At 36.3% G+C, this 142,666-nt stretch overlaps 14 protein-coding genes and 1 long non-coding RNA gene across 25 annotated transcripts in view; 9 read left to right on the top strand and 6 right to left on the bottom strand.

Annotated features, from left to right (window-relative positions):
* LOC108998724 (GTPase Der) overlaps positions 1–24,097 on the bottom strand; it is a 32,854-nt gene extending 8,757 nt beyond the window's left edge. Inside the window, exons 1-9 of one of the 2 annotated variants that reach the window (XM_018975399.2) lie at positions 23,642–24,097; positions 23,479–23,546; positions 23,093–23,176; positions 21,573–21,866; positions 20,589–20,728; positions 17,306–17,393; positions 16,761–16,940; positions 16,058–16,219; positions 13,999–14,192 (exon numbers count right to left, since the gene is read on the bottom strand). In XM_018975399.2, the coding sequence (XP_018830944.1) occupies positions 13,999–14,192; positions 16,058–16,219; positions 16,761–16,940; positions 17,306–17,393; positions 20,589–20,728; positions 21,573–21,866; positions 23,093–23,176; positions 23,479–23,546; positions 23,642–24,032 (1,601 nt within the window). In that variant the 5' untranslated portion in view covers positions 24,033–24,097. The remainder of the gene's footprint in view (positions 1–13,998; positions 14,193–16,057; positions 16,220–16,760; positions 16,941–17,305; positions 17,394–20,588; positions 20,729–21,572; positions 21,867–23,092; positions 23,177–23,478; positions 23,547–23,641) is intronic. The other variant, XM_018975400.2, reaches the window with a different exon arrangement.
* A 2,344-nt stretch (positions 24,098–26,441) lies between these two features.
* Positions 26,442–35,014, top strand: LOC108998740 (pentatricopeptide repeat-containing protein At1g08070, chloroplastic-like). Of its 2 annotated transcripts, XM_018975432.2 has the most exons (3): positions 26,442–26,539; positions 32,838–32,897; positions 33,045–35,014. In XM_018975432.2, the coding sequence occupies exon 3, from the start codon at positions 33,245–33,247 to the stop codon at positions 34,829–34,831; it is 1,587 nt and encodes a 528-aa protein (XP_018830977.1). In that variant the 5' UTR covers positions 26,442–26,539; positions 32,838–32,897; positions 33,045–33,244; the 3' UTR covers positions 34,832–35,014. The 2 variants fall into 2 exon arrangements, with proteins under 2 accessions (XP_018830977.1, XP_018830979.1); XM_018975434.2 differs by lacking the exon at positions 32,838–32,897 and having other exon boundaries at positions 26,452–26,539.
* A 2,950-nt stretch (positions 35,015–37,964) lies between these two features.
* On the bottom strand, positions 37,965–41,852 carry LOC108998713 (nucleolar GTP-binding protein 1-like). 2 transcript variants are annotated; one of them, XM_018975382.2, is made up of 3 exons: positions 41,744–41,852; positions 38,739–40,793; positions 37,965–38,312 (listed from the first exon to the last, which is right to left on the bottom strand). In XM_018975382.2, exon 2 carries the CDS (start codon positions 40,771–40,773, stop codon positions 38,749–38,751), a length of 2,025 nt encoding a protein of 674 aa, XP_018830927.1. In that variant the 5' UTR covers positions 40,774–40,793; positions 41,744–41,852; the 3' UTR covers positions 37,965–38,312; positions 38,739–38,748. The 2 variants fall into 2 exon arrangements, with proteins under 2 accessions (XP_018830927.1, XP_018830928.1); XM_018975383.2 differs by lacking the exon at positions 41,744–41,852 and adding an exon at positions 41,512–41,644.
* A 2,411-nt stretch (positions 41,853–44,263) lies between these two features.
* LOC108998714 lies at positions 44,264–51,541 on the top strand. Of its 3 annotated transcripts, XR_004798343.1 has the most exons (5): positions 44,264–44,693; positions 44,793–44,860; positions 45,163–45,395; positions 47,842–48,021; positions 51,439–51,541. XR_004798343.1 is itself a non-coding variant. In XM_035685489.1 (4 exons), exons 1-4 carry the CDS (start codon positions 44,303–44,305, stop codon positions 47,027–47,029), a joined length of 720 nt encoding a protein of 239 aa, XP_035541382.1. In that variant the 5' UTR covers positions 44,264–44,302; the 3' UTR covers positions 47,030–47,463. The 3 variants fall into 3 exon arrangements, 1 of the variants encoding a protein (XP_035541382.1); XR_004798344.1 differs by lacking the exons at positions 47,842–48,021; positions 51,439–51,541 and adding an exon at positions 47,002–47,463 and having other exon boundaries at positions 45,163–45,463; XM_035685489.1 differs by lacking the exons at positions 47,842–48,021; positions 51,439–51,541 and adding an exon at positions 47,002–47,463.
* Positions 48,687–51,473, bottom strand: LOC108998715. Of its 2 annotated transcripts, none has more exons than XR_004798346.1 (3): positions 51,415–51,473; positions 49,475–51,078; positions 48,687–49,186 (listed from the first exon to the last, which is right to left on the bottom strand). It is a non-coding gene; the product is annotated as an uncharacterized LOC108998715 (long non-coding RNA). The 2 variants fall into 2 exon arrangements; XR_004798345.1 differs by lacking the exon at positions 51,415–51,473 and having other exon boundaries at positions 48,687–49,014; positions 49,106–49,186; positions 49,475–50,783.
* Positions 51,415–60,139, top strand: LOC118344533 (GTPase Der-like). Its single transcript, XM_035685490.1, has 3 exons — positions 51,415–51,597; positions 56,439–56,480; positions 59,933–60,139. The coding sequence occupies exons 1-3, from the start codon at positions 51,421–51,423 to the stop codon at positions 59,999–60,001; spliced, it is 288 nt and encodes a 95-aa protein (XP_035541383.1). The 5' UTR covers positions 51,415–51,420; the 3' UTR covers positions 60,002–60,139.
* Positions 60,140–66,687: 6,548 nt separating this feature from the next.
* LOC108998681 (transcription factor MYB46-like) lies at positions 66,688–69,405 on the top strand. The gene is made up of 2 exons (XM_018975334.2): positions 66,688–67,035; positions 68,194–69,405. The coding sequence occupies exons 1-2, from the start codon at positions 66,752–66,754 to the stop codon at positions 68,891–68,893; spliced, it is 984 nt and encodes a 327-aa protein (XP_018830879.1). The 5' UTR covers positions 66,688–66,751; the 3' UTR covers positions 68,894–69,405.
* Positions 69,406–72,107: 2,702 nt separating this feature from the next.
* On the top strand, positions 72,108–76,155 carry LOC108998726 (dicarboxylate transporter 1, chloroplastic). Its single transcript, XM_018975401.2, has 3 exons — positions 72,108–73,284; positions 74,351–74,572; positions 75,333–76,155. The coding sequence occupies exons 1-3, from the start codon at positions 72,178–72,180 to the stop codon at positions 75,693–75,695; spliced, it is 1,692 nt and encodes a 563-aa protein (XP_018830946.1). The 5' UTR covers positions 72,108–72,177; the 3' UTR covers positions 75,696–76,155.
* Positions 76,156–80,252: 4,097 nt separating this feature from the next.
* On the top strand, positions 80,253–86,939 carry LOC108998736 (protein DETOXIFICATION 42). Of its 2 annotated transcripts, none has more exons than XM_018975426.2 (14): positions 80,253–80,419; positions 80,913–81,082; positions 81,387–81,508; positions 82,396–82,605; positions 82,744–82,934; positions 83,087–83,222; positions 83,339–83,435; positions 83,531–83,631; positions 84,366–84,529; positions 85,142–85,213; positions 85,350–85,466; positions 85,557–85,652; positions 86,220–86,341; positions 86,526–86,939. In XM_018975426.2, exons 2-14 carry the CDS (start codon positions 81,006–81,008, stop codon positions 86,566–86,568), a joined length of 1,548 nt encoding a protein of 515 aa, XP_018830971.1. In that variant the 5' UTR covers positions 80,253–80,419; positions 80,913–81,005; the 3' UTR covers positions 86,569–86,939. The 2 variants fall into 2 exon arrangements, with proteins under 2 accessions (XP_018830971.1, XP_018830970.1); XM_018975425.2 differs by having other exon boundaries at positions 80,253–80,605.
* A 1,938-nt stretch (positions 86,940–88,877) lies between these two features.
* On the top strand, positions 88,878–92,557 carry LOC108998743 (chaperonin-like RbcX protein 2, chloroplastic). 2 transcript variants are annotated; one of them, XM_018975438.2, is made up of 6 exons: positions 88,878–89,091; positions 89,198–89,567; positions 91,000–91,091; positions 91,630–91,687; positions 92,028–92,093; positions 92,222–92,557. In XM_018975438.2, the coding sequence occupies exons 2-6, from the start codon at positions 89,229–89,231 to the stop codon at positions 92,342–92,344; spliced, it is 678 nt and encodes a 225-aa protein (XP_018830983.1). In that variant the 5' UTR covers positions 88,878–89,091; positions 89,198–89,228; the 3' UTR covers positions 92,345–92,557. The 2 variants fall into 2 exon arrangements, with proteins under 2 accessions (XP_018830983.1, XP_018830982.1); XM_018975437.2 differs by having other exon boundaries at positions 88,878–89,567.
* Positions 92,558–93,486: 929 nt separating this feature from the next.
* LOC108998716 (armadillo repeat-containing protein 8) lies at positions 93,487–110,501 on the bottom strand. The gene is made up of 9 exons (XM_018975388.2): positions 110,029–110,501; positions 104,936–105,652; positions 103,909–104,004; positions 103,743–103,826; positions 100,931–101,165; positions 100,654–100,814; positions 94,715–94,993; positions 94,440–94,624; positions 93,487–94,099 (listed from the first exon to the last, which is right to left on the bottom strand). The coding sequence occupies exons 1-8, from the start codon at positions 110,368–110,370 to the stop codon at positions 94,568–94,570; spliced, it is 1,971 nt and encodes a 656-aa protein (XP_018830933.1). The 5' UTR covers positions 110,371–110,501; the 3' UTR covers positions 93,487–94,099; positions 94,440–94,567.
* A 676-nt stretch (positions 110,502–111,177) lies between these two features.
* LOC118343642 (putative pentatricopeptide repeat-containing protein At5g59200, chloroplastic) lies at positions 111,178–114,979 on the bottom strand. Its single transcript, XM_035685002.1, has 2 exons — positions 111,577–114,979; positions 111,178–111,472 (listed from the first exon to the last, which is right to left on the bottom strand). Exon 1 carries the CDS (start codon positions 114,669–114,671, stop codon positions 112,092–112,094), a length of 2,580 nt encoding a protein of 859 aa, XP_035540895.1. The 5' UTR covers positions 114,672–114,979; the 3' UTR covers positions 111,178–111,472; positions 111,577–112,091.
* Positions 114,980–120,942: 5,963 nt separating this feature from the next.
* On the top strand, positions 120,943–121,494 carry LOC108998689 (cyclin-dependent protein kinase inhibitor SMR9-like). Its single transcript, XM_018975340.2, has one exon. The coding sequence runs from the start codon at positions 121,019–121,021 to the stop codon at positions 121,418–121,420; it is 402 nt and encodes a 133-aa protein (XP_018830885.1). The 5' UTR covers positions 120,943–121,018; the 3' UTR covers positions 121,421–121,494.
* An 11,256-nt stretch (positions 121,495–132,750) lies between these two features.
* LOC108998712 (nuclear transcription factor Y subunit A-1) lies at positions 132,751–137,673 on the top strand. Of its 2 annotated transcripts, none has more exons than XM_018975380.2 (6): positions 132,751–132,868; positions 133,498–133,812; positions 134,043–134,155; positions 134,304–134,375; positions 136,136–136,300; positions 136,824–137,673. In XM_018975380.2, exons 2-6 carry the CDS (start codon positions 133,539–133,541, stop codon positions 137,235–137,237), a joined length of 1,038 nt encoding a protein of 345 aa, XP_018830925.1. In that variant the 5' UTR covers positions 132,751–132,868; positions 133,498–133,538; the 3' UTR covers positions 137,238–137,673. The 2 variants fall into 2 exon arrangements, with proteins under 2 accessions (XP_018830925.1, XP_018830923.1); XM_018975378.2 differs by having other exon boundaries at positions 134,040–134,155.
* A 923-nt stretch (positions 137,674–138,596) lies between these two features.
* The window catches only part of LOC108998709 (putative disease resistance RPP13-like protein 1), a 4,524-nt gene continuing 454 nt past the window's right edge, over positions 138,597–142,666 (bottom strand). The window contains exons 1-2 of one of the 2 annotated variants that reach the window (XM_035685025.1): positions 139,091–142,666; positions 138,597–138,881 (exon numbers count right to left, since the gene is read on the bottom strand). The exon at positions 139,091–142,666 is cut by the window's right edge and continues 454 nt beyond it. In XM_035685025.1, the coding sequence (XP_035540918.1) occupies positions 139,163–142,666 (3,504 nt within the window). In that variant the 3' untranslated portion in view covers positions 138,597–138,881; positions 139,091–139,162. The remainder of the gene's footprint in view (positions 138,882–139,090) is intronic. The other variant, XM_018975370.2, reaches the window with a different exon arrangement.

Below are 142,666 nucleotides of genomic sequence, written 5' to 3'. Positions count from 1 at the left end.
TAAGGGTTATATTCGCCCTAGCGTTTCACCATGGGGCGCACCGGTCCTGTTTGTGAAAAAGAAAGATGGTTCTATGCAACTTTGTATTGACTACCGAGAATTGAACCGGGTGACTATTAAAAACAAGTACCCACTACCTAGGATTGATGATCTTTTTGACCAGTTGCAGGGGGCCCAAGTTTTCTCTAAGATTGATCTGCGATCGGGCTATCATCAACTTAAGATTAAGCCGGAAGATATTTCGAAGACGGCGTTTAGAACGCGCTATGGACATTATGAGTTTTTAGTCATGCCATTCGGTTTGACGAACGCTCCCGCAGCCTTTATGGGCATGATGAACAAAGTGTTCCGGGAGTATGTCGATCAGTTTGTTGTAGTTTTCATCGACGACATTCTCATATACTCCAAAAGCCAAGCAGACCATGAGGACCACTTGAAAGTTGTGTTGCAGATCCTAAGAAAGGAGCAGTTGTTTGCGAAATTCAAGAAGTGTGATTTCTGGTTGCAAGAGATTACCTTCTTGGGACATGTTGTGACAAAAGAAGGTATTGCAGTAGATCCGTCGAAAGTTGAAGCGGTTGTGAAATGGGCCAAGCCAACCAATGTGAGTGAAGTCAGAAGCTTCCTAGGACTGGCAGGATATTATAGGAGGTTTGTCGAGGGGTTCTCCAGTATCGCAGCACCGATGACTAAGCTGACTAGGAAAAATGAGAAGTTTTTATGGACAGAAGACTGTGAAAGAAGCTTTCAAGAGTTGAAGAAAAGATTAGTGACAGCTCCCGTACTCATTGTTCCCTCGGGCAATGCAGGATTTGTTATTTACAGCGATGCCTCCCTCAAGGGTTTGGGTTGTGTCTTGATGCAGCATGGGAAGGTTATCGCTTACGCCTCCAGACAACTCAAAAGTTACGAAGAGAATTATCCGACACATGATTTAGAACTTGCAGCAGTTGTGTTCGCCTTGAAGTTATGGAGACACTACCTCTATGGGGAGAAGTGCGAGATTTATACAGACCATAAGAGCCTAAAGTATTTCTTTACTCAAAGGGACTTGAATATGAGACAACGCAGATGGTTAGAACTTTTGAAAGATTACGACTGCAACATCAACTACCATCCGGGTAAAGCTAACGTAGTGGCAGATGCTCTAAGCCGGAAGTCCTCCTCCGGTACCCTTGCTACTATGTATACCCCACAGAAGCATATTTTATTGGATATGGAACGGGCAGGGATAGAGATGGTTATGGATACACAAGCTCGGTTGAGTAATTTGACTTTGGGATCAACGTTGATAGACCAAATAAAGGCTGCCCAATCTACTGATTCAGACTTAGTTAAGATCAGAGGAGAAGTCCAAGAAGGAAAAAGGCCCGAATTTACTGTATCTGGGGATGGCACCTTAAGGCTCAAGGGAAGAGTATGCGTTCCAAATGTTAAGGAAATCAGAGATGTAATCTTGAGAGAGGCTCACCGCTCACTCTACACTGTTCACCCAGGTAGTACTAAGATGTATAGAGATTTGAAGCAACAGTTCTGGTGGAGCGGTATGAAGCGCGAGATAGCTAGCTATGTGGCTCAGTGTTTAACTTGCCAGCAAGTCAAAGCAGAACATCAGAGGCCGTCCGGATTATTACACCCACTCCCTATACCTGTTTGGACATGGGACGAAATTGGTATGGATTTTGTATCAGGTTTTCCTAAGGCACCAGGAGGACAGGATGCAGCTTGGGTAATTGTCGATAGGTTGTCAAAGACAGCTCACTTCATTCCAATTCAGATGACGTACTCTACAGACAGATTAGCGGAACTGTATGTACGCGAAATCGTCAGACTGCACGGAATTCCCTCTAAGATTGTGTCGGACAGGGACACTCGTTTCACTTCGATTTTTTGGAGGAGTGTACAGAAAGAGTTAGGGACAGAGTTGACTTATAGTACAGCCTTCCACCCTCAAACTGATGGACAGTCAGAAAGGACAATACAGATATTGGAGGATATGCTTAGAGCCTGCATGATAGACTTCAAAGGTAGCTGGATTAAATACTTACCCTTGATAGAATTTGCGTACAATAATAGTTACCAGGAGAGCATTCAGGCTGCACCATATGAAGTTCTTTATGGCCGCAAGTGCCGGTCACCTCTCTATTGGGATGAAGTGGGAGAACGTAGAACCCTGGGACAGGAGATTATTCAAGATATGCATGAGAAAATAGCAGTCATCCGGAAGAAACTTGCCATTGCACAAGAGCGACAGAAAAAGTATGCGAATCAGAGACGGCGAGATTTGCAATTTGAAGAAGGAAGCAAAGTATTCTTGAAAGTGGCACCGATGAAGGGAATCATGCGATTCGGTAAGAAAGGCAAGCTAAGTCCAAGATATTTAGGTCCTTTCGAGGTACTAGAAAGGATTGGAGCTGCAGCTTACAGGTTAGCCCTTCCACCTCAGTTGTCGGCCATTCACGATGTCTTCCATGTCTCTTTGCTTCGAGAGTATGTTCCAGACCCCACACATGTACTTGAGTACGAGCCTCTTCAAGTTCGCGAGGATTTGACTTATGAGGAATTTCCAATCGGAGTTCTTGCACAAAAAGCTCAAGCACTCCGCAAGAAGACCATTCCGATGGTCAAAGTGCTTTGGAGCAACCACACGGAAAAAGAGGCTACCTGGGAGCTAGAAGAAGACATGAGGATCAAATATCCTTATTTATTCGATTAAGGTACGTTATCTCGAGGACGAGATTTCTTTTAAGGAGGGGAGATTGTAACATACGAGTCTAAATTTAGGATTTAAAGCTAGTATTATATTTATGTATTTATTGGTATTTTATTTTCTTTATATTTATTTTTTTATTTTATATTTTTGTGATAACAAACAGATCGTTTTAGTGATTTATTTCCTTTTAAAACTTCAAATATTCTATCCACTTGTCCCCGTGCTAGTTTCGGTTTCCAGAGTATGTGATCAACTCCAATTCAAACCCTCTCAGAAACTGTATCCACGAAAGAGTCGGTTCCTAAAGTTTAGGCAATTTCAAATTTCAGCCAATCTCCTAAGAGTTCACGTCGTCTACTCCCGTCGCCTATAAGAAACTCACTAAACCTCTGTGTTGCTCACCTCAAAATACCAGAGAAACAACTTACTTTTTTTCCGCTTGAGCCTTTGCTGCCCAGTCATCACCGACCACCCTCGGACGTCGGAGCCCTACCCTCGGCGCCAGAAAACGCCGGCCATCTCAACCCCGTTGAACCCACCCCCTCAGGTAAGCCCCTGCTGCCGCGCGCCACCTTCCTCCATTTCGGTTATTTGAGTTTCAAACCCATCTCTCTCTAAACTCTCACTTGTTCTCTCTCTCTCCCTCTCTCGGTGTCGCACCACCATAGGGATCCCCCAGTCACGTTGCCGGTCACTCCCAGCCCCTGAGCCGCCGTCGCGCACTGCTCTCCCTCGGTGAGCATCGCGCAGTTCTCTCTCTCCCGTAAGCCTGTTTCCTTTTTAATCCTTTTGCTTTAGTTTTTCCCAAAATACCCTTTCTTCTAGGCTGAGTTTATTGGGACTGGACTTAGTTGTATCTTGACTGATTTATAAATCTGGTTGGACTTGAGTTATTTCAGAAACTATAGTTTTGAGTTAAGTGGGTTGTTTTCATGCGAGCCTAAGGTTTAAATTGGGCTGATTATTTTGTAGGCCGGAGCTTTTAATTGAATAAATATGTTAGTCATATGCTTATTTGTATAGATAAGTATTTAAAGGATTTTAAAGCATAAATTTTAAAGTATATTTTGTAAGTATCTTTTGAGTCTATTATTTAGTTAATATTCCAATTGACTTTTAATTAAGATTTTATAAAATTATTAAGTTATAATTTAAATAGAAGTTAAGGAACATGTTATGAGTTTTGAATAATATTATGATATATGATTTTAAGTATTTAGAATGCTATGACACGTTCTCTTTTTTTTTAAAGTTAGTGACGATTAGTACCTTGTATAGGTAACGCGCTACAAATTGGAAATCAGGAAGCAGCGCTAAGAGGTAAATAGTATGATCATATTAATAAATGCGTATGGTGAATATTATTATTATGTATAAAACGGTGAAGTGCTTATGATTGTTAACTACGCTACACTAAAAGACAAGTCAAGGTTAGTTTACTTTTCGATCTTGATGAAATATGAGATTATGCTTGAGTGAATGAATTTATTGTTGATTGATTTAATGTTACTAAATTCACATGAAAGTCATGAAATGTTAAAGTAGTAGTTCAAAGTCAAGTATGCCATGTAATAGTCAGATTACGCAAGCCATGTTCATGAAATGCTTAGGTTATATATGCCATGTTTGTGTAATACTTAAACCATGTATGCCATGTTCAAGTAGTACCGGGATCATGTATGCCTTGGAACGTCATAAAACATTCATAGCATGTTATGTAATATCACGATATACTATGCCATGCTAAATCATACAAGAATATGCCATGTACAAAGATATGCCATGTTAAATCATACAAGAATATGTCATGTACGAGAATATGCCATGCCATGTCATATTACCATGTACAAGATTATGCCATGTTAGGGATGTTCATGAAGCCTAATCAAATCTCATGCATTAAGAAAGATAAGAAATGTAACGGTACCACGGACTCAAGCGTGGTTAACCACAAGTTAAATGAAACGCGGACTCAAGCGTGTTTCATTTCATGTTATGCAAGTTAAGTGGAACACGGACTCAAGCGTGTTTCACTCCATGTTATGCAAGTTAAGTGGAACACGGACTCAAGCGTGTTTCACTCCATGTTATGCAAGTTAAGTGGAACACGGACTCAAGCGTGTTTCACTCCATGTTATGCAAGTTAAGTGAAACACGGACTCAAGCGTGTTTCACTCCATGTCATGCCAGATAAGGGGAAACACGGACACAAGCGTGTTTCACTTCATGTTAATACAAGATAACCAAGATGTTATGCATTCACAATGACATGATTTTGTTCATATATGCTTCCGCTTATGTTAATAATGAAAATGTGTGCCATGTAAATCTGTGATGATATATGTATGTAAAGTCTTTCAGAAGATCATGTTACTTATTTGATTGTAATTCATGAAGTTGTATGTGCGTTCTGAAGGGTATCCTAGAAATGAATTGTATGTTAGGCAAGGACTATATTTTACGATACGATGTACTACTTACTGAGTATTCAACTCATTATGTTTGTGTGTTTCTTGTTTTCTTTCATGTCTGATTCTCGCAGATCATGTCTATGATGATGAAGAGCTGGATGGCCAGGAATAGATCTAGTACCAAGACTTAGGAATGAATAAGTGATTTTATCACCAGAGTTAGATTTCTTTTATGTCATGCATAGGATTAGTTTATGTTTCTTTATATTTCGTTCAGTTTCCAAAAACAATCATGTTCAATTCAGTTTCGCGTTTTGATGAATTTCAATAAATGAGGTAATTCAGGTTATGAATCTCTTTACCGGGCATTATGTTTTAAATGTTAGTAATATCTCTATCCTACGGGAAGGGGGTGTTACAATTGGTATCAGAGCCAGGTTGAGAGATTCTGTAGACTTTTAGAAGATATGATTCTAGTATAGAAAATACCTAGGATGACTCCTGGCCAGCTCGAAGTTCAAAGGAAGTTATCTATTATCGTGATTGTTGTTGTTGGTTTGTTTTGCTTGATTGAATGATTGAATGATTGAATTATTACTTGCTTATTGGATGATTGGTGTTGTTAGATAATGGCACCGGCTAGACGTAACGTGCATCCTGAAGGTTCCTCGGAACCTCCACCTAATGAACCTGAGGTGTTAGCTGCTGCTGCTACCAGACTTCTCCGGTATTTTGTTGACGAAGAAGGCTTGGTAGCCAAGACTCCCAGGGGCGGTTGTACCCTAAACCAGTTCACACAGCAGCATCCTCCGACTTTTGACGGTAGAGCAGAAGCACTTGATGCAGAAAGTTGGATCAAAAGAATTGAGAAGATTTTCAGGGCTCTGTTTTGTACGGATGAACAGAAAGTGGAGTTTGCCACCTATATGCTGGCAGATGAAGCTGATGAATGGTGGACCTCCACAAGGGAACTTCTATTGCTCGAACTTAATGATGGGGTATCCATCACTTGGGACCGTTTCAAACGGGCATTTCTAGATCGATATTTTTCCCCAGCACTCCGTGAAGCAAAAGCTAGGCAGTTTCTCGACCTAGTGCAAGGGACCATGACGGTGGAACGTTATACTGCGACATTTGTGGCATTATCGCGGTTTGCTAGTTATCTAGTTCCTGACGAGGAAAAGAAATGTGAAAAATTTGAAAGGGGCTTGCAACCGAGAATTCGTAGTCGCCTGATACCCTTGAGGATTCGTAATTTCACCGACTTGGTCACGCGAGCTACCCTTATTGAAGAAGACATGAGAGCAAATGCAGAACTTTTCAATCAGAGGAAGCGCCATCAACCTCTACCTGAGCCCAATAGGAATAAGAAGCCTACTCCCAGCTACCAGCCACGTTTACCTCAGAGCTTTGCGACGAATCCAGTCTGCCAGAACTGCGGGAAGAGGCATCAGGGAAATTGCCTAGTAGGCCAGAATGCCTGCTTCAGATGTGGGCAACCAAACCATATGGCCCGAGACTGCCCAAGGAACGCGCCGCCTCCAGCTGCAAAGAGTGGTCAGAGGTCTACTGCACCAGCTAGAGTGTTTGCCCTTACCCCAGGGGACGCAGAGACAGCTAGTGATGTGGTTACAGGTACCATTCTATTATTCTCCCGTTATGCTACCGTTTTATTCGACTCGGGTGCCACACACTCTTTTATAGCACATACCTTTGCTTGTTGGAATGAAAGAGTACCAGAGAATCTTGAGTGTTCATTATCTGTTGCAACACCTACTGGTGAACATATAGTTTGTGATACCATGCTTAGGAATTGTCCCATAAAAATTAATGGGAGACTTCTCCCAGCAAACTTAGTGATTTTTGAGATGCTGGGATTTGACGTAATCTTGGGAATGGATTGGTTGTCTCGAAACCACGCTTGTGTGGATTGTTTTAAGAAGGAAGTGGTTTTCAAACCACCGGGCGAGGAGGAATTCAGTTTTTGTTCAGGGAGAGGAGTTGCCCCACCTCTATTAATATCGGCCTTGCAAGCAACTAAGTTACTAAGACAAGGAGGGTCAGGATTCCTTGTTAGTCTAGTAGCACCACCTGCAGAGGGACCTAAGCTTGAAGATATCCCTATAGTCAGGGAATTTCCGGATGTGTTTCCAGAGGACCTTCCAGGGCTGCCTCCGGATCGAGAGGTTAACTTTTCAATCGATATCCTACCAGGAACGGCACCTATATCAAAGGCACCATATCAGATGGCTCCAGTCGAGTTGAAGGAGCTTAAAGAACAGTTGCAGGAGTTGTTGGATAAGGGTTATATTCGCCCTAGCGTTTCACCATGGGGCGCACCGGTCCTGTTTGTGAAAAAGAAAGATGGTTCTATGCAACTTTGTATTGACTACCGAGAATTGAACCGGGTGACTATTAAAAACAAGTACCCACTACCTAGGATTGATGATCTTTTTGACCAGTTGCAGGGGGCCCAAGTTTTCTCTAAGATTGATCTGCGATCGGGCTATCATCAACTTAAGATTAAGCCGGAAGATATTTCGAAGACGGCGTTTAGAACGCGCTATGGACATTATGAGTTTTTAGTCATGCCATTCGGTTTGACGAACGCTCCCGCAGCCTTTATGGGCATGATGAACAAAGTGTTCCGGGAGTATGTCGATCAGTTTGTTGTAGTTTTCATCGACGACATTCTCATATACTCCAAAAGCCAAGCAGACCATGAGGACCACTTGAAAGTTGTGTTGCAGATCCTAAGAAAGGAGCAGTTGTTTGCGAAATTCAAGAAGTGTGATTTCTGGTTGCAAGAGATTACCTTCTTGGGACATGTTGTGACAAAAGAAGGTATTGCAGTAGATCCGTCGAAAGTTGAAGCGGTTGTGAAATGGGCCAAGCCAACCAATGTGAGTGAAGTCAGAAGCTTCCTAGGACTGGCAGGATATTATAGGAGGTTTGTCGAGGGGTTCTCCAGTATCGCAGCACCGATGACTAAGCTGACTAGGAAAAATGAGAAGTTTTTATGGACAGAAGACTGTGAAAGAAGCTTTCAAGAGTTGAAGAAAAGATTAGTGACAGCCCCCGTACTCACTGTTCCCTCGGGCAATGCAGGATTTGTTATTTACAGCGATGCCTCCCTCAAGGGTTTGGGTTGTGTCTTGATGCAGCATGGGAAGGTTATCGCTTACGCCTCCAGACAACTCAAAAGTTACGAAGAGAATTATCCGACACATGATTTAGAACTTGCAGCAGTTGTGTTCGCCTTGAAGTTATGGAGACACTACCTCTATGGGGAGAAGTGCGAGATTTATACAGACCATAAGAGCCTAAAGTATTTCTTTACTCAAAGGGACTTGAATATGAGACAACGCAGATGGTTAGAACTTTTGAAAGATTACGACTGCAACATCAACTACCATCCGGGTAAAGCTAACGTAGTGGCAGATGCTCTAAGCCGGAAGTCCTCCTCCGGTACCCTTGCTACTATGTATACCCCACAGAAGCATATTTTATTGGATATGGAACGGGCAGGGATAGAGATGGTTATGGATACACAAGCTCGGTTGAGTAATTTGACTTTGGGATCAACGTTGATAGACCAAATAAAGGCTGCCCAATCTACTGATTCAGACTTAGTTAAGATCAGAGGAGAAGTCCAAGAAGGAAAAAGGCCCGAATTTACTGTATCTGGGGATGGCACCTTAAGGCTCAAGGGAAGAGTATGCGTTCCAAATGTTAAGGAAATCAGAGATGTAATCTTGAGAGAGGCTCACCGCTCACTCTACACTGTTCACCCAGGTAGTACTAAGATGTATAGAGATTTGAAGCAACAGTTCTGGTGGAGCGGTATGAAGCGCGAGATAGCTAGCTATGTGGCTCAGTGTTTAACTTGCCAGCAAGTCAAAACAGAACATCAGAGGCCGTCCGGATTATTACACCCACTCCCTATACCTGTTTGGACATGGGACGAAATTGGTATGGATTTTGTATCAGGTTTTCCTAAGGCACCAGGAGGACAGGATGCAGCTTGGGTAATTGTCGATAGGTTGTCAAAGACAGCTCACTTCATTCCAATTCAGATGACGTACTCTACAGACAGATTAGCGGAACTGTATGTACGCGAAATCGTCAGACTGCACGGAATTCCCTCTAAGATTGTGTCGGACAGGGACACTCGTTTCACTTCGATTTTTTGGAGGAGTGTACAGAAAGAGTTAGGGACAGAGTTGACTTATAGTACAGCCTTCCACCCTCAAACTGATGGACAGTCAGAAAGGACAATACAGATATTGGAGGATATGCTTAGAGCCTGCATGATAGACTTCAAAGGTAGCTGGATTAAATACTTACCCTTGATAGAATTTGCGTACAATAATAGTTACCAGGAGAGCATTCAGGCTGCACCATATGAAGTTCTTTATGGCCGCAAGTGCCGGTCACCTCTCTATTGGGATGAAGTGGGAGAACGTAGAACCCTGGGACAGGAGATTATTCAAGATATGCATGAGAAAATAGCAGTCATCCGGAAGAAACTTGCCATTGCACAAGAGCGACAGAAAAAGTATGCGAATCAGAGACGGCGAGATTTGCAATTTGAAGAAGGAAGCAAAGTATTCTTGAAAGTGGCACCGATGAAGGGAATCATGCGATTCGGTAAGAAAGGCAAGCTAAGTCCAAGATATTTAGGTCCTTTCGAGGTACTAGAAAGGATTGGAGCTGCAGCTTACAGGTTAGCCCTTCCACCTCAGTTGTCGGCCATTCACGATGTCTTCCATGTCTCTTTGCTTCGAGAGTATGTTCCAGACCCCACACATGTACTTGAGTACGAGCCTCTTCAAGTTCGCGAGGATTTGACTTATGAGGAATTTCCAATCGGAGTTCTTGCACAAAAAGCTCAAGCACTCCGCAAGAAGACCATTCCGATGGTCAAAGTGCTTTGGAGCAACCACACGGAAAAAGAGGCTACCTGGGAGCTAGAAGAAGACATGAGGATCAAATATCCTTATTTATTCGATTAAGGTACGTTATCTCGAGGACGAGATTTCTTTTAAGGAGGGGAGATTGTAACATACGAGTCTAAATTTAGGATTTAAAGCTAGTATTATATTTATGTATTTATTGGTATTTTATTTTCTTTATATTTATTTTTTTATTTTATATTTTTGTGATAACAAACAGATCGTTTTAGTGATTTATTTCCTTTTAAAACTTCAAATATTCTATCCACTTGTCCCCGTGCTAGTTTCGGTTTCCAGAGTATGTGATCAACTCCAATTCAAACCCTCTCAGAAACTGTATCCACGAAAGAGTCGGTTCCTAAAGTTTAGGCAATTTCAAATTTCAGCCAATCTCCTAAGAGTTCACGTCGTCTACTCCCGTCGCCTATAAGAAACTCACTAAACCTCTGTGTTGCTCACCTCAAAATACCAGAGAAACAACTTATTTTTTTTCCGCTTGAGCCTTTGCTGCCCAGTCATCACCGACCACCCTCGGACGTCGGAGCCCTACCCTCGGCGCCAGAAAACGCCGGCCATCTCAACCCCGTTGAACCACCCCCTCAGGTAAGCCCCTGCTGCCGCGCGCCACCTTCCTCCATTTCGGTTATTTGAGTTTCAAACCCATCTCTCTCTAAACTCTCACTTGTTCTCTCTCTCTCCCTCTCTCGGTGTCGCACCACCATAGGGATCCCCCAGTCACGTTGCCGGTCACTCCCAGCCCCTGAGCCGCCGTCGCGCACTGCTCTCCCTCGGTGAGCATCGCGCAGTTCTCTCTCTCCCGTAAGCCTGTTTCCTTTTTAATCCTTTTGCTTTAGTTTTTCCCAAAATACCCTTTCTTCTAGGCTGAGTTTATTGGGACTGGACTTAGTTGTATCTTGACTGATTTATAAATCTGGTTGGACTTGAGTTATTTCAGAAACTATAGTTTTGAGTTAAGTGGGTTGTTTTCATGCGAGCCTAAGGTTTAAATTGGGCTGATTATTTTGTAGGCCGGAGCTTTTAATTGAATAAATATGTTAGTCATATGCTTATTTGTATAGATAAGTATTTAAAGGATTTTAAAGCATAAATTTTAAAGTATATTTTGTAAGTATCTTTTGAGTCTATTATTTAGTTAATATTCCAATTGACTTTTAATTAAGATTTTATAAAATTATTAAGTTATAATTTAAATAGAAGTTAAGGAACATGTTATGAGTTTTGAATAATATTATGATATATGATTTTAAGTATTTAGAATGCTATGACACGTTCTCTTTTTTTTTAAAGTTAGTGACGATTAGTACCTTGTATAGGTAACGCGCTACAAATTGGAAATCAGGAAGCAGCGCTAAGAGGTAAATAGTATGATCATATTAATAAATGCGTATGGTGAATATTATTATTATGTATAAAACGGTGAAGTGCTTATGATTGTTAACTACGCTACACTAAAAGACAAGTCAAGGTTAGTTTACTTTTCGATCTTGATGAAATATGAGATTATGCTTGAGTGAATGAATTTATTGTTGATTGATTTAATGTTACTAAATTCACATGAAAGTCATGAAATGTTAAAGTAGTAGTTCAAAGTCAAGTATGCCATGTAATAGTCAGATTACGCAAGCCATGTTCATGAAATGCTTAGGTTATATATGCCATGTTTGTGTAATACTTAAACCATGTATGCCATGTTCAAGTAGTACCGGATCATGTATGCCTTGGAACGTCATAAAACATTCATAGCATGTTATGTAATATCACGATATACTATGCCATGCTAAATCATACAAGAATATGCCATGTACAAAGATATGCCATGTTAAATCATACAAGAATATGTCATGTACGAGAATATGCCATGCCATGTCATATTACCATGTACAAGATTATGCCATGTTAGGGATGTTCATGAAGCCTAATCAAATCTCATGCATTAAGAAAGATAAGAAATGTAACGGTACCACGGACTCAAGCGTGGTTAACCACAAGTTAAATGAAACGCGGACTCAAGCGTGTTTCATTTTATGATATGCAAGTTTAGTGAAACACGGACTCAAGCGTGTTTCACTCCATGTTATGCAAGTTAAGTGGAACACGGACTCAAGCGTGTTTCACTCCATGTTATGCAAGTTAAGTGGAACACGGACTCAAGCGTGTTTCACTCCATGTTATGCAAGTTAAGTGGAAACACGGACTCAAGCGTGTTTCACTCCATGTCATGCCAGATAAGGGGAAACACGGACACAAGCGTGTTTCACTTCATGTTAATACAAGATAACCAAGATGTTATGCATTCACAATGACATGATTTTGTTCATATATGCTTCCGCTTATGTTAATAATGAAAATGTGTGCCATGTAAATCTGTGATGATATATGTATGTAAAGTCTTTCAGAAGATCATGTTACTTATTTGATTGTAATTCATGAAGTTGTATGTGCGTTCTGAAGGGTATCCTAGAAATGAATTGTATGTTAGGCAAGGACTATATTTTACGATACGATGTACTACTTACTGAGTATTCAACTCATTATGTTTGTGTGTTTCTTGTTTTCTTTCATGTCTGATTCTCGCAGATCATGTCTATGATGATGAAGAGCTGGATGGCCAGGAATAGATCTAGTACCAAGACTTAGGAATGAATAAGTGATTTTATCACCAGAGTTAGATTTCTTTTATGTCATGCATAGGATTAGTTTATGTTTCTTTATATTTCGTTCAGTTTCCAAAAACAATCATGTTCAATTCAGTTTCGCGTTTTGATGAATTTCAATAAATGAGGTAATTCAGGTTATGAATCTCTTTACCGGGCATTATGTTTTAAATGTTAGTAATATCTCTATCCTACGGGAAGGGGGTGTTACACACCATAAGTATGTTATAATGTAATTGGTGACACGGACCTAAGTGTGCTTCACCATATGCTATGTTATGATTTTATGCGGTAACACAGACCTAAGCGTGCTTCACCATATGAATTATGCGGTGCCATGAACTTAAGCATGTTTCACCATATGTATGCTATGATATTTGAGGTGCCACAGACCTAAGTGTGGTTCACCATATGAATTATGCGGTGCCACGGACCTAAGTATGGTTCACCATATGAATTATGTGGTGCCACAGACCTAAACATGGTTCACCATATGTTATGCTACGATTTATGCGGTCAACGACAATTGGACTGATGCGCATACGTTATTATGATGGCCACTAAGTGAGTGAAAGACAAGATGAATAAGTTATGCATGAATGATAGGAAATGCATGGGGTCAGTTATTCATGCATTCATGTTACAAGTATTGCCATGATTATGTTTGATTCCGCTTATGCTACTAATGAATGATCTATATGCTATGTGCATGTATGTAGATGTATGAGAGTTTTCAAAATTAAGTCTAATATTAAGCTAAGCTAAGTTTACAGAATGATGTGCTTCGACTCATTTGTTTCTCTGTCTTCATGTTTTAAATGTCCCAGATGATGATTGCGTGGATACAGAGCAAGAGTGCCAGGAGTTGATTATTTTTCTAGAGACTTGGACCTTGAATGAGAGTTAGTATCACATGGGTCTAGTTACGATCAGACAATTGAATAAGTGATTTTGGTACATAGAACTAGTTTACATTATTTGGGTGTTTTAGCTTTATATTATGAAACTCTATTATGCTAAGTTAGTTTTGATGATTAAACAAATGAGGTATTTTTTCAAGATGTCGAATCTCTTTACCGGGCATTTAGCTACGAATGTACATGACAATCCGTACCTTGGGGTGTTACATTTTCTGAGAGTGAGTGACCAACGAAGAATAGGGGTCACTTGAGGGTGGAATTTGGTAAACAATGCAACCGGACTGTACAATATGAAACCAAAGATAATAGTTCAGTTGAACATACTTTTCAACACTATGACCAGCTATTGCAGTTGAATAAACAATAGGTGCCCAATCAAGAACACGGAGCTTCTCTCTAACATCTTGCTCGTAGTATGTTGCAGTCTGCTGATTTTTATTTGGTATTGTATCCCATTTGTTAACTACTATCAGGCACCCCTTCCCTTCTCTTTCTATCCTTTCGGCAATCTTGCAATCCTAAGCCATTCAGGAAATACAATACAATATAATTAAAAATCAATTGCTGGTCAAAAGAAAACATCAAGCATGTCACCTGATAAGAAGGCAAAAGAGCAAAACCTAGACTTCAAAAAATCAGAAGGGCAGTCTATGCACTCAAAAATAACTTTCTTTTATATACAAATCTAAAACAACTAAAAAGGAGCAAATACAAGTTATACAACTCTCTGCAGCATCGATGAGTTCTTGAGGAGGCAAAAACAAATAAATAGAGTGGACGGCAAGGTAAGAAAGTCACTGGTTAGTGAAAGAGGCCATCTACAACATTTTCAACTGCCATATCTGCTTTTCTTTCTCTATTTGATGTTTAAAACCATACATGACAGGGTACAAATCCACCAACATTGGCTCTTATACCTAATAACCAATATTACGCATCAAAGGTTGGTTGTGTAGTGAACTATGATACAGTCTAGGTATTTTGAAAGAAAACTCTTAACTTTCAAAACACTTGTATCTTCTGACCATCCTGAACCCAACTAAAAACGAAAACCAATAATCATGATAATCAGGTTTCTGTTAACCCGGAGATGGCCAGGGAATTGACTCTTTCAGAACACACGAAATTTATTGAGTATACACACTTAACATATAAAGCATTACATACAAGCTCTTTAGAACAGATTTTGAATTATTGCATGCCATCCTTACTTGATTAGATTAACATTTCTGTAAATAATTGATGAAATTTTTAACTTTTTAATTTTCTTGGTTTCATATATGACAAGTCACAGGCCGATCGTGCTGACAACGCAAAATTTTTAGCATACTCTTCCTGTTTTGGTCAATGGAACAGGTTTGGAAACAATGGCCATAAGTGCTAAAAGAAGCGTAGATGGAATCCCCATTCTTTCTACATTCTGTCAAAATAGTAATGTTTCACAAGGGCAATCTGAAATTCAAATTTATTATGATAAATATGGAGAAGCCGGCAACTCCATGGCCGACTCTCCTCAATTGGAAGTTTGTTTCGAGAGGGATATCATATGGAGTTGGCAGTTGACAAAGCTCATGTTTCAATTCCAAAACATGGTACCCGAGCTTTCTTATCTCTTCGATCTTATGTTCAAATCATAGGAAACATCTTTTTCTGATAATTTCATCTATTCTGCATGAGTAAGCCTTAGACTTGGACCAAGATTGCTGGACAGGATAAAACACGATGGGGAATGTTAGTGTGTGTTAAGCTTATAGACAATAGTAAGCCCACAAGCTTATATAACAAGATAGATTAACATTAAAAATGATGGATTTTAGGGAAATACTGGCAAGGGATGCACATGCCAAAACCTTAATTACGGATGCATTGTTTCCAGGAGTGTTCTTACTCTATTGCTCATCACCTTTTGAACCAAGCAACATAAAATTCATTGCATACCTCAATTTTTTTGTTTCATGCACATGGAAGCAAAATTATCCTGTCGTCCAAAAATATGATATAAACACTTCATATGTTCGAATAATTAAGATCTACCTTCACCTAATACACTTCAAATGCAATCATAATTTCGAAATTAAATGAACACATCACATTTTGGGTCAGTAGCAGCAAAACTCTATTGCACGCAATATCTAACATAATGAAAATAGATCCCGGATATCCTGTGGTTCCCAGCACAATTTTTTATTCGATCAATTCGTGACAGGCACAATTATTTTAGCACATGCGGCAACAAGGTGAAATGCAGTTCCCAGCACAAAATAAGACAGATAGCCCATGGGCTTGTCCTACATCCATAGACATAAAATATGGCAGAAAAGCCTAAGTATGTTCTTGCAGCATTATGGAGCTTACGACCCAGAAAGTTACATGGCCAAGGTACCTGTTCTGTGATACAAGCCACGGCTTCAATGACAAGAGCGACAACATCAGAACGACGGACTGCACGAAATGCTCGATTCACTGATAAAGTCTCTGTCATACTGCCTGACGAAGCTACAGCTGCCCTTCTTCTGATTCCAGCAGTATCAATAAGCCGGAACTTCTGAAAACAAGCAACATTTTAAAGTAAGTGAGATCTAAGTTTAGTAAAAACATTTTTCACTTTGATTGATGATTCATAGATTTACAGGTCTTAGTTTCCCATTCAAGCATATTGAAGCACACAAAGAGTACTGGTCTGATAGCACAATACATTTTTAATTCATGCAAACCAACAAACTTGAGATCATATTACTCAATAAGCAAGACCCATTCTTATATTTCCATACTAAACGAGAAAAAACAAACAAGAAAACCTTGAGATAACCAGCTAAGGGCCTCAGCTACTCATCAACGTGCAGCCCAAAATATATTATTATAAGCATATTCTAGAAATGTCCTATTTACTTTATAGTATTTTGGTATAGCAATTCCCAACATTGGGACGCATAGAATCTGAAATCTCCATTCATAGGGGTATGAAAAAATGATATGGCTCATACTAATAATAAAATAAACCTAGCTATACAGAAGTTAAAAAGTAATAGCAGAAACACAACTGTAGTAGCGGTCAATGACAAATCAAAATTGTAAACTAATCAAACCTGGCCATCTGGTGCAGTAAATTCAGTATCAATAGCATCACGAGTAGTACCACTGATTGGGCTAACAATTGTTCTATCCTCTCCAACCAATGCATTCAAAATGCTACTCTTACCAACATTCGGTCGGCCAACAATGGCAATTGCAGGAACATAATCTTCTACCTCAAGATTTTCTGGACCCTATATACAAGAATAAGCAGATGATATAATAAATAAAAAACAATTTAAATGCACAAGAGATGTACAGGCTTATGAATTGCTTATATCTTCTTTTCTTCCTCCCTTTTTTTTGGGAAGGGGTGAGAGGGAAGGGAAGCAAGTGTTTACATTACAGTTTTTAACGGCCAGAAGGTGCAATATTTTTTTAAAATTGGAAGCTACAGAAGACTTGTACCCATGAAATTATCAACAAGCCTACCATGAAAAGATCCCAAACATTGATCCTTTAACCATAATCAAGAGATGTTAAACAGTTGAAGATAGCCAATTTGATCAAAACTCAGTACTAATACAACATTCATAGCTCAACTTGTCAATGGACGAACCTCAATTTTTTTAAGTCCTGAACAAACAAGATCAAGAAGTTCTCCGGTTCCCGTCCCAGACAGAGCAGATATTGGAAGTGGGGAAAACCTAGTTGATCAACCAAAAAACGAGGTAATTAGAACCAGATTCATGAAGAAACAGAGAATTTAAGTCCACCACATATATGCTACAATGCTAATGATACAAACGGATTGTGTTAATAATGAAAGACGTACTATAAATCGAATGTATTGATAGATAGCCAACACTGTCGACACACAAACACACACACACAGGGGGAGAGAGAGAGATAGAGAGAGAAGAGAGACTAAACAGATCCCAGAGATAAAATGCAAGTATCAGCACTTGGAGACATTACTTTGACATTGGAATGGAGAAACTTGAATTTCGTTACCAAAATAATGATATTATATCCATCTAAATTTCTAGTCACTCAACTTGTCTTGGACAAACCTGTAAGTCTGCCAAAAAAATCCATGTAAAGAGAAGATCATATTTACGAGTCCTAGGGGTGTAAACCGGTCGGTCCGGTCCGGTGATGGACCGAATATTACCGGTCCGGACCGAACACCCCATACGGACCGGACCGGTCCGATCGGTCCATTCGGTCCGACCTTTTTTTTTTTTTAAATCAATTAATAAAAAAATTTATTTAAAATACTAAATTAAATTAAGTGATTTATTAATGTGGATTATGTAACAGACTCCATAAAAAAATATTTTATATGGTCAATGATAATAAATTAAATGAAAATTACATTATTAATTTATATAATTACTATATAATTAACTAATTGATATTATATATTAGTTAATTCATAAAATATTAACAAGTGTTAATAACATATTTAAAATTTTATATTGTTAATTGTACAATTATTATATAAATAATATATATAATATTTTATTTATTTTTATTTTTTATTTGGTTGGTCCGGTCCGAGAAATCTCCACCTCATGACCGGACCAAAGACCGAAATTTTTCTATTTATTGAACCGAAACCGACCATGCATTTGGTCGGTCCGGTCCGATCCGGACCGAACTGGTCGGTTTCTCCGGTCCGGACCGACCGGTTTACACCCCTATTTATGACTATTGTTAGCAAGGAGTTGTACAACCCAATGTTTTGAATACCGTACCGGACGACGTACCGGTCAAGGCACTGGAACGAAATATTTCGGTACCGGTACTGTTTCGGGATAGCGTTTGGGATAACGTTTCGGGATAGTCGATATATAAATAAATTATATATATAAATATATATAAAAATTATATTTCAAAATAATAATCTATATATAAATAAATTATATATAAATACATATATATAAATTATAAATAGTCTAGTCTGAATTAGGGGTTAAAAAATAAATTTGTAATTTGAAAAAACGAAAAAAAAAAAAAACACACAGGCCGAAATATAGGCCGGTATCGACCGAAATATAGGCCAGTACAGGCCAAAATTTAGGCCGAAACGGCCGGTACCGTCCGGTACGGAACACATATAATACCTATACCGGCCGGTACGGTACGAAATTTAAAACTTTGGTACAACCATTTAAAATGAAGATTCATCATTAGAAAGACAACATATCCAACAATTAAAAAAGGACTACACTTAAAGTGATTATTAGAAGAGTAATGCTACATACAGTCGTGGAATGCGCAAACGCCGTACAATCGCTTTGAAAAAGAGTGAGGTCCACTCATAAAAAATTAATTTTTTGTCATGTGGGTCCCATATTTATTCACTTTTTTCAAAGCGACTGCACGACGCTTGCACACTCACGACTGCAAGTATCATTTCTCTTATTAGAATACCCGGAGTGATTGAACATAAGGGTGTAATCGGTCTAGTCCGGGGTGGGGTCACGGACCAAAAATTTCAGTCCACCCTTTTTCCGGACTAGACCAATTACCATAAGGACTACTGGTCTGGTCAGTCCAAATCGGTCCATATGATATAAGAACATTTTTTTCATCTTTTCTTTTTTGGTAGATTAATTAATACAAAAAAAATTAATTAAATTAGTAAAATCAAAATTAAGTGAGCTCTTAATGAGGATTATGTAACTAACTAATTAAAAAATAATTAATTATAATTATATAATATATTTATGATGTTAATAGTTACTAACTTATTACTTTAGTAGAGTATGTATCCACATATAATAACATATATTATCATATGATTTATCGTATGATATATTAGTTAATTGATAGCATATATTATTTTACATTTTATATTGTCAATGTTAATAGATTAGAGAAAATTACATAATTAACTTATACAACTACTATATAAAATAATACATTATATATAAAAAAATATTTAAATGTAAGTGATTCGGTTGGTTTCGGTCCGGTCCGGTACAAAAAACCACACCCAGGGACCGGACCTAAAACCGAATTTTAGAGACACTGTGGACTGAGACCGACTAGGAGTGAATTCGGTCCGGACTGAAAAAATTTAACCCCTAATTGAACTTATGTCATCAGTATCAATCACTACCACTTTTCAGTGGAGGAAAGACATCTAGTCCTAATACCGTTTCCTGTGCTTGTCTAAGGAACAGATTTTCGGAAACTGAAAAACAATCACAGGAAGAAGAAAAAATGGAAAAAACAATATTCTCTCTGCCCACCTTCTTTTTTTGACAATTGTCATAATTGAGACCCCCTCCACCAAAACCAACAAAGTACAGCAGACAAACTAAATGAAGATTGAAAAAAAACCCGCTCAAGAGTGAAAGCTTTATGACAGATAACTGTGGTTTCTTATGCATTTTAAGATGGAAGCTTTTTACTGTCAAAAAATCAGTTCCCATTTAAATGCATATGTGACTTTTACCCAGGGGAAAAAAAATTGCAAAAGAACAGCATTACTCCATCGATCAAATATCACAAAGCTCAACCAATTGATAGATTTTGATGTTAACCCAGAGAGTGCTATCAAATAGCACTACAAGACGGTATCGAAACAAAAATCATTGTGTTTATTAAGAAAGCAATGCAGTTCAAGTGTCAGGAGTTACAGTACAGGCTTGATGTTATCACATTTTATGCAGCACAAGAACTGATGCTACTTGGTGCTTAAGGTGTAATTTCACAATCATGCACATATGTCATAAAATAGTGCAATAACACAAATAACCACAAGCTTGTTACATTATATGTGTAGGAAATGAATCATCGTTTTATAAATAGACAACTCACATTATTAACTAATATGCGCCTGCCATTTGATAGAATTCCAATACTCTTTCTCTAAAAGAAAAACTCACCCAAAGGACCAAAATTCTGATGCTTGCATCATTCCCTTACGTGGAGATTCACACTTGTTAACTGCAAGAATGACAAACTTATTTGAGTAGTTCTTCCGCAGCCAGTCAGCAATTTCCTCATCCGCTGCTGTCAGACCTGCCTGTTCAGCATTATCATCAATTCTTTGTAGTACAAAAATAAGATTAGCTTGCCCATTCAAAAGACAATAACTGGGGAATAAACAAAACTTTCCAGATGAGTATAACGATTGTTTATTTGAAAAAAGAAAAGAGAGAAACAAACCATCACTTATACGATAAGGAACAAATATACCTTCAAATTAACAGTCCCCCTATAAGTGATGGTTTAGTTTCAAGGCATGATGGAGCATGGAGCGTGCATTGCAAACTTGGTCTATCAGTGGAATGTAGCTCTCTTTATACTCAAAATGCCCCTTGCAAATTTGTGCACTGGCTAAAGTTTAAGCCCTTCCAGATTGTAACAAATTATTCACAGAAAATCTACCCTGATTATACAGCCAGCCGACCTTCATCTATGACATGCTTGTACTATTGGTTACCACCCTCAAGAATTTGAAAGTCAAAGTAACTCATCACACCTTTGTAGATTGAATTTTTTTCCTTATAAGCCCTTTTGAGGGGGAAAAGAGCTCCCTGTGATATTTCAAGATGTTATTCACCTTGGGAAGTAGTCTTCAACAAAGAGATCACTTCCTTACCGATAAAAAAACAAAGAGATCACTTCCTTGGCAACAAACCTTAATTTTTGCCCGACAGATCAAGTTCCTACACCAAAAAAAACTGAGTATATGATAGACTCATTCACCAGTAGAGTTCAAAGTTCCAAGCATGTCAAAAATGAATATACCCTTTCCAGTACTAATAAGCATACACATTTCAGAGAAGAAGTTCATGAGTTTGAAGAAAATGATAAACAGATGACAGCTGTCCACTTTATATAAATTGCATGGTAACACAAAATACCTGTCCATCAACAAGAAATATTATGACAGATGCTTCTTCCACAGCTAAAGCAGCTTGTTTCTCAATCATTGTTGGCATCCTGGAAACAGCTGCTTCCCTGGAGGCCAGTGGAATCCCATCCATACCAATGGTTGTTGTAATAGCCAAATCTTCCATAACATCAGTCTGTGACCTTGAAATATTGATAACACCTCCGGTATCAACTACCATAAACTCATGCTCCCCCCAGAAAGACCTACCATACAATCGATCCCTAGTAACTCCAGGTTCATCCACCACGATTGCCCTGTTCCCCTATATAATAAAAAACGAAGAAAGTCAACTATCACAATGTGAAAACATATATGTGTAATTTTCAATGTGAGTTTAGGGAGTATGGGGGACCAACAAATATGGTGGTTTAGGGGAGGGTTGGTGTACTACAGAAGTTAGAGGCGCCTATTGAGTGGGGCTATGGAAGCATATAAGAAGAGGGTGGGAGGTATTCCATCATCATGCTAGGTTTCAGTTGGTTACAGGTTCCAGAATCAGATTTTGGAAGGATGCTTGATGTGGCAACAGTGTTCTCCAAGATTTGTTTCCTATACTTTTCCTGATCACAAGTGCCAAAGATGCCATAGTAGCGGAGGTTATGGGAATCTCGGGAGGGAGTACTCATTGGAATATCAATTTCAATCGGGCAGCACAGGATTGAGAGATAGGGAGTTTTGTAGATTTTTATAGTCTCTCTTGTATTTTTGTCTTCTGAATATCCAGCATGAAGATGGTTTGTGGTGGATTCCTAAAGGGAGAGGGATGTTCACTATTCGTTCCTTTTATAAGGTCCTCACACAAGAAACCGAGGTACAGTTTCCTTGGAGAAGACTTTGGCGGCACAAGGCTCCTCCCAAAGCTTCATTCTTTGTGTGGACAGCTTCCTTAGGCAAAATTCTCACTACGAATAATCTAAGAAAGAGGAGGATAATCATTGTAGACTAGTGTTGCATGTATAAAAGAGGGGGTGAGTAAGTGAATCATCTAATTTTACGTTGTGAGGCAGTCAGGACTCTCTGGAATGAGGTGTTTACAAGAATGGATCTAGCGTGGGTTATGCCGAAAACCGTGAAGGAAATATTGGCGTGCTAGACCTCCATTCAAGGTGTGCAATAGATCAAAGTGGTTTGGAAAATGATCCCTATCTGTTTTATGTGGTGCTTGTGGTAGGAGCGCTATGAGCGGACGTTTGAAGACAAAGTGAGATCTATGGCGAAGCTAAAAGTTTTCTTTTTTAGGACTCTTTGTACTTGGGTCATTACTGTGGACTTTAATTACATAGACCTTCATGATTTCTTAGTTTCTAATGCGCCTACATAGATAGGGCATAATGACTTTTGTAATTGGCAGTTGTTGCCCATTCTTGGATTAATAATACTTATTTACTTATCAAAAAAAAAAATCTCAATATATTTCTGTTTTCATAAAAAGGAAAAAACTAACGATACTAATCGGAAAGTCAGGAGCCAGAAATAATGATTGAATACCCCGACAAGACGATTATATAATGCTGATTTACCAACGTTTGGCCTTCCAACAATTGTAACCCTCGGAAGAAGATGGTCGGGGATCTGCACGTCAAGTTTTCAAATTTTAGCAAGCAACTACTATTTTCCTTTTCAACTCGAAAGAGAAAGTTCCCATTGAGAATCATCAAGAAATATCAGTTTAATTCCATCAGTCCACTGATCAAAAAAGAAATTCCATCACCCGAACTTGAAAGGTCTTGTGGTTCTCTTTTTAATTCAGCGGTAAACTTGATAAATATAACGGAAAATATAAGCGATATTTTCAAATAGTGGAATTTTGTGTTCTCAAGTTTTTCACGTAGACAAATATTACGATAACGGCTTGTCAAAAGGATGCTACTAACACTTGCAGTCGTAGTTTTACGCCTTCCCCCTTTTTGATTCCTGCGGGTTTGATCATCCGCCTCGTCCTCTGAAATCAACTCACATACACAAACACAAGCATAAATGAATACACACACACACAATACATGCTCAAATCACACAGAACGTAAAGTCCTGACTAACCGATTCTCAATTCACGCGACAACGAGCTAGAGTATTGAAGAAACGCATATCTCGCTTCTTCTTCGAGAGCATCGACGTCGACATCCGAAAAATCCTGGCCTTTGGATTCATCGCCTTCTTCCTCGTCCTCGCCGAATTCTTCGAGTTCCTCTTCTTCTAGCTCCTCTTTTACTTGTTCTTCTTGCTGTTGGTTGGCGTGAGGGAAGCGGGAAAGGCAATGGGGAAGAAAAGAACGTTTTGGGAGAGAGAGGGCGAGGGGAGAGAGGGAGAGAGAGCGGAGAGTTGGAGGGAAGAGGGAGGGAGGAAGGGGAGGTTTGGGAAATGCCAATGGGGAGAGGAGGGAAAGGGTTTTAGAGAGAGTGGAGGAGTGGAAGAGCTCCAGAGCCACCATTTTTTGTCCGGGTGGCAAAGCTTTCAGCGAGTGAATGTGTGTTTTGACAAATGGGAAGGTTTGGCGGTTTAGCGGAGTCGAGAGGTTTATCCAGGTACGCCACTCCTTTTACCTATCTCGAAATCTTACTAAAAGTCCTGAACAGATCCTGGCCCTTTTATATGGGCCTGAGTATAGGCCCTTGCCCGGCCCAAAACCTAAAACAAAATCTTGTACTGTATATATATAATATCATTACGCCTACTCAGTTTTAGGGGTGATCATATGACATGATCTGTTAATCCAACATAAATACGACATTAAATTAATAATTTTGAATTTGATGTTAGTAGATTTGGGTCAAAATAGATTGATTCGTTAAGATACGATTCATTAACGGATCATTAATAAGTCAACTCGTTCTGTAGATTTCTTTGTTTGGATTCGGTTAAGCTGTTGAGTATTATTTTTTCATCGGCTTCTCATTTCCCTCTTTACTTGTGGATCTCTTGAGTTTCATTATTTTTTTCCTTTTTTCTATTAGTTTGTTTGGTTCCTGAGAAAATTGAAAATTAGAAAAATAACATACACTTTTTAAATTTCTAAATTATTTTGGTGAAGAAAATCTCTCCAAGTTATTTTGTTTGTATCATATTCAGTCTCTAGTAGTAAGAATGAGGTGTTATTCTTGTCTATGACGGAAAAATTAATTAGATTTTGTCAGATTAAATCTACTAAGACGTGATTTGGATTCATAGATGAAATGAGATCATCTTATCTCACTTTGTATGGAGAGATACTCTCCAATCCAAACACTTTGTTTTACTTCATCATATTGAAAATCATCTCACTTCACTACCGACAAAGTGAACTTCTCGTAGTGATGAAGTCCACTGGGCAAGAAGCTTGCTAGCTATGGTGAGGTGAGAAAATGGTCGTGGTGGCAAACGCATGTTGTGAACGAGGGAGGGTGGCGAGGGTCTTCCATGGTTGAGAAGCGCCTCAGCCACTTCGTAGGCGAAAAGCTCGTGGCCAAGGGAGGGTGGCGAGATCCTCCATCCTTGGACGAGAAACTCGTGGCGAGATTTGGAGTCTGCTGTTGTGCGACTGGTGGGGAAGGTCCCACCGGCACTTTTTGTTGTCGAGGACCATCAAGTCGGTGATAAAAAATGCCGGCATGTCCAGTTGTAGCCACTGGCATCCTCAACATAAAACGACCGGTGGGGAAGTTGGTGGTGACTGCGTCACCTTGGCGGTCGATGGACGCCTTGCCTATGATAGAAAACACCAGTCATCCTAGTGTTGGCCAGTCCATGGCCTGCCCACCCATGGATGCCAAGGGGAGGGCCTCTTTGGGTGCACAACAATGTGCACCCGCTGCCCGCCCTTCCCCTCACGGATGCACTCTATGTTCATGGTCACCGTGGCTTGGGGCCACGGCGAGCACGGTCTTCATGGGTAAGTGACCATTCCCGCTGCGGTAGAAGGCACTGACAATCACCAGGCTCATGGTTGGAGGCTCACGATGTTACATGCACAGTGCAAAAGTTAATTTATAAAACAAAATTATAATTGGTGGGAGCCACATGTATCAGATATCCAAAAAATTAAACCATCTCATCTCACTTCTTAATCCAAACACACAAATTTTTCAAAAATCATCTCAATTCAACAATCTCATTACTATTCACAAACTATCTCAACTCATCTCTAAATCTAAACGAGCCCTAAGTCTCTACCAATTATTATTAATCTTTTCAAAAAAACAACTATGGCGTCTAGTTTGGGAGTTTTTTCTTCTTGTCTATTTTATGAATTAATTTATTTGATACCATTCCAAATAATCAAAATTTAAAATTAGTAATATGATTGGTGTGGGCCACGGTTTATTAAAGCATCACAAAATTATGGAAAAAAATTTGGGGATGTGTTTAGCATAATTCTTATTCTGCTGTGCATAAATTTTGAATTTCAGGTCCTTAATTGATTTTTCTAAGTTGAGTTGAAAACCTAAAATAATTTCAAGGTATATAGAAATTTCGAGTTTCTACTCCTTTGTTAATTTTAGACCTCATTTGGTTATACAGATGAGATGAGATGAATAATAGTGAAATAATTTGTGAATAGTAATGAAATAATTTGAATTAAAATATTTTATGAGATTTTGGAAAAGAAAAGATAAAAAATTAAATAAAAATATTATAAAGTTAAAATATTTTAATATATAATTTTTTGTTTGAGATTTAAAAAAATTAAATTATTTTTTATATTTTATTTAAAAGTTTGAAAAAGTTATAATAATTATATAAAAAAATTAAAAAATTTTAAATTAAATAATATTTATATTTAAATAATATTCAGATGTTACAAGATAATGGATTGATAGCATGTGTGAAACCAAACGGTGCCTTGTTTTTATGTTCGGGTTAAATACGTTTGTTTAGTAACGACCAGCGTGGTGAAGCATCTCTCTCTTTGTCAAGGGTTTATCGTTAGGCCTTGCTTGTCCCCCCCGTCACACCCAGCAGGTACCTCTGAACTCTACCCCTAATACTCGCACCACCTCTATTTTTCGATTTCATAGTAATAGTTTTCTTGGATATTCCTTCTTCGGTATAGGATCTTTTGTTAGTTTTTTCTCTGGTCTTCATCTTAAACTGGAGCTTTATTGATGCGATTTGATGCTGTCTTAGTTTGGCATTCGTGTTCGCTATTCCCAACTTTGATGAGCTAGGATTATGCATATCTTGGTTTTCAAATGTAATTTATGTTTTATTTCCAGCGTTATTTTAATTTGGGGTTTGTATAGTGTGGTAGTTTACGTAGCTGGATCCATTACTGTCTTCCCGATGTAATCCTTATTATTTTTAAAATTATTGTTGAGAATCTTTCTATCTTCCAGGTAGACATTAGGGATAGGTTAGGGTTCTGGGTTCTTTTTGGGATGGAAGAAAAAAAATTAGGTTTTACGTTTCCATTATCTGGATGCTTTTAAAATTTTAGCGTTTGGGTTCTAGCAAGCTACCTTCAGAATCGTCAAAAGACACATAACTTGTAGGTTGGAACGGTGGGGAAGGATGCCCTGGTGCTATAAAATTTTTTCAGGGTTTCCCTTTAACACTGTAAATTGAAAGCATGCTCGTTCCGTTTTTTTTTTTTTTTTTGCATGTTCAGGCATGACTGTTGAGATTGCATAACAACTTGAACATTTCATAATCTTCATGTGTCACTTGAGACAAGCTTTCAAAAAGAGCCTCCTGATGCAAGGCTCATACATCGTACATGCAGTCCAATAATATAGCTTTATTGCAGTGATAAGCTAGTGATACCCCTTTTTATATGGTTTTGTTTTAGTAAAGAATACTGTGGCTTATTTTATTGACATAGAAGAGATAACAGCTTGTTTTTCTGTATTAAAATAGAGGATGTGGGGAAGTAGTTTTGTATTGATTTAAGTGACCTTTAGGCCCTGTTTGGATTGAGAGATGAGATGATTTGTGAATAATAGTAAAATTTGTGAGTTGAGATGGTTTTTGACAATTTTTTGTTTGGATTGGAAATGAGATGAGATGGTTTTAAGTTGTTTGAGAGGAGATAGATGTGAGTTCCACAAATGATTGCATAGTATTTATAATAATTTTGTTTTATTTATAAATATATTTATAAATAAGTAATAATAATTTTTTAAATTACATACCCAATTTTTATAATATAATTCATAATAATATTATAAGATGACAACATTTAGGGATGTGAATGAACTAGTCTGTTCGATAGTCCGTTTGGTACTCGCTCGGTTAAACTTGAATCGAACTCGACTTGTGAAAAAAAAAGCTCGTTCGTGAAAGTAGATACGCGCTCGATTTGTAAATGACATATACCAACAAAACTCGACTCGATTCGGCTAATACTTGTTAAGGCCCACTCATTTATGCTCGAGTCGACTTATTAACTCGACTCGATTAAAACTCATTTATATATTGATAAATATATACATACACGTATGTATATATACATATATGTATATGTATTAACTAATAATATAAGCATACCGCTTTTATAATTAAAAATATAATATGTTTAATTACTTATGTCTATATAGTAAATATACTTCATAAATATATTTTATAATTTGTATAATAATTAGTCGATAAAATTTAATAATTTCATATACTAGTATGTGAGAACCATATATGAAATAGATATATGTTATCGTATTAAGTAAATGTATTAATAATATATGTAGACATATAATATATTGTTATTCTGGATAAATATCAACTAGTTAGATATTAATTATTTATAATTGTTTTAAAAATTTTATAATTCAATAGAATTTCTACTTGTTAGTTGTATAAATTCAATATTAGATCTTTTATTTATTTATTTATTTTATTAATTATTAAATCTTATTCAAAAAATAAAAAAAATTAACAATTTGAGCTTGAGCTCAGCTCGACTCAAACTCGTTTGTGGGATGAGCTTGAGCTCGAGCTCGAGTTGAGAGTTTAGTTTATCGAGTTGAGCTGGAACAAAAAAAAAAATCTCGAGTTCGAGCTTGATTATTTTGAGTCGAGCCGAGCTCGACAAGCCAAAGACAGGCTCGTCTTGGCTCGATTACAATCCTTGTCAATATTTTTATAAAATCAAATTATATAAAAAAATATTATTAACTCAAATTTTTAACATAAAAATATAAATATAAAAAATATTATTAACTCAAAATATTTATATCAAATTTTTATAAAATCTTGAGTTAATAATAAAAAATATTAATATTTTTATTTAACTTTAATTTGATTTTATATCAAATTTTTATTTAATGAGATCGGCACTGTGATCACGCAGGGAGCCTTTCTCTTTCACTTTCATCTGGAGATGGGTTTTCTCTTTCATTTGCAAAAGCAAAATCAGACTGAAAAAGTGAAAAGCATAACACCCCTTTTGTTGTTGAGAAACTCTACTTACAACTGGGCTGGGAAACCCCCACCTAACCGACGCTCCTTTTGATGATAACTTTTTTTTTTTTTTTTACATTTCCTGTTCATTTTGTTCCCTCTCTCTCTCTCTATTAATTTTTTTCTACCATTTCCTTCCTCTCATTCTCCCTCTACCTTTCTCTCCTCTGCACATCTTAAACATCTGGTTGTTTAGCATTTGTGTACATCGCAACATCACAAGATCTACTTGCAAGTTGGAAGACCCACTCGATTTGATCCATCTGCAGAATGTTGGAAGACCCACTTGGTTAACTCTGTACACCATCTGCAGCAAGTTGGAAGACCCACGCGGTTTGCTCCAAAACAATTGCTACCGAGAGTAAATTTGTGAGCTTTTGAAACCTTTTAGGCTGAACTCTTGCTTTATACCTTTCGGAGCATTTAGGATGGTAGTGAAAGAATGATGACAAGGAACTCAAGGAGATTGATGATAGGATCCACAGCACTGACCTGCACTTACAATGAATGCAGAGGATGCAAGTGCAGGTAGTAGTTCCAATTGAGGGGGATGATCCAATCAATGGGAGAGGCGATGTGTGGCATGCTCTTTCTGGTTTTATATGTTTGGCTTGGATTTTTTATGAAGAAAAAGTAGGATTTTTACATGACAAAAAAAAGTAAGTTTTTTATAAAGAAAGCAGGTTCCAGTAGAGGGGGTTTTATATGTACGGCTTGGATATTTCTGGTTTCACGAAGACAAAGACGCCTTCCAATATAAATATATATATTTTAATATATCTTGGCTGATGTGGCATAATGCCATGTCATCCGATTTCCCGGGGGTTCCCCACCCCCGGTTGCCTGTAGCAGAATTGTTTATCGTTAGTGAACCCATGTGAAAACATCTCTGAAAAGGAAGTAATTGTTATTTGGATTGAAGATGACTTTATCGAGACTCAACTCATCTCTCTTTCCTAAGGGTATAAATTTAGGCCGGAAAACCGGACCGGACCGGATCGGTTCAACCCGGTCCGGGACCGGTTCTTATATTAGGAAAACAGGCTGAAACCAGTCTGGTTCCTGTTCTAAGATTTCCCTGACTAGTTGGAGAAATATATATATATAAATTAATATTTTATATATAAATTTTATACAAAATTAATATTATACAAAATATTTTTTATATGTAAGTTTTATATATAATATATAATTATATGTGAAAGTTGTATATATAATATATATAATTATATATCATATATGAAATAATGTTATATTATAATTTATAAATTATAACATAAAATGTTAAATTTAAATATGAACATTTGTAATTTGTTTTGTAGTTATACTAATATAATTATACTAATATAATTAGGCTTAGTAGTTATACTAATATAGTTATATTAATTTACTAAATCACTATAAGTTTATAATTAATACTAATAATATAATATAGTATTAGTTATACTTATACTAATATAGTTATACTAAATCACTATAAGTTTATAACCAATACTAATAGTATAATATTAATACTATTATATAGTCTAATATATTATATAGCTATACTAATATATAAGTTTATAACTAATACTAATATAGTTATACTAATACTAATCACTATAACTAAATCACTATAGTCTATTAAATGTATTACAAATATATATAAATTATAATTATCAATTTCCCAAACGATTAAAATTTTTTTTAATTATCATTTAAAAAAGAAAAACAGAACCACATTGGGGAAATAGTGTCGTTTCCTCTCCAGTGTTTCCTCTCGAATAAACCCTAAAATCACTTAAGTCTCCAACGCACAAACGTCTCTACCTCTCTCTCGTCTCTGCCGCCTCACTCCCTCGTCTCTGCCTCACTCTCTCGTCTCTGTCTCTGTCTCTATCTCTTTGCAATCTGCCCCACTCAACTAGTCCGGTGCTGCCTCAGTGCCTCACTCTCTCGTCTCTGTCTCTCTGCAATCTGCCTCACCTCTCGTTTCTCGTCTCTCTTCCTCAGCCTCACTCTCTCGTCCCTCAGCCTCACTCTCCGTCGCACATAACGTAGCTGTAGCCTACCAATGCTACCACACACAGACCCACGCACAGACCCTTGGCCTCACCTCAAGGTAATTTGTTTTTATGTTTTTTAAATTACTTTGAAATCTCAAATCTGGTAGATGGTTTTATTAGGGTTTTTGAATTCGAAATTTAGGATTTTTGTGATTGTATTTGTGTTATTAGGGTTTGGTGATTGGGTTTGTGTTATTAGGGTTTTGTGAATTGTGATTGTGTTTGTGTTATAAGGGTTTTGTGATTGGGTTTCTGTTATTACTAATTAGGGTTTTATGAGGTTTATAACTTAAAAAAAAAAGGGATAATTGCATCTGGTTTGCGGTTTGCCTCATGTTTTCTGCTTCGCCAAGAACAAAAATATTAAAGGTTTGGTTTTGAAACCTTTATGAAACACAAAAAACATCTCTTAGCTTATGTGAATTGGGTGTCTATATATGTTGAGGTTAGTATTTGAATCATCATTTGGGGAATGATCATGTAGGCATAGGCAAGACCTGTGTAACTTACCTCGATCCTACACGTAGATTAGTAAGACATTGATTTATTCATTTCCCAGGAATGCCAGATCCTTTATGTTTATGTTTTTTCCCAGCATCCCAAATGTGTAAATATTTTTATTCAAGTGCTTACCCTGTATATATGGTTATAGCTGCTTACCCCATATATTATATATATATATATATGTATGTGTGTGTGTGTGTAAAACCTAAAAACCGGACCGGATTGGAAACCGGTAAACTTGGAAGTACCGATTTATGAGGGTAACTGGTCCATAAATCGGTTTTGGAACATGCAAAACCGGTACATACCGGTTCGCTCCTAGATTTTGTCCAAAACCGGACCGGACTGGACCTGTTACACCCCTACTCATTCCAAACCAGTCTTATTTTAGAGGTGCTAATTTAATTCTATTAACATAGTTTGTGTTAATTATGTTAGGTGTCCATAGATTCATTCGTATGAATAAAATCTACTTATTACTTATCAAAAAAAAAAAAGTGTCCATAGATTTTGGCATGGCACTGTTGTGAGGCAATTCAGAGATATTTAAAACTTCAAGTAACTGGTGCTCCTATGCTAGACTTTGCCTAAAAACTAACTGAGATTAATTTTGTGAAGAACTTGCATATTTTTGTCTTGAAAACAACCTCGGTCATTTTCTGCAATATTCTTTGTATTTGAACAAGAAAATGAAATATTTGTGTCGTGACTTATGTAGACATGAGTATTTTTGGTACTCTATTCTCAACACATAAAAAGCGAATATGAAGTCTAAAATTTTTATACGATTATATGCTATTTATCTGCTCAATACTCTGTTATGATATGATATTGCATTCGAAAACCTTCTGGCATGACATCCCATTTCTGCTTCTGTTTTGACCTTACCACGGGTGTAAAATTATGGCATCTGTTATTTATGTTGGTATCGACATCTCTGTTTCTAAGTGCACCCACTTTAGAGACAAAGTGATTTTCTGTGTGAGTCTTTCATGTGTGCACCCTTGGTGCCCCAAGTTTAAAAGGGGGAGAGTTCATTTCTATTTATGCCCGGTTTGCCGCTGGAAATAGCACAATCCTACCATGGGGGTAAGCATGGTATCTGTTCTTTTATGATGTTGTTTCAGTTATGTTTATGCCAAATGTCTTTTGTCTATATTATTATTGTAAATAAATATTTGTGAAATACTGCTCTACTATTTTGAGACTTTGCTTTTGTTTTGCATTCTATAACTAGTTCATGTTTACCCACTACTATATAGGTTCATTGCTTATTGAGTTGGTGGACTCACCCATTTATCTCCACTATTTTTTTTCAGATGACTTTGATAATTGTGACAGTTGGAATAGATGACACGTGTCAAGATTAGAAGAGAAAGGTGAGACGAGTGCTAGGTGGCATAAGTAGATTTGTGAGATTTTAGAGAATATGTAGTAGTGTCAAGTTTACTTTCTTTGAAAGGATGTTTGAAGTATTTGATTTTGGAGGATTATTGTATCTAAGTTTTATATTTTGTGGATTTCAGGCTAAAAGGATTCACCCCAGGATACAGGGCGTCACAAAAACGTTGTAAAAACATTGAGATTTCCAACTTGTATTGGGCAGGCTTGTTTATCTGGTCTTCACATCATTTTCTTGGTAGGCAATGTCCGTAAATACTCATGCCTTATTTAGCTGAAACAACTTGTATTGGGCAGGCTTCTTTTACCCACTCACATATATACCATGCTGGTAAAGTCTCCCATGCCCACCTTGACCCCAAAACAACTGAACCAGATCCATGCTCAACTCCTCAAAAACCCTCAACCCTTCCTCTTAAATCCTTTGTTAGGGCTTCTCACCAACTCAGCCACCCCACAAAATGCTCTTGTTCTCTACAACCAAATGCTCCACCGCCCATCCTCCCACAACCATTACACCTTCACCTATGCCCTCAAGGCATGTTCCTTGTTGCATGCCCGCCAAAAGGGCCTTGAAATCCATGCACGCGTTCTCAAGTCTGGTCACTATTCTGATATATTTATATCTAACTCCTTGCTTCATTTCTACCTTGTCGGGAATGACATCGTGTCTACTTGCCAGGTTTTCGATTCGATATCTTCTCCTGATGTTGTTTCCTGGACTTCAATCATTTCGGGGCTTTCTAAGTGCGGTTTTGAAGAGGAAGCCATCTTTAAGTTTTCTTCCATGGATGTGAGGCCCAATTCTACTACTCTTGTTAGTGTTATGTCTGCCTGTGCTAGCCTGAGAGCAGTTGAGCTTGGTAAAGCCGTTCATGGATATATTTTGAGGAATATGGATGAAAGCAACGTTATTTTGAGTAATGTGATACTGGATTTCTATGTAAGATGTGGGTCTTTGGCGAGTGCAAAGTACCTTTTTGTGAACATGCCTAATAGAGATGTGTTTTCGTGGACCACAATGGTGAGTGGCTATGCACAGGGAGGATCCAGTGAAGAGGCAGTGAGGGTTTTTCAGGAAATGGTGGAAGTGGGGGAAGCTCTGCCTAATGAGGCCACGATTGTCAGTGTATTGTCAGCATGTTCTTCAATTGGTGCATTGAGTTTGGGTCAATGGGTACACTCCTACATTGATTCGCGAAGTGACATATCGGTGGAGGGTAATGTGGGAAATGCTTTGATTAACATGTATGTTAAATGTGGGCATGTGAGTCTGGCAATTCAGGTTTTTAACAAGCTTATTTGCAAGGATATCATATCATGGAGTACCATTATTAGTGGCTTGGCTATGAATGGCCAGGGCGTGCACGCCTTGCAGCTCTTCTCGCTCATGCTAGTTCTTGGAGTTCCTCCAGATGATGTGACCTTCATTGGCTTGTTATCTGCCTGCAGCCATGCAGGGCTTGTAGATAAAGGGCTGATGTTCTTTGAAGTCATGAAAAATGTTTACAGGATCACGCCCCAAATGCAGCATTATGCTTGCATGGTAGACATTTATGGGCGTGCAGGGCTATTGGAAGAAGCAGAGGAGTTCATCAGGCAGATGCCTGTGGAAGCTGAGGGACCAATTTGGGGAGCTTTGCTTAATGGCTGTAGAGTTCATCGGAATGAGAAGATGTTTGAACGGATCAGGCAATGCCTTCTTGATACAAGAGGTGTCAGTATTGGGACTTTTGCCTTATTGTCAAACACATATGCTATTTCTGATAGATGGGAAGATTCTAGTAAGGTACGTGATGCAATGAGATGCATGGGGTTGAAGAAGATGGCAGGATCTAGCTGGATAGAGGTCGAGCCCTCCACCAATGACCAAGATAACCCGGATGCATGCTATACATTTGCAGGAAAATAATCTGCCATTATGCCATGAATTGTCATGGCATGCACACATTGAGCTCGTCAATTGTGCCACATTGCTAGACTCCTCCGGATAATATAACGATATAACCTTCGTTGGCTTGATATCTGCATGCAGATATTCAAGGTTGTATAATCAAGACTTGACATTCAGAAGCAACCAATAATGTTTATTTACGAGTGCCATCCTAATGAAGCATTACGTGGCAAGGTTGATATGAACAAGAGCTGAGACCTTGGACATGGCAGAGGTCTCCATTGGAGAGGTGCCAAGGAAGCAAAAGGAGCCCACTTTGGGAGCTTTGCTTTTTACTTTCAAAATCTATGGGAATGGGCAGGCGTTTTGACTTGCCAGTTTCCTTGTTGGTGGTAAATGGAGAAAAAACAAGCCCAATACGTCTACATTTTTTGGAAATAGGAATTGACTTCAATTCCTGGCTTCCATAGTCTAAAGTTGAAACAAATACTACCCATGTCGGGATATGCTAAAATGTAGCATACGATCTTACATGTGTATTAAAAAAAAATATGAACCATTTTTTTACAAGTGAAAAAAACACATGAACCATAACATAATCGTTCTGACACATGTTGCATATGTATGGTGGGCCATTTTCATTATCGCTTTATGTTGTTTCACTTTATGATAGGAGTGTGCAATCGGATCAGGATATCCAACAATAACTGGATTTGGATTCGGATTCTAAAAACTGGGCGGTAATCTGTCTGGATTAATCTGGAAATAATCCGGACGGATAATTGGTTTCAATTTGGATATCTGGATTTTTTTCCTTTTTTGGCTATAAATCTAGATATTTGGATTTTAACCAGTTTTAATATGGATTTATTAATACTTTTAAAAAAAATGTTTAAACTTTAAAAAATATTTTTATAGCATCTAAAAAAAAAAATATGATATCATGTTTAAATTGCCCAGATTTTTTTTTAAAAATAATTTAAACACTTTTTAAAAGCTTTTAAAAAAACAAAATAAATAACAAAACAAAATAAATAACAATACAAAATAAATAATATTGTTGTTACATCACAATGTAAAATATTAATTTACAAAGGATAAAATAAATAATAATACATCATAACTAATTGGACTAATATAATGCTACTACTCTTCACATCTTGAATCTGAAATTGGAGAAAATTTTGATTTCCTTCATCTGCAACACAAGTTGAAGCAATATCTATCAAATTAAGTGTACGATGTCAGCACTAAAACTTTACAATCACAAACAGAATCTAGAGGTAAGCATTGGTGAAGTATGAAAATGCCAACTTAATAGGAATTTTGTAGACATCGATTTTCCTTATTTAATACTACTTGAACAAAAAATTAACCAACTCTAGAACTAGAGAGAGGATCTTTTCGCATTAACAAGGGAGAATAAAATCGCAAAGACATCACTTCTTGGAAAAAGCAAGAATTTAGATAACTAATTGGCCAATTTAACATCACAGTTAGGAAATGAAACAAATACTTGAGGATTTGATCTTCTTTTAGAGGAAAAACTTTCAAGAAAATAGGAAGGACCTGCCAAGAGTAACTATAGATGATAGACAGAGCCAAAAAGAAGAATTAGCTAACCAAACATAACTATAACTCTGTTAATGTAGTAGAATTAGTTTGTTGGCAAATTATAATGACAAAACTCCTTGTACCAGCAAGCAAGTTGCTTTGAAAGTTTTTCTCACTCAGCGTTTGTGCCCTTTAATGAAAATCAATTATCTTTGTGTTTTCATTGACTTGAAAATATTCATATATATATAAAAAACAAAAGTAATATTTGTGTCATATCACTCATGACAGTAGCTTACAAGTATATTTCTCCCACCTGGTAATAATAATAAAAGGCACCTTATCAAACTCTCAAATGAAACCTTTGAAGGATTCTTCAATATCTTGAAGTGGAATATGTTCAAATTGCTGAAGTTGAAGGATGAGGGTTAACTTGAGTTTGTTGGTTTTTCTCCTCAATCTTTTGTCAAATACGTTATGAGCAACTCTGTTTCTTCGAAATTAAGAAAATGGCATCAACTATTAATAGAATAACCCCACCACCGTTCATTCTTCAAAAGCACGATTAATGACTCAGCTATATATACATATATATATATATATATATATTACTGTTTAAACAGTATATATATTTTGGTAAGAACGGTAAAACCCAATTGCGGCCTAATCCACACAAGTCAATTCATGATGTCCACCACCGACCCCCTTGATCCAAAAATAATCCCAGGAAAAATAAAGCAACCCAAAACTGTGTCTTAATTTCTTCACGGTGAAAACATTTTGGAAGCCAATTTATAACTTCGAAGTTAAAGGATCGAGTACGGATCTGCATAATGCTGTTCGGATCGACTAATATGAAGTTGAAGGATTGAGTACGGATCTGCATAATGATGTTCGGATCTACTAATATGAGTGTAGTAAAAGATGGGCATGCATTTTACACAACGAAAAGACTTCACCATCCGAGAGAGGAACATATCGTAGATTTCAAAGTTGAGAGAGAGAGATGGGGTAAATAGAAGCTGAGACTATGGTTTTGGATTCGTCATTCGAGCGACTTAAGAGAAGCTGAGAGACTTGAGAAAAAAAAAGAAAGAGGATTCGTACGAGAGATTGGGAAAACCCTAGTATGAGAAAAACAAAAAATTCGTCTGAGAGATCGATCATTCGAGAGTAGTCTAAGAGATAGAGAAAAAATTTCTGCTTCCAAAATGACATAGGATTTAAAATTTAAAAAAAAAAAAAAAGACTCAGTTACGGTCCTTACGGATTAATCGGATCATAAAATCGAATATGTCGCCAGATCCAGGTTTCTCTTAAAACTCGGGTGTAATCCAGGTAGATAACTACCCAAATACACTCAGATTCCGAATTTCGGACAGGATCGGAAAAAATTCCAGCCCTCAGTTCTACACCACTACTCTATGGTTTCTACCCTTGTAATAATCTTTGTACAATCTGGGATGCATTGCAGGTGTCAGACACATCAAATATCCCTATTAAATGGGATCACTGATTTGTTTCTCAGAAGTCCCAAAAAGCTAATAAATGAAAACGTAATGCGAATTGGATCTAAGAGTAGTAAAAAACAAATCAATTAAGCCAACTCTCTCGTTGAAGATTGAACTCGCATGATATAACAATAATTGAATAAACCCAATTCAAGTTGCGGACAACATTATAACTTAAAACCTCTCTCAAACTCAAAATTCCCTTAACAATCATTCCACAAAAACAAAGAAATTAAGAAGACTGGCCATAGACAGTTATGACTTCAAACATCAATCAAGCTCAAAATTGCCTTGGCATACGTTCTAACAATGAAACGAACACTGCTCCCATGGTGCAATCTACAGCCAAGCAGCAGATTGAGAGAACAAAAGTTCTCTTTCAACAGCAAGCCAAGATTCAGAACGATCCCTCCACAAAGCATAAACTGTGTTCCCTGCGAGGAAATGCATATTGTTCACTGAAGAATTACCTTGTGAACAAAAACCGAACCTAAAAGCAATAAAGACCAGAAACAGCAAAAGAACCAAAAAGTAGATTCCCAAACATGGAATAATTAAGCATCAAGTCAACTTTTAGATAACTAACTTACCAGAAATCTCTCTCTCTCTCACACACACACGCACGCACGCACGCAAAACGGACCTAAGACATAATGGGAGACTAACAGCAATTTCATCCATTCCATACAGAAAAAGGCATGCACGAACACCAAAGAAAATAGAGCATATTTTAATTATAAAATAAAGAAAATAGATTGGATCAATAAAAGATGCAACAGTAAAATCTAGATAGGTGCAACAAAATAAAAACATTTTAAAAAATATAAATTAAAAACAAAAGAGCAATGCATGTGATATACCTCAAGTAAATCAGCGTCTTTGGGTTTTTCCAATAGAGCGCTTCCCTGAGAACAAATGTTTTGGTTTCAAAGTAGGGATTACTCTGTCTGCCTCACCACGACGAGCATCCTTGTTCCTCTTCTTGGCAGATTTCTTGGCAAGTTTTACTGCCTTAACCTTTTGAGAAGAGTCTTTGAAGCCCTCTCCAGGAACAATTTCACCAGGTGGCCGTGACTTTGACCTAGATCGGGACAGAGACCTAAGTCGCTGTTTTTTGTTAGGTGTGTCAACATCCATATCCATAATATCACCACCATCATTAGCTCCTCTTTCAGGTGACCTCTCCCTCTTCCGACCCCTTGACCTACTACGGGCTCGGTTAATAGCCAAAGTTGGATCCAGCCCCAAGGTAGATAGCTGCCTTCCCATTCTCCTTGTTGTGAATTGTCTGTCCTTGTCAAATTTTCTGGGTACAATTGGTCGGCTCTCTGCAGTGCTCTTCTTGACCCTATGCTGTTGAATGAGTAGGCTTTTCTTTTTCCGGATCTCAGCCAATGCCTGTTGCTCTTCTGGAGTTAATTCCTTGCCATCCATCTCAAAATCATCATCAGCCTCCTCAGCCTGCCGAAGCCCTTCTTCTTGTTCCAACTCTTCTAGCCTTTGTAAAATATCCGGATCAATGAAGTCATATACATTGTGCCCATCAATAATTTCAGGCATTACATCTTCTTTCCATTCATCGTTGGCTAACATATAATTCTTCTTCAAACTAGCAGAGTATACACCTGCACCACCATTCTCATCCTCCAAATCCCTTTCAGTTTTCCTCTTTTCCTTCTCAGCTGCTTGCTTAGCTTTAGCTTCCAATACTGCTTGCGGAATATAAGGTGGCCTTTCCTTCTGGTCCCGCGGCTTTGGAATTGCAACATGAAAACGATTTAAGCAGTCATTTATCTTTTTGGATTTCATCTTCAATTCCACCCTTTGATCTAATAACCTCTCACAAGCTGCATTTTTTACAGCAATTACTCCATCTTCGGTCAAAGTGCTCATGGTCAGAAGCACCCCCTGGTCACTAGTAGCCTCACCTCCTTGACCAATCAGAGTCTTCATAGCTTCAGCTTTCATCTCCATGACCAACTTCATGTCTTCCTCAGATATCCCTTCCAGTGGTTGCAAGTCTGTCTTGTTGCAGACAATAATCAACGGTTTGTTCAAAAATAGAGACTTAATGCTGTGGAAAAGAGCAGACTGTTGAGCAATGCTATACCCACAAGACCCTGAGATATCTAAGAAGAACAACACAGCAGCGCGCAGATGCGCCAGAGCTGTGATGCTGCACATCTCAATAATGTTGCGATCTTCAAAAGGACGGTCCAAAATTCCGGGTGTATCAATGACTTGGTACCGTAGGTATTTGTAGTCAGTATGACCAACAAAGAGCGACTTAGTTGTGAATGCATAGGGCTGGACATCGACATCAGCCCTGGTGATCTTGTTAATGAATGAACTCTTGCCAACATTGGGGTACCCACAAATCAAGACCGTTCGAGTATTCGGGTCAATTGAAGGTAGCCTTGCCATGTGTTGTCTAATCTGTTCCAAGTACGCCAAACTAGGAGCGATCCTCTTTATCACAGTACACATGCGGCCAAGAGCAGCAACCTTCAGACACTTGCATCGGTACAGTGAGTCACCATACTTCAACAATTTTACGTAGTCTTTAGCAATCTTACTAATAAGGTTCCTTGCAGTATTGATTTGACCAAGGGCCAGCTTGTAGTGATCTTTGTTGTAGAGAACATGAAGAAGGTCCCCATAAAAGGGGTGGATATCGTCCAGTCGAGGAAACTCATCAATGATTGTAGAGAGCTTCTCATGAAAGTTCTGTTGGGTATACTTTACTTTGCGCATGTAAAACTGACGAAGACGGGAAATAGCATACCCCTTGTGGACAACAGTAGGTGTTTGTCTTTGGGTGCGAGACAAAATAATGTCAATAAAGTCCTTTCCATTTGGTACTACAGTAATCTTCTTAAAGTTATACTGCACCATCTTGGAAGTTCAATTTCACCCTGTAACAAGTTGTAAAGTTAATTAAAGGTCACTTAAATCAATACAAAACTGCTTCGCCACACCCTCAAATTTAATACAGAAAAACTAGCTGTTATCTCTTCTTTGTCAATAAAATAAGCCACTGTATTCTTTACTAAAACAAAACCATATAAAAAGGGGTATCACTAAATTATCACTGCAATAAAGCTATATTATTGGACTGCATGTACGATGTATGAGCCTTGCATCAGCAGGCTCTTTTTGAAAGCTTGTCTCAAGTGACACAGGAAGATTATGAAATGTTCAAGTTGTTATGCAATCTCATAAGTCATGCCTGAACATGCAAAAAAAAGGAACGAGCATGCTTTCAATTTACAGTGTTAAAGGGAAACCCTGCAAAAATTTTATAGAACCAGGGCATCCTTCCCCACCGTTCCAACCTACAAGTTATATGTATTTTGACGATTCTGAAGGTAGCTTGCTAGAACCCAAACGCTTAAATTTTAAAAGCATCCAGATAATGGAAACGTAAAACCTAATTTTTTTTCTTCCATCCCAAAAAGAACCCAGAACCCTAACCTATCCCTAATGTCTACCTGGAAGATAGAAAGATTCTCAACAATAATTTTAAAAATAATAAGGATTACATAGGGAAGACAGTAATGGATCCAGCTACGTAAACTACCACACTAAACAAATCCCAAATTAAAATAACGCTGGAAATAAAACATAAATTACATTTGAAAACCAAGATAAGCATAATTCTAGCACATCAAAGTTGGGAATAGCGAACACGAATGCCAAACTAAGACAGCATCAAATCGCTTCAATAAAGCTCCAGTTTAAGATGAAGACCAGAGAAAAAACTAACAAAAGATCCTATACTGAAGAAGGAATATCCAAGAAAACTATTACTATGAAATCGAAAAATAGAGGTGGTGCGAGTATTAGGGGTAGAGTTCAGAGGTACCTGCTGGGTGTGACGGCGGGGACAAGCAAGGCCTAACGATAAACCCTTGACAAAGAGAGAGACGCTTCACCACGGTAGTCGTTACTAAACAAACGTATTTAACCCGAACATAAAAACAAGGCACCGTTTGGTTTCACACATAGTATCAATGGCTTATCTTGTAATATCTGAATATTATTTAAATATAAATATTATTTAATTTAAAATTTTTTAATTTTTTTTATATAATTATTATAACTTTTTCAAACTTTTAAATAAAATATAAAAAATAATTTCATTTTTTTAAATCTCAAACAAAAAATTAAAAGTTAAAATATTTTAACTTTATAATATTTTTATTCAACTTTTTATCTTTTCTTTCTCAAAATCTCATAAAATATATTAATTCAAATTATTTCATTACTATTTACAAACTATCTCACTATTATTCATATATTTTTCATCTCATCTCATCCGTATAACTATATGAGGCCTAAAATTAACAAATGAGTGGAAACTCGAAATTTCTACAAACCTTGAGATTATTTTAGGTTTCAACCCCAACTTAGGAAAACCAATTCAAATTCAAATTTTATGCACAACTAAATGAGAATTATGCTGAAGACATCCCCAAAATTTTTCCCATAATCTGTGATGCTTTAATAAACCGTGGGCCACACCAATCATATTACTAATTTTAAATTTTGAGTATTTGGAATGGTATCAAATAAATTAATTCATAAAATAGATAGTAAAAAAAAAGTTCCCAAACCAGGCGCCATAGCTATTTTTTTGAAAAGATTAATAATAATTAGTAGAGACTTAGGGCTCGTTTTGATTTAAAGATGAGTTGAAATAATTTGTGAATAGTAATGAGATTGTTGAATTGAGATGATTTTTGAAAAATTTGTGTGTTTGGATTAAGAAGTGAGATGAGATGGTTTAACTTTTTGGATATTTGATACACATTGGCTCCCACCAATTATAATTTTGTTTTATAAATTAACTTTTGCATTGTGCACGTATCACATGCACCACCCATTGCATGCACAGTGAAATAAAAAATGCATGTAACATCATGAGCCTCCAACCATGAGCCTGGTGATTGTCGGTGCCTTCTACCGCAGCGGGAATGGTCATTGACCCACGAAGGTCGTGCTCACCGTGGCCCCGAGCCACGATGACCATGAACATAGAGTGCATCCGTGAGGGGAAGGGCGGGCAGCGGGTGCACATTGTTGTGCACCCAAAGAGGCCCTCCCCTTGTCATCCATGGGCGGGCAGGCCACGGACTGGCCAACACTAGGATGATTGGTGTTTTATATCATAGGCAAGGTGTCCATCGACTGCCAAGGCGACGCAGTCACCACCAACTTCCCCACCGGTCGTTTTATGCTGAGGATGCCAGTGGCTTCAACTGGACATGCCGGCGTTTTCTATCACTAAGATGATGGTCCTCGACAACAAAAAGTGTTGGTGCGACCATCCCCACCAGTCGCACAATAGCAGACTCCAGATCTCATCACGAGTTTCTTGTCCAAGGATGGAGGATCTTGCCACCCTCCCTCGGCCACGAGCTTTTTGCCCACAAAGTGGCTGAGGCGCTTCTCAACCATGGAAGACCCTCGCCATCCTCCCTCGTTCACAACATGCTTTTGCCACCACGACTATTTTCTCCCCTCACCATAGCTAGCAAGCTTCTTGCCCAGTGGACTCCATCACTGCGAGAACTTCACTTTGTCGTTAGTGAATTGAGATGATTTTCAATCTAATGAAGTAAAACAAAGAGTTTGGATTGGAGAGTATCTCTCCATACAAAGTGAGATGAGATGATCTTATCTCATCTATGAATCCAAATCACGTCTTAGTAGATTTAATATGACAAAATCTAATTAATTTTTCCGCCATAGACAAGAATAACACCTCATTCTTACTACTAGAGACTGAATATGATACAAACAAAATAATTTGGAGAGATTTTCTTCACCAAAATAATTTAGAAATTTAAAAAGTGTCTGTTATTTTTCTAATTTTCAATTTTCTCAAGAACCAAACAAACTAATAGAAAAAAGGAAAAAAATAATGAAACTCAAGAGATCCACATGTAAGGAGGGAAATGAGAAGCCAATGAAAAAATAATACTCAGCAGCTTAACCCAATCCAAACAAAGAAATCTACCGAACGGGTTGACTTATTAATGATCCGTTAATGAATCGTATCTTAACGAATCAATCCGTTTTGATCCAAATCTACTAACATTAAATTCAAAACTATTAATTTAATGTCCTATTTGTGTTGGATTAACAGATCATGTCATATGATCACCCCTAGAACTGAGTAGGCGTAATGATATTATATATATATACTACAAGATTTTGTTTTAGGTTTGGGCCGGGCCAGGGCCTATACTCAGGCCCATATAAAAGGGCCAGGATCTGTTCAGGACTTTTAGTAAGGTTTCGAGATAGGTAAAAGGAGTGGTATACCTGGATAAACCTCTCGACTCCGCTAAACCGCCAAACCTTTCCATTTGTCAAAATACACATTCACTAGCTGAAAGCTTTGCCACCCGGACAAAAAATGGTGGCTCTGGAGCTCTTCCACTCCTCCACTCTCTCTAAAACCCTTTCCCTCCTCTCCCCATTGGCATTTCCCAAAACTCCCCTTCCTCCCTCCCTCTTCCCTCCAACTCTCCGCTCTCTCTCCCTCTCTCCCCTCCCCCCCTCTCTCCCAAAACGTTCTTTTCTTCCCCATTGCCTTTCCCGCTTCCCTCACGCCAACCAACAGCAAGAAGAACAAGTAAAAGAGGAGCTAGAAGAAGAGGAACTCGAAGAATTCGGCGAGGACGAGGAAGAAGGCGATGAATCCAAAGGCCAGGATTTTTCGGATGTCGACGTCGATGCTCTCGAAGAAGAAGCGAGATATGCGTTTCTTCAATACTCTAGCTCGTTGTCGCGTGAATTGAGAATCGGTTAGTCAGGACTTTACGTTCTGTGTGATTTGAGCATGTATTGTGTGTGTGTGTGTGTATTCATTTATGCTTGTGTTTGTGTATGTGAGTTGATTTCAGAGGACGAGGCGGATGATCAAACCCGCAGGAATCAAAAAGGGGGAAGGCGTAAAACTACGACTACAAGTGTTAGTAGCATCCTTTTGACAAGCCGTTATCGTAATATTTGTCTACGTGAAAAACTTGAGAACACAAAATTCCACTATTTGCAAATATCGCTTATATTTTCCGTTATATTTATCAAGTTTACCGCTGAATTAAAAAGAGAACCACAAGACCTTTCAAGTTCGAGTGATGGAATTTCTTTTTTGATCAGTGAAGTGATGGAATTAAACTGATATTTCTTGATGATGCTTAATGGGAACTTTCTCTTTCGAGTTGAAAAGGAAAATAGTAGTTGCTTGCTAAAATTTGAAAACTTGACGTGCTGATCCCCGACCATCTTCTTCCGAGGGTTACAATTGTTGGAAGGCCAAACGTTGGTAAATCAGCATTATATAATCGTCTTGTCGGGTTACAATTATTGTTAGCTTTTCGCCCGCAGCGGATGATTGCTGAGTGGCTGCAGAAGAACCACTCAAATAAGTTTGTCATTCTTGCAGTTAACAAGTGTGAATCTCCTCATAAGGGAATGATGCAAGCATCAGAATTTTGGTCCTTTGCGTGAGTTTTTCTTTTACAGAAAGAGTATTGGAATTCTATCAAATGGCAGGCGCATATTAGTTAATAATGTGAGTTGTCTATTTATAAAACGATGATTCATTTCGTACACATATATAATGTTACAAGCTTGTGGTTATTTGTGTTATTGCACTATTTTATTACATATGTGCATGACTGTGAAATTACACCTTAAACACCAAGTAGCATCAGTTCTTGTGCTGCATAAAATGTGATAACATCAAGCCTGTACTGTAACACCTGACACTTGAACTGCATTAGTTTCTTAATAAACACAATGATTTTTGTTTCGACACTGTCTTGTACTGCTATTTGATAGCACTCTCTGGGTTAACATCAAAATCTGTCACTTGGTTGAGCTTTGTGATATTTGATCGATGGAGTAATGCTGTTCTTTTGCAATTTTTTTCCCCTGGTTAAAAGTCACTTATGCATTTAAATGGGAACTGATTTCTTGACGGTAAAAAGCTTCCATCTTAAAATGCATAAGAAACACAGTTGTCTGTCATAAAGCTTTCACTCTTGAGCAGGTTTTTTTGTCAAATTTTCATGTAGTTTGTCTGCTGTACTTTGTTGGTTTTGGTGGAGGGGGTCTCAATGATGACAATTGTCAAAAAAAGAAGGTGGGCAGAGAGAATATTGTTTTTTTCCATTTTTCTTCTTCCTGTGATTGTTTTTCAGTTTCTGAAAATTTGTTCCTTAGACAAGCACAGGAAACGGTATTAGGACTAGATGTCTTTCCTCCACTGAAAAGTGGCAGTGATTGATACTGATGACATAAGTTCAATTAGGGGTGAAAATGTTTCGGTCTGGACCGAATTCAGCCCTAGTCAGCTCGGTCCATGGTGTCTCTAAAATTCGGTTTTAGGTCTGGTCCCGGGGTGTGGTTTTTTGGACCGGACCGAAACCAACCGAATCACTTACATTAAATATTTTTTTATATATAATATATCATTTTATATAGTAGTTGTATAAGTTAATTATGTAATTTTCTCTAATCTATCACCATTGACCATATATAATGTAAAATAATATTCGCTATCAATTAACTAATATATCATACAATAAATCATATGATAATATATGTTATTATATGTAGATACATACTCTACTAAAGTACTAAGTTAGTAGCTATTAACATCATAAATATATTATATAATTATAATTAATTATTTTTAATTAGTTAGTTACCTATTCCACATTAAGAGCTCACTTAATTTTGATTTTACTGATTTAATTAATTTTTTGTATTAATTAATCTACCAAAAAAGAAAAGATGAAAAAAATGTGCTTGTCTCATATGGACCGAATTGGACTGACCAGACCGGTAGTCCTTATGGTAATTGAAAAAGGGTGGACTGAAATTTTTGGTCCTTGACCCCACCCCAGACCGGACCGATTGCACCCCTAAGTTCAATCACTCTGGGCATTCTAATAATCACTTAAGTGTAATCCTTTTTTTAATTGTTGGATATGTTGTCTTTCTAATGATGAATCGTCATTTTAAATGGTTATACAACTCCTTGCTAAAAGTAGTCATAAATATGATTTTCTCGCCTTTTAACATTACATGGATTTTTTTTGGCAGACTTACAGGTTTTTCCAAGACAAGTTGAGTGACTAAAAATTTAGATGGACATAATTTCATTATTTTGGTAACGAAATTCAAGTTTCTCCATTCCAATGTCAAAGTAATGTCTCCAAGTGCTGATACTTGCATTTTATCTCTGGGATCTGTTTAGTATCTACTCTCTCTCTCTCTCTCTCTCTCTCCCTCCCTCTGTGTGTGTGTGTGTGTGTTTGTGTGTCGACAGTCTTGGCTATCTACCAATACATTCGATTTGTAGTATATCTTTCATTATTAACACAATCTGTTTGTATCATTGGCATTGTAGCATATATGTGGTGGACTTAAATTCTCTATTTCTTCATGAATCTGGTTCTAATTACCTCCTTTTTTGGTTGATCAACTTGCTTTTCCCCACTTCCCATATCTGCTCTGTCTGGGACGGGAACTGGAGATCTTCTTGATCTTGTTTGTTCAGGACTTCAAAAAATTGAGGTTCGTCCATTGACAAGTTGAACTATGAATGTTGTATTAGTACTGAGTCTTGATCAAATTGGCTATCTTCAACTGTTTAACATCTATTGATCATGGTTAAAGGATCAATGTTTGGAATCTTTTCATGGTACGCTTGTTGATAATTTCATGGGTACAAGTCTTCTGTAGCTTGCAATTTTAAAAAAAATATTGCACCTTCTGGCCATTAAAAACTGTAATGTACACACTTGCTTCCCTTCCCTCTCCCTCCTTCCCAAAAAATAGGGAGGAAGAAAAGAAGATATAAGCGATTCATAAGCCTGTACATCTCTTGTGCATTTAAATTGTTTTTTATTTCTTATATCATCTGCTTATTCTTGTATATAGGGTCCAGAGAATCTTGAGGTATAATATTATGTTCCTGCAATTGCCATTGTTGGCCGACCGAATGTTGGTAAGAGTAGCATTTTGAATGCATTGGTTGGAGAGGATAGAACAATTGTTAGCCCAATCAGTGGTACTACTCATGATGCTATTGATACTGAATTTACTGCACCGGATGGCCAGGTTTGATTAGTTTACAATTTCGATTTGTCATTGACCGCTACTACAGTTGTGTTTCTGCTATTACTTTTTAACTTCTGTACAGCTAGGTGTATTTTATTATTGGTATGAGCCAAATAATCCATATCATTTTTTCATACCTCCATGAATGGAGATTTCAGATTCTATCCTATTTATGCGTCCCAATGTTGGGAATTGCTATACCAAAATATGTCAAGTAAATAGGACATTTCTAGAATATGCTTATAATAATTTATTTTGGGCTGCACGTTGATGCCCTTAGCTGGTTATCTCAAGGTTTTCTTGTTTGTTTTTTCTCGTTTAATATGGAAATATAAGAATGGGGCTTGCTTATTGAGTAATATGATCTCAAGTTTGTTGGTTTGCATGAATTAACAATGTATTGTGCTATCAGACCAGTCCTCTTTATGTGCTTCAATATGCTTGAATAGGAGACTAAGAGCATTGGCAATGGCCTAGCCATTGCCAAGTCCAAAATTTAGCTAGAATCTCAACTTTTAACTATGACATCAACTTTTAGCTAGGTGAACCCACATTGGACTAGTCATCTTAAAATCAAAATAATAATATTATATTATATATTTTAATAATATTTGACAATTTATTTTTTTTATTTTTTATTTATTTTGCAAATACTCTTCATATAATACATTTTGCCAACCCTTCACACCCAAGAATCATATATACAAAGATGCCAACCTTTCTTCTACCCAACCCTTCAAAGAGTTGTTACTGTCACAGGGAAAGATGAATCCATGATATCTAGAATTATACATAAAAGGCTCAGAATCTGTAGAGGTCCCCTAAAACCACCTTTATTATCAAAGTTCACGGGCTGCCTTCTCAAGAAATTCCTTGGCAGCTATTTGAACCGATTGTTTTTCAGATGATTGATACTTCCGCTTCTATTGGACACTCCTCTAGATACTTCATCTTTGGCCCCTCTCCTCTACTAATATTTCTCATACTTAGCTTCTGGTGTACAAAAAATGAGCAATCCCTCAATGCAAAGAGCTAAAAATGGTTAAAGATTCATGAACATAAAAATTAGAAAAGAACAATTTACCTGGGGTCAGGTCAGGGAAAGAATGCTCAATAAAACGTGTTGCTGCCTGATAATTCAAGGTAGTAGAGGGTCGAAGTGGTGCTTGAAGAAAAAATTCAAAATCACGCAATCAGTTAAGAGGAAAATAAACTACAGCCAACACAAGAATATTGTCATTAGAAAATGAGATTCTAAAAAAAAATCAAATTTGAGCATATGATAGTATGCTCTGCATATTAAATGACCCAGCCCAGTCACTTTCATCTTAAAATAAAGTAAAATCTTCATAGTAAGATTAGGAGTGCCCTTGCACTTGCAGCACCATTCACGATGACATTTTAAGATGAGAAATTTACAACAAATGTCAAAATTTCAAAGAGACAAATGTACCTTTACTCAAGTCTATGAACCTCTCTAGTTTGTCCTGATACAAGCTTATCTTTCCTACATCACATGGGCAGGGGAAAAAACAGTTTAGCAAGACCTAACGTCAAAAGTTCAAAATAGTTTGAATCAAACAATCAAATCCAAAAAGCAAATTATACAAGTGCAAATAATGAGCCCTTTATCTCCCAAATGTACAGACCAACAGAGAAACCAGAGCATTATGATAACCATACTCTAACATCAAATACAAATATACAAATTATCATATGCTGAAGCAAAGAATCAAACACAAATCCACAGTATGAGAATACTGTTACTGGAAGAATGGTATAATGTTCCTACATGCAAAACTTTCTTTCCTACAGTTTCTTTACATACCTTCACACATGTCTTCAGACGTATTTACACACATATCTTCACACATGAAAATGAGATGGGATATATATGTTTTTAATATTTTTCTTCAGGTCAGCAAACAGAAAAATGCCCATTTCTAGACAACAAACAGGGTTCGTATTTTCATCTTCACTCTTGAAACCAGTAGTAGCATGCAAAATTAATTAAAAACCATACACTCAAGAAACAAATAAGAGCTCCACTATAATAAGACACTTGATTCACCACTAAACTGCATCAAACAACCACCTGCAGCCACTTTTCTAGGACTATCCAATATAAATGGCAGCATATTATACACCAAACAGACACCAATCATTCACAAAAAAAAAAAACAAACCCAACAAAGTCAATTCCCTTATCTCAAGGTGAACCACATTATTAAATTAGTAGAACATGCATTTGTGTAGTTCTACTTCATGACTTCATTATGGACCTAGATTGAATATAATTAGTACTGACTAGCAAAATATAATTTTTTATTTGTATATATGTGTGTGTATATAGTTCATCAGAGTATTAAAACTTTGGAGGTGGATATTTCATATATGTGTGTGTGTGTGTGTGTGTGTGTGTGTGTGTGTGTGTGTGTGATGATGCTGGAAGATCACCAAAAATCCATGAGCAATGAGCATGAATATCAAGTAAGAGGCCTCTGATCTTCTGTTTGATTAACTAGCTCTCAATTAATTTAATCTGGTGGTCCAAAGACTATATATACAACTTGATGGCAGATTACAGCTCGATCGAGCTGATCATGGCATTAATTTATGGGCGTACCCTGATCACGACATTGTTCTTAACCCATATGCATAGATATATGCAGCCTAGCCAGTAGTTATACATATTAATCTTAGCAATTACTTAATTTTCAGAGATCCAGCCGTACTTACATTTCGTGGATGTTGTATAGGGTAGAGCCCAGCCGATTTGTGGATGAATTTGTAGTGCCTTCTGGATGATTCGTGGAGCCAAGCCGATTCAATAATTATTTGTCCTGGGTAGCAAATTGGCAGGTAATTTATGTTGAAGAATCGGAGAAGAGGGAAAGAAGAGACGGCACGGAGAAGAGGAAGAGAGACTTACGTTGAAGACCACGAAGACGATGGCTTTTGGCTGGAGAATGCGACCACTGGAGAGAAGGGGACTCTGCGGTCTGGGGAAGAATGGGGCTGAAGGAAAATTTCTTGCGGAGAAGAAAGGAGCGAAGACTGTTTCGGGAGAAAGAAAAAAATATAGAAGAAACGAGGGTTTTGGGATGAAGAAGAAAAAAACCAAGGGAACGAAAGAGCGGACAGAGAAATGATAAAAAATTAATTTGGTGTGTAAACAGTCTCTCTCCATACTTGGCGAGCTGCTAACAATTACTGTAGCAGATATGTTAAACTTTATAAGTTTAGCTAGGCCAATGCTGGGGTTTTTTTACACTTTCCCTCTTTAATTTGAACTTGCATTGGCAAATGGCTAGGCCATTGTCAATGCTCTGTAAATCTATGAATCATCAATCAAAGTGAAAAATGTTTTCAGTAAACTTAGATCTCACTTACTTTAAAATGTTTGCTTGTTTTCAGAAGTTCTGGCTTATTGATACTGCTGGAATCAGAAGAAGGGCAGCTGTAGCTTCGTTAGGCGGTATGACAGAGACTTTATCAATGAATCGAGCATTTCGTGCAATCCGTCATTCTGATGTCGCTCTTGTCATTGAAGCCGTGGTTTGTATCACAGAACAGGTACTTTGGCCATGTATCTTTCTGGGTCGTAAGCTCCATAATGCTGTAAGAATGTACTTAGTCGACACCATAATTGACTCCACCAATAGATTAGCCCAACCTCCTTGGATTTACTTGAATCCGATTACAACTCACATCACCATTCATATTCATAATCTCGGCACATAAAAATACCAACCCACATTTCCGACCACCAGAGACATGTATGCCCAAATTACCTTTTCAATATCAGTACACCTAAAGCAAACAACCCCACAAAACTTAATTCTCCCTCTGTCCAAATATGCTCAACACAGACCTTAACTCAAACCAATACCGATTTCCAGGACGTGAATATACACTTGATCAAGCACTGGCATTAACCCAACAACAGCACAATAAATTCCACTCCAGCCATGAATACATATATTACAATGGAAAAGTCTTTTTGCAAGTGAGTTTGCACACCAAATTGTGCACCGATACTGACATGTAAGGCATCCGTTTAATGAAACGGTGCGAATTGAAGATAAAAATGATTTTCGTAAGACAGATGACCTTTTATTCTCTCAAAATTTTTCTTCTTTTGTATTTCTTTTCAATAAAAAAATCATGTCAGCTTCGGTACGCGGTTTGGCTCCCCAGACCGCTTGTACCTAACAAGACTCTATTACAATATTTCATAAACACTCACTGCCTAACGTGTCAACCCATCTAACTGTGTTCAACCACGACATTAATAGGTTTACACCACAAAACCCATTCTACGCATTATGACAAATTGGATGCAACACCCCAAACAAATGTCAATCAAATAACAACCCGAAACCTAGCTTCCCGTGCAAAAACCCTATTTCCATCTGCTAGCCGACTCTTTGAACCTTCTAACTTATTCCACATTTATACATCGTCTCCCAAACAAAGCTATAAAATCGTCCAAGCTTCAAAAACTAAACCAGAATTTTCGATTCCAACCAAATACTGCTCTAGAGCGCCACCCCTCCCTCACAAATTTAAGGCCCAACACCGATAAAACTCTAAAGCAAAGTTCTGAATCCATAAACTATTTGGCCAAACTGAACTATACATTCCCAACGCTAACCTTCCAAGCATTAATCTATATATATTTTCAAGCCTACATTTACCTCCAAACCCAATAACCATCTTAGCTGAAACAAATCTGTAACCCCAAAAAACATAATTCTAACAATCTAGAAACCAAAGTGTTGCAAAGTATGGAATTTACCTTGGGTTGAATTGGTCTGAGTAGGCTATGGCATAACGGGTTGGGAGTGGTGAGCAGTGGGGCTCCATGCTGTAAAGCCTGTTGGATCATTGTGGTTTGATGTAACACGTCGGTGGAGTGAAACAAAAATCTCACTTTGAGGGGAGAGGATCCTCCAGGAAGATGGAAAGAATATTGAGAGAAAATAAGAGTCTGAATTGTATTTTTTTGCATAAAAAATCACAAGTCCCTTCTCAAGGAATATATCCCTGATTCCCCATAACAGAATTAGGCACAAGAGTTACCCGTGGTGCATCTAAGAAAAATAACAAACAAATATAAAGGGCCCATTAGCCCAAAAGGGTTTAGTAGACCATATAACTAGTGGACCAAAGTCCTTACAACAACTATTAACGAGATCAAACCATAATAAAAAATAATTAAGGCCTAGAGGCCCATGCTGCAGCCCATGAAGTAGCCCAGCCAACTGTCTATGTACTTCAAGCTCCCAACCTTAATTCTTCTAAGTCCCGACCTCCTTCTATCTCTTACCACTTCATCTTAACAACCCTAAGCCTTCTCTTACCATGCCGTCGACCCTTGGTAGTCATCGCAGTCAATGGCCCAGAGTGTTACATTTGAATGGAGGGCATGTGGCTGAGATGCTTGGTGGCAAGCTCGGAGCAGTGAGTGAGAATAACACAGGCAAATATGAGAGATGAAACAAAGAGGAGAGAGAGAATGAGGAGGAGCTTATCGGCCTGGAGGCACACAACAGCAACAAGGCCTGTTGTGTTGGCGCCAAGGAGTGCGATAAAAGCGTGACGCCGGTAGAAGAGAAAACAATGAAGGATGACAGAGGCGTTCAATGTTGTTTCCTAGCATGGTGGAAAGTGGTGCTTGTGGTTGGAGGGCACAACCTGATGAGAGGGAGGCGGAGAAGATAGAGGACAGACAGAGTGAGAGAGAGAAACAGGGGGAAATAGATGAGAGAGAGAGAGAGAGAGAGAGAGAGAGGAGCATGGAGCTGTCGTATTGTTTATTACTTTGCAAATAATTTTTTTTCGTAGTATAAGGTTTTTTTTTCGTGAATTTGTTGTATATTTTATTATTTTATTTTAGATTTGTATTTTTTGTGAATTTGTATACATATATATATATATATATATTTTTTACTACTGGGTTTGCGGTGGAAGGGGGTGGACAGACCAAGGGTCCGATCTCACCCATCTGTGTGCGGGGAGTGGGGTGCGGAAAGGGGACAACTCTGTATCGTGGGTGCGAGTAGCACCTACTGGGGGCGATTGATGGCTGGGGGAATAAAAAGGGAAGAGGGAAATAGAGGACTTGTAAAACAGTGCGTTTTACATATTTTTTTTTTCTTTTTTATAAAATTGGACTGGACTTGTCTTTATATGTAACAACCCGATCCTAAGATTAGGCCATAAAATAAAATTTATTTCATATAGCTATAAATATTATTATTATCATTATTATTATTTTAGCAGATTTTTATGTTATTAATAAATTGTTAATTTTAATAGAATTATTATCGTATTATTATTATTATTACTATTTAAGATTTTATTGTTATTAGGATAACTCTCATACTTTTAACTTCCACGTTTTCCCTTCTCGTTCTGCATGTCTCTACTCCCTTGCACATGCACGTCTCTTCTCCTAGGGTTTATTTTTTGGCTTTCTCTATCACTTGTATATTTATATATATATATATATATATATATATACGTATATGTATATACGTTTAGATCTTCTGCATGAAGAAACCTCGCGCCGTAGACTGAGAACCATTTCGAGCTTTGCCTAGCCCACGCTCAACCCCTCTACCAGTAGCACTGTTGACCTCGTTAGACCAAAATGAAAACCACCGTCGCATGGAATGACAGAAGAGCATGACTCTATTTTACTCTCACGGAACAAAGCATGCCCATGTTATGAAAATCGCATGGATACCGCTCAGTGAGACGCAACAACTGGAAAGGTCGTGACTCGACGACGGAACCACCGCGGCGACCCCACTGTGCAAACCATGCATGGCCGTAAAGGACCTCCGAGCGCTGTCACGTACACCACGCTGCGGCCTCTTTAGACAAGCACCTCGACGCAGCCTCCGTTCTAAATAACCAGCCACCAGAATAGCCGCCCCACAAGCCACAACCACCACCTTGCAGAAAACCAGCAACACTCATACACCACTGTCGCCCAGCCGCTGAAAAACCACCAACAAATACTCTGTTTTACTGTACTGAAACAAAGGAAGAATTCTTCCCACCGTGAGCCACAAGCTAGCCACCCACGTCGCCAGCTCCTCCGCGACACATGCCACCTGCACAGAGATCACCATTGGACCACCTCCCGTCCACCACAGAAAGCGTCGACCAACCCAACCCCGTCACACCCACTCCCTCTCGGTAATCTTTGCCGCTGCTCTCTCTGTCACTTTCGGTTGCTTTTCGTCTCCCTCTCTCAGCGTCGCACCACCACGGGGACCCTCCAGATGCGCCGCCGTAACCCCCGCCTGCCGCCAGAGCCATCGTGCCGTGCAGCCCTCTCGGTGAGTTTCGGAGGTCCTCTCTCTCTCGGTGTCGCACCACAACAGAGAAGCTGCTAGTTGCGTCGCCGTGACCCCCCTTGTCGCCTGAACCGCCGCGCAACCCATCTTTGTCGCATACTCTCTCTCAGTGTGCCCTCTATTTTCTCTTGCATGACTTCTCCTTATGTTTCTGTCCATGTGCCATAAAACCACCATGAAGCATTGTTTCACAACAGGCCCTTGGACCTTATGTATGCTGGGCTTATTAGATAAGCTTGTGTTTTAAAAAGTAAATTGGGCATGATCTTCAACAACTGTTTTAGTATTTTTATTGGGCTTAACATTAATATTTTTAAAGATGAGTTTTTACTTAAGTAAATATATTAGTCAAATGCTTATTTTATTAAGAAAGTGTTTAAGGAATTTAAAATGTGTTTTGAAGTATATTATAGAGCCTATTATTTTAGTTAATTTTCCTTTATCTATTTAGTCGGATGTTAATAAAATTATTATGTTATACTTTAAAAATAAATTAAGTAATAAGTTATGAGTGTTGAATAATATTATGATTGAGTCTACTTTTATTAATCGAATGTTTCCACCCATTATTTTAGATTCATATATATATATATATAGTTAAATTATATTGAAAGATTAGATATCATATTTCAGCAGTAAAAGTTGTTAAATTATTTTGAACGATTTATTAAATGAGATTCTTCTGTCTATTTTAATAGATGTTATAATTATGCTATTAAAGTTGTAGGTTGAAAATAGAGAAATATGTTAAAAATATTTAAATGATATTAATATTTATTAGATTTCTTATAAGATTTAATAATTATGTTAAGAAATGAAACTTAGTTTAAGAATTTAAGTTTTATGAATTATTTTAAAATAGCTCGAGTATTTTTACTAAATTATAAATTAGTATTTTAAATAATTTAAAATATCAGGATTTATTGAGTATTGTGTTAAACAAAATATTTATTTGACTATCTTTTAGATTGTGAATTTAATTAAGTAGGATATTAGTACATATTGTTCCCAAACAGATTTAGTAATAGTTATTATTGCGTATAGGTGTCGAGTTACGAAGTGATTTTCAGGAAGAAGCGCAGCGAGGTAAGTAATTTGATCATAAATTAGGATCATCACAGTTTAGCTTATATATAAGTATTATTCAAGCCAGGTCATTGACAACCATTATTTGTGAACCGCTCATGTCATATGCAAGCATGTCCTCTAACATAGCATACGATTATGTCATTTCGCATCATGTTCAAATTCAGAAGTTATAATAATGTATGTATTATGTCATGCATCTAATGTGTATAAGACAAATAAGCCATCTTAAATTCAAGTGCAAGATAAGATTAGATCAGTTAATAAGATGACCATTCAAATGCATGGTACTAATGCAGTTTAGTTCAGGGTGGATGTACAAGCCACGAACTCAGTCGTGGTCCACCATAGTTTGCCAGAATACTATCAGCGGCTCCCCTTGCGGCCGCGGGACGTGGGGCCGGTGCACAACCTCGCACATAGGGTTAAGTGTGTTGGTCAGTCAGATAAATCAGTTAATTCAGTTAAATCAGTCATACATAGCATAAGCATCAGTATGAACAGTCATGAATTTTAAGCTCAGCATGAAAGTTGTTATGAAAATCTTATGTTTATTACGTTTACGTTGTGATAGATTTCTTACTGAGTCATTGACTCATTTTAATTTGTTTTTACGTTTTTAACCACCCAGGTGAAGATGATAATTACGAGCAGGTAGACCAGGAATAAAAGGAGCAGTTAATTTTATTTTCGGACTTTCTAAAAATAAAACATGCTTTTATGACATGAATTTATTCAGTTTATTCATTTAATATTTTTAGAAAACATTTTTATTAGACAGTTTTTCTACAAAATAAATCCTAAGTTCATTTATTAAAAATGAGATTTCTTGCCGGGTTTATTTTATGAAAAACACGTGACACTCCTAGTCTACAGGAATGAAGTGTTACATGATCGGATTTGGACCTAATGAGCTAGTCATGACAGTTTCATTTTCCCCCTCCCTACCAAGTAAATGGAAAGACACTATGACCTAGTGGCCAGTGGCATCACACGCAAGAGGATTTTTCTCTTAATGGTTGAAACTGGAAAGTGTTTGGATTATAAAATTGTTGGAAAATCTCATTCTTTATAGGATAGTTATATTCTATTTAGCTTATACATTAGTTGGATCTCTGTCCAATTAAAATTTCTCAATCTCCCCAATCAATAAGGCAAGTTTACCCTCACCCCATCGCTGTCCTTTGGAAAAAAGCTCCAATCGGGTGGAGGAAGGAGCATGGTTTCTTCCTTTGTCCCATTTCCATTGAAAACATAAGTTTTTGATCATCTTTCCCATTTTCTTTGCTCCTTTTATGCATCTTTAAGTTAATTTTTAGTTTTGTAGGAAGTTGTTTATAGTCTCGATATGCTGACCTAAGATCCACTCTGACCACTAGGCATTATCCCTTCACACTCCTCTTGCCATCCTTGTTCTGGCGCTACCATCCTCATCTTGATCAGATGTGCACCCTCATGAGCCACACATGGATCTCACGCGCTATAACGTCCTCTCCCTCGAATATTCCAAAATGCAATCCATCCACCCCTGCAACACGCTTGCCTAACCTCTTCCTTTCCCCATACCTCTCCAACCAACCCTTGATGGCTGCCTACCTCGGTGACAGAACAAACAACCACCATGTGTTGACGCCCATGCTCCTCCATTTCAACTACTCATAGTCACTTGCTCCTCCACACTAGTTGAGTCACACATAGGTGCCATATTTAGATTTGTTTTGTGTATATACCCGAACACTTGATCTACTAAGACCTTTGAGATATTTAGCTTCCTCTCCATTTTTTTAAAAAGTTTGTGTGCACTTTATTTTGTCGAGAAGTGACCTTTGTCCACTACCATATACCGAGAAGGTGTAGGATGTAAGAATGGGAGTTCCTCAACTTTTGCCTTACAATTAGGGTTGTAAGACTATCGGTTCGGACCGAAAAAATTGATCGGACCGGAACAATAGTCTGACCGGACCGACCAATAAGACTATTGGTCGGTCTCAGGGTGTGGTTTTTTTGGACTAGACCGAGATCGAGATCAACCGAATGTGTATATATATTTTTAAATATTATATATATAATATTATTTTATATAGTAGTTGTATAAATTAATTATATGATTTTCATCCAATGGATCATCATTGACTATATATACAATGAAATTATTTAATATTCATCAACCATGTATAAAATATTAAAGATATCACTTAATTTTAATTTTACATTAATTTTTTGTATTAATTTTTCTATTAAAAAAAGGAAAAAAATGTTTATGGACCGAATCGAACTGACTGGACCGATAGCTAACTATCCAATCCGACAAAAATGATGAATCGAAATTTTCGATATGTGACTTTTCCAAAACCGGACCGGACCGATTACATCCTTACTTTCAGTAGTCAAACTTATTGCTCAATTTCTTACGACGGAAACTTCTTGCTGAGGATTACTCAAACTACTACGATGATTAGATGGCTTTAACAACTATCACTATGGCGACCAAAAATGGGACTGCGATATCTATTGGTGCCATTTTCCAATTTAATTTTTGTTTCTTGCATTGTATTTGCTGTTTTAGCCTTTTAGGGTGATTGGTGGGGGAACCCACCCCCTCCTTGTATGCTTTTTTAGTTAGTTAATGCAATCATTTGTCCATCATAAAAAAAAAAAAAATTGAGCGTAGTTTACCATGATTTGATCTTGAGAGATTTCTATCTTAGTGAAACTTACACAACATTCTCCATTCTTAGTTTAGCATGATGACCCCTTTGGACTTGAAAGTTCATGGATTAAAAAGTGTAAATTTAGATTATGGAGATCATCCATCAGCCCCAAAGATCAGAAATTACATTTGACTATTTTTACTTTGTAACCCTTAGTTTTCTGTACACTTGAAATGGACCGGTTTTGTTAATAGATTAATTAGGCATAGCTAGGCCTCTAGGTTTTGTTAATAAATTACATATTTTATTGCTGGGGAATGTTTCTTCTTAGGGACCCATTACACACTGATCAGTACTAAAGACTTCCAGAGCTGAATCCTTGGGCAATAAATAAGCCCCTTTGTTTTCAAGTTTCTGTTTCAATTAAAGCTCATGTTGTACGTTTAAGTTGCAGAAATATATGATCAATCCCTTCTTAATTAAGCTCTCCTGTTCTTTTCATATTGAAAGGTACTGATCATCCTCTGATCAAGCACTGCAATATATATATATATATATATATATATATATATATATATATATATATAAAAGAAGGGGACAAATACAGATTTCATTTTCATGATTTTCTTCTCGATCTCTACCCTACTAAAAAATTCCCTGTCTGTTCATTTCAGTGCTCTTTTTTTAATCAAATGACAAGTATCCTAATGGAATCTTTCTCGTATGGCCCCTCCTGCATGCATTATGAGATACCCTAGCTATTTTGATGACTTTGATAAGATTGCTTTGTTCCTTTACTAGGTTTTGAAGTACGCAAGGGATCATGGCCAATCTTCTTTCTTGGTTGGTCCATTACTCCTCTCATTCTAAAGGTATATATACATGATTTAGGTCATCACCAGGCTAATAAAAAACATGGGCATGCATGCAGAGCCAAAAGCTAGCTTTGTCTAGTTGGCAAATTAAGAGTAAAGAGAGAGCATGGAAAAAAAGTGTTAGCTACCTTTTCAGTACCTCTAATGTACTTCTTACGTACTCTTTCCTTATAGTTTACAGATTTTATATGTGTATTTTTATGGTCTCTGAGTTTTTTTTTTTTTTGGCTTTTTGAATAAAAGTGAAGCATCTTGAAGAAACTTTAAGCAATTAGTATGTTGGATCGGGGCTAGCTCTACCACGTTAATTAATGATGATTGACGATATTAATTCTATATTTTATTAATTTAATTTGTTAATGTTGTTGTTGATGATCATTTGCATTTAGTCATGTGATTAATCACGAGATCGTTTGAAAGACAAAGTAATGACGTGTTACTGACATTATAATTTGGAATATTAATTAATTAATAATGCTGACATGACTGCACAATTAATTATAAAATGTGTCACAATTTCTTCTCCGACTTCGTCAAAACAAATCCCACATTGCCACATTCGTGCAGATTCCATAATTACTGAATCTGATCTTATAGTACTACGTGTTTGATCCAATCCCGGTGACTCGTGATCTTACATTAATACCACATGATCTATTTCCACTGATCATTTACTAATTTGTTTGTACTGCCTGCCGCCTGCAACCTTTTGGACTTCCTTTCAACTTTGTGGCATCAAGATATATAGTAACTCATAAAGAAAATGTCATGAGAGAACAATGATCATATATATAATAATTATATTAATTAGGCTGAAAATGATCCGGATATATACAAAATATATATCATAGTACTGACATGATGTGGGCAAGATATTAGCATGAAATTAATTAATTAAAAACAAGCCAAAAAGATATATAGAAGAGGTATTCCAACATATATACACCCAAAAAATGGCTAATTCGAAGCAAAGAAACTAACAAACATTAATAATTGAGAAATCATGAGTACTACAAACAAGTTGTCATGAATTAAGCTCCCAATTAAGTGTCAACCAACATGCATTGAGCAGGTGATTTTTGATCAGGCATGCATCATGTCTATGATTGATTTGCTGTAATTAAATGCGCAGCTAGCTCGATCTTATATAGAAGTTTGGATTAAAGTTTACTTTGTTGTTGAACTGAACTGACGCTTGCATTGATCATATATACTACTCATGTGCATCATGTGGTTATTATAAGAAGGTACATCAAATGTTCAAGATTTAGCCTCCAATGGCTTATAGATGAGATAAATGAAGAAATTCATGAGTCTAACTTAATCTCATAAAATCGGTTCTACAAAAAATGATTGTTTATTTTTTATAAACATGTCCAAGACCTTGTCTATAGGCAATGTGAGATTATTCCTCAACACATTCCATCATGTGTAGGTCAGTATTTTTCTTGGTTTTTGTCACGGGGTAAGTAGTGTGGGTCCCTATTTGTCATGTGGCAGATTCTGATAAAATGAAGAAATTTATGGGTCTAATTTATCTCATAAAATTAGTTTTACAATATATGATTATTCATTTCTTATAAACATGTTCAAGATCTTGTTCATAGGTAATGTGAGATTATTTTTTAATAATTAACAACTCAAATTTGATGGAAAAGGAGTAAGAGGGTTTCATCGTGATCAAGAGAGAAGAAAATGAAAGAGGAAGAAGAAAGAAGAAGATGGAGGAGGATAGGATTCTATATATATATATATATATATATATATATATATATGTGATTGATAATTAGTTGAAGGCGGTCGTGTGGATGTACGTTTGTCTAGTTTAGACGATTCCCATGAATTAATCATGGTCCAATTGATGGATTGATTTCTTAAATTCTTCTTGGATCCGCCAGTAAGAACTTTAATTTCATGCTGTCTCATCAAAGCTCTAACCACCACAAACAGTTGTCTGTTTGGCGTTCTATCCCTCAAGAGTCATTAATTAGTTGATTACTATCTGCATTCTAGAAGGATTTAATTATATACGTGTCCTGCCTTTTGGTAATTTACAGCTAGCTTGCTTTCATGATTCCCATTATAATGAAGAGATCTGGGAATATTAGTATATAGTTCTTAATTACTACGTACTCTTTAAGTTTATTAATTTGGGTTTTCATTTCACAAAAGAAATTGCTTATATATATAGATTCCAAAATTGCTCATAATATTCCACTTACGTGTATGCAAGAAATTAAGGATGATGTATAAGTATTACGAACTTTGTTATTCGTAAGTCTCACATATCACAATTTCTTTTATTTCTTTTATGTTTTTTAATTTTTTTATTCTTCTTAAAATAATTGAATTCTTCTACTCATTATCTATATATCATACATTTAGTAAAATAAAAAAATTAAAAAAATAATAAAAAAAATGGTGTGTGATGTGTGAGGCTTATGAATATAATTTTTCTAAGTACTACACACACACACACACACACACACATATATATACTAGCAGTGTATTTACGTGCGATGCACGTTTGCCCTGTATTAGGTTATTCTAAAATATAAACATCTAGTGTAGAATAAGAGAATTTAATGATTAGGTCTATGAAGATAATATAATTAATTGTTTAAGTAAACTATAATTGTTTAAAGTCTCTAATAATAGATTTGGACAGACTATATGTTTAAGCAAGTCAGGAAAATGAATATTACATAATTGTTTTTTTGGTTACTGAAAGTAGAGTCTAAAACGACTAAATATTATATAATTGTTTCTTTTGCTACTGAAAGTAAAGTCTGAAATAACTAAATATTACATAATGGATTCATAGTGGTGTGTTTTCCTCATTCACAGCATTGTTCTCCTCATTCACAGCATTTATGGAGAGAACGTTGAAGTTTTTGTGACGTTATTTTTGGAGTTGATCTAAATCTGCACCCAATTGTATGATCCATTTTTTTGTTGAACATAATTTTGTAATATTTTGGATATACGGTAAATGTTCCTGTATGGTGAATAAATATAATGTAAAAGATATTTTTAATAACTTCCTATTTGAATATCTAAAATAAAATGTTTTTAAAATATAAATTGGAATATGAATAAGTTGGTTACCTCTCCTGTATGTTCCAATTAAATTTTCGATTTTTAAAAATTTCAATATTTTACTAATTGATTATGTATAATTATATGGGTAAAACTGTAAATATTGATGTAAGTATTTACATATAGAACTAAATTTGTCGGTAGAATTTCTTGTCTCAAGTTTATATATATAAAAACTTTCATTAATACCACTACTAAACTTTCATTTTTTAAAATCTAATAATTATTTAATCGGAAAGTACATCTCTATTATTTATAAACTTTATTATTAATATTCATAAAATTTTTATTTCATTTTGTTCTTGAAGAAATACAAGTTTGTGCACAATATTATTTTTATTGAATGTGTACTCTATTTTATCAAATTATTTAATTAAATTTTGGATTTTTTAAAATTTCAATATTTTACTAATTGATTATGTATAATTATATGGGTAAAACTGTAAATATTGATGTAAGTATTTACATATAGAACTAAATTTGTCGGTAGGATTTTATGAGCAATTTTATAGCAATTTTTAAATTTTTTTTTTGAAATTGAATAAATTTATAAAATTAAATTTATTTTTAATTAAATTATATAATTATATTGATTGATTGAATTAATTTAATTTCATATTTTGCAATAAGAATAAATTCTGAAGTTTTTAATTCAAATATAAATAGTAAAAGGAAAACAAATTGTTTAGTAGTAAAATAATAGCAGAAGAGGTATGATTAGAAAATTATAATTTGAAAATATTTCAATTTTATAATAATTTTTATTCAACTGTTATGTTTCATTTTTTAAAATCTAATAATTATTTAATCGGAAAGTACATCTCTATTATTTACAAACTTTATTATTAATATTTATAAAATTTTTATTTCATTTTGTTCTTGAAGCATATTTTAAAATACAAGTTTATGCACAATATTAATTTTATTGAATGTATACTCTATTTTATCAAATTATTTAATTAAATTTTTGATTTTTAAAAATTTTAATATTTTACTATTTGATTATGTATAATTATATGGGTAAAACTGTAAATATTAATGTAAGTATTTACATATAGAACTAAATTTGTCGGTAGAATTTTATGAGCAATTTTATAACAATTTTTAAATTTTTTTTTTCTATAAACATGCATATATAACTAATAAGATATAACATTTAAATATGTTGGAATAACATTTAATTTGAAATTATAATTTAATACAGCTCAAAGTTCAAGCAAAATAAATATTGAATAAATGATATTAAATAATTGATTTAAAAGATTCTAAAATCAGAGAAGCAAAATAAATTATTTCAGTTATTAATTCACAGTATGAAATTAAAAAGTTAAAAGATCCATATTTTTGATATTTTTATAACCAGCTAGTTGTTGAGATATTTTGTTTCCACTTTCAACTTCACGGAGCTCAACCTATATAAAAAATTCAACAATATAAAATTCTAGTAAGAATAAAAGTAGAGTTGTAAAGAAAAAAAAAAAATTACTATTATTTAATATTTTCAGATGGAAAATTGTAGAATAATACAACATATAAATAGTTAATATTTGATTTTATTCGGAAAACATTTTATTTCTAAACACTTTCTCTCTCTCCTACGCGATTCCGGAGCTCGGCTCCTCTCGTCCAGCGCAGCCCGTTGCCGCCGAGCGCCGGCCATCATCACTGCCAACACCGGCGTGTTCCCCTCACGCCGATGAGCAATATCCCTGGCACCACCAATGTTCCCCACGCGCAGCCATGGATCTCCTCCGTGGAAAGAGAACCGAAATGAGTTTCTCCCATTTATGTGATTTTCCGCCGCCGTACGCGGCCACCGAAGGGCACGACCACCACCGAGGAGTCCCCCTCAAGGTGGCGATCATCCCACCCACCTTCGAAGGCCGCCACGCGCAGCCCTCCGTCTCCCCCACGGAAACCGAACGAAAATGGGTTTCACCCATTTGTTTCATGTCGCGCCGCCGTACGTCGCCACCGAAGCTCACGGCCACCACCGAGGAGTCCCCCTCAAGGTGGCGACCATCGCACCCACCTTCGGAGTCCCCCACGCGCAGCCCTCCGTCTCCCTCCGTCTTACCCACTCAAACGCACACGGTGAAAGAGAAACATATATGCGAGAACCAGAAAAGAGAAAAACAAAGTTAGAGGTGAAATTAGAAGTGAACGGCGTACCAACGGCGAGAAGAAATCTAAAGAGCACGGGAAATTTTTTTCTTCCTCGAGTTGAGTTTGAGAATTGTTCTGTAAATGTGAATTGTGTGTAGATCAGATATTTCATCTCTTATATTTGAAGATCAGATATTTTACATGTAAGGATTAGATATTTTTAGTGGGTAAATGATGCTAACCGAACGAAGAGGAAGATTGAAATTCGAACTGAATTTCAGAAGGTAACGGGAAAAGCCAACGGGAAAAAGAAAACGGTGCCACTGTTCACCACTGTTCATCTTTATACATGCTTTTAAGTATTAGGAAGATATATGAAGGTACTGTTACAGGGAGATCATATGTTGAGTCTCACAACGAACATGTATAGATCGATCCAGAGTACTCCAATTACAATATAAATAATTACATACTACTCTAATGTTACAGATAATCTAGAATAACGCTACTGATCTTAATCTTAAATTTTGTCATCCTGACCAATTATATATATTTAGTGATATGTGTATGTGACAAATTTCAAGTGATTTCACGTATTAGTACTGCTAAAATGACGATCACTTAGCTTTTGTCTGAGAATATATATATATATATAAAAGATCTAAGAATTGGATATAATGAGGTATATATATTGCCATTAATTTTGAGTATGATCGTGTACGTACGTGTTAATATTGTTAAATTGTAGATTCATGGGTGCATGTCTGAGAAAGGTCCAAACCTTTTCTTTTGTCTCCTCTCATGGGAAAAACTTTTTAACGTCTTTTACACGTTCTGTTTAATTACTAGAGTGATTCTACTTTTCCTTCTTTAGGTTTTCCCATGGACATCAGAGCTTTGGCATCTTCGGCCATTCAGTATGATTTGGGCCCGTTGAGCATGCGCCACGTACATTTATCATCATTTTATTTTTCATACTATTTTATTTTCTTTTTTTAGAGACACGTGTTGTGTGTGTGTGAGAGAGAGAGAGAGAGAGAGAGAGAGAGAGAGATTATGTGAAGTAGAAGCAAAAACCATGGCTTGGTTATAAAACAAACTTTCGCATATTCCCTTGATGACTACCCTGTGAGTGATGATTACGTAATGGAAAAAGACAAGCTAAGGGGCTATGGAGTCATGGAGTCAAAGACAAGACGACCACCTCCCTCCCTCTCTCTCTCTCTCTCTCTCTCTCTCTCTCTCACAGGTCCCCCTCCAAACCGTTTCTACTCAGACCCATCAACCAACCTATCTCTCTCTTCCCTATATTCTAAGCAAACCCCACAACCATCAGAGTCATCATGATCATTTTTCCCACTTCATGAAGCCTCCTCTCCCTCGGCTCTCTCTGATATTTTTCTCTAGCTAGCTCTCAATTTCTCTATAAAGTCTTCACTGACAACATCTAACCTGTTGGGAGAAAAATTACCTATACCCAAAGGGAATATTAAGTGTATTCTAGCTGCAGGCCAGACCATTAGATCTTCAGCCTCTCAAAATGAGGAAGCCAGAGCCCTTCTCAGCTGGGAAAGACAACCATTCCAACAACAAGCTTAGAAAGGGCTTATGGTCACCAGAAGAGGATGACAAGCTCATGAACTACATGCTGAAGAATGGCCAAGGTTGTTGGAGTGATGTGGCTAAAAATGCAGGCTTGCAGAGGTGTGGAAAGAGCTGTCGCCTTCGCTGGATTAATTACTTGAGGCCTGACCTTAAGAGAGGCGCATTCTCACCCCAAGAAGAAGCTCTCATCATCCATTTGCACTCCCTTCTTGGCAACAGGTTCTTCTTTTTTCTTTTTTTTTTTCTTTCACAGATCATTTTTCTTTTCTGCGCGCTAACTTCTATATATATAATAATAATATATATTATGTTGACAAGATCAGCGCCTAGCTGGCCGTTTTTCTATTCATTTTCAGTTTTCTAACCTTTTCTATGCACCAGCTAGGTGTAAAAGATTAATTATAGAAGCTAATAATAGAGCGGTTATGGCACCATGCATGTTTCTCTTCATGTATATATGCCATATAAATATATATTATATCTAGTAAATTAAAAGAAATGTATAAGGCTATATAATCATGGTAATCATGTGTATTAGTGTATGACACTAACAAATATTGCATGATGCATGCCACCTATATCTCAATCATACTTATTTTGAAAACTTTTTAAATCTTTAAAGATTCTGCACGAAAAGTTGATCTCAGCCTTGGAAATTAGGAAACGCAAACTGACAAAAACAGCACATAATCAACCTACTTTTCAAATATCATCATCGATCCAAATATCATGACCCTGGTGTTGATCTTTAGCCTGATCTACAATATGAAAAATACATATATATGTAATTTGAACGTTCTCGATCCATTTCATGTTTAATATATATATTCATGCAGCTAGCACGTGTGAGCATATATACTCTCTCAGTACGTACTTACATACAGATCAAACTTATAAACATGAGCCTTATGTGTAGATAAGTTACATGCATATGTGTTGGTAGGATTGTACGGATGCATGCATTAAATTAAGGGCCGGTGATAGTTTGGATAAATTAAAGTTGAGAAGGACAGGGGTCTCTGCTGATGTCTACAACTGCTCTTTGAGTTGAAGACACTCTATATATTGACCTATTTTTGTTTAATGATTAATTTAAGCTTTCGTGAAAAACAAGTCTAAAGTATATATCCTTTTTGGTTTTCAATATTATATATATATATATATATATATATATATATATATGCTCCTTGTATGGGACAAAAAAGTTGGCAAAAATAGAAAATAGGTATAATACCTTGGTGTCTGCATCTGCCCTTTGAGTTTAAGACACTCTTGACTTTTTTTGGCATGCAAATCATGCATTTAAATAATACATTAGTTTTGTGAAACTGACCTTTCCTTGTAAATTCCATATATGACGTTTCTGTTATGAATCAGGTGGTCTCAAATTGCAGCACGCTTGCCAGGGAGAACTGACAACGAAATAAAGAACTTTTGGAACTCATCAGTGAAGAAGAGGCTAAAGACTTTGTCAGCCACAACCTCATCCACAAGCACAAGCGATTCATCATCGCCTAAAGATGGTATGGGATCTGGGCTCATGATTTCCATGCAAGAACAAGGCATCATGCCAATCATGTACATGGATTCATCATCGGCATCATCTTCCATGCAAAATATGGCAGGCCTAAACCACATGGTTGATCCATTGCATATGCTTCAGCATGGCCTGAACATGTCCAGTGCATGTACTGGATGCCTTAACACACCACAATACATGACTCAAATTGGTGTAGGTACTGGAGATAGTTTTGATGGGGAAAATGGGGCCTTTGGGGGTCTTGATATTGGGTTAGGGGAGTTGTTTGTTCCTCCTTTAGAGAGTGTAAACGTAGAAGATCAGAAAGCTAAAACTGAAAATACAAATAAGTGGTCAACGAATAACAACACCGGCCTGTATAACACGAACAACATCAGCAATTACAATAACAACATTAATGCTAGGGCAGAAAACTTGGCTCGGGTTAATGGAAACTGTTGGGAAGTAGATCAAGAGCTTAGAATGGGGGAATGGGACTTGGAGGAGTTGATGAAAGATGTTCCCTCCTTTTCTTTAGTTGATTTCCAAATACAGTAATCGTTTGACACTTCCAACATTCCTTTTTTCTCTTTTTAATCTTTTAGGATGTTTCTTTATGTGAAACTCTTTTCCCTTTTCATAGAACTAGCTCTATACCGAATGATCATCATTGTCATAGCTAGGTTTCATAAGAAGTAAAAAAGATCTTTTTCACAACGAACTACCCTATATATATGTGGCTTTTGGGTTGCCTTATAGCTAGCTGAGTTTCTTTTCCACTGTACTGTATGGGATCGAGGGTCTGAATAAATAAAGGTCAAGCGATTACAGGAGTATATATATATAGTGGTGACCATATATAGATGATTCTTGTAAGTATGTATACATTGCATCATGTGCTATTAGGAGAGTAAATTTGGTCATTTTCTGACCATCCGACTATGATGATCTGTAATAATCTTCTTGTATTGGAATATACACAAAAGTAGAGAGGAATCAAGATAATTAGCTGGTGTGTGTGTATATGTATCATGAGATGTACAGAACAATATTGGGTTGAAAGTTGTTATTAGTGGCAGATTATAATATAGACATTGATGATGAATATATGCAGGCTCTCTCTCTCTCTCTCTCTCTCTCACTCACACACACACACACACACACACAGATATTACACCTACCATGCAATATTATTCCAAGCTAACTAGCTAGAGGATCATTTTTCTTCAAATGGGTTATAATCATGACTTAATTAGTTGAGACGTCCACTTGGAACTGTACTAGTTAAGTCTCCATTAACGAGTATTTAGTCAGCTTGCTTTCATTGTAATTCCAAAAAAAAATTATTTTATTAGTTAGTTAGCTTAAATATATGGCTGGTTTCATGGGGTAACCGACTTTTTTCTCCTAATTTCAGTGCTATGATCAGTAAATATAGCCTAAAGATAGCAAAACATGATCATGATTTTCCATTATTATATATATTTGAAGAACAATCAATGCAAAGAGAAAATAAGTAGTTAACCACGTACGTTAACCATATATACAATATTTCAAGATCAAGTGAATATAAAGCAATCCCTTGGAAAATATAGTTATATGGAAGAAGATAAGGTGCCCATTAATTTTCACTTGATTGACAGATGAAGAAAGTGGTGTTCTAAAATCATTTCCCTTTAGATTTTTAACAGAAACCATAACTGACATATGGGGAGGAGAATTAGTTATTAATTAAATTAATTTGAGAAAGTTGGAAGGTCGTTGTTTTAGTTATTAATTTGAGAAAGTTGGAAGGTCGTTGTTTTCTTTTCATGATCTACATGCATGCATGGATTTGTCTTCGACATTGACAGATCTGTACGAGTACGTATAACTATTGTATTAGTATTTATATGAGAAATGATATTTGCAATCGTGAGTATGTTATAAGCGCCGTGCAATCGCTTTGAAAAAAATAAATAAATATGAGATCTACATAAAAAGAAATTAATTTTTTATGATTGGATTCCACTCTTTTTCAAAACGACTGAATGACGTTTATACATTCCATGATTGTATGTAATATTATTCTATTTATATATATAGAATCGAGAAATACTTTAATCATTTAGATCTCACAAAAATAAATATATAAACTGATATAATTTTATATAATACATAAATTATAAAAATAATTTTATAATACAACGTACAATAAAATCATTTTGATTTGTCAACTTATTTTTATACATTGTAGCATTTTTCTATGAAAGCTACTCAGTGTCTCCATCTGTTTTAAAAGTGACGCACTACATCTCTTAAGAGCGTCTAGAGACCTTACAAAAATTAACCAAATAGAGAGAGAGAGAGAGAGAGAGAGAGAGAGAGAGAGAGAGAGAGAGAGAGAGAGAGAGAGAGAGAGAGAGAGAGAGAGAGAGAGAGAGGAAGTATGGGTAGAATGATTGAGAAAAGGGAAATTGGAGGCTGAAGCTGCTGTGCTGTGCTATCATGTAAGTGAGTGAGTGAGTGAGGATCCATTGTCAAACTTGTCTTTTCTTACTTGTCGTTCAGAGTAAAACGACAAAATTGAGTGGTGACAGCCTTCATGCAGCCTCATTGCCTCTCCATCATAAAAATAAAAATAAAAAATTGGCATGCCACCAGCCTGATTCTGTGGTGCCAGACACACTTGCCTCAGCCTCGCCGACTCTTCCCAATGGCACTATCGTCATTCCCCCGGCCCATCTCTAAACTAACTCTGGCCGCAGACTCAGACGTCCCAGCCGCCCCTCCCCTCCCCTCCACAACCCCGGTCTATATCTTCAGAATTATTGTCAGAACTCTGGTAACGAAAAGAGATGCATGTGTCAATTTGTTATTTAATATTTATTATTATTTAAATAATTTTGTTTTTAAATTTATCAATTGGTATTTACAATTCAGATCATGATAATAACATTCAAGACAAGGCTACCACTCTACCCTTATTTTTATTTTATTTACTTATTATATAATGAGTGGTGCCACATATATTTATAATTTTATTAGTTTTCTTTTAAAATTAAAATTTAAAATTTCATAATTTTCAACATATCAATAACTGATATGTGAAGAAATAAGTTTTTAATAAATACATTTAACATTTTCCTTATGTAATTATTAAATGATTTGAATGCTGTGATACTGTTGCCTTATTACAAAGTTCATGCAATTAAAAGTTATAATAATTTTGAGGACTTAACATTTTCTTAAAAATAAAATTTGAGTAGCTAAGAATTTGATGACTGATGGCATATGACTCGGTATTCTAAATTGAAAATTTAGATTCGAAATCCTCCATCCCCTTTATCAAAAAAATAAAATAAAATTTGAGTTAGTTTTATAATATTTTAATTCTTTTTAGATAGAATATGTGTAAAACCATTTTACAACCTTTTTATCATTTTTAAGTTCATCTTATGGAAAGCTAAATCCATGTTCCATGGTCTATATAAAAAAAAAAAAAAAAATCATATTCGGTCTTATGCTAAAAAAAAGAAAAGCAAATAGATTCAGTACCAGTGATAATCAGCCACGTGTAATAAAAAACAAAAGAGAACACCGGCCGGTGAACCAGAGAGTGTCTGGCGGACGTTTCAATTCAACCTCAAAAGCACGACGTCATTCACGAGACAACCATAAAACAAAAAGTCAAAAGCCCCGTATATTCCACACCCTCCGATTACCATCCGACGGTCCACAATTTGTTCTTCCTTAAAAACCCCCCCCAACTCACCTTCCTCCTCCTCCACCACACAGTCGTAAACACACGCACAACCTCATTTCAACCTCACTCCCCCCGAGATCCTCTTGACACATCATACATGGCGTCCATCGCTCTCACTTCCTCCTTCTCCCCGCCCTCCCTCCCTTCCCTCCGCTCCCGAAAACCCACTCCCTTCGCCTCCCAGTTACGCTCCATCTCCCTCCCACGCTGCACAAATGTCTCTCACTTTTCACGGAATATTACCACTTCCCTTTCTCTCCCTAAATCCCCTCCAACTTCTACCTTTTTCAAAGCAAGCCCTAAATTTAGCGTCCGAGCTGCCGCAAGTGCTGGCGCGGTCACGCCTGCCCCGGCGTCTCCTCCATCACCACCATGGCAAGGCGCCGCGATAACACCGTTGCTCGTCTCCATTGCTACCGGGGTTGTCCTCTGGTTTGTCCCCGTTCCCTCCGGGGTCTCGCGCAACGCTTGGCAATTACTCGCCATCTTCCTAGCCACTATTGTCGGGATCATCACCCAGCCGTTGCCCCTTGGAGCCGTGGCGCTGATGGGACTCGGAGCCTCCGTGCTCACCAAAACCCTTACCTTCGCCGCCGCGTTCTCCGCCTTCGGCGATCCGATCCCTTGGCTCATCGCGCTCGCCTTCTTCTTCGCCCGCGGGTTCATAAAGACCGGATTGGGAAACAGAATTGCGTACCAGTTCGTGTCCTTGTTCGGAAGCTCCTCGTTGGGGTTGGGGTACAGTTTGGTGTTCAGCGAAGCACTGTTGGCCCCGGCGATCCCATCGGTGTCGGCTAGAGCCGGTGGGATCTTCCTTCCTCTTGTGAAGTCGCTCTGCGTTGCATGTGGTAGCAATGTCGGCGATGGGACCGAGAACCGGTTGGGGTCGTGGCTGATGCTCACGTGCTTCCAGACCTCTGTGATCTCGTCGGCGATGTTCTTGACGGGGATGGCGGCTAATCCGCTTAGCGCCACCTTGACGTACAACACGATCAAGCAGACGATCGGGTGGACCGATTGGGCCAAGGCGGCAATTGTGCCCGGTTTGGTGTCATTGATTGTGGTGCCATTGCTTCTTTACGTGATTTACCCACCCACGGTGAAGAGTAGTCCCGATGCGCCGAAATTGGCGAAGGAGAAGTTGGAGAAGATGGGCCCGATGACTAAGAACGAGATCATCATGGCTGGGACTCTGCTTCTTACGGTATTTAACCTTTTCTTTTTCCTATACTTAGAATTTACTTTTCGTTACTGATACTCTTTTCAATTTATTTCTTCGATTAGAAATTTATCCGTCTTTTGGGTTGGGGATGGTGATTTCGTACTAAATTTGGAATTTTTTTGGTGCTTAGTTTAGCAGAGATAATGATTTGATGTAGACCTATGCAATGAGCTACTCTTGCGGTTGGGATCTTTGTTTCCTGGCAAGCATAGGTATGGTTCAATTAGTTTTAGTGTTGATTAGATGTCTCCACACATTAGGGTCCACTTTCAACATGTTTACGATTTTGCAGAGTATGAGAGGATTTTATGAGAACCCAAAATGCCTTATTTCCTTAAAATTAAGCTTCAACTACTTGCGAATAGGTCTGATAGTGTAGATGTGCACGTAAAAGTTATCCAGGGATTAAATTTGCTCGAGGTTATTACAATTACTCGGTAGGGGCAGCACTGAAAAAAGGGTACAATCACATTGCTCAGGATTAATTCCTCTTAAATCACTAACCTAGTAGTTACAGTAAAAGGAGTTGGAGCAGTAAATATTTTCCATGGAACACAATAGGCTTGGGGTTAGATTTATGGTAAGTTTTGGAAAAATTTAATTGAAGTGACATTGGAATTTTAGGGTGGAGATTGAAGGACATTGAAGTGGGGTGATGCTTTCATTGTATAGGCTTTCTTACTTGGAAGTAATCCAATGGGGTTTTCCATCAGCAAGGGAAGTTTGAACCTAAATCTGGTTTTTAATTGATGATGGAATGTGGTCATGGATTGCTCATCACTGCAGTAATTATGGTAAAACCTTCTCAGTCGTGGTTTTGCCTATTGGTTGTTGCCAAATTAGTTATCAACTATGAGTTCAATTACTCAGTTCCATTATCATTACAGTTTGAAAAATTTTGAGAGTTCATACCCCTCATTGCATTTAGGCAGGTGTGTGTTCAAGTTCATGCTGGTGTCCTTGCATATGTAGTGCTATATTTGTCTACATAACTTATCTCTGTGTTCTCTGAATTAATACTTCTCTCCTCTGTTCTCTATTATATCAGGTGGGGCTCTGGGTTTTTGGAGGGGTGCTGAATGTGGATGCTGTCACCGCAGCCATACTTGGATTATCTGTGCTCTTGATTACAGGGGTTGTTACGTGGAAGGAGTGCTTAGCTGAATCAGTTGCTTGGGACACCCTCACGTGGTTTGCTGCGCTCATTGCAATGGCTGGGTATCTCAACAAATATGGTCTCATCTCCTGGTTCAGCCAAACTGTAGTCAAGGTATGTTTTTCTTTTTCCTTACTGGTATTTCATTGTTTGTCCCTTTTCTCAATAATGTCAAGATATTTTGCTGAAATTAAAATGCTAGCAATTTTCTAGGTTGGTTTTCTTTCTTTTCTTCTTCTTCTTCTTTTTTTTTTTTTTTTTTCTTTTTCTTTTTCTAGTTAGGTAAAAAGGAATGGCTTAGAGTGGGTAAATATAAAGGTAGTCATGGTGCTAAGTCCCACATTGACTATTTACCAGCTAAAATTCGGCTTTACAAGTGATTGTAGGGAAGCTTCAAACTGATTGACTGGTCTTTTTTAGGTTATAGCACCAGATGTGGTAAACGTTTTCCCCTGGTCTTACATAACATTACCAAACAAGACTGATCTCTTGTTCTAGTTTCTATTCTAAAGAAGCATGCTAAAAATAAAGTTCTGTAGATAGTTTATTCCTCCATCCACTTCCATAAGAGTCAGCATGAAGCCTTTTTATTTATTTTTCCATTATAGAATCTAAAATAATTTACTCTATCGTATGGGTGAATATACATTATTCTAGTTTCTGCTTAGAAATGCTGCCTAGAGATCTAAATGGTAACTTAAGCTGAACTTGCCTTCGGGAATAATGTATAATTTTACTTGCCTTGTAGTTTTCCACTATAGATAAAAGATATGTCGCCTTTGCATTACTGATAATAGTTTTGACTATGGGATTTTGATGCACATGCTCCATTTTGTCGGTATTATTCATTAACACTATATTATATCTTTTACAGTTTGTTGGCGCATTGGGTCTTTCATGGCAGCTATCTTTTGGCATTCTGGTTCTTCTCTATTTCTACTCTCACTACTTCTTTGCCAGTGGAGCTGCTCACATTGGTGCAATGTTTACTGCCTTTTTGTCTGTTGCTAGTGCTTTAGGCACTCCCCCATACTTTGCAGCCATGGTGCTCGCCTTCCTCTCGAATATCATGGGTGGCCTTACCCACTATGGCATTGGGTCAGCTCCTGTTTTCTATGGTGCCAACTATGTCCCTCTTGCCAAATGGTGGGGCTATGGATTCCTCATATCTGTCGTCAATATTGTAATCTGGCTTGGAGTTGGAGGGATTTGGTGGAAGGCTATCGGCTTGTGGTAGAAGGAGCTTTTCACTAGAAGTTGCCGACCCTAATTTTAGTAATTTCTGATTTTTGTTCACCCACAGGTGCGATACTCCCTTTCACGTCTTGCTTTCCAGGGAGGATGTTAGTTTTCTTTTTTTGATTCTTAAATCTAGAAAGAATTGATTGGTGCTTTGGCAGTCAGACCTGAGGTGGGGAAAAAAAGTATACAGACAAGGTGTCTTCAGAAATTAGAATATGTAACTGAAATTTTGACATGGCATGCATCTCTGCCTGCAATTCATAACACAACCATTATTGGATCCTGGAATAATTCTTTTGCATCCAGAATTACTTTTTTTTCTTGGGTTTGTTGTGGTCTGGAGAAAGCGAAGGCGAATGATTTATTGAGCCATACATTGTGTAGCTGTATTAGAAGGCTCTGATGATTTCTTTGGAGCACCACCTGATTGAAAGGCATCTGTTTCCTACTGTGTCTCTCTCTCTCTCTCTGTTTCTTTTATTATTATTATTATTATAATTTTGTTATAAAATCTTAAGGCACAAAGGGCGAGGGCTGGAACCCCTACAATTGTGTTTAAAGTATTTAAGATCAGATCTCGATACTCTAGGGAGCGAGAGTTGGGACTACAAATAAAATTGCTCCATGGTGCCCACTATATATAAAATTCTCACCGTCAAGAGTCGATATTTTGGAAAATTTTGCCATAGAAGCCAAAACATTGGCCTAGTATAGATACCTAAATGGTTTTATCTCATTATTATAATTTTTTTAATTTTTTACATAAAATATAATAAATAATTTAATTTTTTTAAAATTTTAAATAAAAATAATATTTTAATAATATATTATTCAATTTTCTGGTTGAATTTCACCTCCTTAGCTAGCCTGTTGCTAGTACTAGCAGCCAGCAGGACATTAAATTCAGAAAGGAAAAAAGAAAAAGAAGAAGAGACAATTTGGGCTTAAAATCAACTCGCTCTCATGCTAGGGGCGAATTTAAAGCTTTTAGGTGCAATGTGCAAAGGGCTATGGCCTATGGACGATTTGCGGTAGCAGAGATGATAATTGACCATGGAAAAACAAAATAGAAGTTTGAAATATTTTTCTTTTTCTGCAATAAAAGTTTGAAATCAAAATGTGGAAAATGTGAGCTGAAATTTAAAGCATGCGTGTTGTACGTTGTTGAAGCTTAAGAATTTATTAGTTGGTAAACTAGCTTGGAAAATGGTGAAATATTAATTGATTGCGTAGGTGTGACTATTACGCCTTGTTTATTCATACAAATAATAAATAATTAGGAGGTTCATCAAATGCATCATCAAGAGGTAACTGCATGGGTTATGAGTATGCCACGCACCTACAATGTCATCAGGAGGAGCGACCCATTTTTGCCAAAGTTATGCATCATGCGCACACACATTGGCCGATAGCTAGCTAGTGCATGCGAATTTTGTTAAAGCTCACAAAAAGAGAAAAATACTAATTAAGGTCTTAATTAATACCCTAATAGTACTCATGTCATTGATTACACGAGGAGAAAATATAATGCAGTTTGTAAAAAGATCAGCAAGCTGTACCACATGTAGATCAAAATCTCCTTAATTCGATAATGACATGGCAGAATTCTTGAGCTTTGATTACTTCAAACACAGCCAGAGATCATGGGATATATGCAGCATAATTAGCTAGCTAGCAGCTTCAACGTCCATTGAGAAAAATGTTTTTTTAACCTGTTTAGGGTAGAATGGTTTGTATGTTTTTTAAACTTCCATGCTTGGAGATGCTCAGTTGAAACTCTACTGACCGTGTCTGTGTGTGTGTGTGTGTGAGAGAGAGAGAGAGAGAGAGAGAGAGAGAGAGAGAGCTTGATCAGGGCATTTGGTCTTAGGTTTTCAAACAGGGCCTTACAATTATTCCTTATGAGCCAAAGAACTAGGTTATTAATGGAGTTTGCAGCAAATTAATAGGAGAAAGTGATGAGTTTCTTCAGCTGATCATTAAGCTACTAGTTGGATTCAGTACTTATAGAAGGGACTTTGAGGATTTGGTTTGGATAAGGTCGCATATTTACCCTATCGCTAAGCAAAAAAGCAAAATGTTTTAGGCAATGGGAAAAGAAAAGCTAAGATATCAACAATATACGTACGTACGTACTGTGCTAATTAATTGGACATTAATGGAATCCTGCGTGGAGCTAAGAAAAGCTAGCTAGCTACTTAATTGCATGCATCGATCGATCATTAACTTCAACTACTAGAATAAATAGACAGTTTTTGGACGGTTTTGGGGGTAGTGCTTCAATGTCACTTTCTCTACGTAATATATTCCTTTTCGGAGGTGGAATTTTTTTAGCTATATATATGGAGAGATCAATTAATATTCATGTATATGGTTGGTAGGTAGGTAGGTAGGTGCGTGGAATTATTGCTGATCAGTATTAATCCTTGAATTATTTGCTTTGCTATTTGGAACACTAGAGTCCTCCACATGACATTGTATGATGAGCAACGTGCATGACTAGGATCGATCTTCGATAATGGTATTCTCTTTTCTTCTTTTTTTTTTTTAAACTAATTTTAATTTTATATTCTGATGTACCACAACAAGTCATATTAATTTATAAATTTTAATTTTATGAGATATGTTTGTGAATTAAACATAATTAATTATCTTTTAGATTATAATATATATATGTATATAATATGTATATATGTGTGAGAACGATAGAAAATAAGGTTTGCTTGAGATCAAGAAAAAGTAAATTTAATTAGAAGCCCCCCTAGCTCTTTAGGCATAGTTTGAACTAATTACAATTAATTATTAGTTGCTCCATATATATATATATATATATAGTGCTCGATCACTATAATATTCTCACAGTCAAAGGTAGTCATATATATATATATATATATATATATATGATTCATGTGAACAAAGATATTATTGTTGGAATAATTAACATAGCTTTTTTTATGCTTTAAAGATTACTTTTTATCAGGAACAATATTATATCTATATTCTACTCTCTCTCTAGACCTTTTCTTATATATATTATATATATATATAACTTGGGAATCAATGCTCCAATATTATTATTATTCAATTAAGATATATAATATGCTAACGAATGAATAGCATGCAATATCAGCCAGCAAATTATATATGCTCCAATTGGTCAGGTACTTCTCAGTGCATGGAGAAAATGATCTTTTCATGATCAAATGCATGCATGCATGCATCGATATTAAATCATGCTAGCTAGCTTAATATACTGCATGTTGATGAATGACTACACCATGCATTGACATATATTCTTGCTATGGTAAAAAGAGATCGAACAGGGACTACTTATACCAATTTGAGAAAACAAAAACAGAGAGAGAGAGAGAGAGAGAGGACTTAATCACATGCACATGATGATACCTCTCAATAATTAATTAAGGAATTGCGTAGTTAATCCGTCAATTAATTAAAATTTCCAATTCTACGTACTAATTATTAATTACTCATCTGCCAATTGCATGTTCTACTTTTGGCGTACGTTTTTACTTTCTTATGAGCATCAGTCACCATTCTATATATATATATATATATATATATATATATATATGCTAGCTAGGGATAATAATGTTATAAGTTGAGAAGGTTGGCCAGGCCAGCATTTAAACTAACTAATTCCTATATACGTACGTAAAAAAACTATACGTGTGAAGTGTAAAAATAAACAGTGATTGATACATATAATTTCTCGATCTATATATATCTTATATCTCTTTAATTTGGAGGTTAAAATTATAGACCTCACGCTTAGTAATATTAATTACAAATTTTAAGTAGTACAGGTCTTTTGTAAAATATGGATCTCACTCTAAAAGAATTATATATATATATATATATGTATTTTACAGTAGTGTGGTCTACTTTTTTACAAAATCCTATACAAGACTTATCTGTTGAAATCATCATTTAATTTATATATAAAAGAAGTATATATATCTAGCGATTGAATAACAAGTTAACCGGCCGATTAGAACAAAAGGCACCCAATTTTTGGTATTTATTTCTAATAAATCATAAATTTCAGATCAGGTGTAATTATTTTATCCAACTTGTTTCACCCCTCTTTTCATCTCATATCGTTTTGTCCACCCCTGGTGGTTTTCATCATTGAATGTCTTGGTAGAGGCGTGTTGGCTTATTTGCATGGTTGTCATGAAGAAGAACACTCGGCAGATAATCATAAGCATGCAGTGTCACCTTTTGATGTTTTTAATGCAAATTGGGGTTTCTATTCAACCTCATGCTGCCACTTTTCCATTTCGTCTGAGGGGTTACTAATTATGCTTTTTAGCAGTCAGTAATGGAAGAGGCCCACCACCATAACCTCACCGGGTCCTCTTTCTGACTAGAATATAGTCGAGAGTTGTGCTAAGTCTTAATTCAATATGAAATATGAAGATAAAAAAATAAAATTATATATTTTTAAGTGGACGTATAGAGTGTGAAGTTTATGTTTAGAATTTTTCTATAATCGAAGCCTCTTCTACTTGAAGTCTTCAACACAACGTACAAAACCCCTCTCTCTCTCTCTCTTACGCACTCATCGTGGCTAGTCTCCCTTGTGGAGATTATTTTCTTTTGAAAGTGAGAGGAGCTTCTTTCTTCTTCAGTGCTTTCAAGTAGGTGGGCCTTGTATTCATGGGCACTGTGATTTGATAGCTGAAATGTGTCTGTGAGGTACGTTACGTTTTTCAAAGAAAGATTCCTTTTTGTTCATATGGTTTCAATGTTCATACTCTTTTCTGGGTTGGGAACTTTCAAAGGAAAGTTCTTTCTCTTTTTCTCCGGTCATTAAATTTTATGTCCGGTGAGAAGACTAGACAAATCAATTTTCCAAAGGTGACATAATTTCCAGGGTAGAAGGTGAGACTTCTTTTTCTGAAATGTAATTAACACGTTAAGTAGACTAGATTTTGTGGTTCTTGGTATTCATTGATCTCATCCCTGGTTCCATTAAATTTCTCTCCATGGATAACTGTCTGGGGACCCTCCTTATGATGGGGCGATTTAAACAATAGATTTATTGGTTTTTCAAAGAAAAGTTTTGAATCTGAAAGCAATATATTAATTTTTTCTTTCTTTACGATAGAATCTACAGAGTATGAAGCTCAATTGATGATTTTATTTATTTATTATTATCATCATCATTCTCTTCACTGTGGCAACATAGGTTTGATAGGTATGCTTGCTCCAAAGGACTTGGATGTATGCCGTCGTTATTCTCTTGATATAAAGGCAACTTAGCGAACTGATCTTCTCAATAATGACTGAAGAAGGTGATTCGTATCCATCCAGGGATAAGAGGAGAATCCCATTTTACATTTTCTTTAAAAACGCCAGGTATTATTTCCTTAATATGCATTTAGCCATGCACTTCCCTGTTGGGAGGTTATTGATTCTTTAGTTACCTTCCAGTTTGAAAATTAGCACTCTAGAGTTTAGACTCTTTCTTCTATATGTGATTTTTATGAATCATGACTTTTTGACCGATACTTTTGCTCAAAATTGTTCTTTACGTATTTTTATTGTAATTTGGGTTTCCTAGGGGACAATAGGTTGACTTATTTGAGAAAATACTGATTAAAATTTTTTATCTTTGTGATATCTAAGAGCTAATGCTTAGTTCCTCTATCTTTATGGCCAGACTCATTTTTAAACTGGATGAACTTGGTTCAGAAATAGCACAGATTGCGTTGCCAGCTGCACTGGCTTTGACAGCTGACCCAGTTGCTTCTTTAGTTGACACAGCATTCATTGGCCAAATAGGTATTTTCCATTTCCCTTTACTGTTGCGCTTGGCTTATGAGACTTGGAACTTGAATGAGAAAACTTCCTTCACCATTCCATTCTCTCTGTTCCAACTACAGCATGAGAGCGACAACTGAGTTTTTAGGTTGGTTTTGGTAGGTCTTGTGGTTCTGCAGTTGCCTCATTTTTATGAAACTTATTAGTTTTGAGGACAGCCCATGGTGTTATACGGCTGGCCCATGAGCAGATGCCATAATAGTTGACAGAGCTACTTGTAAAATATAGGGAAAATACACATTCAACCCTCTAACACGCAAGTTTTATAATGAACTCCATAAACTACCAAAACTGGCCCGTTAACCCTCAAACTGCCACCAACTGCCAAGGAGCACCCTCATTCAATTATGTCTATTAAGATGGATGAAAAATACTTGAGTATACCTGGAATCAGAGAATTTGACGGTCATATCTTAACAAGAGGTGCATATTGTAACTTTTTGGTAGTTGAAAATGCAAAAATACCGTTTCTGTAGTTTAAGGTGAACTTTACAAAATGCATGTTTTTTACTTTGAGAAATTGACATTTAATGTCTCAATTTGACTTATGGGGTAATTCACAACAAAATGTTTGATTTAGGAGTGAGTTGTAACTAGTCATAGTATGAGGGTGTGTTTGAGATTGAGGTGGTTGTTTGCGTGTGTTGGGGGGGGGGGGGGGGGGGGGTTTCCAAACAAGATAATAATAGACTGGCAAGTGTTACTAAATGATTAGGTTTCCTTGTCATAATCATAAATATATTTTAGGCCACAACAGATGGAACAAAAAAAGTTAGATATAATATACTTGTGTTTTGTAGACAATTTTCATTAAAGCAACTGAGTGATGGTGTTGCCTAAACATACAGGTCCAGTGGAACTCGCTGCTGTAGGAGTTTCTATTGCTCTATTCAATCAAGTGTCAAGGATTGCAATATTTCCCCTTGTCAGTGTCACGACCTCTTTTGTTGCAGAGGAAGATACCATTAGAAGTACAAGCCCTGAAGCACAGGATTGTGACTACTTGGAAACAGGTTCAGCAGTAGAGAGTGAGGATAAAGAATTGATACCAAAAAATGGTATGGTTTCCTATTTTCTGTTCTCTCTCTTTAATGTTTTATAATCATGCATATTTTCCTCCTTATCTTGGATCCTTTTACTGGTTCATGCAATATTTATATTAAACATATATTAATTCCTTTTAAGTTTCCTATCAGGTACATGTGAGAATGCATACAGTTCAAAACAAACTCGTGGTAGCTTCAATATAGTTAAGATTGAGAATAAAAGGAGGCATATTCCATCTGCCTCATCTGCCTTGGTTATTGGCGGCATACTTGGCCTCATACAAGCCATATTCCTCATATCTGGTGCAAAACCTCTACTAAACTTCATGGGAGTCGGTTCTGTAAGTGCTTTCAGTTAAAGTAACAAGTAGCTCTGGCACTTGTTCTGCTCAAGTTTATTACAAGTCTCATTTGGTTTCCTTTAACATCAAGCCCCCATATTTATTACAATGTAGTTGTTTTTTAACAGCATGCTGCTTTCATCTCTATATAGGACTCTGCTATGCTAACCCCTGCGCAACGGTACTTGACATTGAGGTCACTTGGTGCTCCTGCAGTTCTTCTCTCACTGGCAATGCAAGGGGTATTTCGTGGATTTAAGGATACAAAAACTCCTTTATATGCTACTGGTATACCTTCACCGGCTGCAATAATTCAACCTATAATTTGATCTTTTCAACATGGATAAAGATCAATAATTATTCTGCCTTGGACTCATTAAAATTTGTTTTTAATCTTATTGTAGTGGCGGGAGATGTAACAAACATAATACTAGATCCATTATTTATCTTTGTTTTCCATCTGGGTGTCAGTGGGGCTGCCATTGCCCATGTAATATCACAGTAAGAATTATATGATATTTGTCCATATATAGTATTTAACAAGTATTGTGACTGGGGATTGCTTCTAATGGTTTGCATTTTCATGGTCATCATAGGTACCTAATTTCAGTTATACTTTTGTGGAGATTGATGGCACAAGTTGATATCTTACCTCCAAGTATCAAATATCTGCAATTTGGTCGATTTCTTAAAAATGGTAAGGTTGAATTTTGATTCAATAAATGATTTAGATTTCTACACTATAATTTCTTAACTTTCTCCTCTGAGGTTCCTCAGTCCCATAGCCATACTTCTTGCTTGAAAGCTTTGGATTCAAATCTCCCCTGGGTACCGTAGCATATGCAATTAACGTGCAATATCCCTGCAAGTCTGCAACCCCACAGACTTCAAGTGTTCCATCTTGTTAGATGGAACAATAGCTATAGGAGTTTTAAGGGAAAATCAAGTATTATACATTTAATTGAAAATAGAAAAATAAATCTCCAAATATGCTATCAGAGTGTTTCCCGGTTCTTCCCATCCTTCTATTGATGTCATCGTTAGTTGATGCCCTTAAGACTGGTGCGATTTTACTTTGTATCTTATCCGTTACACTATTGTTCCACCATCTCCATTTTTTAGTCCCTATTTTTCAATCAGCATTCAATTAGCATCTAGCATATAAAGAGTAAAAACTTTTGAAAATGATACCACTAACAGCCTCTTATTGGGAAGCTCGATAAAAAGTTGTTCGGATACAAAAGAAACCGTCTCAAATTATTTTGGCCTCTTCAGAAAAGCTCTGCATCCATTTCAGATGCTAGAATTTTTATATTGACATTAAATATGGTGTTTTGTAATAAATATTTCACCAGTTGTTGATGTAATATTGATTAATATTCTATAGTTGATACCCCATCAGTGTTCTGTTCTTTTGTGGTTGAACTCCAGGTTTTCTTCTATTAATGAGAGTCATTGCCGTGACATTCTGTGTGACTCTGGCTGCATCATTGGCTGCACGCCAGGGATCAACATCCATGGCTGCGTTTCAAGTTTGCTTGCAGGTTTGGCTGGCAACATCACTTCTTGCTGATGGCTTGGCTGTTGCTGGACAGGTTATAAATAATTTTTTCACTGACCGAGTCTACTAGGACATTAATTTTGTAGTTATTTGCTCAACGAATTAGAACGGTATGCCAATTTGTCAAAACTCATGAGAGGCCTAAACAGAAGAAGATAAATGAAGCATATTTGTATCATCATCTCTGAAATCATTTTTCTTGTGTGCCATGCTAAAGTTCTTCCATAGTGTCAATCAAGCTGTTCATTCCATATTTAGCAGCTTCTGTGATAACTTAAAAATTTCTAGACTAACCTAAAAAAATCTCTTGCCATTGGCTCAAGACTTTTCTGCAGTTGTCTTTAGTTTTACCAGATCTCCTCAACCTGAGTTTATGTGTAACAAAGTCACTTTCTCTCTGCCCCTCACAAGGAGAGTGGTCATGACTTATGACAAACCTTTTGGTTTTTGTCAATTAAGATATTGACTGCAGGTTTTTTGTTTTTTTTTATCAAAATCAAGCAAAGACAATTCTTTGAATACTACACCTATGATAATATTAGTTTATTCTACATTAGCTCGACAATTAATCATTGCATTGAACTGGGTTTTTTTTTTCCTTTTAACCGTGCCCCTACCAAAACGCTGTTGCTTTTCAATCTTTCAGGCAATACTTGCAAGTGCATTTGCAAAGAAGGACTATGATAAGGCTGAAGCAGCAGCATCTCGAGTATTACAGGTGCTGAGTCATATGTCATCTTATTTATTTAATTTTTTACCCTCAAAGATATGGTATCGTGTAATCTCAGAAAGATTATATGTGTTCTAGTAAAATGATTGTTCTCCTAAGAGTCTGTAATGCATTTATACCGCAGCTAGGACTGGTTCTTGGTTTGATACTTGCTGTCTTCCTTGGAGTGGGACTGCATTTTGGAGCTCGATTATTTACAAAAGATGTTAACGTCCTCCACCTCATAAGTATAGGCATTCCGGTACCTTTTCTGTCAACAAACAGTAATACCACTTTCAGAAAGTGTGATCCAATATAATACGGAACTCACTGTTTTGTTCCTCCATATCAGTTTGTAGCAGCTACTCAACCCATAAATGCGTTGGCCTTTGTTTTTGACGGCGTCAACTTTGGAGCATCTGATTTTGGATATTCAGCTTACTCAATGGCAAGTCTAGTCTATTTCCTGTATACGAAGACATGATACAATTAGTGTTCTGTTCTTACAAGTCGCATCACTTTTGAGGGACTCACTATAGTTACAAAAAATGTCAAAACACCAAAGCTTTTTAATACTAGATGATGTGGAATGCTTCTACATCCACATTAATGGCAGAAAAATGATATTTGCAGTCGTGGAGTATGCAAGCGCCGCATAATTCCTTTGAAAAAAGTGAGTAAATACGGGATTCATTTGAAAAAAAAAAATTTAATTTTTTAAAAGTGGACTCCACTCTTTTTCAAAATGATTTTGCGTCACTTGCTCACTCTATGACTGTATATAACATTACTCTTAATGGCATGCTAGGTGTGTTAATAAGTAAATTTGAAAAAGAATTTTTCATCAATTATTACGAAAATGAAGAAGCTATGGTGAATTGTTGATGCATATGTTGTCCGTTACCTCTAGAATGATAAAAACATATTCTTCCCATTCACATAGAAGAAAGAAACACACACACACACAAAAACACAATATATATATATAAACAACTTGACATTCTTCTTTCGACAGATTATGGTGGCTATGGTCAGCATTTTATGTCTATTTATTCTTTCCCCAAGTCATGGATTCATTGGTCTCTGGGTTGCTCTGACTATCTATATGAGTCTTCGAACAATTGCTGGCTTTTGGAGGTAAGTTTCCCTCATTTCCTCGTTAGGATCTACGTACATCTTACATGAAAACCGTTACAAGGTTACGTTACAACTAAGGAAGGTTTGCCATCGCATTTCAATTCAAGCTTACCCTTTTCTAGAATGCTGTCAGCCAGATTATTGAACAAAAATCCTTATTAATCTTGTACCTCTGCATTTGCAGAATAGGGACAGGAACAGGTCCTTGGAACTTTCTCCGGAGCTAAATGCATCTTAGCTATATATGGCGTAGTATATTCACCACAGATCTGTCTCTGAAGTTGGTTTTATTCCCGGGGAGCCTCTATTGGTGGTCTAAGCATTTTTTCCTGGCTGCTTTCGTGTGGCATGCATGCTTCGCGCTTGGTTCCTGGGAGAGACCTAGCTTGCAGTCCTTTTATTTATATATTTGTTTGTACAGAAAAACTGGAAAATCTTCGTTAAAAAGAGAGTATAAACAGATGAAATATAGAAGAATAAGAAGAGCAAGTACACTATTTACCCCTAATGATCATTAGGGAATGTTGTAATAATATTCTTCCAACGTACGTAATATGTCTCTCTAATAAGTTGGCAGATCATATTCCTTCAGTCTTCAGAGTTCAAAGGGTTTTACCTATACATGATCTTCTTCTACATTTTTCTCCAAAAAGACGCCGAATTTATGCCTTGCAAGAGTCCCCAAGGAGATGGGAAAAAATAGTAATATTGTTAGACTTTTGGTTTCCCTAAAAAAACTATTTGTCTTCTCTACGATAGTTCACTTCATTTAAGATGATTCATTTTATCTATCAAGTATAGGTAATTGGCCTTAATAAATAAAGTGGTTAACCCTCTTTGTTATTTTTTGACGTATGAAATAATGATGGTAGTTCAAAGGTCGTAAGAGTAATAAGTACGTGTCTCTAGTCTTGTTTATATGAAAGATTTGTATTTTCTATTAGATTCATTCCATAAAGTTTCAAGACAAAAGATTAGAATTCCATTATCTATGGAAAATCTCTATTCTCTTTTGTAGATTTTTTAGTTTTCAAATTTAAATAACCGGAAGTAAAAGATCTTATGAATCTCTTTATTCTTTCAAGAAGATTTTACAAATGTGTCTGGCACTTTTGCATGGATCGTGTGCTAGAATTCTTCTCGGTTGCCAAAAATTTATATATATATATATATATATTTAGAGCACTCTCATTGGATTAGTTAAAGTTAAAATATATTTTTTATGAATGTAAGATAAATTTAACATTTAGCTATTATATTCACATAAGTTTCTATATTGGAATAACTATTTTTTTATTATATGACAATAAAATAATATAAGATGAATTTAACTTTGATTATTCACATCAAATCTCTACGTTGGATTATCCATTTATTCATTATATAGTAATGAGTAATTAATAATTTTGAAAAATTTTTAAATTTTTAAATTATGAATTTATTTTATTTTATCATATTTTACTATTCATAATATTATATATTAATTAGTAATTGTATTCTAATTATATTTTTTCAATTGTCATTTAAAATGGAGAGATAAATAATTGATATTAAAAGGAGAGATAAAAAAAGAATATAAAATAGATTTGATGAATGAATAGTTCATTTTAAATTTGAAAATTATTTTAGATATTACTGTAACTATATTCCAAATATTTGAAATATAGTTATTTCAATGTGAGCTATTTTATGATTTAATAGTTAAATTTTCATTAAATTTAACTTTTAACTAATCTAATGAAAATGCTCTAAAAGAAGTTTGATCGACAATCCAAAGTTTAAAGACGTGTGTTATTTTTTCTTTCCTAAAAATTTTCATTTAATTCAGTTTTCGTGATAGGCAAAAAAAAAAAAACAATGAAAACAATTTCCTTTTCAAACAATTCAGTTTTCACTACTTTTATAAAATTCAAAAAAATAAGTCTTTAGAATATTTATCTCGATCTAAACGCATTTCAGAAGGACTATATATATTCTGTAAGGTTGAAAAGAAATTAATTAAATTGTGTTGACAAAGTTGGAAGTGTGTCGCAGACAAACATGATGCGAGTGGGCGCTGGTGGACTAATTAAGGGCTCGTTTGTTTTCAGAGATGAGATGAGTTGAGATTAAAGTTAAAAAATTGAATAAAATATTGGTAGAATATATTTTTTAATATTATTGTTGTTTTAGGATTTGAAAAAGTTAAATTGTTTATTTCATTTTGTGTAGAGATTTGAGAAAGTTGTAATGATGAGGTGAGATGAGATGAGATAAGATGAGATGAGATGTTTTTGAAAAATAAATCAGGCCTAAATTGTGTTGACAAACTCACCGGTAAAACAGTTCAAAGACGTGGAACAATTTCGACACGTTCCTATTCCCCCGACATGATTTCCCCACGTGGCAAGATTCCGACCAATTTGAGAAGAATAATGCTTGGGAGGACTAGATTCTACACACTTTTGCATGCAACTTTTTTTTTTTTCACCTAAAAAAACAAAGAAGCTAAGTTTGATTTTGAATCCTCAGCCTTAATGGGTGGAGAATTTTGGACCTTAGATTTTTGTCTGGTTAAGGATGTTCAAACTTCACCCACCTTCCCAATCCACCGTTTTCCCCCACACTTTCCTTGCACGCAAAATCTTTCCTGCTCCTAAACACGTTCCTTCTTAAGATTCAGTTTCTTCCTTCCGTGAATCTTTGACTAGAATCGCCAACCTCCTATTTTGTAGGACACACACTTGCGCTTTCTTGCTTTTCTCAGCTGGGTACCTGTTATTTTTCTTGAATTAAACCTTCCCAGACTGAGTTCAGGGAGAACCGTGACCCGGGTTTGAAAGGTCGAATTTTTACGCTTAACTTCGTGTGTTTCAGTGTGCCCGAGACTCAGAGAGGAAGATAGAGGATGTTGGGAGCTTTATCAGTTATGGGTTCATCGGTGGTGGACTCTCATACCAGCCCATGTTTGTGTTTGGATGCCCTGCCTTCGACAAATATGAACTTCAAGAGTGGTGGGGATTTGGTTTTGCATAGGAATTCAATGACCAGGAAGCATTTTGGGAAGCCGGGGTCCGTGGAGCTAAGAAGCTCATTCATCGATGCCGGACGTGAGTTGCGGCTCTCTAGAAAAGCTCTTTCGGGTATCGTTAATCGAAGTACGAGGAAGCAGCGGAAGGATCGGAGATTGGTGATCGTCAACGAAGTTGCCGGGCAGTACGAAGACAGTTTTGAGGATGTTAAAACGGTGAGAGAATAACATGTTCTTATTTAGAACTTTCGATGTAGTTTGTGCAGTTGATTAAGGTAGTAGTCATTGTTCATATGCTTGAGAAGTGCTTGAGAACTAAATATTATCGTATTGGTGCCTAGAATTCATTGGTGAAATATTGCATTCCCTCTTCCATGTATTTCCAACGAGGATAGAACGCTGTCCGTTTTGTCTTGGTCCTTTCTGTTGTTTCCCTCTTTATGTATAGAGTAGGACTGTGTGAAAGTCCAGAGCTCTCTTGCTGCGGGAATACAAGAGCAATATCCCGGCATTTGTGTGTGCATTAACGCTAGATCCTCCAGTTGTTCATCAAAAAAATTGAGAAAAGAAGAAGAAGAAAATCCTCTAGAGTCCTAGACATCTTACTGAGGAAAATTTTCACTTTCTATAATTTCAATGTCTAAGAAAAAATTGATTAGAATTTTATTCATAATTTTTAAAGACTCTTGGAAGTTACAACTTGTTGGTAGCTCCATGAGTTAGAACTTGAGCAATGGAGTACACATGCTTGTACGATGAAGCATGTGCTATTAGATCAACAAAATGTGAAGGTGAATGGTAAATAAATAAAAACTTGTAAATGGATTATCAATCAGGTTGAATGTCTAATGGAAGTTTCCCTTTTCTCCCTATTATTTATCCCTTGCGATGAGATTGAGTGGCTCGTTAGATTTTTTAGCATTAACATATAACCAGAACTTCATCGTGTTAAAATTAATCTATCATCTATGAAAAAGGGAAGAAAAGGCCTCAATTAATGAATGGGAGATTTGGAATGGGGGATGAGATCTCTGAATTTGATACATGAAATACGTCTACCCCCATGTAAATGCAACTGAAGTGGTCACTGACTTTTCGAGAGGCAAGCTACCACTGTTCACGTATCCACAGAGATGTGCTCATTTATAGTTCTAAGAATAGCGTCTTTATCTGTTTTTGTAAAAGAGAAGCTTCTGCTTTATTTTTAAGCAATCCAAATGCAATGAGCAGAAATATTGTACACATAACAGTACATGTGCTTCTTTAATGTGACGTTCTATATGAATCGTGCCTTTAACCTTAGATTCTGATTTTTTTGGATCAAACAATCTCGTTATCCTTTGTCTAAACTATTTGTGTGTTCATAGTAACAACATGAAACTATCAACAAAATGCCTAATTTAGCAATGGATGCCATTCCCAATGAGTAACTCACACAATGTCTTTATATAACCTGATTTAAGGATATAGAATGTCATGCAATTTAAAAATACAGATGCATCCCTGTCTGCTCTGAAGAGTACAGGTGTTTATTGTTTCGTGCTAAGTATTATATCTTGTAAATATTTATGTCTTCTGAAAGCCTTCATATTACTGTTATCCACTCCTTATAAAACTGTAACCTGTATAACAAAACGTCTGTCTGCAGCAAATTCTCAACTATTTCACCTACAAGGCTGTGAGGACTGTTCTTAACCAGCTGTATGAGATGAATCCGACGCAATATAGGTGGTTTTACGAGTAAGTGGGATCCCTGGCTTTCATAATGAACTTGGTGCATCGACTAGAATTGAGAGAGATTTGGAATTATGCCATAAAGTTGGAGCCATATGCATCTGTGAATTAGATTAAAATTGCCATGGTTATATATTGTAACTTCATAAGCAGGGAACTAAAACGCTCTTAGTTTTGTGGAGCTTGAAATGGGTTTATGTTGTTAGTTGGCCTCTAGAAACAATTGCTCGAGCTTTTGGTTTTGATTCTCCAACATGGTATCAAAACCTTGTGCGTTAAAGTGGACCATGATTTTAGATGTTTGTTGGACACAAACTGGACCATTATTCTAGTAAGTTAACTCTGTTCTTCCAGATTAGCTTACCTAGGTAATTGGTATCAAGAAACTCTTATTGATCTTTCTAAGTAAGAGCAGCAGCAATGAGTGACAAGGATCTAAACCCTCCAATTCCCCAACCTACATCTGAACAGATGTGTTTAAATGTATTTAGGTTATGGTAATAGTTCTTCTATTTAAATGTTTCTTCTTTGTTCATTTGGACAGTTTTGTTGCATCAAACAAGCCTGGTGAAGGAAAACGTTTCATTCGGACCCTTGGAAAGGTAGTTTTCCATCTCCTATCGTCCGGTTACCAGTATGTAGAAAAGTGAACATTTTGATTTCAGAGATTATACTTAATATAGTAAATCATCAGTTTTTGTGTACCTAAATAAAAACCATTTCATGTTGTTAAAGTCATTTCTTGGAAATTTGAAAGAAAAAAAAAATGCAATGACTGAATTATTTTATGTTTTTGTTCTTTCCATTGTTTGTCTCTGTGAACTAATGGGGTGTTGATTTGTTATATACATTGTGCAAAATATCAAGTTGTAATGTTATAACCAATGCTATATATTTTACCAAACTTGAAAACATGAATAACAACATGTACTCTAATGACAGGAGAAGCAAGAGCTTGCTGAGAGAGTGATGGTAACCAGGCTTCACCTGTATGGTAAATGGGTTAAGGTGTGGAATTTGAACTGTCTTTTTTTTTTTTTTTCCAGATCTCTTTCTTTAAACCTGTAAAATACATAGAACTTACAAACAAGCTAAATCGTGTGAAAACCCTTCTTTTTTATGTCATTGTGATGTAGATATGTAATCATGCTGAAATATATCAAGAGATCTCCGATGAGAACTTGGAGTTGATGCGCGAACGTCTGATGGAGACTGTGATATGGCCGTCGGATGACACGAACACGGAGAAGATTGGCTGAACTTTCAACTTCATATAGCTTAGTTTTCTTATCCCCCTACCCATTGTTGTTCCTAGTTTAGGTATATTTTTTATCAATTATCAAGGTTTCATGAATGTCGTTTATATCGGTTTACACAAAATTAATAAGATGCCGCATTGTGTTGGTTGTATATATGAAATACCAGCCCCACAATTTAGAAAGTTCTCTTAACCGAATGCAGTTGGAACTTAACTGTTAATTCTAAGGGTGTTCAACTGGATCCAGATCCGGATATCCGGCCATAACCAGATTCAGATTCTAAAAACGAGACGGTTATCTGCTTGGATTAATTCGGAAATAATCCAAGTAGATAACCGGATTCAATCTAGATATCCGGGATTTTTTTTTTCATTTTTAACTATAAATCCGGATATCCGGATTGCAATCGGATTTATTAATACTTAAAAAACAACTGTTTAAACTTTAAAATATATTTTTATAGCATTTTTTTAAAATAATTATGATATCATGTTTAAATTACCCAAATTTAAAAAAAAAATTAACACTTTAAAAGTTTTTTTTAAATAAAATAAATAACAATGCAAAATAAGTAATATTGTTGTTACATCACAATGTAAAATATTAATTTACAAAATAAATTATTTTTGATCATCAATGTTATCCACTTCTTTCTTCTGGAAGCCGTTAATGCCATGGCCGTAGAAATAATGTTCATTATTGGCACTCTTATGCTAAGAAAAGCTACATTGGATGGTTTTCTTGAATTCTTTTTGTTCTCACTTTTTTTTTGTCTTTAGATCTGTTCCTTCAAGGTTTATTACCTTTTCTCTTCTGGGAATTACTCTACACATTTGATTTTCATTGTCTGGATTGCATTAATTGGGTTAAAAAAAAAAAGGAATCCGGTTACAGATCCAGATTTATCTTACCAGCCCGGATGCATCCGGATTCTGAGTTTCGGACTGGACTGGAAAAAAAATCAGCCCGGTTCTACACCCCCAGTTAATTCAGTGTATTGAATTTAATATCACAAGGCTGATGTAGATATTCATTCATGTGAGCACATAGACCCAATAGCTCCGCACCCAACCCGCCTTCATTCAGGTTAACCATAATCTTGCACCAGAAACAAAATACAAGGAAAAAAGAAAAAGAAAAAAGAAGAAGAAGAAGAAAACATTGGCTTTAGAAAGCCTCATCAACCAACAAGAGAATAACAAAGCCCCAATAGGTGCCACCAATGACCTTGTGTAAGGCAGTTGGATCTTTTGTCTAAATAATATATCAACCAACCATTTATTCAAAGTACATTTTCTGATCAATGAAAAATCTTCCTGATTCTTCTTCCCCCCCAAGCACAAGAGTGTTCAGCAAAACAAGTCAGGTCGTCGTGTCTGCAACGCAAGTAAACCTGCCCCAATTGCAGAACACCATCACCCCATCCATATTTCGCACCCCCATAATACTGCTTCCACAGAACCATTAAAAAAAAAAAAAAAGCAAATATTTTTTTTACATTCTAATGCATCCATGCATGTGATAAATGATAACGGTAGTAATGAGACTGATCGATGGTCCAGCATGACTGCCAATATGTAGGAGTCAGATTGTACGTACACTCTTCTCAAGACCATAAAACAAAATGAATAATTTGATCCAAAATCATAGAAATGAGATTTTCTATTAAATTATTTGCTCAGGAGTACCTACAAAATGAGTAAGCTCTCTCACACTGCTTTAACTGGAAAAAAAACTGAAAGCAATGTGTCACACCTGCAAAAAACATAAAAATGGACGCACCAATGTTACTCATTAGACTCCAATTCAATCTTTTGAAGCTACTTCAAAGCAAATTAACTTCTAATGGCAACTAATGCCAGCCATCATTCTAAAAGATAACACTCTAACAGAATTATAGTGATCCGGTAAATATCACATGCTAGAAAATGAGAAGAAAGATGAATCTAACAAACAAAATTGTAACCACAAGCTAGAAGTAACACAGATAATTTTTTTCCAAAATTAATGAGCTACAAAATACTCATTTCGAATGCTACAATAGTAGATTATTTCAAATCTAAAAATAAAGTTACTTTGACCTTATGAAACATACCCTTTTTTTCCAGGCCACCGACAGAAGGCTAGATATATCTTACAGAGAAGGTGAAAAACCAAACTGCATCACTATTCCTTCTCTTTGCTTGGGGTTCGAGGAATGGGGGAAAAATGAAAAAAGACAGATCATGCTGAGCCGTCACTAAAAGCCATAAATTGCCCAAGTGCAGTTCTTACACGGAGCTGTGCCAAATGAGGAATGAGATATTATTTTGCAGATTAAAAAAAAAAAACCAACAAAAATCATCCGATTTGAATTATAAAGTGACCAACCTTCACATCTACAGAGGGATCATTGACCATTGTCTTTATTTGAGAAACTATGCCAGCATTGCGTAATTTTATAACCCGACTTGATGCACCTGGACTTGATGGAAAAGTGAGATTTATTATGGCCCATATGGCTGCTGTCCGTAACTGGCTGTCATTACTTCGTAAAAACTTGACTATAAAAGAACAGTCCCCATCATTCACTTGGGGAATGAGTTGGTGCATCACCGCATCCTTATGAAACTCATTCCCACTTGCAATATTGCCGAGCACATACATTCCCTGCATGAAAAGAATTTGGGGGGAGCTATGATAATGATTATAATTACTAAAACACTCCAATATTAGCCGGAAATATAAATCTTGTTATTATAGTGGTAAATGTAACTTCTATGCATGGCATGTTACCCGTGCCCGTTAAATCCCTTGAGTATCAATGTTGAAACTATATTACACAGGCTAGCTATGAAAAGGCATGGATGCTAAATTGTGTTGAGAACCTATTATAACTGCTTCATGGGATTCTAAAACCCTTCTTTCAATTTCATTACACATTAAAATTTTTAAATGGAAAAATTAGAAAGCATACTTATCATATATAATGGATCTGTAAAGTTTCTTCATACTAAACTAAGAATTAACTTGTTAAGTTATTTCTTTATTTACAAAGATCTAGGATTTACATATTTCAATATTTTGTAAAACGGGCAAATCATCTCCGAGTACATTCATTATGTTAAAGAGTAGCAATGTTTCTAAAGGATAATCACAATAAAACGGGATTCTCATTCCGTTTTTCCCAAATTTGTGTTATATTTACAGCAAGGCTTTTCACTTAAGAAAATTGTTAAAAAAAAAAAAAGGAATAAATTTCGGATGGCACTAAATTCAGTATGCCATCATTTTATGGAAGGACATATGGCATGACAACACTTTACTTATAAAAAAAAAACATATGGCATGACAACACTTCACATCATGACCAGGTATACATTGGTATTTCATTCAGTATATTCTAAATCAGAACAGATCAGGATCAACCAAGGATCTCCAGCCACTTCCAAGGCAAAAGCAACTAATTTTTCTTCAACTTCCTAGACCATGAATGCCATAAGACATCTGTTAAACCACTAGCTCACAAGATTTCAACAGCAATGAGACAAAGATGGTAGCTATAACATTCCCCCAGCTGCACTAACATGAAATTTTGAAATACTAAAGCCCCCAATTAAAGCAAGTTACCACAAATTTCCACATAAGTAATGCTATAAACATCAGCAATTAGATATCACATTCACAATTTAAATTAATGGCATGACAAGTCATAAAGTCACGATCAAATCAACATGATCCTCTTAATAGTTCAAATTTACTAGTTCAACACGTTACTTCTCAGGCCTTCCTACAATAAGAGTTCTAACCTTGTAACAACCCGATCCTAAGATTAGGATATAAGATAAGTTTTATGTAAAATTTTTTTATATAGCTATAAATTTATTATATTTGTTATTATTATTATTATTATTTTATCAAATTTTTATATTATTAATAAAGTGTAGAGTTTTTAATAGAATTATTATCGTATTATGATTATTATTACTATTTAAGATTTTATTGTTATTAGGATAACTACTCTCATATTTTAAGTTCCACGTTTTCCCTCCTCTCCGCCCCGCACGTCTCCACTCCCTTGCATGCACGTCTCTTTCCCTAGGGTTTTATTTTTAGGGTGTTCTCTACCACCTATTTATATATATATATATATATGTTTATACGCTAGATCTTCTGCATGAAGAAAAACCTCACGCCGCAGACCAAGAACCACTTCGAGCCTTGCTCAGCCCCGCTACCTGTAGTGCCATCGACCTCGTTAGACCAAAGTAGAACCAACGTTGCACGGAATGACAGAAAAAGAATGACTCTGTTTTGCACCCATCGAAACAGAGCACCCAATATGTCGTGCCGCGAACCACCATCAACCACGGCGACTCCAAGCTGCCCAGAACACGCCGACGCCACCGCCGGCCACCTTAGAAGACACTAGACCATCCCCAACCGCGAAGACACACCGCAGCAGCCACGGACGTGAAGGCCGAAGCCTCTGTTTTGCTTCAACGGTAGCCACCTAGAGGGACGTCGAACCACCGACCAGCCACCACAGAAACTGCCGGCCGTCCTAGTCCCGTCGCACCTACTCCCTTCCGGGAAGCCTACTGCCGTCGCCACCCTCCTCTCTCTCTCGGCAGCGTTTCAGCGTGACAGAGCACCCTCTCTCCGACTCACGTTCTCTCCCTCTCGGCGTCTCACCACCATGCTCAGAGGAGCCTCCAGTCCGCCACCGTGATCCCGTTTGCCGCCCAGGGCCGCCGATCCGCGCCACTTTCCTCGGTGAGTCCCCTACCATCGCACGGTTTTCCTTCAAACCGTGTTGCCGTGTGTTGCCTAAAGGGTGGTCACCCTTCATTTCATGTTGGGCCGTGGGCCTTAAAGCCCATTTGTCCGAAAGCCCTGGTTCCTAGTGGACTTCTTCGCACGGGCCTCGGGTTTTCCTATTTTTTATGAAAAGGAGCTAATTTTATAAACTAGTATATGGTTTTAATTGGGCTTGACTCTTGTGGGATTGATTATTTGCTGTTGGGTTATGCTTAAGAAAATGTTTAAAGGTATATTATGGAGCTTATAGTTTATTTAATATTCTTTTATCTATTTAGTCAGATTTTAATAAAATTATTATGTTATGCTTTAAAAATAAATTAGGGAATAAATTATGAGTGTTGAATAATATTATGATTAAGTCTACTTTTATTAATCGAATGCTTTCACCAATTATTTTATATATATATATATATACAGTTAAATTATATTTGAAAGATTAGATATCATTTTTCAGCAGTAAGAGTTTTTAAATTATTTTGAACGATTTATTAAATGAGATTCTACTGTCTATTTTTAATAGATGTTGTTATAATTATGCTATTAAGTTGTAGGTTGAAAATAGAGAAATATGTTAAGAATATTTAAATGATATTAATATATTAGATTTCTCATAATATTTAATAATTATGTTAATAAATGAAAGTTATTTTAAGAATTGAAGTTTTATGAATTATTTTAAAATAGCTCAAGTATTCTACTAAGTTTTAATATGTTATTTGTATTAAGTAATTTAAATACTAGGAATTATTGATTTTAGTGTTAAACAAAATATTTGTTTGACTATCTTTTAAAATTCCGAATTTAGTTAAGATTGATTTTAGCATTTATTTATTTCCAACAATTTAGTGATAGTTATTTATTGAATATAGGTCTCAAGTTACGAAGTATTATTCAAGAAGAAACGCATCGAGGTAAGTAAATTTAATCATAAATTAGGATCATCACAGTTAGCTTATATGTATGTATGATGTGTGAGGCTGATCATGCTCAGTTGAGGGCGGTGAAGGCATTGCTGCTTTGTTTTGAAGCAGTTTCTGGCTTGAAAGTGAATTATGATAAATCTGAGTTGGTACCGATTGGAGAAGTTCAAGACATAAGGGATTTGACGGGCATTCTGGGGTGTAAAATTGCGTCTTTACCTATGTCTTACTTGGGATTGCCGTTGGGTATAGCACCGAAGTCTCGTATGATTTGGGATACAATAATTGAAAAAGTAGAAAGGAGATTAGCAGGGTGGAAGAGAATGTATTTGTCGAAAGGGGGTCGGACTACTTTAATCAAAAGTACACTTTCCAATCTTCCCACCTACTTTTTATCTTTATTTCCTATACCGGCAAGTGTGGCGGGTAGACTTGAGAAGTTACAAAGAGGCTTTCTGTGGGGGGGCTTGGGAGAGGAGTTTAAATTCCACTTAGTTAAGTGGGAGATGGTATGTCGGCCTATCTCCAATGGCGGTTTGGGTGTCAGAAATTTGAGAGTTTTTAATCGGGCTTTACTAGGCAAATGGTTGTGGAGATATACCAAGGAACCAGAGGCCTTATGGAAGTCGGTGATTAAAAGCAAATATGGTGATCTAGGGGAGGGGTGGTGTACCAGAGAAGTGAGAGGAACAGCGGGCAAGGGGTTATGGAAATACATTAGAAGAGGAAGGGAGGTTTTCCAGCGATACACTAGATTGCACTTGGGGACAGGTGTCAAGATTAGATTTTGGAAGGATGCATGGTGTAGTACCAGTGTACTTTTAGATCTGTTTCCGTCTCTTTTTTTTATTGCAAGTAACAAAGATGCCACAGTGGCGGAAGTTATGGAAGTCTCAGTCACAGGTAGAAACATTCATTGGAACATCAACTTCAACCGGGCGGCACAGGATTGGGAGATGGGAAGTTTTGTAGAATTTTATAGCCTCTTATATTCTGTTCGACCGAACATTCAGCAGGAAGATGAGATGTGTTGGCATCCTGCAGAGAAAGGGGTATTCTCAACTCGCTCTTTCTATAAGGTTCTCACACAAGAACCAGAGATACAATTTCCTTGGAGAAAGCTTTGGCGCCATAAGGCCTCCCAAAGCCTCTTTCTTTGTGTGGACAGCGTCTTTGGGTAAGATACTCACTACGGATAATCTAAGAAAGAGAAGGATAATTATTGCAGATTGGTGCTGTATGTGTAAAAGAGGGGGTGAGACGGTAAATCACTTACTTCTACACTGTGAGATAGCTAAGACTATTTGGGATGAGGTGTTTAAAAGGATGGATATGGCGTGGGTGATGCCGGAAACAGTTTTGGATGTATTGGCTTGCTGGAATTCTATCCGGGGGATGAGACAGATTAAAGCAGTGTGGAAGATGATCCCTACCTGTATTATGTGGTGTCTATGGCAGGAACGAAATGAGAGGACTTTTGAAGACAAAGAGAGATCTGTGGAGGAGCTAAAATTGTTATTTTTTAAAACTCTTTGTACTTGGGCCATTGCTATAGACTTAAATGGCATGGACCTTCATGAATTCCTAGTTTCCAACATGCCTTCATAAACAGGGCATTTTCTTTGTATCATGTTACTTTGGTAATTCAATAAAGTCTTATTTTACTTATAAAAAAAAAAAGCTTATATGTATGTATTATTCAAGCCAGTTCTTCGATAGCCATTATTTATGAACCGCTCATGTCATATGCAAGCATGTCATCCAGCATAGCATACGATCATGTCATTCCGCATCATGTTTAAATTCAGAAATTATGATTATGTATGTAATATGTCATGCATCTCATGTGTATAAGACATGTAAGCCATCTTAAACTCAAGTGTAAGATAAAAATCAGATCAGTTAATAAGATGGCCATTCAGATGCATGGTACCAATGCAGTTTAGTTTCAGGGTGGTGTGCAAGCCACGAACTCAGTCGTGGTCCACCATAGTATGCTAGAATACTATCAGCAGTTCCCCTTGCTGCAGCGGGATGTGGGGTTGGTGCACAACCTTGCACACAGGGTTAAGTGTGTTGGCCAGTCAAATAAGTCAGATAAATCAGTCAGTTAGTTCAGCTAAATCAGTCATATATAGCATAAGCATCAGCATGAATAATCATGAATTTTAAGCTCAGCATGAAAATTCTTATGAAAATCTTATGTTTATTACGTTTTCGTTATGATAGATTTCTTACTGAGTCATCGACTCATTTTAGTTTATTTTCATGTTTTTAACCACCCAGGTGAAGATGATGATTACGAGCAGGCAGGCCAGGAGTAGTAGGAGCATTTTATTTTTAGTTCAGACTTTCTAGAATAAAACTACTTTTATGATAAATTTTAGTCAGATCATTCTTTTAATGTTTTTTAGAAAACATTTTTATTAGACAGTTTTTCTACAAAATAAATCCTATTTCCAGTTATTAAATATGAGATTTCTTGTCAGGGTTTATTTTATGAAAAATACGTGACACACCTATCCTACGGGAGGGGGGGTGTTACAAACCTACTTATAAAAAATAAAAATAAAATAGAGTTCTAACCTGTATCCCAATTTCAGCTTTTGAAGCACTCTGCAACTGCCTTCCAATAGCATCTAATATAATATCATTTTCAGCAAACGCATACTCAACTGAATTTATGCATCCATCCACAAGATTGCGAACTAGGGCCAGAGCTTGGACTTGGACAGAAGCCTCGGGGTCTGCATTGTAAATGAAATGAAGCTGCTATTACCACCAGAGTTTTTTTATTGGTATTATCACCATAGTAAGAAAAAAAAAAAAAAAAAAACTGTTATAAAGGGTGTCCAATGATTACCACAGATAAGGCTTGATAATAAGGGTGTGGTGAGCTCCAAAAGAATTCCTTCTTTACATGTGTTGTCTGCAAGGAACGTCAAGTTCTTCAAAGCCCACAAAGCCTTTAACCTCATGGTCGGATCCATTGACTTTGATAATTGCACAAGCAGTTTTAGACCTCCACATTTTACGAATGTTGACTTATGTGTCGTAAAATCAACCACAATGTTGCCAATAGCACCAAGAGCTGCAACCTAAAAAGCAGAGCATCGAAGAGAGATTTGCTTAGCAACAATTGCAAATTCATAATTTATAAGGTCACATCTGTTCAAGAGAATAAGATTTTCTTTTTTATAAGTGGAGACCAACTTTCTATTAGATAAGACATAAAATTGAAAAGGATTTTTGCTTCGCAGATGATAATCCCTCTCTATAGGTTTTCTTATTTGAATACCAGCAAATAGCATAAGAAACCTGTGATTTTGCATCTAGAAACTAGAGGAATTTTACCCTGCCTTCCAAACACCCAGATTCATAACAAAATAAGCTTAAAATTATATCATCAAATACTGCCAACATCGTAATGGTAAGCAGAAGCTACCAACCAAGTATGACCAAAAAGAGGCTTTACAAGTCACAGTTGCACATGATAACTTTGTTGCTTTGTTACAAAATGGTTTTCATAACTATTTATTACACCATTAAGACGAAGCAACAAATACTACGGGCAGATCGATACACTCAACCATCCATCATCCAAGTCTATGAACTGAACCAGTTGACACTCTCATGCATGCAACATTTGCAACTCGATTTTTCTTCACTTTTTTGGATACATAACTCACTCTTTTCCATCATATTGTTAGACATGGTATATACAACTCACAAACTGAAGATTACAGCCAAACATAGGATTGCATTATATGAATGCTACTTTTACTCCATTTTGCTAGTATGTGGAGCTTATGACCACTTTCGGATCTTTGGTGTAGCAACCAATTGAGAACACGGGAAAGCTGGTTATGGAATAAAATAATGCCAATTTATGCAACAATTAAATAACTTGAATTGTAAGGAAACAGAAAAAAGGTCATGTAAATTTGAGTAAATCCAAAATTATACACAACTAGCAGATAAAGCTATAAGTTACGTTCTAAATGTATAATGGGTTCAATAGCCATGTGAAAACACTACATCATAAACTTAAAATAAATTATATTTAAACAGAATAAGAACCATCCCTTATACCTAGAGGCAGTTGGTTGGCTTCATTAGGTTTTATAACTAAGATAATTTACCAACAACTATTTTTTTTTTTTATAAGTAATAATTTACCAACCATCATAAATTATACACATCAAAAGCTTCAAGTTTGAAAAAGAAAAAAGAGCCAGAAAATCCTGTAAACTTAGACTAGAAAGACAGCGGCTAACACTCAACGGTGCAGTGCATTAAAAAAGAAAATCTTGAGTTCCTCGAGGGTCGTTGTATTTTCTTTTAAGCGTCACTCACTCGTTTTCATCCATACGCACCATGTCAAACAAATGATTATTGTCCACAAGGTCCCACTACAATGTTTACCAGCCCGCCCCTCCCAGCAAGCTAAAAATTCTACCACCCAATATAAAGTATCACCCAACTAAGCCAATTTAAACTGAAAACAGCTTGCAATAGTCCAATAGTTTCCTCATAGTGTAGAGTAGAAGATCTATAGATTCCTAAGTTCAATGGATCATTTATTATTCATTGTGAAAGAAGGATGGGGAATCAATGGATCATTTATTATTGCATTGTGAAAGAAGGATGGGGAATCAATGGATCATTTATTACTGCATTGTGAGGTGGCAAGAGTGTTGTGGGGTGAGATCTTTAGAAGAATTGGTGCGGCTTGGGTTATGCCTTTAAGGGTGGTGGATTTAATATCTTGCTGGAAGCATATCCAAGGCTGTTCCCAAGTGGCTGCAGTTTGGAGGATGATTCCTTTGTGCATTATGTCGAGTATTTGGATGGAAATGAATGATCGGTGCTTCGAAGATAGGGAGCTTTGGAACTTTTTTGTGCATACCTAATTACTCCGGTTTTCAGCCATTGTGCTTAATGGAACTAGTGTTCATGATTTTCTGTTTTTTATTTCTGTTTCCTATACTGTATTTAGGTGTTCTTTTGTATACTTCATGTGTATATGGGCTTTGCCTACTTCATTCGTATCAATAAAATTTTCATTTTACTTATAAAAAAAACAAAAGTTTAGCTTACATCCAGTGAAAAAATCACTGGATGTAGATCTATTCATTTATTCATCTCAATCAGTCTCGTTCATTCATTTGCATAACAAGATACATCCAATAATTTTTTTCACAAAATGTAAGCCAAATTCACAGATTCCCCATCCTTCTTGCATATACAACACCACTCAATTACCATCACACGTCTCTTTCACAAGTTGTTTAAAGCATCTTCCCAAGTGCAGCCAAGCAGGGCAAGTTGTAATGTTTAAGCTCCCAATAATGTAGCATGCAAATGTAAACAATGACGAATAAAGATGGATGAAAAGGGATACTTCAAGAGAACATACAAAATACATTAATGAGGACATAAAATACAACCGAACATTCCAATCTATTAGTCATATGTTAGGTTATTATATCATGAGGAGACTCTTTCAAAGCATTAAATTTATTTACATAACCAAGTACTCCACACTCCCAACCATACTAAAGTACATGAGCAGATTATAATAAGGTGTCAACGTTATAAACTTCAGTTAAAGCTGAAAATGAAAAACCTACTAACTGAAGAAGAATGATCCTCAGTGCAATAAGCTTGCATACCTGAACTGAAGTACAAGGATCATGTAAAAGCCGAACTAATGGAATAACAATCACTTCATTCGTAAAATGACCTGCACTCAGATTCTGAATGATATTTTATTAGCATACGTCCATGCAGTGACCATCAGAAATTAGGTATCATAAACTTATCACTGGTAGCACAAACCTTGATTGACCGAGAGACACTTCTTAAGCAAATGCAAGCTGCAGCACGTACATCAGCATTATCATTAGTTAGTGCATTGGTCACCAACTTCAATGCCTGTATACATGAGAACATATTAGTGCAGTTACATTATCTCTAATATGGCTAAATTTCCCATTTAATCAATCTTTAACCCTTTTATGATGGGAAACAAAACTGAAAAGGACATAATCATTAGCTCCAAGTAGAGGCTCACACACGCACATGAATAAATAAATGAAAGTCCTAGTTTCCTGCAAAAGCATTGTCAACCGTTTTAGTTACTCACTTCTCAAATAAAGAAGTGTTATTGTTACTGATCAAAATCAGTGCTCTTCCCATTCCTAACAAATGTTTTTGTCCACATACAAAATAAAGAGGGGAGTTCATCAGATGATTTAATACTATGAAACCATTCTTCACACTTCAGTGCATAGGTAAAGAAATGTAGCTCAGATGTTGCTTTAGTGGAAAATCATGAAGCTGAAAAGTAACAAGAAAGGCCATCCACAGATAAACTTCAACATCACTTGTTTAGTTGAGTGTTAGAAGTCTTTATCAATTCGTGCACTCATGTACTCATTGGCAACTTTGAGCAAAAAAAAGATGAATACAAGCATAATAAAAGAAACAAATTACAAGTTAACAAGACCCAAATCATCCAATATTAACATTAAACTATTATAGGATGTTAATGTGGCTATCACCCAATTCTGGCAGTCAAGCATCGCTCATGCAGTAGCAAGAACTTCTAAAGAATGTATGAACCATTGGCTTGAGTTTTCATGCCAACTGGAATCAAGTAAATTTTCCTGAAGCCAATAAAAAGGACAGCTTAATCTATCAAATCTACTGAAGCCAAGAAAAATGAAAGCTAAATCCAGAAGCACCAACATTCAGGTAAAAGAATAGGTAGTATAAATTTAAAAAAAAAAAAAAAACAGGGAGTAGAAACATCATTGGCAATAATTAAATGCACCAGTTTGTGTATCCTTTATGAACAACAGACCTTCAGGGATAGGAATTTAGACCGGCAGCTCTCCAAGTTTGAGCATAGATCGGCCAATACCAACAATATTCCTTGGAAACGCCTGGGATGCGATGAATAATTTAGCAACTGATTGTGAAGTTTATCAAGAGCATTGGCCTTGAAGGCTAGTTTCTGTAGATCCTCCTTTTGTGTAATTAAACTAGAAAAAACAAAGGAAGCTTCCTCTCCAACTTGACCGGGATCATCAAGAAGCTCAAGTAAAAGGTAAACCAATTTGGTTTTAATGCCTATATCTTGCAGATGGCAAGGAGACGTGTTCCTTATTACAATTAAGCACATGCTTGCCAGTAACCTTGTCCGTGGATACCTATCTTTAGTTAAGTCAATTACAGAGCTCAGAGCTCTTCCACTTTCAGAGACAAATTTTGAGGCTGCTTCTGGATTGTCCTTCATTATTGTGGCTAGAGATTCCAAACTACCATCTCTCTGGCTTAAGGAACCTTCAAGCAGGTTAATAAGCTTCTTCAAAACCCCAGCATGACATAATGTGTTTTGTTCTATGTCTGTCTGACAAGAATGTATGATGATACTTGCACCAAGTCCTGTAAAAGGTTCATTCTCACTACTCAATAGAGAGAGCAAAAATTCCATGTTTTCCACTTGAAGGAAATCATACTTTGGAGCCAGTTTTGATTGATAAATCATTCTAAGGGAACGCGCACCAGCATCCACCACCTGAAGACAAAGCAAAGTTTTCGAGTTGTTCAGTAAGCAAGCAGAAAGGAAAGAGATTCAGTCAAGCAGGTAGTTATTTGAAAGCTAGAAAGAGAGGGTTCAAGCAGTGAAAAGTAAGATTAAGGACACAAGAAGGAAAGGAAAGGAAATCACACAAATATTTAGAGAAGCTATCTGAATAACATTCAAATGAAGCAGGCAGGAAAACAATCACTACAAAAAACACGGTACATAAAAATAAGGCCAGACTTTGTAAATAATCAAGGCAAGAATAGCAAGAGTAAAACCAGAGTTCTATGTATGTAATATTAAACTAATAGAACAGAGAGTAGAGACACAGATTAAAAATCATCCTAAACAAATATGAAGATTTTGTGAACAACAAAGACAACAATTGCCCTTCCTTTCTAACCAACCAAGCAGGGAAAAAGTTTTAGCAAATTTATGTATGTAATATTAAACTAATAGAACAGAGAGGAGAGACAGAGATTAAAAATCATCCTAAACAAATATGAAGATTTTGTGAACAACAAAGACAACAATTGCCCTTCCTTTCTAACCAACCAAGCAGGGAAAAAGTTTTAGCAAATTTAAAATTTTAAAATTTCATCTTTAACACCATTGAATATACGTACAAGCCTTAAGAGCTAAGACAAATTGCCAATGCAGATGTGTAAGGTATGTTCTCAAAACAGTTGCAGGCCAAATTAGGCATTGATAAACATGAAACTTCGTAAGAGAAAAATCCCCCAACTTTGAGCAAATAAAAACCACGCACAATATTATGCAGGCAATTGGAGCATCCAAGTCAATTATGATATCCTGGGAGGGATGCTTCTTCCACAACACACCAGTAGATATGTTGTGGAAATCTGTACTATTTACAAATTTCACAGCAAATGTCCTCACCATCAGAAGTTGGGGCACTCAAATCTAATGCCCACGCGCACATGCTAAAATCCAGCTCATAAAATTTCGTCAATATAACATTCCATACACAAGAATGATTTTTTTTTATTTATACTGATAAGTAAATAATGAAATACAGTCATTAAAGATTAGTATTATCCATTTTACATTACCCACACAAGGTGATGCAACACAAGAACACAAAAAGTAAGCAGAAGACCGGTATAAAAAACAAAGCAAAACAAGAGAAAACAAAATCCAAAAGTAAGAACATGATGAATGTCAAGATTTAGAAAATGATCCATGATATGATCTAGAATAATGTTGGTTGTGAAGTGTTGAATGAAGTAATCCCTAATACGATAGTGTTTTTGGAACCTTCGGGTAATGATACTCATCTGGTGGAATCGTGTCCTAGTCTGTTGAAGCAGTTCCTGTCAGTCAAGGGGATTAGTCAACGGGAGTTGGTTGTAGAGGCTGACGGAGAACCTTGGATTTTTCCTAAAGAGTTGGCTGGTGTATTACAGTTGGGTAGTTCGTCTGAAAATGAATTGTTGGATACTAATCTACAGATGGCTGTAATTGAAGAAGATTGTGTTGAGGAAGAGATGGGCAGCCCGACTCCTTTATGTACTCTTCCCCCTCAGCCTGCTTCCAGCTTAACTTCAGATTGGGTTCTAAAAAAGGTGGAGGAGTTACAGGCCTGCGTGGGGATATCTTGTGAAGGGTATGAAGAGCAATTTAAGGCTCTACTTGTTGCTATAGAAGCTGTACAGTCTTCGGCCATGAAGTCAGCTGTGAAGAAGGAGAGGGAGTTAAAACGTCTGCAATGTTCTATTAATTATGATAATAAGGAGGGAAGTGTGGGGAGGGACAGATTGAAAGGGAGGGCATTTTATTCATCAAATGAAGCCTAAGATTCTCTCATAGAATGTAAGGGGGATCAATGATGTTAATAAGCATCTTCATATTAGATCTCTCCTTCGCAGCTGGAAAAGAAACTAAGCTGAGTTTTATTGATAGAAGTATCATTCGTAGTTTGTGGGGATGTTCTTTTGTAGGCTGGATCTGTTTAGCTTATTTAGGGGCTTCAGGAGGTGTTTTGTTGATGTGGGATAAGAGAGTAGTTGAGTTAGTGGAGGAATGTGTTGGTTATTTTTCTGCGGCATGGTCTTTTAAAAATATTGAGAATGGGTGGAAGTGGTTTCTTTCAGAGTTCAAGAGACTTGAGACAAGGGGATCCATTATCTCCTTTTTTATTTGTTATCGTTATGGAGGCTTTGAGCCGTATGGTGGAGGCTGCGGTAGGAGGGGTTTTCTTTCCGGTTTTTCAGTGGGAAATGCAAATAATGGTTTTATTTCAATTTCCCATTTACTCTTTGCTAATGATACTCTTATCTTTTGTGATGTTGATGGTGATCAGATTCAAGCTTTGAGGATTGTATTCTTAGGTTTTGAAGCTGCCTCGGGTCTTAAGGTGAATTTGGGTAAGTTGGAGATGGTTCCAGTGGGGGATGTGCATAATATTAACAGCTTGTCAGAACTTTTGGGGTGTAAAGTTGCTTCTCTTCCTATGAAATATCTGGGTCTCCCATTGGGGATGTCGTTCAAGGCCAAGAATATTTGGAATGAGGTGGTAGAGAAGATTGAGAAAAGAATGGTGGGTTGGAAGCGGCTATACTTATCAAAGGGGGCTAGAATTACCCTTATCAAAAGTACTATTTCCAATCTTCCTACTTACTTTCTTTTATTATTCCCATTACCGGCAGGTGTGGAAAATCATATTGAGAAGTTATTTAGAGCATTTTTGTGGGCTGGTAAGGGAGAGGAAAATAAGTTTTATCTAGTGAGTTGGAATAGAGTCTGTTGTCCAATTGTTAATGGAGGTTTGGGGGTTCGTAATTTGAGTAGTTTTAATAAGGCATCATTGGGAAAGTGGTTGTGGAGGTATCAAAGGGAAGAGGAATTGATGTGGAGGGAGGTTATTGATCGGAAGTATGGGAGTGAGTGGGGGGGCTTGGTGTTCTAAGGAGAGTAGGGGGACTTATGGTGCGAGCCTTTAGAAATTTATTAGAAAGGGGTGGGATATTTTTGTGAAACAAGTTAAGTTCGAGGTTGGAGGAAATGAGAGGGATCGAATGTCATGGAAGTTTACAGCATGTAAAAAGTTTTCTGTCAGATCATACTATAAGTCGTTGACTGTTCAGCATCACTTCTCTTTTCCGTGGAAGAGTATTCGGAGGGCTCATGCGCCATCAAAGATAGCATTTTTTATTTGTACAGCAGCTCTTGGGAAGCTTCAGACAATTGATAATTTGAGAAAGCGTAGCATGATAGTTATGGAGTGGTGCTTCATGTGTAAGAAATATGGTGAATCGGTGGACCATTTACTCTTACATTATGAGGTGGCTAAGGTGTTATGGGATGGTGTGTTCAGTAGAGCAGGGCTGGTTTGGATAATGCCTAAAACAGTGGTGGATCTACTTGCGTGTTGGAAAAGGCTCATAGTTGTTCTCAAGTGGTAGCTGCGTGGAAGATGATTCCTTTGTGCATTAAGTGGTGTATTTGGATAGAAATGAATGACGGTGTTTTAAAAACAGGGAGCATACCGCAGAGGAAATCTGGAAATTTTTTAAGTTTACCTTGCTTCAATGGGTTTCAGCTATTTTACTTAATGGAGGGACTATTCATGAGTTTTTGTTTTCATTTCCTAATCTTAGAATGTAATTAGGTGTATCTTTTGTATACTTCATGTGTACATGGACTTCACTTATTGCATTTGATAAATAAAATTTTAATAATTATCAAAAAAATAAATAAACCTTTTTCTATTTTACCACTTGTGCATTTCTTGCTAAAAAAATCCACTAAATACATAAAACTCCCATCATTTATTAGCTCCCTACTACAAAAACAGGGTTCCCTTGGAAATTACCTCCCCCCCAAAACACCAACCCCAATGCAATCAGCTACCACTGCATTCACATCAACAGGCAATCGAAACCAAATCAAGGAATGCAGTTTTAAACGTCTCTCGACAAACCAACCACCATGGCAGAAGCGCACCCATCTACCATTACCCATATCTACCCCAATTCATGAGATATAAAACCACATTCACAATGATGTCAGAATGAAAGAGAATCCTCCAATTTCTTGTGAGACACGGATTAGAAAATAGCAGCCACCGTCAACTAAAAGCATAATACAACTTCTTCTGTGACGAGCATTGTAATGAATAGAAAGTATAAAATCTGCAAGTATAATCTCACACTTCATCAGCGACCAAAGGGTCTCATAAACAATAAAGTTCAAGATATTTTCCTCTGAATCAAACCTCAATCGAGCTAAGCAACGTACAATCGTTGTTTATCGCGTGAAATAAGCCAAAGTTTTCTAGCATTTTCCATTTCATCTGTTTCCGTCAAAACACGAAGAGTAAATTCTATTAAATAAATTGGAATCACCTTATCATCGGGATAGGAGAGGAGGGAAATTAGATTGGGGAAGGCGCCGGCATCAAGAACGGCTCGAACGCCAGCGTCGAATCCGCATGCGAAGCTTCCGAGGGCGGCGGCTGACTGGATAAGGAGTTCGGATTGCGCGGCGTCTAGGGCGGCAGCAACGGCGGGGACTGCACCGAGCTTGAGAAAGGAGAGCTTCTTGGTGCGATTACCGATGATCTGGTTCTTGACCTCCCTGAGCGCTCTCAGCTTGACTTCGGGGTCCGTGGAGCCCAGCCGAACCAACAGGTCCGGCGAGGCCCGGTGGTGGCTCGACGAGGACGAAACCGATGCAGAGGCGGGCATGGTGCGAGCCCCAGGAGGGGAGCTACAGAGAGAGAGAGAGAGAGAGAGAGAGAGATATTTGGGGTTTGATTTGAAGCGAGAAGGCGGAGCAATGGAGTTCCGAGTTTTTTTTTTTTTTTAACTTTTGGACCCCTTTTTGCCCGAGGAGGAATAAAAATCTGATTCTCAATTCTCGGGGCTTCAAATTTTTGGATAATTCATATACTATTAATTGTTTTAAAATTAAAAGTGTACATGTATTACAATGTGAGAGATAATTCTTTGGCCCAATAGGATCCTGTGCATATAAGTTTAAAAAATAAAGAAAATATTCTAACTACAAATAAATTCTACAAAAGAAATCTCACAACTTGATGCACTTTGATTTCGTTCATCAAATTGTAAAGTTAATTTTATTATAAAATAGATCTAATAAATCAGATAAAATCACGTCAATTTATGAAATTATTTTATATAATTTTTTTTTATAGTGTTTTCTGTATTCACTGTAACGTGGTTCCATACCCTGATCCTCCTCAAACTTCCAAGAGAAAGGGTTGACTGTTGAGCTTGGAGCTATTGATTGACATTGAGGTGAAAGGTCGGGATCATGTGACAAGATAGGATTTGCTTTTATCATAGACATATTGAATATTTCATTAATCTTCTTTTCAATCCACAACATCAAGGGCTCAAGAGTCAAGACAAAGCTCAATAGAACCAAAGAGGCTATAGTTAGAGGCATTTTATATTAAGAGATTACTTAAATAAATATATTTGATGAAGAACAAGAAATTTCTTATCATATAGCACTGAAAGATGATAAAGGTGACTTGGAAACACAAACAAACAAACAACTTGATCATTTCATTGAAATTATTCTTACAGCTATTTCTTTCACACTCACCAATTGATCGTCTTAGAATCCATGGATTTGAGACTTTAAAGTAGAGAGTTTGAGAAAGGTTAGGAACCCCTTGCTTTTCCTCGAGATTGTATAGTCCTTGCGCTATATATCCTGTATTTCACCAACTTTTTGTTATAGAAAATGTAGGCCTCGGAAAAAATAGAGCAGTCTGCAAAACACGTTTGACCATTCTGATTCATCTGAAAGCTTCTCAACCTGGTATGGAAATTATATACATATATATATATATAGATCACTAATGACATTCATGTAATCCAGAATACTAATGTCATTAACGCATGTTGCTTATTTTTTAGCACCTTTGCTGATCCCTTTTTGCAACTCTGAGATGAAGCGCTCTAATGACACTTGTTACTGAGTTCTCCATTGAATGACAGCATGAAAAAATTGATGCTATCAATGCTTATATGCAGTGCTGTTCCAATACATTTTAGACAGGCGGATAGCCAACCTCTTGGATTGCTTCTCACTCCTTTCCCCTGGTTCCAGGTTGATGCTAATAAGAATATCAGTCTAGCAAGATTTTCTTCTGTTTTAACAACATTGCAGGAAGTACCAGAAATCCTGTAGAAGATTCTTGTCCATTCTTTCTCCTGTTCTAGTGATATTCCTTGCATAAGGAGGTACCCTGACAAACGAAAAAGGGTTTTTCCCTAACACTGCTTCATTCCCGAATTCCCAACTGCATCAAAAGCCACATGAGCTAAATAAGGGGTAATCAGCAAAAATCCTTGAGATTCTCGAGATCATAACAGGGGTAGATGTAGGACCCCCCAAGTTGATCAGCTGAAATGCAGAAACAAGCTTCTGGTTCTCATCCATATTCACCTTCACCATGTGAAATCAAACAAAGATCCGGAGCATATCCATTTTCTTTGATCAAGGACAATAAAGAATTTAAATTTTCATAAATTTTCTCTGATTGAGGGTGTGAGACGTCACTGGCAGTAAAATAGTGGGGCTGACTTCTAACAACAATCCAACTAAATCCCGGAGGCTTATTTAAACCCTTCTCTCTGAGCCATGTTCTTATGTGTCTAACCTCCGACCAACGACCTACTGCAGCATAGATATTAGATAGCAAAATATAATTCCCTGGATTCATGGGTTCTAACTCAATAAGTTTTTCAAAAATGTTTTCAGCTAGCTTAATATCAGAATTAACTCGACAAGCACTGAGCAAAGCTCTCCACACCGATGCATCTGGTTTGATGGGCATCGATTCAATAAACTCTCTAGCTTCATCTAAGCGGCCTCCACGACCAAGCAGATCAACCACGCAACCATAGTGAACAAGCTCAGGTTCTATCTTAAAATCCTGCACCATGGAATGAAAAAGCTCCAATCCCTTCTCTATAAAACCTGAATGGCTGCAGGCAGATATAACAGACAAAAATGTTGCTCCATTTGGTGTATAACCATCTTCTAGCATTTGCAAGAAGGAATGAATAGCATCATATCCACGACCATGCATACGATAACCATTTATCATGGCATTCCATGCAATAATATTTCTCCTTGGTAAAGTTTCAAAGATATTTTTAGCACTTTGCATGCTACCACATCTTGCATACATCATTATAAAAGCATTTGCAAGAGACAGATTGAAACCAAAATAGGAGTCCCTTCTAGTTGCATAAGCATGCAAGCATTTGCCTTGAGGCAGATTGGCAAGATCTGTACATGATGAGAGAACACTCATAATCGTCACAGAGTTTGGTTCCACTTCCAAAATCATATGATTAAAGAGGTATAGAGCTTTGATAGCTTGGTTGTCATTAATATAACCAGTGATCATTGCATTCCATGAGATCAAATCCCGTTTGGGACAGCAGTCAAATAAAGTCCTAGCCGATGCTTCATCACCAGATTTCATGTACATATCTGTAAGAGCAGTGTTCAAAGATAAGTTTATTTCAATAGCATGTTTAACCACAAAGCCATGAATTGATCGCCCAATATTCAGACAAGTTTCATCATCACAAGTAGCAAGGATAGATATAATCGTGTAAGGATTAGGTTTGAATTCTGATTCTCGCATCAACCCAAAGAGTTTCCATGCTTCACTCCTCATTTTGTTATGCGCCAATGCCAAGATCACTGTGTTCCATGAGATTATATCTGAATCTCTTAACTTGGCAAAAACCTTCTGAACAGCTTCCACGCAATTTAGCTCAGCATACATACTTAGCAACGCATTTCCTAGAGAAACATCCATCTTCATCCCACTCTTGGTTGCATGAGCATGCAAACTTTTACCCTTTCGCAAACCATCGGCTAACTTTGAACAAGAAGAAAGCACAGTAACAATTGTTCTTTCATCTTCTTTAATGCCTTTAGTTCTCATACTGCTAAACAAACTTAGGGCTTCCTCAAAATCCCCAAAGTTGATATATGCAGAGATCATAGAATTCCACAAAGCAACATCACGAGCAGGGGTACCACCAAACAACTTGTAGGCTGAATCTAAACTTCCATTTTCACTGTACATAGTAAGCAGTGCATTGATAACATACAAATCATTCGCATATTTCAACTTAATAGCCATTTGGTGAAGCTGCGTACCCAATCCGAGATATCCAAGTTCCGCACAAGCTTGGATACAACCCAACGTTGTAACAGAATCAAAATGAACTCCATCCATAAGCATCGACAAGAAAAGCTTTAAAGCTTCCAAATAATCCCCAACATCAACATACCCATTAATCATTGCATTCCAACTCACGATGCTCCTCACAACCATTAAATCAAAGACAAGACGGGAAATTCTAGCATCAAATCTAAGATAAAACCCAATCAAAGCAGTGCCCACATGGGGATTCAAATCAAGCAGTCCATTCCTCAAACAATAACCATGCATCTCTTGTCCTAGTTTCAATTCCAAAACCTCCTCACACGCCAAAAGCAATGCTACCACAGTACGTGAGTTGGGTCTGAAGCCCTCCCTTTCCATCTCTCTAAACAACAAAATCGCCTCCTCATAAAAACGACACCCCACATACCCAGAAATCAACGCGTTCCACGAAACCACATCTTTCTCACCCATTTCGTCGAATACTTTACGGGCTTCTTCGATCAACCCGCATTTGCAATAGAAATCAACCAGAGCAGTCCCGACACGTACATCTCGGATCAAAATGGTGCCCCGAATACTGGAGTGTATGCTCTTGCCACTCTCGACGGCATTTAACCTTGAACACGCCTTAAGAACGAGAGGTAAAGTGTCACTGTCGGCGGCTATGCCCCGAGATGCCATTTGGGTATAAGTAGTGAGAATGGAAAGATCATCTTTCAGCTTCGTGCGGTGCTTAATGATTGAATTCCATTCCTTTGGGTGGTTTCGTTTGGGTGTGAGAGGGACTTCTCGGATGCTCAGAGTTACAGGCAGTTCCATTTGTGTGACAATTGGGAAGTCCAACACGTAATGTTTGGATCTCACGTCGACCCTTCAATAAAAGTGAAAAATATAATTAAGAAACGACATCGTTTATCTCGTCGCCTTCCCTACACGCTCAACAAGATATCCATCTCAATCTATGCACAAGGAATTCCCCATTTTCTTCATGCTCTCAAGACGCACAGATTGTGGAGTGCGAATAATGGGAAAAAATCCAAGTGGGTTCTCTCTGCGGAGCATATTATCGAACACATGTTACACACAGATTAAGACACTATCTTGTTCAAATTCCTTGTCATTTATTATTTTCTTGCATTTAGATTCAGCTTCAAATTCAGATTCCTCCCCCTCTACTCTCTCACTCGTACACACAGGGCCTGATTTATTTGTTTGGATCATTACTATTACTATTACTATTACTATTATTTTCTTGAACGAAATTTCTATGTGAGAATCTGTTGCATACTTTTTTTTTTTCCCCCCTTCTCTGGGTATCTGTTTCAAACTGGGAATTTTGAAGAACTGAGCCATTGGTGAACTTTTGAATGCTTTTGTAACAAACTCAGTCGCTAAATTCATTTGGGATAGATATTTCGTGGGTGTTGTGAGAAGTTGAGGTGCAAAACATGTAGATGCAGCAGAATTGATGGGTTTTTTTTTTTTTCTTCCTGAGATGGAAATTAGGAAAACAATAAAAGTATTATTTATTTATTATTATTATTATTTTTTTTTTTATGAAGAATGCTGATTTGAGTGTTGAATAAATTTTTATTATCCTGTTTCCAAGATTGGAAATGGAGAGGAATGGTTGAGCGACACAATTGATCTTGTGGGGAAGATAATGTTCTGAGATCAATTTAATAAAGATTTCGACGCTAAAAAGAAGTGAACCCTTGGTGGTAGAGCCAGAAGCACCAGACAACATGTTCGGGGTCCTCTCCTCCAATTAAAACATGAAGATGATGTTCTTCTCTGCGTACTTAGATTACAAAATCCAGTCAAATTCAGGGGGAATCAGATAATTTTTTGAGCCAAAAGAATGTGAGGCTGGTGGCCTGCTACATATTTAATGGACCTAATGGTATTAGATACCGATACTAATATTCCAGAGAGCCTGCTAGACGGCAGTGTGTTAGACATTGGACTATATTAATCTATTATCCTACGCAAATAGTAACTTACAGTGGAGCCAAGATGTGAAAACGTATTTTTCCTATTGACATTGGTGCACTATGTCTGTTCATGTCTAAGGTTGTAATCCTACAAAGGATTAAAGTGTCTCAAATGGAACCTTTTTCTTCTTTTTTTTCAGAGATCAGAGAAAGGGAGCACCATGGTTCAGGAGTATTGAATGTTATCTGTATATTCTTGGCATCTAGAAAAAAAAACTACTTGGGAATATGCGGTGGAGCATTGCAATGTCGTGTACTGTGATGGGTTATTTCATATTCAATGGTATGGATTTGATTTAGTATAATTTTTCAAATATTTTGTTGTTTCACCCTGAAAGTCATGATTTCTGGGCAGGTTTTGGTTATTATAACTCCCAGCTTTCTTTGATTTATAACAATAGTATGGTCCAGTAACCTGAGAAACTCTTTATCATGATCATGTTCTTCCAATTAAATCTGAAGTCTATAACCTCTTCTGTTTCCTGCTTGATATTGTTGGCCAACAGATCTACGTACGACAGACCTAACTTCCAATTCATGTATATAAATACCAACTCTTCCCCTACTAAATATTAGTGCAGTACTGTACGTAACTTATGTTTCTGGTGCACAATAATCATAGATGCATGGACTGCATTTTCAGGGAGTTAAAGCAGGCTTTGTTCTTGTTTATAGTACTCCTCCCCTCTCAACCTAGTTAGCTTGTTGAAAACAATAAGATGTTGAAAATGCATTTCATGATTGAGGGAGATGACAATATCAGGAGAATGTGAAAACATAACTTAAAGGCCGGCGAGTACATTAATACAGTAGAAATAAGCAAGCTAGCTAGGCACTGAACCTCACTACTAGATCAACTTAGGCCGTGAAGGTTTAGAATGATATATACTTATTAAAAAGCATCGTTCTGAGGCACATTCACCTGAACATATGGTTGCTTAGACCTCAAGTTTTATTTACAATGCAACTCCTTTTACCTATATCAACCCATCTCCACCTTTCCCTATTGTCTGACTTTGCAGTCTTCCATTTGAATGCATGGAAACTGATGGATGAGTTCCATTGTTTGGACATGATAGCTGATATTCCTTTTGTCTATACCAGTGGCAAGTTCAATGGGGAAGCATTCTTTTTCTTGGGGTATATATCTTGATCTCCAAGTTGATTTTTCCCTTCAAAGGATTAGGGCGCAGAACCTGAGCAGGAGATATGTTGAGGTTTTCAGGAGTAATGGGCACGAATACTACAAGAAGATAGCGAAGGAAGTTTCAAATAACCATGCATATGGAGAAGCAATGCATATTACGTATAATCATGAGCTCAGAGGGAAGGCCTACTGCATGAGGAAGCATTTGTGGAGTTTGCAAGTGCAGAAGATACAAAATTAAGCAGCAATGGTTAAAGATAGGATGAGTACTCTTGGCCGGAGGTAGTCTATATATATATACATATAGAATTGTTCCCATGCATCTTCGCCGGGGGAACAGTACCAAATAATTTCTAGAGTTAGGTGACTTTCTTTAATTTGCTGTTGTATAGTAATTTTATGATCTTAAATTTTGTCTATGAATTTTGCTTAACTAGTTTCAACTTTTGTTGTAATTAGTCAGGAGATACCATCACATTGCAGCTTCTATATCTATGAAAGTGACCTTTATATATGGTAGCTGGATTTACATGAATATTCCTCATTTAAAATGACTAAAGCTGTTTAGCAGATCTGTTTTGTTTGTACTTATTATATTCCTCAATTCAAAACTCATTTTGTTGAAATCAGCTAGCTGTACGCTTAGCAGCAGCTTCTCATTATTTCAAAAGGTCAACTTTGTGCTAGACTTTCAGCGCCAATTTCAGCCTGCTCAGACAAGTTAGTAATTAGTTTGTCATTCAAACATATATACAGGGGCTGCTGATTACATCATTTAAGGGCATGAATTTGTCGTCTCGTCTTATCTTATCTGATCTTATTTCTTACCTAACCATAACTTAAATACAAATACTTTTAAACTAATCATTATAACTTTTACAAACTTTCGGATAATAAATAAAAAATAATTCAACTTTTAAAATCTCAAAATAAAAATAATATTTTAATTTTATAATATTTTTTTATTCAACTTTTTATCTCTCATTTCCTAAAATCTAAAAAATACTTAATTCAAACTATCTCACTACTATTTACAAACCATTTTACTACTGTTCAAAAAATTATCATCTCATCTCATTCCCTAAGCATGTCCTAAAAGTCATAGTCTTGTAAATCTAGACACATAAATAAATAAAGAGTTTTGCTACTCATCAATTTCACATAGTAAACACCAAATTTATAATTTCTATTTTTTTTAATTTTTTTTGTTCTATTCTTTCTAAACTAATTGAGTTATTCTATTCATCATTTATATACTACATATTTAATAAGAAAAATATATATATATATATATATATGATGTGTAGTGTGAGAATGATGAATATAATTTTCAATAATAAATGTGTGGGAGTATAAAGTAACCAATGAGACAAGCAAAACATGAAGGTGCCAAAAGGACTAGCTAGAGAGGCCATTTTGGAGGATCATTCACATGTTGTCTGATCTATCCCGCTGATCTAGAATTGAGCAATCTAGTTAGATAACAAAAACGTTATCTCTAGTTAAGTCCCATTAAAAAAAATTATTAATAAAGTAACAATAATCTAAAATTAGGTTTATTGAGCTGATACTGTTATCTAATCATGATTTGAAATAAAAATCAAATCAAAAGAACCAAATTAAAAAGAAAAAAAAAAAACTTGGAGATGAAGCTACAGCATTGACCCATGTTTATCCAAGCGAAGCTGATCAGACAATTAAACACTTCAACATGCATGGTGTGACATTTTGTCAACTTGTGGTCGTTGAAAGAGCCACGTGCAAAAATAGTGAACCCTTTGGGAATCCCATGAAGAGTGTCTGCAATTTTGGAACAAAAGGTTAAAATTAGAATGGAAAAACAAAGAGATCTGCATCACGCCAAACCATGCATGCATAAATGAAATAAAAATGTACTGATCACCGGGTGAAGCAAAGAAATAGGGATAACTTTTTTATTTTCTTGGCCAGAAATTAAGATCAGGGCTAACTGACACAAACAATTAACAATATTAATAATAATTAACTATTGAGTAAATTAAATATTCCTTGATAAATAAATGAGAATCTTAACTATATATTATATATATATATGAAAAAAGATATTTATAACTGTAAATTATGTAATCACTACATAATCGTTTTGAAAAAATTAATAAACTATGAGACTTATATGAAAAAAAATTAATTTTTTAATAATAAAACTTACTCTTTTTCAAAATAATTACGTGACATTTACACATTTCATGTTTATATATAAAATTATTACATATATATATATATATTTATATATTAGATAACCATTTCCTCCGGCAGCAGCAGACCTGCCCTAATTACTAATATTCCTAACCTATGCAATCCTATAATGCACAAGCATTAATTAATAATGTTTAATTCATTTTCTGATCTTCTTCTTAAACTTTGCTTTATTTTGTTTGTAAGCGATGGTAGATCCCATTGTGTTAGAAATTTTTTTACTTACAGGCTTACTTATTATCACATTCAAACATTGTATTAATTTAAAAACTTATGACATCAGCTAACAGAAAATATATATATATTTTATAACTGATGTGGTTTTATAATAAATATATAATATCTTATTTTTTTAATGGCGACGCTCACTTTTTTTCAAATAGATTATGTGAAAATTGTACACTCCAAAAGTACTGTAAATTAAGTACTTATAAGTAGCATAACTTATTAAATTGTAGTTCCACTTCCTTAGCATAACATATATATATGGCTTGATGGCATATATAACACCTAAATCTCTAAAATAGAAGTTTTGGACTCGACCCCGGCCCCTTCCCGAATTAAAAAAGAAAAATACAAGATCTCAGAAGTACTATTAATTTTAAACAACCCCCCCAAAAAAAAAATAATAATAATCATGTTAGTGTCACAAAATCATTATTATTTGATTAAAATTATAAACTAAAGTTACACTTATAACCATTTCACTCTGAGTGAATTATTGATTCAAATATAGTACATATGCTTGCAGTGAAAAAAATTTAAAAAGAAAAGAAAATAGAAAATAGCTCTCTCTCTCTCTGTTGAGGGCAGCAGGCCGGGCAGACTGACCGGATTTTCAATCCCTAAGCGATGCATAAGTTCTAGCACAAAAGTGTACGTGAATTTATGCTAAAAGAGTTGGGAAAATATCTTGATTACTGCTAATTCTTGCACGGGCAGCGGGCAAGGCGCCCCTGGCCACAATAATATATATATTATTATTCCTAATCACTTATAATAATATTATTATTCCTAATCCCTAGGATCTGCATAGAAATTTGAACTAGCCTCTCTCCCTCTCTCTGGGCATTGCTTAGGGCAGCGGGCAGACCTGCCCAGATTATCCCTCATAAATATAAGACATAACTAGTTCTCAAGTTTTTATAGGGTTTAATTAGGGTTTCCAAGGCCTTATACTGATCCAAGAGGTTCATTGCTTCTTAGGTTAATCTTTAGGCTAGAGGTAAGTTGCTCTTTTCCCTTTAATTTGTTAGGTTTCTGGAAAAATTGCTGCTAGTCATGATGATCGTGATTTTATCAAGCTTAATTTATGTAGAGTTCTTCTGATGCTATTGGGTTATGCTATTGGTCATAAAAGTTTTTCTGGGTTCATCTTCTCCTGGCCGCCTAGACTAGAAAACCTGATCCTTTTGCGCTTTGGCAATTCAAAAGTGCAGTAACTCTATCTATTTAGTGGGTTCTTTTCCTGACGTAGTTTGAGGCCGAGAAAAAAAGTGTTCGTTTCTAAAGGATTGTAATTGGTTACTAAGCTTTTTCTATATATCACTTTCCAGTCAAATTTAGAAGCTTTGAAGAACTCTGGCCAATAGGGTTTTTCTGGTGTTAGTTTGTGTTTTGGAGACATTCCTTCTGATCTAACCTTTGGTAAAAGGTTCCAGCAGCTTAATCACTCCTGCCAGATTCAGTACATGCTGTGACTGTGATTTGTTCTACTTCACTGCTCTTCAAGTACTACCAAATCCGGCAGAGAGAGAATTAAGCTTTTATCATCCTTTTATCTGTTTCAAATGGCTCCATCTCCAACTGGAAGAACAAGAACAAGGCCAACCAGAAAGACAGGAAGAAAGCATTTCAAGAAGCGGCAGCTTGTACAGTACTCCAAGATCAATCAAGAAGAAGCATCAACAAGTTTGCCTTCAAACTCTTCCACCCCAAGCTGCAATGATTTTTCAAAGATCGGCGACATAGATCATTTTGATCAGGGCGTTCATCATGAAGTCCCCTCAAGCGGCTGCTCCACTCCAAAAGCTCAGAGATTCAGAATACCAGAGATGTCAACATGCCCACCAGCACCCAAGAAGCAAAGAGTAGTTTCGAATTGCTCCTTGCAAAGATCCCCGATTCCATTCTTTGCTCCTCCAGACTTAGAGCTCTTCTTTTTCTTTGCACTCCAAGATATTTCGGTTTGATCGATGTGTGTTTATAGATATATATAAAAACAAAAAGATCATTTCACTAATTTAAAGAAATGGTCTTTATGATCTGAATCTATCATATATTAGCTTTTTCCGTCTGATCGTTGAAGTATAGTGTGAGAACTTGGGATTTTGATTTGGGTGATGATCATCTTAGGAAGCACTTGTTAGCTTTCCCCCCACTTTGATACTGTTTTAGTTGGGTTTCAAATTGTAGGGTACACTAATCACTAAATTTAGCTGGTTTTGTCCAACTAAATTTAGCCCTTTTATACCTACTTTCCCTTTTGTTTATTTATTCCTCTTTATATATATCATGTTTTCTGACATGGTCGAGAGTTTGGTGAGTAGTACTGCAATGTAATGGGTGGATTTGAGGTTTGTGAGTGACAATATGTTTAGCTTGCAATTATATCTGCTTTTGTTTGTGATCATGAGTCAACCTGGAATTAATATATAGTTTAATTAAGGCATAGACCTTCTTTTTATGTGTAAACCCTTCTTTTACGTACTATCATTATTCTTTCTTCTTTGCACTAATTGGTAGCTAGGCTAAATGATTATCATGTTCTGCTCTATAATCCTTCCTCAACAAATAATTGTAAATTTACATTTTTCATAAGGATCCAAGACTCTCAATCTCTATATCTTAACACTCTCCAAAAAAACAAATATAGAGTTGTTCATGCTCGAAACAATAACATCTGCTTTGATATCATATTAAATCACCACTTGTCTAAAAAAATTGGTGAAAAAAATCCCAATAATCAGTAATCATAGAGCAGGCTAGGACCATTAATGTTTATTAATTAAGAGAATTAATTACACTCGATTAGTGGCTTAAAATTTCAAACCAAGGGCCCCCTAAACAGCTAATCATGTCCCTTCCCATGCATTACGATGTGAAACAATGTTCTCTTGCCCATAAAAAGATCACTTCCAGAAAAGGTCTGCATATGCGCGGTGCCCCATATATATTCTGTTTCCCCTTGGCTATGGACCGGAATGTTAAATTCAGATAAAATTTTCTTGGGATTTTGGCCACCGGACAAAGTTTCGAGTGCAAATATCAAAGACACATCTGCATGCTGGACGGATTTAGATAGAATATGATCAACTTTTGCTTTTGGAGTGAGTCGTAGTACACATGCAAAAGGGAGGGAGGGAGGGAGGAGGATTAATCGTAGCAGGGTACTGTGTGTTTATTTTTCTTTTCTTTTTGAAAAATGCAGATTGTATTATGCTGTCAGATCTCTGATGTCTGGGTGTCTGAGCTGAGCCCAGCATGTTTAAAAGAATCCAATGAACAAACTCTCGTGCGGGTTATGATCCTTGTTTTCACCTTAGAGAATCTCGAGAAATTTCTCATCATTTTTTTTAAAGTTTTTACTGACTTTGGTACCATGTACTTCCTTCTAGCCTTGTGAACTCAATTTCAATTTGATTTGGGCACTCGTGCATTATTATTGGGGTGGACGCTTAGATTCTTTTTTCTATTCAAGACAGATTTGATCTAAAAAAATAAAATTATTTAAGAGAAATGATATTTATAATCGTGTATTGCGCGTAATTCATTTGAAAAGGTGATTAAATATAGATCCATATGAAAATTAATAGTAGGTCTTACTTTTTTTCAAAATGATTGTGTATCGTTTGGACACTCTACGATTGTATATAGCATTACTCACTATTTAATATACCATTTCAAATCTATTTCAATTCACATCAATTTATAAATCTATTTTTGTACGTTCTCGAAAGTGATAATTTCTGCATGAATCATGTGATCAATTACAGTTAGAATTGAAATGAATCATTGTTAGTTATTTTTCTAATATAATTGATATAATTAAGAATTCAAAACAGCATAACTAGGCTTTGTTCCTTCTTAATTAATTAATATAGTTTTCATCTCATTTTTTTAGGCCAAAAACAACCTTTTGTTTATTTTTGGCCAAACTAGTCATGTACTATTAGCTAGCTAGTGCACTAATTCATGTGAGACATTATTAGTGGGAATATATGATCATCACTGTAGTGTACTTAAATAACATATTCTGAATTGACTAATTAAAAGTGGTGCATGTTAGTGGCTAAAAGCGAATGGCTTGCTTGCATCTTTGAATATCAATCTCATCAGCTGGCCGATGCAGGAACTTTTTTGGGAATATTTAATTTGCAGAAATTAAGAATTTTGTGAACCGATTTGCATTCATTACTTGATATTGATCGATCATCTGATGATCATGATCTTCTGATTATATTAGATCATGATGGGTTCACTTTCCCTTATAATTAATCACATAACTCTTTTCCACAATATTATTAATTGTACTGGTCCCCTTAATTCTTATATATGTCTACATCATTCGCTTCTTTAAACTAGTTAGGATTTCATGCATTGGCATTTCATGAGCATATCTTTCATATAGATTTGTGAGTTATGCATATTCTTTTTAAAAAAATAGATAAATTTAAGATTCACATGAAATTTTTTTATTTATTTATTTATAATAAATCTCATTTTTTTTAAAAAAAATGAATGCCAATAATCGATTTGTATATCCTAAAATTATATATATATATAATTTGCATGTATTTTCGTGTGTTTGCATGTATGTATGTATGGACATATGATATAGATGGAGGGAGAGAGCGAGACAATAATACATAGGAGGTGAACATTGGAATGCGGGAGATAAAATGATGAATGATGTCTGTCGAATTAATAATTAAGTAATACTACTATAGGAATTAATTGCATATGGATTGATGTCTCTCCTAAAGTAATTAAAGAGCTTCTTTTTAAATTCCAATGATGTAACATCTAATCCATCAAACACCCACTTTTCTTAAAGTGAATTTATTAATATCAGCATTCCTAACTTTTCTAGAATCCGAGGTTGCCTCCATTTCCTTCACAAAGCCTACTACTATTACTATATATATATATCATCTTCTTTTGCTTTTGGGTCAAACTACTTACACAGCAACATCAGTAATTTGTCTTTTTCCATGGTTATTTCATTTCATTTGCTCTACTACAAACATATATATATATATATATATATATATATATATATATATATTATATGTGGTTAATATTTTTTTTATTTATTCCCTTACATTTCATATTATTTTAGATACTCATTGTAAAAAGGAGAAAAAAATACGGTAGAATATGTTGTTTTCAATATATTTTTTATTTTTTCAAATTTAAATTATTATTTATTCAAATGATAAACGCATGAAATCATTTGAAATGTATTATATTATTATAAAGTGTGGTTGAGATATATATGATAATATCATGTAGATGAAATTACAGTCATATCACTCAAAAACAAACCATGCTACCCTTTTATTAGTGGTTTATAATCTTGTGTGGAACTAAAATACCACATGAGAAATTAATTTACTGCGATAAATAATCTTTGAAAAAAATCGAACGTACATTTGCTTTTTCATTTCCTATTATTGTCTCTTTATCATTATTAATTTTTCCCCTTCTTCCCTGTTATTTTCTATTATGTCTCGTTTGGTTATGCAGTTCAGATAAGATATTTTATTAAAAATTAAATAAAATATTATTATAATATTATTTTTTATTTTAAGATTTAAAAAAAGTTAAATTTTTTATTATATTTTATATGAGAGTTTAAAAAAATTATAATGATTATATAAGATGAGATAGTTTAATTTTATGTAACGTACCAAACCATCCCTTAAAAGGCTTCACCTAAAGATCAAGAATCCCAAGCTTGGCTTTGCTAATTTGAAGGGTACTAGTACGTTAAAAGGTTCATAGTAAAAAAAGATATTCTTCCTTTTATCATCTTTCTTTGTTTCTTTTCCTCTTATTTATTTATTTTAATCTTGTCCAAACCTGCAAGTTAATCTTAATCTTAATTAATATATTACATACACTAACTTGAATTCTATTAATTTTTTTTTCCATTAATAACTAAAAAGACGGGAAAGGGTCCTAAAAAATACTCCAAATTAGCAGTTAATACAGTGTAAGAAATAAAAATAAGTCGAAAATTTGTATCAAATAATTGGTCCGGTCCCATAATCGGATCAGAGCTTGTTTTTTTGGTTTGATCTGCTTATATAGGTGTTGAAACTGATTTCAAAGCCACATGGCAAAAACTGGCCGTATAACTTTGAATTCAATTGAATTGTAATTATATATAGCTTAGAATATATTGTTAACAAAAATATTATTTTTTGTAAACGAAGAAACTCTTCTTATTTGGTGGAAAGAGAGTTTCTCTTCTAACTCAAAGAATGCATGGCCAAAAGTAATCAGGTGACAAAACTCATATCTCGACTAAGCGGAGTAGGGTACACCAATCTCATACACTGCCAAAGCAGAGAGGGGACATCACACCGTTCGGACCAAGGTCCGAAGGGACAAAATTTTTGGATTTTTTTTTTATTTTTTTAAAAAAGATAAACAAGACACGAAATAAATTACAAAGAAAAACTACTGAGACAACAGAAAAAGACAATGCTTCGGCGACTGCGGTGGCGCACGCAGTACATGCACCACCCTGGAAGAAAACCGCCGACCGATCTTGGAGGTTCCGGACTCATAGGCCCCAGTGGAGCCGCGCATGGCAACGACAGAGGCCTCCTGGCAACGCAAGAAAGCCACTCACCGAACGCAACTGCAACCTTTGGGCCGCGCGTGCGGGCAACTCGCCGCTCTGTTTGACGCCGCATTCGGTAAGCTTGAAGATCGACGACTGGGCAATGCCATGGAGAGGCGCGTGCTCCTTTAAAGTCGCTAGACATTCCAGATCTGCAATTCTCCCTTATTTAGCATGCCTGTAAATATCTGAATATATATACAAGTTCCACAAAGTTATAGATTTTCATAAATTGCTTATTGATATAGTATTTTTTTTTTTACAATAACATTGATAATCATGTGAATATGATTCACTCAATTTCACTCGAAATAAAGTGTCACCCATTCCGTACATGCCTCCAATTATGAGTTATACTGGGCTCTAAGAGCGGCAAGTTCCAAGTGTTGGGTTATCTCTATTGTTGTGAAATGGGTTGATAGTCAGTTTATAAGTATGAAAGAAAATCTCATTTTTTGAACTATTTTTTGGTTTGAGAGAGTCTATGACCACTCAACACTGATATCAAAGACCAAGTTTACCAATAGTTTTGACTCAACAGTTCGCAGAAGAAATAGGTTATCTTTATTCTGACCTAGGGCTTGATGTGTGAGGAGGAGATTGTTGGGTTATCCGCTGGCTCTCCCATTAGGCAAATTAGGCAATTGCCTAAGGCCCCCCCAAAAAAAATCCAAGTATAATTTTTTTAAAAGAAAAAAATATCTAATTAAAAAAATTAATTAACCCAATAAGAGAACTTCAAAAGTATTAAATAGACATTATGTAATTATTAAAAGTATCCCACATAATAAGTATTTCAAGTACTCTAAGAATACACTTCTTTTTTGTCATTATTAAATTAATATATAATGTAAAAATTATAGATAGTAAAATCTAATTTTCGAGTGTTCATAATTTGTTTTCGTATGATCATTTGAAAAGGCAAAGGTCTTCTTTTTCTCAAATGTGTAGGTTATTTATAGAACTTTATTGACAATAATGATTATAATTGCTTTTAGGGCTTTTTAGTTAAAATGTTTTATTAGATTTTGAGAAATGAAAGAGAAAAAATTGAATTTGATAATATTTGAGAATACCAAAGAACAATTGTGTTCCCAAACGGCCCCTAAGAGTCTTAAAGCACATCTTATAAAACCATATCTGATAAAATCCTCTCTAAATCGACAATTTTCTAATAATGATTAAGTCGGTTATTAGTTGAAAATGTTGTATAAAATCTTAATCAGTAATTTTCCTTGGCAAACGATTGGAATTATTTTTAACTAAATATGGAATTTAAAAATTAAAATTAAAATAATTTAATTTAATTTTACTTAAAAAAAAGAAGTCTCAATAAAAATCTTAGCCTTAGATCTCAAAACTATTGAGTAAGAAGAGGCTGGTGGTTAGTTTATGAATGTGAGGAAAAGCCTCATCTCTTAAGTTAGCTTTTGGAATTGAGAGTCATGACAAGTAAACACCAAATAGAAGATTATTACGCAATTGAAGTTTATAACTCTTAACTTAAACTTATACCATACAAGGTGCTAGTAAAAAAATTCTCTTGCTTGATTTATTTTCTACTCTTTTTGGTCGGAATGCTTAATAAAATTTCACAAGGCTTCTGATATGAATGGTTTCACGGGCTTACTCGAAAATATATGGCTTGGAAAACTTTTGCATATTTCAACCCGGCCACTTCAATGGACTGAGGGATGCAGTTACTGACAGTAGAATCCTTATAGGCCAGCCTCACCCATTTGCTGTTTCTGCATCTCTGTTCTTTTAACTCAATGGACTTGCTGATCACAAATTCATTTAACGAGTCAAGAAGCTGCGCGCATGCATGGATTTCCGAGTTGAGTACATCACATGTTCTAAAAGCCTAAACAAAGGAGTATGTTTTGTTTTGTTTTTGGAAAATTGGAAGTGGCAGATTGAATCAAACAACTTTGCGAGGAAAAAACACAGCCCATCTCTCTTTCCAGCTTTAAGCTTTTCTCTCTGGGACCACAACCCCCAACCCCACTATAATGTGTCCATCGGCCTCCTTGCCCCCTTTCCCACCCAAGTTGCTGTAATCATTCTCAATAGAGGTTTTGCTAAGTTCGTTTCTCATCAACTATGATAAAAAAAAAGATTGATCAATGGCCTTTCCGCCGCCTCCTAGCAACACACACCCACCACAAAACTCTTAGGCCGTTGATAACAACCACAAGAAGCAACGCGTCAATACAATGGGTGTTCACATGGCGTCCATCAACAAGCCACACATGCCACTTGTTCAGTATCATCGGCCTCAAATCTTCAAAATTTGGCCACTCTCATCCATCAACGACTAGTATGATGGCTCCACATGCCTGCCGGCATAGCTCTATCATGTGAACACATGAAAAGAAACATTGTGATTAGTCCTACTCTCTATCTCTACTTATCTTACTGTTTACCTTAAATTCAAGAATTGACTCACTCACCATCTATCTGTAGAGACAAAATTAAGGAGTGGTTTGGATTCAGAGATAAGTTGAGATGGGTTGAGATGGTTTGTGAATAATAGAATAAAAGTTAAATTATTTATTATATTTTATATGAAAATTTGAAAAAATTATTTTAAAATTTAAAAAAATTGAATTGTTTATTATATTTTGTATGAAAATTTAAAAAATTATAATGATGAAATGAGATGAATTGAATTAAATTGAGATCATGAGTTACGAATACAATCGATGCAATGTCAAATTCACTGTCACCCGCAAACCGTCGCCACCCCCGAGACCATTTGGCAATTTCTAACCGTCTTAATTAACCCATCAATCTGCCACTTTTATAAAACTCATCAACCCTCGATGCGCGCGTAAACTACGCTTATCCTCCTAGACGAGTACTAGATGAGTGTTGATATATCATGATGCCGCATTGCGTGATGGATCTTAGACCTTCGGTTGGTTCTTTACTTGTATGAGCTATCAATTGATCCCCCAATCAGGAATCATCAGGGAAAGAAAGTGAGTATTTTTATGAAGTAATCTAAAACAAAAAAATGTAACTCCAACCAATCCGCCAAGGCTTCTGACAATATATAGGAACACAGTTCGCAAGTTGAACAGTATCAAAACCACCATGTAAGGTGGCTCCCCGGCCCCTTCGTATACCAAAGATTAGTGGGCATGCGTGTGCTAGCTAGCTGCAATAAGCTGTATTTATAAGGGTACCCCACTCCCTTGCCATGGATCGTGTTTCCTATTATATATCATTACTAATATAAAGCTAATTCCCTAAGAAAAGATATTAGGAAGGTTCACTCATTTAAGCCGGCTAGTGATAGTCTATTTTCTTCTTGCCATTAGAAAATATCTCAACGCAACATAGAGATTGTACGTCAAGATCTTCTAAAATTCTTACTTAAATTGAAGACTTCAGATGAGAGAAAAATAAATATCTGAAGTATGACATTTTATGTGTGTGTGTATATATATATATATATATCATTGTAGGCCCTTAAAGTTTGGATAAGAACTTGAAATTAAGGATCATCTCGTTTATATTCTCCATCCGACAAATCACACGTCTATAGAAATTAAGAATTAAGCGAATCAAGTTAGACTTCACACCTACAAAAAAGTACTCATGGAAAGGCACCAACATGCAAGGCATATATAACAAATTGCACTCCAAACCCGATGCATTCTTGCTGATTAAGGTTGTATTTAGATGTTGAGTTGAGTTTTTTTATAAATAGTAGTAAATTGAGATGGTGTAGTGAATTTTATGAGGTCCACATAAGATGAGTTTAGATGTGTTTGAATGTTAAAAATAAGTTTAGATATATTTATGAGAAGTTGCATATAAAACATATAGGTTCCACCACTATTCACCTTACATAGCCGACGCAACCCAATAAACAAAAAAAAAAAAAAAATTGAAAACCAACGCTGGAGTTTTCTGTTCTCTTTTTTTATTCATGAGAGTTTGTTGTTGTACAGGTTCATGTGAAATAAAAGTTAAAGGCTATCATTTGTGGATCCCATGAGGTCAAAATTAAACTGCACTTAGTGAAGAAAAACTGTGTGTTTGGATGTTGAGTGGAGTCTAAAAATGAACTGCACTCAGATGCCTCCAACATTCAAACCAGCCCTAAATTTGTTATATAGTCATCATGAGTACATTTTCTCATCCAAATTCATAGTATCTAGCTAGCCAAATTCAATTATTTACACCCATTCCTCAGCTTTAACTCGTTCTTATCAAATTGTTAAAGGTAAGAAATAATTAATATTTATTTTTTAAAAATATATAAAGTGACGTGGATTAATTATAGTTATCAGACTAAATTTTTTCTTATTGAATATTGTAATTAATTTAGGAACAGAATCCACTACTCAACTAAAGGCTGGACCCAACTTAAAGAACCGAATCTTAGGCCGAACCATGTTATTTTCCGGCCCAAAACCCAACCAACAAGACCGAATCTTAGACATGTTTGATATTGAGATGTGAGAAAAAGTTGGATGAGACAAAACTTAATAGGTTTTTGCAAAAAATTACAACACTTTACTATATTCATGAGTCAATAATCACTAAAAATATATAAATGGTGCTTAGCCGAAAGAACATATGCAAATGGTACATAAAGTCAATAAATACATGCTTGTGGTAGGGGACGAATAGATATATATAAATATGGTGCTAGCGGGCCGCCAACGTTTACTGTTGGGCATACTACTAGTTATAAATTTATTGTTCTTTTTATTTTTATTTTCTTTTAAGTATTTTTTTAACATTCTTAATCATTAAGAAAAAAATAAAAAATATATATAATTTTACTAATAATTACTTCCTTAATTATTAAGTAAAAAATTAAAATATATGAGTGGTAAGTTTAAATGGCTTCACTAGCATTTTCCTATATATATATATATATATACATATTTATATAAATTCTACATTTATTATTTTTGTCTTTCTATTTTAGACTGTTTTGGTAATTCATAACTATTTATTATTATTTACAAACAGTTCACTACTATTTATAAATTATTTATTATTATTTTATTATTATTATTCATTATTATTTATAGGTCATTTGAGATTAAATTGAGGTAGCCTTAATATTTAAATATGTGTGTATTTAAATATAAAAATAAAAATAATAAATCACATATTAATTAAATTGAGATATGTGGTGTAAGATTTTATGCTCATGTATACAACTTTGGATATAACTTTAGTGGATTGGGATAAAGTGTTAATTAAGGTAAGAGAATTTTCAAAGGTGGTTTAAAAGGGCGATAAGGTAGAAGAAGGTTCCGAGTGGTTGTGCTTATCCTCTTTGGAATCTTAGATAAAATAAAATATATTCAATATTTATTTGAATCTCGTACGTTACTGTCCACGTGTCAGGTGCATGTCAATTGAAATGCAACAAAAACAATTTAATTGCAAGTGTTAACCTCATAGAATAAGTACTCCCTCTTCTATTAAAAAATATATAATAAAAAAAAGAGTGGATGAGGTTCATCATTTAACATAATTATAATAAATAATTAGAAAGTTTAGGTTGGCAACCATTATTATAATTTTATTTTCGACACGTAGTAAAATTTAAAATTCTAAAAAAAATTATTATTTTTTTTTTTATAAAATTACAACAACACATTGATTGATTATAAAACAGATTTTAAAATAATTGTATAAATATTATTATTCTTATATATATATATATATGGAATTCTTAAATTACTAATTATTATAATTAAATATAGAGGAAGGTACATCGGATTGCAAATAAAAAAATTTATTATTTTATCAAATTATGAATTAGAAGTGATTTATAACTCGTTTATTTTTACAGATGAGATGAATTGAGTTAAGTTGATATTAAAGTTAAAAGTTAAATAAAATATTGTTAAAATATGTATTTTTAATATTATTTTTATTTTAAAATTTGAAAAAATTGAATTGTTTATTTTATTTTATATAAAAATTTTAAAAAATTATAATAATTAGATAAAATTATATGAGATAAATTAAAAAGACTTGTAAAAATAAATGAGACCTTAGATTTATTTGTTTACAAATAAATAATACTCAGAAAAAAATTATTAAGTCTGGTAACGAAGTTCTTATCCCATCCAACAAAATCTTTACTATAATTTATGTTATTAAATTGAATTTTATAATTTATAAAATAGTCATGAAAAGAGTTGTAATTGATAATTTTCTTTAATAGAAGAATATAAGACAATAATTTAATAAACCGGATAGAAGAAATTTGAGGGATATGTTTTGGACGGACGCGGCTGTCACTTCGCTACTGGAATGGTCCCCACCCTAGGGCCACGCGTTTACCGGACTTTGCCAGTCAAGTGCGTGTCACGTGGGGTTCAAATTTATTTTCTTATTTTTATTTTTCCACCAAAGCCTTTGCTAATCTCACCCATGCGGCCCTCTATTCCTTCCGCGCCCTCGCTTTTCAACCGGTAACCTGCTTTCGCCTTTTCACCCCATTTCCAAGCCAATTGCCAACCGCAGAAACCAACAAAAAACCGGATCAGCAAGTACCGGGTCAGTAGCCTTCCACGTGTCGGATCAGTAAACAGTTTTAACCAATGTGGGCCCTGGATTAGTGACGCAGCCTTGGTGACGCAATCAGAGCCTTTTTTTGGGCCTCGGAGAAGTTTTATAGGGAAGGTCTTCCATCACTGTTAGAATTTCTCACAGTGTGAAGAGAACTGCAGAGAAATTAGATTGACCCTTTGGATTCTCTCGATTACCAAAAATCTAGGGTTTTGTTTCTGCCCCAGAGCAAGTAAGTTATTAGATTTTCCCTTAACTACTTTTCAGGTTTTTCAATTTCCTTGATTTTTTTAGACGCAATTGAATTTTTGATTATGGGTTTGGTTTCTCGAGTTATCGGGAATTTTGGATTTTAGTCGAAATTGTTTCATTTTTTACTGGGTTTTATTTGGTTTTTGGGATATGTGATGGGCTTTTTGAGGAGTCTGGAATGAAAGCATGAAATTGAAATCAAGAGATTGTTTGCATGTGGGAAATTGGGTTTTGCTCTGTTTATGGGAATGGGGGGAAATTGAGATTTCAAGCGTGATTGTATTCTGAAAATCAATTTGAGTTTACATGACTGGGAATTGACGAATTTAAACTTGACGGTGTGATCGTAAATTGCCCGGTGCTATTTGTGTGAAAAGATTTGGTCTTATGCTATGTTTGGTTGCTTAGAGTATTTGGTGAAATTATAAGTACCAGAAGATCCAGAATCTTACGAGACCATAGAGCGAGAGTTTTCGTGGTTATTTGGCAAAGGAGTTCTTTTTCTTTTAAGTTGGACGGCCATGGTGCTTAGATTAATTTAAGATCCCGTTTCCTGTGTCTCTGTTTTGTGTGCTGACTTGGGGCTATTTTCTATCCACATTTGTACAGGGAATAAAGGGACCTTTACTTCTATAAGGAATTCGGGAGGTATGCAGTCAAAATCAGAAAATGCAAATCGGCTAGACCTTGGTTCACATGCCATTCCGCCGTCAAGCGTCTATCCTGAACCTTGGTGGCGGAACATTGGGTACAATCCCATCTCCCCGGCTGTGACAGGGGGGAATGTATCCAATTCATCGTCTTTGGAATGCCCAAATGCTCGTTCAGATTCCAATGATGGTCATTCACTGTCAAATAATGAACTGAATGAGGAAGATGACGATGCCACCAAAGAATCACAAAATACTACGTATTCACGATCAGGTGCTTCTAATGGTTATACTAAGAAAAATAATATCGTTAGACAGAACTATATAAAATTATGTTATAAACAAACCGATTATTACAATTTTCTAATTTATGAGCTTGACACGTTATTGAGATGTGCAATATTGTGTCATCATCTTTGGAGGATACGGCCAGTTCTTCAGATAGTAAAAAATAATTTATATTATCTATCAAAATATTAATAATTTAAATTCTTGTTTCAGCAGGAAATTATGGACAAGAACACCAAAATGTGCAGCATGTTACGTCAACTGCACCTTCTATGCGTGATGAATGCCTTACACAACCTGCACAGCTTGAACTTGTTGGTCACTCAATTGTAAGTGTATTCATTCTGAACCCCCTCCCCCTGCAAAAGAAGATCTTTTTGGGCTTAAGATTCTGTTTAATGTATAAAATTAGACAACCCGAACTTTTGTGCTGTTGGTGCTGAAGGATTTCCTAGATTTGTTGCAATGTTTTTGCAGGCATGTGCATCAAATCCATATCAGGATCCATATTACGGGGGAATGATGGCAGCTTATGGGCATCAACCTTATGTAAGTTTACTCGTGATTATTTGTCATCAGGTGATGATTTCTTTTTGGTTTTTAAGGGCAAACTACCCTTATCTTTGCTTTTACGAGATGACGCCCTGAAGAGGCTTATTATGTTGCATGGATTAAGTATTCCTATAAACTTGATTGCTATAATGTTATGTTCCATCCGATGGTTGGTTTTTGAAAATTTTGTACTTTACTCTTCTTGCTAAGGAGCTTCAAATATGGGATCAGTTATCTTTTTCGGATTTTTTTTGGCAATCCAATTAAACTGGAAAACTTAACAGGTATCCACTGGTTCCATTTTTTTTGCTCTCTCTCCCTTAACTTCTGTTTTTAAGCTTCAGGTGTCATACTAAGATAGTGGTTGGAGGTAAGGTAGTGCTCTGGCTGTTCGTCAGTTTTGAACTGAGGTCAGGGAATATCTTCTTATACAATATTGACCTAACAGGTTCATAGATTTTGTGGTTGTTCAGATAAGAATATTGAGCTTGTCTCGTGAGTTTCCTAAGTAATTTTTACTCTGTAGTTTGGTAATGAACTGGACATTTAATGAGAGTATATATATCACCAAACTGGAAAAGAGCTAACAGACCCATACGGTTCATCTTCAGGGAAGCTGAGGGTGACTGGCCTAATATGTCCTTTTAACGGTTTGTTGAGTTTTCTCATTGCTCCTTCAGATTTTGGGACGACCATTGGAAAGCATTATCTCAATTTCTTAACTATGCAAAAACTAGATTTTTTCCTTTAAACCATTAAATTTTGTTTTGTAATTATTGGATCCATAATTCATTTGGAACTTTTACTGTACTGAAAATTATGGTCAGTAAATCATTTGTCTGAAATCTTTGGCCTGTACATTCATTTGGTGGATCTATATGAGAGGTGTTGTTTCACTAATTCCTATTATTCTTTCCATTATTTTTTTCTTTTTTCTGTTTCATTCTTATATAAATTTGTAGGCAGAGTTGGGGCTGGGATTAAATTGATTAGGGTGGGAAATGCTCATTTTTTTCATATCTGCATGCTTGGTCACGAGAATTGAAGTCCTTTTTCCCTATACAGGATTTTAAAGTGTCTTATTGTCTTGGGTCTGCATTTTCTAATACTTGGACTCATCTGCTCTTAGTTAGAGTCAGTCTATGCCCACTGGTTAGAGAAAATGCAATGTAGACGGTGATCATGATCTTATTTGGGCGTAAGGGGAGCGAATCATCTTGGTGTCGTCCTTTCTAGAGGCGACTTTTTTATTAGTTTATCTTGATACTCTAACCTGGTTAAATCCCTAGATGATAACCTGCTGTCCTTTAAGATTGTCACGAATTTACTTATCAAAAAAAAAAAAATTGTTACTAATTTAGATCCTGCCATCATTTAAGAATATGTAACTAATTTTGGTAATCAACCTGCCAAGCTCTGGAACTCTCTTCATGGGTGGTTTTCTGTTTCACATTGCTTGTCTGCAGATCTATAGTTGACTTAGCAGCATCCGGATAATTTATATGCTTAATATATATCTTTTGTGGTCTTCCATGCTGTTTACCTTTTCAAAAACACTTTTTCCATGCTTATGCTACAACTACCAAATGGCGACAACAATGATAAGGAGAATAGAAATAATTTTCTGTGATATAAGGTGGTTTGCTTTGAGTGCGCCCTTTTTGGTGGATTTATAAACTTCATGGAAATAATTCGTTGGCCATGATATAAATCTCTCTCTTGACTAATTTGCTACTATGTGGAATGGTCTTGGTCAGGGTTATCCTCCTTTTCTTGGAATGCCTCATGCTAGGATGCCTTTGCCCCTCGAGATGGCACAAGAGCCTGTTTATGTGAATGCCAAACAGTACCAAGGTATTCTGAGGCGGAGACAGGCACGTGCTAAAGCCGAGCTTGAAAAGAAGTTGATAAAGGCTAGAAAGGTACAAAAATTTGTGCTTTATTCAGTTGTTTGGTATAATTTTCTTTTTCAATTTTGGTGCAATTTTCTTACTCAAGATGGTTGCAGCTTCAGCTTGAATTATTTTCTGATGTTATACTGCTTCCTTAGTTGATAGTACTTCATCTCATGATAAGTATCTGAATTAAGAAGGAAAAAATGTGCAATTGAGGTGGAACATTTCTTATTCTCTTGCAATATAAGTGTATTGATATGCTCTCTATTATTGGTGCTCTGAACTTTCCATGTTAGTGTAAGTTTCACAGAGATGGATAAAAAGGTAAGTATAAATTTTATACCTCTGGCCTTTTGATATATGATGCATACTTTGGTTGTTTCTGGTGTTGTACGTACCTGTACAATAAACATTATATAGAGATAAATAAATTCAACTTAAAACTGCAAAGACTCTCTTGTAATGCCATGGTCATGAAATAATGTTTTGGCATATGTGGAATTTGAGCTCCATCTCTATGATATCTTGTTGATTTGCCCATATTCTTCAGCCATATCTCCATGAATCTCGGCACCAGCATGCTATGAGAAGGGCCAGGGGGAGCGGAGGACGGTTTGCAAAGAAAGGTGATGTTGATTCTTCGAACCATGATGCCAAAGAAAAGGGCATAGGTTCTGGGCCAGCTCTCTCATCACAGTCTGCAAGTTCATCTGGTTCGGAACCGTTGCTTACTGATTCTGCCGAAACATGGAATTCCTCCCATGGGCAACAGGGAGGGAGGCATGATGCATCTGAAGCTCAAAATTATGTAAATGGTGGTGACCACTACCAAAATCACAACGGCTTGAAGGCCTCATCATATCTGCATGCTGGCGAAAGAGGTGAGGAAGGAGACTGTTCAGGCCAGCAATGGGGAAGCATCTCTTCTAAGCAGTCCTCACAAAGGCGTCTTGCCATACAATGAATCCCTGCAGAAGTTGGGTGTCAATATGGAGGATTAGAACCCCACCCTGATGGAACAGGATGTATTTCCTGTATATCTGTTGATAGCATTCTTGGCAATTTGTATGCCAGGCGGCAAATCATTCTTGGCTTTTATATTATGCATGTGACATGGATGAAAGGGTGGAGAAGAGATGATGAGTGGGCCATGTTGTGGCTTCTCAAAAGGTTTCCAGTGTTTCATCCCATCCTCTTCTTTCATATGGCTGTTTGTACAGAGTTAGAGATTAGACGACTCAAAGTTTGCCTCTTAAACTATGGGTTAATGTAGAAACCATCTTGTTTGATAGGAGGCTTGATCATCTTTGTGTACTTTTAAGTTAATGTTGCTCATAGGATTTGAATTGTGGCATATCTTGCAAAACTTTGAAGGCTTCGAAATATTTGATTTTCATCCACTTCTGCGTAGCCTAATGGGTGCAATTGTTGACCTTCCCGTAATGCTTGTTATGTACCCTCTCTGCATGCATACACAAGTTTCCGGGACACTTTTGCTCAGACACCAAGTTATAATTTGTATTCAGTGGCGGCTTGTCTTGTTAGTGTCAAAATTTCTTTTGTAGTTCTTGGGCGTGCAATTTAGCGAGTCCTGAAGGCATGTTGCCGAGATAAATGAACCAATCCTTGAGGAAGTGTCAATCTGGAGGGCATGTATTGCGTATCAACGTATCGTCTGTTTATATACAGATCTGAAAACGAGGCCAAACTTTCTGGCAAATGAGAGTAATAATACGACATTTGTTGCTAAAGCATTGGGTTTAATTTCCCGGCTTTCAATTTTTTTTTGTTTAAAAGATAATCTCATTGTTTTGAGAAGCATTGAATTTGGTCCTTGGATTTTGCATTTTTAACTAAAATGATCAATCCGAACATCTGTTACTTATAATTCTAAAGGTGCATCATTCATCATCATGTCAACGCCAATAGAATTGCAGCAACGGCTATAACTCATGTCCACATCTCAACACATAGAATTGCAACACGTCTTTAGTTGTTAACTCATGTCCACGTAGTACCATAGGTAGAAAAAAAATGTTGAAAAAAAAAATCTAATCATATATATACAAGAAAAAAAAAAAAAAAAAAAAACGACCTTAGTCCTGAAACACACCCACGCCGCAGAGGGTGAATTTCGCTCTTTCATGCAGCGGAGGGTGCCATGGGTCACAGAGGTCAGCTTTGCCCCCCCCTTTTCAGAGAGTTTTTTTATGAATACTGAATTTTGAAGGGTTTGATTATATGTGAGAAACTTAATGCAATTTTGAAATAAAAATAAAGGAAAATGATTGATGAAAGAATCAGCTAGTCATCTAACAATTAATATTGCAAAGAAGTTAGTACCAGAGGCCAATCATTCAATTACTTGTGTTTGTCTTTCTGTTCTACCAACAAGTTCAGGTTCTGGGGAATTTACATTGCAACTCCCAGTTCAATAACAGAAGATGATAGGACTCTTCTTAAGACACAATCCCCATGTGGATGCACAATTTGATTCCAAGCACATGACGCCAGTTATTGCCAATGGCAACTGACCGTATTAAGGAATTAAGGAAGAACATCCAAAAGGAGATGTCTAGAAACATGTATCATTGGAACAAACCTGCAGCTTTATACAAACTTCACATTAGTATCTAGCAATAACATGACAGAAACTCAACAAACTTCAATAATCTTTTCTGAAAAAATCAATTCAGAGGGAGAAGGAGCAAACAGCAAAGCATTCTGTTTCACTCTGAGAGAGTTTTAAAGCAAACCTTAAACAGGAATGGAAAATCATATTGAGGAATTAGTTAATATAGTTAAAGCTGCACATACCTTTGTTGTCGTCCATTTGTGGTGTAGATAATATAAGTGCACTTGGGGACTCTTGCTAGACTTGTATTTTTGTCAAATCAATGTACCATTAATCTTAATGCGGGGGATGGGAGCAGCAATCTTCCGCCATACTTTTCCTTTTCTGCTTTGTAATTGTTTCTCCAACAAAGCACATTGGTTGATCCCTAGAGTACAAATGGAGGCAGGCAACCCTTCTTCTTCCATAAACTTCAACATAGGGCAGGAACTGATCCACAATCGATCAAGAGAGGTGAGCTGTCGAAGGGCCTTATAGTCCAAAGATTTCATATTTGGAAAGTTACTGATGTCAAGAGAAACCAAATTTGCAGGAAGCAATCCTGCCTCCGGAAAGGACTCCACATCTTTACAATTGTCTTGGATAGTAACAACTTGAATGGAGGGCAGATTTTGCAATCCCCAATCCCGTCTATTGGCAAAGAGTTTGTCACAGTCTATGATGCTAATATAAATCAGTTTGGAAGCCAAGCCTCCTTCAGGGAATGACTCAACTTCTGGACAATTCTTTAAATAAAACTGCAAAAGAGAAGGAAGGAGTATGTGCATCTTGTCAGGTAGTGATGTTAGACTCCGACAATTGATGATTTGAAAAGAACTAAGTTTTGGGGCACTCAATCCTCCATTGGGAAATGATACGAAATTAGGACAATTTTTTATTAGCAGTGATGACAAGGCCACAAAATCAAGTTCAACTTGTTGCGGAACATTAACAGACTCCAGATTCCTACATCCATTTAGTTCGATGGATTTCAGATTCAAGAATAAGTTTAGTGGAAAGGACTCTAGAGAATCACAACAATTTTCTAACCGCAATCTTTCAAGGGAAGAATAGTTCCAGTGCATTGGAAGCTCTAACTTCCTACAATCTTTGATCGTAAGGATTTTTAATGTAGAAGGTAGACCACCACTGGACAGCGATGTAAGTGAGTGACAACCACTAATTTCTAACCGTTCCAGACAACTGCTAAAGTCCATCAATCTCTCCGGTACGGACTCTAGGGTATCAAATCCTTCGATTGCAAGTTTCTGCAATCCCGTTGGCAATTCCTTGAAGAGAGCCTCATTACAATCTCTTAGCTCCAGTTGACGTAGAGTAGCAGCACTTGGAAGTGAAGTCACCAACAACGGACATTTATTTATCACAAGTCTAGATAAAGAAGAAGGATGGATGGGCAACTCTCCACTTAACTTGGGGCAGTTAACAATCTGAAGCTCTTCAAGATGAGTAAAAGCTCCACCTTCATTTTCGGCACCAAAAGCAGACCATTTCTCCAGCTTCGCCATGTCTATAAACTTCAAAACTTTCAAGGCTCCAAATGGTTTTATTGAAGAAGAAGAATTGCCATAAAAGTCTCGACCCAAGGCATCAATTCCATCAAACTGAGTAATAGAAAGGGACTGCAGAGAAGGTAGTTGTCCAAGTGGTGGCAAGACAGAGCAATGCTTGCACTTAACTAGATAAAGAGATGCTATATTAGAAAATGAATGATGCCCGATCCAGTCCGGAAAATTTTTACCACCATAGCCGATGATAGAGAGACTTCTCAAGTTTGCATGGGGCTGGAGATTGTCCAATACGGCGCTTTGACTTTCTGAAATATTATTATCATCATCATTCCATTCTAACCTCAACTCCTCCAGATACTTTTTATCATTCAAGCTTGCAACCAAAGCACCTATAGGAGATACAACATTTTGGAGATCCGAAATGAGGAGCTTCCCCCCAAGATTTGCCAGTTTCCCCAGCTCTCCTATGCCCGCTCCACTTTGTTTACTAACAATAAATTTGGTCAAAGTCTGAAGACAACATAGTCTACCCAATTGTACGGGCATCTCCTTTATGGGAGTATAACGGAAATCAAGATGACGCAAATTAATGAGTTTATGAATATCTCTTGGTAATATAGTAAGCTTCTGACATGACGATATTTTCAAAGTCTGCAAATTGCACAACTTGCATATGGAATCAGGTAGTTTCCTAATTGAAGTCCAAGAAACATCCAAATGCCGTAGATGTTTCATTTTGCCAATTGAATCAGGCAATTTGGTCAAATTTTGACAAAAGGGCAGAATAAGAACTCGTAAGCATCTTAGCATTGGCAGCAAACCATGCACAAGTTCTTTAGCTCTCGGCATACTACACGAATCTATTGGTAGGAAAGTTCGCAACCCCTTTGCCTCACGAAGTGCCCCAAACTTTTCAACATTACCACTACTTTCTATGAGAAATGACAAATGGCGTGTCTTGTTCACAATTTCTAGAGAATTTTCACCCTCTATTATGAAGGTAAATTGTCCAGATACAAATCTTGCTAAGTCGTTGACAAGATCATGCATTCCGAATTTTAGCGCATCTTCACTTGATTGTTGAAACAATGATCTTGATACAAGATCAGCAAAGTAATCATCACCAATTTGTTCCATTGCTTTGTCTTTTGGTTGTGGCAAGAAACCTTCAGCCATCCACAATAAGATTAAATCTTCTTTTTTGAAATCATGATCTTTAGGAAAAATTGAACAGTAAGCAAAGCAACGCTTTAGATGTAAGGGCAAATATTTGTAACTTAATCTTAGAGCAGGAATAATATCACTCTGCAAGTCCCATATTTCGCTCATCATTATCTTATTCCACTCCTTGATGTCTAGTTCAGACCACAAGAGAGCTCCAATTGTCTTGACTGCCAAAGGTAGGCCTTTACACCTTTTAACAATCTGTCTACCAATTACTTCCAACTCTGGATGGGCATCCGAGTTACCAGAATGGAACGCGTGTTTTGAAAATAGTGACCAGCAATCATCGTCTTGTAGTGTCTTTAGATCGTAAATTGCAGTAGAGTGCATGATTGATGCAACACGTCTCTCCCGTGTGGTTACAATCACCCTACTCCCTTCTGCCCCAGATTTAAAGGGATTGCTTAAGGCCTCCCATTCTGAATAATTCTTATTCCAAACATCATCTAAAACAAGAAGAAATCTCTTCCCCGTCAGGTTCTGCTGTAGTGTAACTTGAAGCCAATCTAGACTCTTTGTATCACTGTTAATTGACAATCCAAGTTTCTCTAAAATTGTTTTCGTCATCTTTAACACATCAAAATCATCGGAAACACAAACCCAAGCTTTAAGATCAAAATGCCCCTCCATCCTGTCATCGTTGTAAACAAGTTGAGCAAGGGTTGTCTTCCCAAGTCCCCCCATGCCAACAATAGCAATAAGGCACAACTCATTTCCACTTGCGTTATCTGAGAGCAACAAACTAATTATTGCCTCCATATCATCAGTCCTACCAAAAATATCAGATTCTTTAACCAAAGAAGTAGTGGACGATCTTCCGGATGATTTCCCTCCAATGCTTTCTTTCAAACCTATAGCATCCTTCTGGTTTACTAGATGATCCAACGTCTGGAGTACGTCTTTTATCTTTGGTTCTATCTCCTTGACAAAAGGATTAAGAGAAGTAGAGATGGTTTTTCGTACCTTAGTTGCGACAGTAAGAAATTCAGCATCCAACTTGCATTGCAAGACTTCAGTTTGAATCTC

This window comes from Juglans regia, chromosome 14 (assembly GCF_001411555.2).
Source record: "Juglans regia cultivar Chandler chromosome 14, Walnut 2.0, whole genome shotgun sequence".
NCBI lineage: Eukaryota > Viridiplantae > Streptophyta > Magnoliopsida > Fagales > Juglandaceae > Juglans > Juglans regia.
Note: the sequence above shows the minus strand (reverse complement) of the source record. Positions and strands in the feature narration are given on the sequence as shown.

Coding starts and splice junctions, on each gene's coding strand:
- LOC108998740 (XM_018975432.2), top strand. CDS start 33,245: ATGCTGGTAAAGTCTCCCATGCCCACCTTGACCCCAAAACAACTGAAC.
- LOC108998713 (XM_018975382.2), bottom strand. CDS start 40,773: ATGGTGCAGTATAACTTTAAGAAGATTACTGTAGTACCAAATGGAAAG.
- LOC108998714 (XM_035685489.1), top strand. CDS start 44,303: ATGGTGGCTCTGGAGCTCTTCCACTCCTCCACTCTCTCTAAAACCCTT. Junction 44,694..44,792: donor GTCGCGTGAATTGAGAATCG/GTTAGTCAGGAC, acceptor AGTTGATTTCAG/AGGACGAGGCGGATGATCAA. Junction 44,861..45,162: donor GTAAAACTACGACTACAAGT/GTTAGTAGCATC, acceptor CTTGACGTGCTG/ATCCCCGACCATCTTCTTCC.
- LOC118344533 (XM_035685490.1), top strand. CDS start 51,421: ATGTTTGCTTGTTTTCAGAAGTTCTGGCTTATTGATACTGCTGGAATC. Junction 51,598..56,438: donor TGGTTTGTATCACAGAACAG/GTACTTTGGCCA, acceptor TATTGCGTATAG/GTGTCGAGTTACGAAGTGAT. Junction 56,481..59,932: donor TCAGGAAGAAGCGCAGCGAG/GTAAGTAATTTG, acceptor TTCCTTTACTAG/GTTTTGAAGTACGCAAGGGA.
- LOC108998681 (XM_018975334.2), top strand. CDS start 66,752: ATGAGGAAGCCAGAGCCCTTCTCAGCTGGGAAAGACAACCATTCCAAC. Junction 67,036..68,193: donor CACTCCCTTCTTGGCAACAG/GTTCTTCTTTTT, acceptor GTTATGAATCAG/GTGGTCTCAAATTGCAGCAC.
- LOC108998726 (XM_018975401.2), top strand. CDS start 72,178: ATGGCGTCCATCGCTCTCACTTCCTCCTTCTCCCCGCCCTCCCTCCCT. Junction 73,285..74,350: donor CTGGGACTCTGCTTCTTACG/GTATTTAACCTT, acceptor CTATTATATCAG/GTGGGGCTCTGGGTTTTTGG. Junction 74,573..75,332: donor TCAGCCAAACTGTAGTCAAG/GTATGTTTTTCT, acceptor TATCTTTTACAG/TTTGTTGGCGCATTGGGTCT.
- LOC108998736 (XM_018975426.2), top strand. CDS start 81,006: ATGACTGAAGAAGGTGATTCGTATCCATCCAGGGATAAGAGGAGAATC. Junction 83,632..84,365: donor TGGTCGATTTCTTAAAAATG/GTAAGGTTGAAT, acceptor GTTGAACTCCAG/GTTTTCTTCTATTAATGAGA. Junction 85,214..85,349: donor CAGCATCTCGAGTATTACAG/GTGCTGAGTCAT, acceptor TTTATACCGCAG/CTAGGACTGGTTCTTGGTTT.
- LOC108998743 (XM_018975438.2), top strand. CDS start 89,229: ATGTTGGGAGCTTTATCAGTTATGGGTTCATCGGTGGTGGACTCTCAT. Junction 91,092..91,629: donor CAATATAGGTGGTTTTACGA/GTAAGTGGGATC, acceptor TCATTTGGACAG/TTTTGTTGCATCAAACAAGC. Junction 91,688..92,027: donor TCATTCGGACCCTTGGAAAG/GTAGTTTTCCAT, acceptor CTCTAATGACAG/GAGAAGCAAGAGCTTGCTGA.
- LOC108998716 (XM_018975388.2), bottom strand. CDS start 110,370: ATGCCCGCCTCTGCATCGGTTTCGTCCTCGTCGAGCCACCACCGGGCC. Junction 100,815..100,930: donor ATTATCAAGCCTTATCTGTG/GTAATCATTGGA, acceptor TTTACAATGCAG/ACCCCGAGGCTTCTGTCCAA. Junction 94,625..94,714: donor ATCCCTCTGTAGATGTGAAG/GTTGGTCACTTT, acceptor CATTTGGCACAG/CTCCGTGTAAGAACTGCACT.
- LOC118343642 (XM_035685002.1), bottom strand. CDS start 114,671: ATGGAACTGCCTGTAACTCTGAGCATCCGAGAAGTCCCTCTCACACCC.
- LOC108998689 (XM_018975340.2), top strand. CDS start 121,019: ATGGCTCCATCTCCAACTGGAAGAACAAGAACAAGGCCAACCAGAAAG.
- LOC108998712 (XM_018975378.2), top strand. CDS start 133,539: ATGCAGTCAAAATCAGAAAATGCAAATCGGCTAGACCTTGGTTCACAT. Junction 134,156..134,303: donor AACTTGTTGGTCACTCAATT/GTAAGTGTATTC, acceptor ATGTTTTTGCAG/GCATGTGCATCAAATCCATA. Junction 136,301..136,823: donor AGTTGATAAAGGCTAGAAAG/GTACAAAAATTT, acceptor CATATTCTTCAG/CCATATCTCCATGAATCTCG.